General features: G+C 47.2%; 2 protein-coding genes and 1 long non-coding RNA gene across 4 annotated transcripts in view; 2 read left to right on the top strand and 1 right to left on the bottom strand.

Annotated features, from left to right (window-relative positions):
- Positions 1-369: 369 nt before the first annotated feature.
- LOC104148601 (uncharacterized) lies at positions 370-16,460 on the bottom strand. The gene is made up of 3 exons (XR_695166.2): positions 16,243-16,460; positions 15,006-15,188; positions 370-3,888 (listed from the first exon to the last, which is right to left on the bottom strand). It is a non-coding gene; the product is annotated as an uncharacterized lncRNA (long non-coding RNA).
- Positions 16,461-16,648: 188 nt separating this feature from the next.
- On the top strand, positions 16,649-60,333 carry DDRGK1 (DDRGK domain containing 1). Its single transcript, XM_068943797.1, has 9 exons — positions 16,649-16,807; positions 25,793-25,966; positions 35,810-35,916; positions 38,072-38,173; positions 48,779-48,901; positions 51,209-51,247; positions 55,913-55,969; positions 57,301-57,349; positions 58,729-60,333. The coding sequence occupies exons 1-9, from the start codon at positions 16,720-16,722 to the stop codon at positions 58,899-58,901; spliced, it is 912 nt and encodes a 303-aa protein (XP_068799898.1). The 5' UTR covers positions 16,649-16,719; the 3' UTR covers positions 58,902-60,333.
- A 45,318-nt stretch (positions 60,334-105,651) lies between these two features.
- LZTS3 (leucine zipper tumor suppressor family member 3) overlaps positions 105,652-121,896 on the top strand; it is a 62,891-nt gene continuing 46,646 nt past the window's right edge. The window contains exon 1 of one of the 2 annotated variants that reach the window (XM_068943796.1): positions 105,652-105,902. The gene's annotated coding sequence lies outside the window, so the exon portion shown is untranslated. The remainder of the gene's footprint in view (positions 105,903-121,896) is intronic. The other variant, XM_068943795.1, reaches the window with a different exon arrangement.

Here is a 121,896-nt window from a genome sequence, read left to right as displayed (position 1 = left end):
GGGGTCTCTCCTCCACTTATTCATTTGAATTGGCTAGTTAAAACCTCTCCATCTGTGCCATTTTGAGATGAAGAAATAAAAAAGAAAGAAAAAAATGCACTTCCATTTTTCTCTCAGTAGGAATTTTGGATGAGTCTTGCCACAACCAAGGTAAATCAGGGCTTCTTATCAGGGCCTTCTAGACCATCATCTACTCATATTTTTCCCCTTGTTTCACTCATTTCTAGAGCAGATAAAAAAGGTGCAGCAGGAAGGAAAAGAAAACTATAGATGTGTCTTTTTTTTTTTTCTTTAAGCAGAACATTTTGGGAACAAAACATTTAAAAAAATAAACAAAGTAAATTTTCTGCTTTTTTTTTCTTTCCTTTTATGCCCCGAAACAGCTATCTATCTGCTCCACACAGACATCATTGCTTAGTGTTTCATTTGATTCGTGGCCTCTCTCAGAAAGTAGGGAAGGCAGAGAGCCCCCCTTGAAGGGCTCCCAGTCTGCTCTCAACCACAACAGGGACATGGGTTTCTAGAAAGGTAATGGGCATGACGAAGAGAGAGAAGCACGCTCACTATCAGCCTGCCGAGCTCACTGAATGTGAGATCTCCGTCACGCGAAAGCTATGTGCTGGGCACACAGGAATAAATCCTGCAGAGAGACAAGAAGCATTCACTTGGGCCATCCCAGGCACACAGCTTTCAGCTGGCCAGCAGCCCAACAAGTTGGAGCAAGAGCAGAGAGAGCCATTCCCAAATAAACATCCTCCACCCAACATCCACATGGTTGGTCCAGAAGAGAAGCTGTTGGGCCCAGCTGCTCTGCTCAGCATCAGCTACAAACCTCAACCGAGCTAATGAGCGCCACCTTGAATTTGCCATTGTGGTTGATCATGCTTGAAGAAAAATAGATGTTTCAACACTTTTCAAGGACCACATAGTTTTCCCAACTCTGATGCATTTAAAGATAGCTCCAGAGTTTCATTCTGGCAATACTAACAAGTTCTCATCTAAGGCATCAAACACCCAAAAGGATGTTTTAAGACAATCCGATGAGAACTGAAATGGAATGGCACCAAAACTGCAGTACATACTCAAAAGGAAATGAGGGAAGGTGAAAGCTCTTTGGACATTGACATTTCCTCTACATCAACACGTTCTTGGCTCTGGCAAAACTGCCTTTCCCAGCAGGAGCAGTTTGGCTGCCTCAGATGATATTGTGTGCTCTGCATGCCATTTTCTGACATTGCTTATGGCACTGTCACTGGGCTCTGCAAAGAGTAGGAGACACTTCGGCCTTATGTTTGCTTTCATATATCATCAATGTAGTCAGGGCAACAGGGAAGCAGGCTGTAGGAAAGGTTAGTAGTTTGGTAACCAATGGCAGGGATTTAAAGGCTGATCTCAGCCCAAACATTGACAGATCTGCATTTCTGTGTTTTCTCCATCCGTTGCATCTAGCTCAGAACAGGAGCAAAATTTCCTCCTTGTCCTTTCATCCATAATGGTTATTTAGCACCTCAGATTCACCTATATAAAAGCATTCACAGAGGGAGGTTCTCCCTGCCCACAGCAAGGTCCAGAAAAAGGATGGTTTCAACATAATCGTCTTTACCAGAAGACACAGCTTGAAAGCCACCCTGTTGAGAGTGAATGGCTTTACTGTTTCACTCCGAGGGGTCAGTGAGTCTACAAATCAAGTTTCTACCTCTCCAATGTGAAGAGATCTCTTAGGACTGTAAGGTTAGGACTGAAGAATCTAATAAGGGGAAGGAATTAAGCCTGCAATCACTTGTAATGATTTGAATTAGTTTTTTGCCTTTCACTTTGATTAAAATACGCCGATCTTCCCTTCCACCTGTGTTTCTTATGCATGCAGAATTTCCGTTAACTTCAGCTGACTTTTTTCTTTTTAACTGCAGGAAGGTAAAACTTCATAGCATTCCTTCATTTGGTTGCCAGGAGTTTCCTTAGCACACTGCAACTCCTATATTAATTATAATATCACAGTGCTTTATATACCAGTCACCTCTATTATTAAATGGACCTCCTGTATGCCTTTCTTCTATTGTATTAAAGAATAATGATCTGCTTTACTCACTATAGAATTAGAATGAATATTTATTACAGAACAGTGATTATACTGGGCTTACATTGTCCCCAGAAAGATTTAGATCAGACATTAAGGAAATCCTTACTGTGATAAGGACAGCGATGCACTGGAAGAGTTTGGAGGGGATGGAACAGAGCATGAGTCCCATTCCTGGAGGCTTTGAAGCACATGGACAAATAAATATCAGTGATGCAGTGGGTAGAGCTGATCCTGATTTGGGGCAGATAGATGGGCTCCTAGCCATCCCTTGCATTCCTACTTTCTATGAATCTCGGAAATCTTCCAATAACTTCTGCCACTAGACATCCAATAAGAGGAACAGTTTAATACCATAATTTTCAAGCTACGGTCAAATCATACACTGATTAAATCAAAGAGAAGACAATGAAACCTGGGCAGTCATCACTGGTCCCTGGCAAATAAACCCTTTCATGCTATGGAAAATAATTCCCCTCCATGAAGGAGATCTGCGGAGAGGGAGAGGAGGCACAAATGTTTCCGTAGTTTGCCACAGAAAACAGCTTTTTGACAGAATAGGAATCACAGAATCACAGAATCGTTTAGGTTGGAAGGGACCTCTGGAGATCATCCAGTCCAACCTCCCTGCTCCAGCAGGGTCCTCTAGAGCATATTGCCCAGGATCGCATCCGGACGGGTTTTGAATATCTCCAGCGAAGGAGACTCCACTACCTCTCTGGGCAACCTGGTCCAATGCTCTGTCACCCTCACAGTCAAGAAGTTTGTTCTCAGATTTAGGTGGAACTTCCTGTGGTTCAGTTTCTGCCCGCTGCCTCTTGTCCTGTGGCTGGGCACCACGGAGAACAGGCTGGCCTCATCCTCTTGACACTCCCCCTTCAGAGACTTATACACGTTGATCAGATCCCCTCTCAGTCTTCTCCAAGCTGAAGAATCCCAGCTCTTGCAGCCTTTCTTCATAGGAGAGGTGCTCCAGCCCTCTAATCATCTTGGTAGCCCTCCGCTGGGCTCTCTCCAGGAATGCTATGTCTCTCTTGTACTGGGGAGCCCAGAACTGGACACAGTACTCCAGGGGAGGCCTCACCAGGGGCAACCTCCCTCCACCTGCTGGCAACACTCTGCCTAACGCACCCCAGCAGACCATTGGCCTTCTTGGCCACAAGGGCACACTGCTGGCTCATGCTTCACTTGTTGTCCACCAGCACTCCCAGGTCCTTCTCGGCAGAGCTACTTTCCAGCAGGTCAACCCCCAGCCTGGACTGGTGCACGGGATTATTTCTCCCTAGGTGCAGGACCTTGCACTTGCCTTTGTGGAACTTCACGAGGTTCCTCTCCGCCCACCTCTTCAGCCTGTCCAGGTCCCTCGGAATGGCAGCACAGTCTTCTGGTGTGTCAGCCTCTCCCCCCAGTTTAGGATCATCAGCAAACTTGCTGAGGGTGCACTCTGTCCCTTCCTCCAGGTCATCGATGAATATATTGAACAAGACTGGACCCAGGACTGACCCCTGGGGGACACCGCTAGCCACAGGCCTCCAACTTGACTCTGCGCCATTCACCACAACCCTCTGAGCTCGGCCATCCAGCCAGTTCTCAATCCACCTCACTGTCCACGCATCTAGCCCACACTTCCTGAGCTTACCTACGAGGATGTGATGGGAGACAGTGTCAAAAGCCTTGCTGAAGTCCAGGGAGACAACATCCACTGCTCTGCCCTCATCTACCCAGCCAGTCATCCCATGTTTTCATGATCCTATGAATCTTCCCATGTTCTCAAATAACATCAGTCTTTATCTCAAATTCAGGGTTGTCCACTGGAGGGGAAAAAAAAAAAAAAAAAAAAAAAGAGTTAAGCATGGTTCCACTTTCAACCAGTACAATAAATGTATGTTTGATTTTTAGAAGTCTGCTAGAATGGAAACAAATTTGCAGTGTTAATATATTATGTGGAAAAAAAACCCATTGCCATTGAATTTGAAATCTTGCCTTTAAATGAATTAGTACTGCAGGACTCTGAAAGTAAAAAGGAGTCCCAGATTCTGGTCTCTCTTCTCAGAGAGTTTATTTTATTCACTCACACACGCACACACTCCTCGTAGCAACAAATGATACCCAGAAATTGCCCTCCTAGTAGAACATCTCCAATAAGCTTCTGTACTTACATCAGCTAGAAGGCATGCTTTCCCAAAGAGCATGGAAGCGAGAGCTGGACATGAACTGGGCAGCTTGAACTTTTATTTTGGACAGGAGCATGAAACTCAGAAGCTGCTATCTCTTCTGTAGGAAACCAGAGCCCCTCTCCCACTCCAACCCCTGCATCCCCATCCAGCTCTACCCGGTGGACCTACGTGGTGAGGTATCTGGAGCCTGGCTGTCAGAGAACTTCTTTATGGGAACAATTTGAACTTGGGCAGGTGTTCTCCCTCCTTGACTTGTAATACAAGTGGGTGTCTGCACCAGGTTTTTTTATTTTTTTAAACAAAGCAGCTACACCTGCCTCTTGTCAACTGTCTGATGATGCTGATGCCAGCCATGCTGACAGTGCCTGATGCGCTCCAGTAACATGGATCAGAGCAGGAGCTCTACACCCGATCTGCTTAGTTGCTGGATACCAAACAGTGAAGGGATCCAGCTGTTCTGAGAGGCATTCCTGTGCAGACATGATGGCACTGAGGAACTAGGAAATCAAGCCTCAGAGGTATGACGAGGTTCAGTGCCTGCTGGGTGGGACGGACTGAGGCGGAGGGAAGAGAGGTCTGGACCAGAATTGGGATACAGACCTTCATATCTCAGTTATACCCTCTTTTAAGTACCGTTTTTTTCCCCAATGTTTGCTGAGAATTACCCTCCTTTTTCACTTTCACACACACCTCCCTACCCCATCAAGCCAGACCTTTCTCTAGCCATCTCCAGCACCAAGTGACCGGCCATAGCAGGACAGTCCTCCCAATGCTCAATGCAAGTTTCAAGCTAACATTAGTTTCCAGGCAGTCCTTCAAACCTCACCGCTCCTTGCAGGGCTTCTCACCTGCAAGCCTCTCTAATTCGATATGCAGCATTTTCAGCCACAGCACACTTCCTGTTCCTCCCTACTGAATGTCCACCCGGCCTGACCTTTCTGAGTGAGGTAAGAGCAGCTGCACAGAGAGCAAAGCAATCACAGCGCAAGCGCTAGCAGAGCTGTAGCTTCCAAAACATACGCATCACCTTGGTGGGGAGCAGGGTAACAGCTTCACTGAGAGAGAAACTGACAGCATTGCCACCACAAAGACATTGTAAAGAGCAAGAGGCAGACGTAATAGCAGCAAGCAGCCAAGGCAAGGAGGAAGAAGTTCTGAAAGCAGCTGGGAAAGGCCAGGGAAGCCCTCTTCAGGCATCAGTTATGGTATTCAACCCTATTTCCATCCTCATTTACCTCTTGGCATTTACTGGCACAATAGGTGACCTCGTTGTCCTCTTTGCACATATCAGTAAAGCAATCCAGGCAAAAAGTCCTTCAGCCCTTACACAGGATCACTGTCAACATGGCCCTGGTGAACCTCTTACTCTGTTGCTACAAAGAGATCCCAGCACTCTTACGGCGGCACCAGCAGTTTTGGTGAGAATGCTCCTCTACGCATATCATATGCTAAGGCTGAACAGCATCTGGTCAGGGGAGAATGTGAGTTTCCTCCACTTGATAAAGATCCTGAGACCTAACCACCACTGGTCCAAGTTCATCTACAGGTACCAAGGGTAGCACGTGAACAGCATTCTTGCTGGCTGCTAGATCTTCAGTATCGACTTCCAAATCCCTCACCTTCAGTACAACAAAACAGCAGAGAAAGTAAGCAACGAGATCATTGTGGGCTTGGCTACTACAAGTTCTGTGGGGAGTTTCATCATGAAGTTCACCAGCTACGCGTCTGTCAGCTTGGATCTCGTCTTCATCATCCTTGTGATAGTCCTGAACGGCTTTATCATTGACCTCCTCTGAAAGCAAAGAAGAAAGATAAGTGCTGCCTCAACCACATAGAGAACCTGGAATAAGCACACGGCTCAGGCAACCAAGACCTTGTTCTTGCTGCTCTGTTTACATTGTCTGCTGACTCTCCAACAACACAGTAAGGATTGCTTCTGTTTCAGGACATCTCAAGACCAACTTTGAGAACAGCGTCCTCGGTGGACGCTCTACAGAGTCCTGTCCTGCGTCTGTTATTCATTCACTCCTACGTCATTGTGTTTGGCTACAGGAAAGTCGGACAATACCTCACTGAAGCCTGCTGGTGCCCGAGATGTGAGAAACCTATGATCGTTCAGAGCACAGAATTTTAAGCTCGCAAAACCATTTGTGGGTTCTCCAACTTTCCAGACAGAACAGCATGCCTGCTATGACAGATTTTTTCAGGCATTTAAAATAAACCTCTGCCAGCTTTCTGGAAAAGTCTCTTGGATCATGCTTAAATCCAGGAGGTTCCCATCCGTCTTCTTGCACCTTGTGATAACATTCACTGTGGGGCAGTGTCAACCAGATGAGGGAACGAATCAGAAAATAGATCTACTAGACAACAAACAACAGATTCACCACAGAGATGTGTCACAGAAAATATCTTGCAGAAAGCTTATTTCAAAAGGCAAAGCAGCAGGTAAAGCTGGATGAAAGCAAATGAATGCCTTCAGCTGGATGAAAGCAAATGGAAATACTCTCGTCATCACCAGTCAGCAACAGCACATAATAAACAAGAGATCAAGTCCTTAAGGACTTGTTACTTCTTAAAACTATGACAGGGAAAGTAGTATTCTTTATTCTTTAGTATTGTCATTGACAGGCAATTGTTTCCACTTCCACAATAGCGCACCGAGAAAGAAAACAAGTAACAAAAAAAACCTTCTGAAAGCCCAGATATTATATGAATATGGGCAGGCATCAGAACATTACAGATTCTGGAAAAAATTACTGCAAGAGTGTCTTTTCCGATCTTGATTGTGTGAAGGTGAGAATATGACTAGTTAACAAAGCCACACCTCAAAACTTAATGGCTGCCAGTACCAAACATTTCTTTCTCAACAAAACAGAAAACATGAAGTTGCAATGCCAGGGATACTTTTTCTTGTGTCACATCATTCCATATGTAACAGAACAGAGTAAAAAAAGTTAAAAAAAAAAATCAAAAACCCTCATGTATCTTTCTCTTCTGGACTCTGAGGAGGGAGTCAGGAATGAAAAAGGAAAAACTCATGTGCCATTCTTTTTTTTGTTTCCATTACTATTTTGATTTGACTGATGTGATTGCAAATGATCAAATGTCAGCTAACATACTGAAAGATGGTGCCTTTCTCCCAGACCTGCCTAAAAGCTTCCTTCTGCCATCATGCTCCCCCTCAAAGGGGGCAATAGCTGCAATTCAAAAATCAACCTGTAAAACTGATTCTTTCATCGGGGCTTGGGGGTTTTGTCTTGTCCGTCTTCTATACACAACCCTGCAAAACATCTGTATATAGGCACCTTTGCATCCATTGGTAAACAACTCAATTCACTTTCAGTGATCAGACAATCTCTCTCATTTTTGGCAATAGGACTCTATCTTTCCAAAAGACAATATGCTGTCTACCATGGATGGTAGTGTCTCAAATGAAGGACCAGCCTTAGATATGCTTTCAGTTCCATTCTTCACAAAAAGTCAGTGTTGTCCTGTGTAATTCCCATTCAAGAGTGCAAGTTCCCAGCCTCTTCAATAAAGAACTTTTTTTCCTTAACCATGTTTTTTGCGGTGAACCCATACCTTAAACTAGCCCAGGACCCAGCCTCATGCATTGCTTCTTCTCTAGTTGTTTGGTTTCAGCTTGCAGATGAAATCCAGCATGTCCCTCTTGTGGGGTTTCTGGTTTTGCCTCTCTTTCCAGGGGATCCAGTTCTACTTCTTTTCCTTTAGAGTCCGCAGCCTGAAGCAAAGAACATTTCAGAGCACCTCAGTCTCTGCTGGAGACGGAGCCCTGCAAAAGGGCTTTTGCGCCTGCTCTTGAGGGATGAAGCGTGTGTGGGTTGCCCTGCCCTTGTTTCAGAGGCTCCAGGCTTTCTACCCTCTTGGGCTGGGACAGGAGTCCATGGGCTCTCTGATGTCACCATGGACTAGCTCAGAAAACCTGGGCCTCCCCTGAGCAGGCGATGATTTCTTGAAGGATTAGATGTCAATACCAAAAGGCTTACTGGAAGGAATCCAGTATGTGTATGCTGTGTTCAGCATCCAACCTGCAAGTTGCCATTCCCCTAAAACCCTGCCTAGCACTCTTCCTAACAATGCACACCGCGCATGTAAAATGCACAGAGGCAGCAAAATATTCCTGGTAGTCCCTGTCAAAAGCAAAGTAGCAGTCCTGCTCTCTTCCCACCTACCCATGGGATGCAAGCTGCCTTATCCTGGCTGTCTCCTGCAGCCCACGGTCCTGCGTAAACCCCAGCAACTTGCCCCTACAACCCTCTCTGGGTCTATATTACCATTAGTGAATCAAAATGTTCTAGAGAGATAGAAGTTTTCCTGATTTTTCCTGCAAGTTCCCTTCCAGGAATGGAAAGGAGGCAATGCTTGGAGAAAAGGGGAAAAAGAGAATTGATTTTCCCTGTAAAGCCTTCTGCTCAGCTCTTACAATTATCCCTGGAAATGTGCCGTGCTGGCTGTTGAAGAAAGCGAGGCACTAGACTGTATGAGTGAGCCTAATCCAGCCTGACAATCCTGGTGGTCTTATGTTCCCCCATTTATCCACAGACCAAGTACAACAGAGAGCGCTGCTGTGCTCATTTTTCCCACACTGCCCAATTAATACTAGCTAGGAACACCACTTGTTGGAGAGAGACGGCAATTCTGTTGAGACGTGTAAAACAAGAGACGAAGGCAGAACCAGCAAGCTCCTGAAAACTCCCGATCCTGCTGGGCCCCTGCTAAGTGCTTTGGTTTTAGAGATTAGTTTATTTAAATAAAGACACTCCCTGTCTTCTCCTGCTCTCCTACAACTCCCTCCAGCAAAATAATCTATTTGGATTAGCTGCAGGGGGGATGAAAGTAGCCTTCTTGCTCTTAGACTTATCTATGAATTCCATGCAATTCAAGTTGAAAAGCAAATATTCCATGCCAGTAACGCAGTTTGCTTAGCTCTTGGCCAGCCATCAGCAAGGAGCTGCTGAAAACGAACAGTGTTATTTCAAAGCCAGATAAGGAGACTGCACATACTCTGTTCAGGCTGATCTATTCTTGTATGTGCAATTCCTTACTTTATTTCATGGACATTTGTGGAATGACAGAAACATTTAGGTTGGAAGGGACCTCCGGAAGTGTGTAGTCCAACCCATCACTCATAGCAAGTCCAACTTCAGAGTTAGCTCTGGTTGTTCATAGCCTTATGTGGCTGAGTTTTGAATATCTCTAAGGAAGGCAATCTCTGCCTTGTCTATAATCCCTCATTAAGCCGTTGAAAACAGCAACTAGATGTCCTTCAGCCTGCTCTTCTCCAGGCTGGAAAAAAGCCAGCTCCCTCAGCCTCCTGACCATTTTCAGCAGTACATTTATATGGTGCCAAGCAAAAGGCAAGACCTCATCTGGCTATGTCATTCATATTTGAGACAGAACGACAGAAGCATGAAGAAGTGCAGAGAAGGTTGGCATTAGCAGGGTAGGAAGCAAGAAGACCTGGGCTTCTTCAGCCTCACTGAAGAAGTGTGAAATGGAGATGAACTCAAGCAGACAACAACTATACTATTGGTTGAGTTTAATTTTTGTGCAGCTCCATCTTCTGAGGCTGACAGTTGCCCTCAGGCTGACAGACCTAGTTTGGCCCCCAGTTTAGGGGGTCTATGCCTGGAAGGTGGCGATGCCAGATCACCTTACAGCTCAGTTTTTCCAATATTTTAAGGCTGCTGTTCCACAGACACTTTTTTTGGCGACAAAAGGTTATCACAAGCCAGGATCAGCTCCTGTCCCATTTCACCATGTGGTCTCAGACACAGAGGGACAGCACAGGTGAAGGGACGGTGAGAAAGGCAGGAACAAGCCTTTAGAGGAGGGGAATCTTGCCCCAGAGACAGGATTTCAGAGAACTACAGTTTAGTCTCTAGGCAAGACCAAGTAAAAATGGCTTCTCACGTGTTATGACCTGGATGGGAAATTCAGGCTACAACTCAACCTGCTAACGCTGAAACTGAGATGTTACCTGGTGAGCAACATTCACATTAAATGGAGTTCGCAGTTCAGCTAAACACACTTGATTTAAGTAACTTGGCTAGAAAAACATATTTTCATAGCTGAAGTCTTACCTCAAGCAGCAATCACATTAAATTTGCAAGTTCCCATCAGTCCCTGGAGACAACCTAACAGAGATATCACTGCATTACAGCAACTGCGCCCCATTCAGCAGGGTTACACATAGTAAAGGTCAGGGCAGGTTGTCAGTCTTTTCTTTTTACCCGCATGCAGCAAAGAAACTAAACCGCATTTTGACAGCTTTGGTTTTCTTTTCCCTTCATGTTGGTGGATATGCCGAGATATAAGAACAGTTCTTAATAATTTCTATCCCCATGCTGGAGGGCCTGACCATCAGGCTCCTGGTCATTTCTCGTGTGTTGTCAGCTGATTCACAGACTTTGTTGCCCATTTATTTCCAATAGAGATGACTACCCTGAGAACAAGATAGCTTTTGTAATTAAATGGGTTTTAATGGAAACAAGTGAAGGGACAGATCAAATTAAACCGGGGCTGCAGTGACAGACTTCTTAACTAATGCCTTGTGAAGCGGTTACAACCCACATTTTGAAAAGATACAGGAAGCTCATTAAGGCTTTAGACAAACAGCTCGGTAGGCCAAACTGAAGAAAGGAGGGCTGTCCAATTGTAGCAGCACTGTATGAAAAAGATATCCAGAACAATAGCAACTCCTGACCATTAATAAAACCGCTATTTATATAATGCATGCCCTCCCCAGTAGTTTGTGAAGAATAATATTCTTATCTCTGATTTTCAGCTACAAAATCCAAGGCACAGAAAAGTAACCTGTCCAAAGCTGGGTCTAAACTCAGATTAGCTACCCAATGCTGGTCAAGAATAACACAGTAAAATGGATTTCAGCAGAAATGCAGGTCTAGAAGAACCAGCCCATTTTCTGGAAATGCCTCCTTTTCCAAGAAACTCTGATTAGGAACCACCTTGTATAATTTATAGTCAAAAAAGATGAAGAAAACGATGCAGATGAAGTTTTAGAAAGACACTCACATACACAGATGCAGTCATAGCCACCAGGACTAGACCAGGCAGGTTGTTAGTGCATTAACTAGGGACAGCCCCCTGCATGAAATCAGACAAGGCTAAGGAACAGCACATACAAACACATATATCTTGCAGGGTTTCACTGTTCACCAAAGAGCTTTTGAAAGGTTTTGGTTTTGCCTTGGTGCGCATCAGGAAATGTTTGTGAATCACTTCTCACCCACACTAGTCTTGCATCCTAACCCAGCGCCTTGTCTGCTGGGCTCCGCTATGTGGGGCTGAGTCATCCCTAAAAGGTAAATCACCATCTCTGTGGCTATGCCGGAGGAAAGCATCTGCATTTCACTCTTAGGGATTTCACTTCTGCAATATTTTTCCTTTAATCCCCCATTATCACAGCAGTCTCCATCTCCAAATACTTCTGAACACCTGCTCAAGGGAATCTTTACCCTCACTGGATTTCTCTTAAGATTTATAGTTCTGCTGGGTTTTTTTCAGATCTTGCCCCAGCTTTTTATGCTGAAGTGGCTGCTGCTATTTGATCACTAAGTCTCACTCTCTGCATCACTCAGCCAGCAATACCTGTCCCAGAACAGAAGCTGTGGCTGAACTGGATCAGACATTCACATCTTCAAGAGCAGAAATTAACTTTTGTAAAACGTAACACAGTGGGACAAACCTCACAACTGTTTCACACCTACAGCACGTTTTGATGGATCATGGGTGAACTCTAAAGCAAGAAGACAAAAACTACTGGAAACTGCCACAGAGAGAACCAGGTTTACGGTACGCCGTTTGCAATCTACAATGTAGCTTACAACTGCGATCACCTGAATTGCTCAGGGTAAAGAAAAATAAGGATGAGATAAACATGATATCCTACCTAGAGGGGTCTTTCTCAGATAACTTCCAACATGCTCTCCGTTCAGCCTAACCACAACAAGACCACAAAGCTTTGCTTGGATTCAGCAGCAACCAGAATATCCTGGGTGCAAACAGAAGAGAAATCCAAGGCTGCAGTTCTGCTCTGGAGGCAGAGCCCTGCCAAATTGGCCCCGAGCTTAACATCTTCAGTAACTCCAGAACAAGAGAACAGCGCAGGCAGAAGCTAATGTTCCTTTGTCTTGTTTTCGCACACATCTTCTAAAACTTCACAGTTTTGCTATCAAGAACTAAGACTCTGCCCTGATGGAGTATACTTGTTACTTTTATTTAAATTTTTCTGTTTAACATAAATTTAAAAGTTAGGCAACTCTAAATCATGTTATTTCTCTTGAAGCAACGAAACAGAGTACAACAGCGAGAACAGACAAGCACAGGGTCTCAGCAGACCAAGAAAGGTCTACAGGCCCAGAGGGTGAGAGCTGTTTCAACTCAGAGGGGAGCTGAGGCTCTTTATAGGTTTTGGGGAGGTGCTGAGCAATCGCCTGGTGCACCCATGGGTGGAGTTCACCTCTGCACGTAAGAGAGCCCACTGTTCTGGAACTAGAAAATTCATCCCCAGTTCTTTACATGTATACAACAATTTTGGCACAGTGGACATCTCCCAGAGTCTGATCCTGCAACTCACTGGGTGCTTCCTGGAAGGTGCTGAATACCTTTTCCATCTACCGGCACAAAGGAGCGGGTCCAGAAACACTTCTGCTCATTATAGAGCAGTATTTGGAGGAATAACAGAGGTCCACATCCAAGCAGCAGGGAGAAGGTACACACCACTTGCCTTATTCCACCCTACAAATCTATTCTATTATATGAACGTTACATCTATACTGTAAATTCAGACATGCCCAAGCACTGGAAACTATTTATCCCAGCGGGTAATTTGTTAGAAATTTCCCTGGAATGAATTTGGGCTGTGCCAATTCGCATTTTCCTAGATAATTCCCGGCATGGTTCAGCACACAAAACAGTCCAAGAACAACTCCCAGTAGGCAGTTTGCATCGAGCCACCCTCTTCTGGAAGGCAAGACAGTTGACAAGCACGAAGGCCGTTTTCTGCCAGTTGGCCACAGGGCCCAGGATTCATTTAGTTCCTGGATGCACTTAGTTTATTAGCACAGATGAAGCTGAATTGCTTCTACTTAGAGTCTCATTACCGGACATCAATACATGGCACCACTGTACACTTACTGAATCAAACACTCTGGGACTGCGTTGCCAGCTGGATTAATGGACATTGCTATTACAGCAAAGTGGTGATCACTCACTCAAGTATATAATTCCTATACACAATGAGGCTTTTTTCTGGGAAAATGTGCTATCTGACCTTTTGTTAAAATAAAGAATAACTTGAAAGGCCACGTATTTACACACAAAAACCCCCGCATCAGGATCAGGCACTGCTCCCCAGGTGGCTGGAGGAACTGCTTGGGTTTGCAAGTTCTGAACTACTACAATCCCACTGTAGCACAATATTTGCAAGACTGAGTGGGAGGAGTTATTCTCCAACAGGTGGTCCTTTAACTCAGTAACACCCACCTCTCATCACAACTCTCAAGTAGCCCTATCACTTCATAAACATTTTCCCAGTTTCTTGATAGGAAGTCAACTTCAAAATCCTTTGAAATCGGCTTGATTAACTAAAGAAACTAGAGGGAGTTTTCTAGATCTAAACTAGGAAAATATAAAAAGCTATCTGAGAAATACAGCTCAAGGGATGTAAAATATGAGAAGACATCTCATGTTTCTAAAGACGACGCAGGTGTCATAACCAAACTGAACTGAGCATCCAATACCCTGTCATTCATCTTCTCTAGATTTTAAGCTGTTTCTACGTGGCATAATGGTGACACCTACAGGGAAAATTAATCTTCTACCTCTACAACCCAGAGAGGGTCGGATGACATTATATCACTAACGTTATCTTAATAACGTTATTAAAGGCTGCAGGGGCTGTGCAGGCAAATAAAATACATACCCCTCGCAGAAATAAGCACAGGCTACAGAGCAGTCACTAGTTGCATGATGACAAAACAGGATCTGAGAGCTATCAACTCTCCCTACATCTGCCATAGCAGTGCTACCAAGCAAAGCACAGATGACTGCAAAGTTAAGCAAACAACAAAATTGTAAAATTACAGCAATAACGATTCTTTCCAGATACACCTTTCCAGCTGTTGTTTGGTGTGTGCCAGCATGTGCCTACAAGACAAAGTCAACGTGCACCCAGACTGCCATGACACGTCCAGGACTGAGCTATACTGAAAATACCTCCAAACGCAGGCAGCCTTGGGAGAACACAACTCCCCATAGTTTCCCACTGCTTTGGCAATTTGCTCAATACAAGACGGAACACATTCCAAAATCTCACACTTAGCTTGTGTCCGCTTACTACTTTCTCCATAGTGTTTAGGTACTGACTTGAAGAGCAAACAGGTACTTGATACAGGACCACAGACAGCAAAGGTCATTCAAACATCAAATGTAAGAGTCTGTAATATTTATTAGGATGTTTAGGATGATCTCTAATCAAAGTTAGTTAAAAAAAAAATATATATATATATATATATATATATATATATATATTTGAAAGATAAAATAACCAAAAACATTGTTTTTAACCACTAGATCAGAGTCACTATTTTTCAAATTTCAAGCCGAAAATGTGAAAAAACAGACATTTTTCATTCATACAGATTTTTATTTTTAAAAACACCCCGACCACTACACATGATATGAATTAACCGTTGTCTGAAACATACCTTCATTCAACAACAGCAACATACCTTCATTCAACAACAGAAAAAATACAAACTGAAACTTTCCTTAATTGTGTATAGGTGCAATTTTCCTTGTTACTTCAACAACCTTGTTGTTTCTGGTAACTTTCCAAAAGTAACCAATGGACACGTCCTTTCTGACCACATGGCGAATAACAGACTAACCTGGTAAGACAGAAACACAACACAGACAACAAAGTTCGAGCAAAGCATGAACAAAGGGGTACTGCCACTGATTCTCAAAACGACCTTTGAAAGATTATTATTACAAAAAAAGTCCATAAGAAAGAATTTGATCTCCCTCTCTGTCACTGATTCTGCAATGCTAAAATTCACCAAATTTCTTTGTGAAAGCTGGGTGTTCTGTGGCAGTCACATCTGAATTTGTCTCAAGTTCATGATGTTCCACACACAGCCAAGCAGTCCTCAGCGATGTCTAATTAGCTAAAACAATTTTTTATGTCTAGATGTCCAATTAGTCCAAAACACCGTAGCACAACATATTTAAAGGTTTGAATACCTCTCAAGTCTTCCACAGTGATTAAACCAAGTAAATCCACAAGCCTGATAGGGAAGCCAGCTTCACAGCTGCTTGTAGAGCAAGGGGTATGTCGAATGCAATATATTCTCCAGTACCCAATTTGATTAAAACATTTCACTGCAAAAAAAGCTCCCAACAACCCTTTAAATGGCCACACTGAAGGTATCTCCAAAACAAGAAAGGGCTAGATCAGTCAGAACATTATAACCACAGAACAAGTCAAAACCAGTAAAAACTAGAATACTTTTCTCCTCTCTCACACAAGGACTGGGGCTGAGCCCAACAAACGGTTTCAGACACAAGAGTGGGCATCCATCCAAGGTCCGGGGCAAGGGGGGGGGGGCGTTCTCCTCCCCCAGCTGCAAGTTCTTACAAGCATCTTTTACACCAATACTTGCTCTGATCTAGCAAGAAAAAAAAAAAACCCAACAAATAAAAACGTTGATTCCCCTGCTCTGACTGCACAGTCACGGAGCATTTATACCAGTGAAAGGCAAGTGACAGGAGGCAGATCCTCCATTTGGCTGCACACCAGCATTAGGTCAGCTTAAAGCAATGACCGACCTGCAGCCAAGGGCTGCCTACCTTCCACTGGCTCCGAATAAACCGAGGCAGCTTGTGAACCTGACCAAAAAAAAAAAAAAAACCTCTAAGGAGGTTAATTTTTGGTATTTTTACCAAATCAAGTCAGCTTATGACGTCAGCCAACTAGCACCCAAAGCCAGTTCAAGGTCAGCACGGGGAAAGAGATCTGTTTTGAGGATGACGAACTTAACTCCGCTCACTCCGCCACCGCCTCCCCACACAGCGCCTAGCCCGGAGGCGGCGCCCGTTAACGGCCGTTACGAACCGGCGCGCGCAGCGCCCACGTGACAACCCCCCCCCTCCGGGACCTCGCGCGCGGGCTGCCCGCCGCTCCGCCTGCCGCTTCTCCCCGCCTCCCGCCGCGCCGCCTTCCCCCCAGGCTGGGCTTAGCCGGCCGACTCAGCCTTTCAGGCAGCGCGCGGGGCAGCCCGGCCGCGGGGGCTTAGCGGGGCGGGGAGCGGCGCGTACCAAGTGCCGCCCCCCCTTCCCCTCCCCCCCCCGCGGGCCTGTGTGGTGGTGGGGGCGGGGGCGGGGCCTGGCGGCGCTGAGGGAGGGCGGGCGGGAGAGAGGATGGACGCGGCGCTGCTCGCCCTAGCGGCCGCGCTCCTCGCCGTCCTCCTCTTCTTCGCCACCCGCCTCCGGGGCCAAGCGAGGGCAGGTGGGTCGCGGGCCGGCCCTCCCCTTCGCGGTCCGCTCCCCGCCCTGTTCCGGGGTTGGGGGGGGGGGGGGAATGCGCTCAACTGCGTCCGCCCCTGCTTTCATCTGGGTCCGCCACGGGGGGGGGGGGAAGGTTGCCTGAGGGGGGGTACTGCCATGGTGGGGGGGGTGTGGATCCCAGGGATCTGGAGCCGCCTGGGGCGCTTCCCGGCAGGAGGGTGAAGGACCCGGCCCCCTCCTGGCCTCTGAGGCCTGACGCAACTCGTGTCACCCCCGCCCGGCCCGCGTTTGTCGCCTCAGCGGGCCCAAGCGGGACCTGCTGGCGGCGGCGAGAGCCCCGGGAGCCGGTTCCTGCCCCGGGGAGAGCTTTCCCGTGGGGTTTCCCTTCTCCCGACCGGTTTGCTGCTTCCCCAGCCGGGCAGGGTCGTGTCTCGGCTGGGGTTGAGGCGGCTTTTGCGCGCCGTGTCGCGACAGCGCGGTGCTTTCCAGGTCTCCCGCAGCCGGTCCGCTGGTGACGGCACCCTGCGCGTTTCCCTGGGTCAGGTCAGGGCAGCTCTGAGCCGAGGGGAGTCGCTTGGCCAGGGGTCGCGGGACGGCAGTGTCCTTTGTGTGCTGGTTACGCGTCCTGAATTATCTTAAAGGCTGTTTTATTATTATTTTTTAAACCCCTAGTTTTTTTTTTTTTTTCCTGGAAGACCTTGCCAAGCGGATGAAAGTTAACGACAAAGTTAAACGTCGCTCGTGTCGCGGGTGAGACCCGAAAAATAGCCTAGCCTAGCCTCTCTGCCTGCCTCTGGCCCCGTCTCCGTTAGCTGAACTTTGCAGAAATGTCCCCGTTTTGCTGCCGCTTTTCTGTCTAGCTGAGGGCTTACAGCACATGAGGGCACCAATGTGAGGGCTTGCTAGACACGAGAGTTTTAGGTGCTGCGTTGCGCAGCCTTGTTCTGGGAAGGGTTGGATGATACAGCATTTCCAGGCTTCCTGGCTCTCTCAAATGGTGAGTGTTTTATTGCTGACCAGCAGTTGCAGTAGCATGAATCCCTGGTGAAAATGACCTTGCGCAGATGTGATTTGAATGTTGCGGGAAGAAGTCAGGTGCGGCTTTCAACTTATCTACGTTGTTATGTTTTCAGAGTGAAAGAAGGGAAGTTGTTTAATTCTGAAGACTCAAATTCAGATGTTTAGCCTGGACAACCATTGAAGCTTTTTGTCAATATAACAACACAGGTTCCAGGATTTGGGGGTGGAAGGGGAGGGAAGGGTTTCTTTCTTTTGTTTGTGATGGGGGGGGGGGGAGGAATACCTTTGGTAATTTTTCTATTAAAAAGCCCTAGTATAAGCATCGATTGTACGGTGCAAGATTATATGCTGGTAAGGACCTTGCTAAAAGCAGGTTTAGTTGATAAATTTAAGCAGTATGTGATTTTTTCCGACACTGTGAGGCCTTTTATTGTATAGGTCTGGTCTTAATCTTTCTTTTTCAACAGCTTAGAGGCTTATGAAGTTTCATTAGTTTCTTAGCTGCTTAGAGCTGAGCTATTGATAAAAGTAGGTGATGCAGGTCCTAGAGGAATGAGACTACTGGAGAAATAGTACTTCCTGAGTTTGATTTGCGTGGCTTAGATTAATCAGGAGCAGGGGGTTTGGGGGAGAGTTGTTTGCTTGCTTTTTAAACCCACAGAGTTCTAACCAAATTGCAGACCAAACATTTGTTTTAAATGATATGAGTTCTCAAAAAAGGTTTAATACTTTTTTTGAGCAGCTTGGTTAGAATGAGTTCATATTCATAAGGATAACTTATCTGTTTTGAAGTCTCTTTTTGATGCTTCCAAATTGGCCTTGTTGGTTTTTTTTTTTTTTTTTCAAATGACTATGCTAAGATAATTTTTTACCTTAATATACCGACTTCTGTCGTTATAAAGTCCTTTACAGAGTTTCAGTCTGTGGGCCTGATTTTGTTCTCCTTACATGACAGAAAATATTTTTTCAAAACCACTGGGGGTTTGGTGTATTTAATATCTGCAAAATTTGGTCTTAAATAGGAATTTGCTTTCCTGTGTCTCTTTCTTACCTAGAAAATGGAAGCTGTTACAAAGCTGGTGGTAAATTGATGCCATTAACATGGAAATGACTTTAAAACAGGCAAGTTTGACCTGTGGAACTGATGGTAGCTGTCACAGGATTGAGACAGTCTTCTCTCACCTTTTTATTTTTAAAATGAATGGGGGAGTCAAAATCTTTATGCTCTGACTGGGGGAGTTGCTATTTTAAAAAGCGAATGAGCTTAGGGCTTTAGATAACGAAGGAAGCTAAGAATCGTAAGGGGCAAATACAAAGTTACAGTATTTCCTTTAAAAGGTTTTTTTCAAGCAGCACAGTGTTTTCAGCAGGATCATGTCAGGGCATGTTCTGGCAAGAAAAAAAAAAAAGTAGCATTTCTGGTTTTAATGAATGCATGGCATATCTGTCACTTGTTTATGGTCTTTGTGAACATGCCCTAATAGGATAAAGTGTACTGGGCAAAAGTACTTCCTCAGGAGAGCCAAGCATACTTCCACCTGTTCTATTTGGTATCATTATCTCTTTGAATTTCACTACACTAGTTGGATTCATATGAGGGTGGAAGATGCTGGATGCTGCAGGAAGCATGGTTGGAAGTACCACTGATGTGTGAGAGTGCATGCAGTAGGTGGAGCTCTCTCTGCTGTATCAGCGGTAGCTAACAAACTAGCAGCCCAATCTGTAGGAAAGCCTTAAAACTTGCCAGACTGGGATTATACTGATGGAGCTGCTCATTTGAAATAACAGTGTTCTGTGATGAGCAAAGTATTGCCTATTAAGAAAGTTGTATTTGCTCTGAGGAAGTGGAATTTCCTGCAGAGGATTGATGATAATTTCTTGACTCAAGTGGTGGAGATGCCAACGAGGAGAGGTGCAATGCTAGACCTTGTCCTAACGAACAAAGAAGGTCTAGTTGGAGAGGTGAAGGTTGGGGGCAGCCTTGGCTGCAGTGACCATGAGATGGTGGAGTTGAGGATCCTACGAGGAGGGAGCAGGGCAATGAGTAGGATTGCAACCCTGGACTTCAGGAGAGCTAAGTTTGGCCTCTTGAGGGACCTACTTAGGGGAATCTCCTGGGGTAGGGCCCTAGAAGGAAGAGGGGTCCAAGAAAGCTGGTTAATATTCAAGCGTCACTTCCTCCAGGCTCAGGATCAGTGCATCCCTCTGAGGAAGAAGTCCAGCAAAGCGGGCAGGAGACCTGCATGGATGAGCAAGGAACTCCTGGCAAAGCTCCAGCAGAAGAAGGAAGTGTGCAGAATGTGGAAAAGGGGACAGGCCACTTGGGAGGAATACAGGGACGTTGTCAGAGCGTGCAGGGATGCGACGAGGAAGGCTAAGGCCCAGTTGGAATTAAATCTGGCAAGGGATGTCAAGGACAACAAGAAGGGGTTCTTCAAATACATCAATAGCAAAAGGAAGACTAGGGAAAATGTGGGCCCGCTGCTGAATGGGGCGGGTGCCCTGGTGACGAAGGATACAGAGAAGGCAGAGTTATTGAATGCTGCCTTTGCTTCCGTCTTCACTGCTAAGGCCAGTCCTGAGGAATTCCAGACCTTGGGGACAAGAGAGGAGGGCTGGAGAAAGGAAGACTCTCCCTTGGTTGAGGAGGATCAGGTTAGAGATCTTTTGTCCAAACCTGACATCCGTAAATCCATGGGCCCCGATGGGATGCACCCACGAGTGCTGAGGGAGCTGGCGGATGTTATCGCTAGGCCACTCTCCATCATCTTGGAAAGGTCCTGGAGATCAGGAGAGGTGCCTGAGGACTGGAAGAAAGCCAGTGTCACGCCAGTCTTCCAAAAGGGCAAGAAGGAGGAGCCAGGAAACTACAGGCCTGTCAGCCTCACCTCCATGCCTGGAAAGGTGATGGAACAGCTCCTCCTGGAGGTCCTCACTAAGCATCTGGAGGACAAGAAGGTGATCACGAGTAGCGAGCATGGATTCACCAAAGGGAAATCATGCTTGACCAATCTGATAGCCTTCTATGACAGAATGACTGGCTGGGTAGATGAGGGCAGAGCAGTGGATGTTGTCTCCCTGGACTTCAGCAAGGCTTTGGACACTGTCTCCCATCACATCCTCCTAGGTAAGCTCAGGAAGTGTGGGGCTAGATGAGTGGACAGTGAGGTGGATTGAGAACTGGCTGGATGGCCGAGCTCAGAGGGTTGTGGTGAATGGCGCAGAGTCAAGTTGGAGGCCTGTGGCTAGTGGTGTCCCCCAGGGATCAGTCCTGGGTCCAGTCTTGTTCAATATATTCATCAATGAACTGGATGAAGGGACAGAGTGCACCCTCAGCAAGTGTGCTGATGATACTAAAGTGAGGGGAGTAGCTGACACACCAGAAGGCTGTGCTGCCCTTCAGAGGGACCTGGACAGGCTGGAGAGGTGGGCGGAGAGGAACCTCGTGAAGTTCCACAAAGGCAAGTGCAAGGTCCTGCACCTAGGGAGAAATAATCCCGTGCACCAGTCCAGGCTGGGGGTTGACGTGCTGGAAAGTAGCTCTGCCGAGAAGGACCTGGGAGTGCTGGTGGACAACAAGTGAAGCATGAGCCAGCAGTGTGCCCTTGTGGCCAAGAAGGCCAATGGTCTGCTGGGGTGCGTTAGGCAGAGTGTTGCCAGCAGGTGGAGGGAGGTGATCCTGCCCCTCTCCTCAGCCCTGGTGAGGCCTCCCCTGGAGTACTGTGTCCAGTTCTGGGCTCCCCAGCACAAGAGAGACGTGGCATTCCTGGAGAGAGTCCAGCGGAGGGCTACCAAGATGATTAGAGGGCTGGAGCACCTCTCCTATGAAGAAAGACTGCAAGAGCTGGTATTCTTCAGCTTGGAGAAGACTGAGAGGGGATCTCATCACCGTGTACAAGTCTCTGAAGGGGGAGTGTCAAGAGGATGAGGCCAGCCTGTTCTCCGTGGTGCCCAGCCACAGGACAAGAGGCAACGGGCAGAAACTGAACCACAGGAAGTTCCACCTAAACCTGAGAAAAAACTTCTTCGCTGTGAGGGTGACAGAGCATTGGAACAGGTTGCCCAGAGAGGTAGTGGAGTCTCCTTCGCTGGAGATATTCAAAACCCGTCCGGATGCGATCCTGGGCAATATGCTCTAGAGGACCCTGCTGGAGCAGGGAGGTTGGACTGGATGATCTCCAGAGGTCCCTTCCAACCTAAACGATTCTGTGAATTCTGCAAAGCTTCATGAAGGAGCAGATTTCTACTTGGGAGGATGTAAAGTTAGATCCTAAGAATTCTAGACTCTGAGGATTTTCATAGCATTCTTTATATTGATATAACTATGGTGCTTCATGTCCTGTTTAGGAATCTGCTGAGTGTTCAGTAGGAATTGTTGTTGCTCTTTCTTGCATCAGTGTAAACTTATATCAGAATAAAGTGATAGTTCAAATACAGTCTCGCGGTTGCTGCTGTACCCTGACTGACATGTCAGATGAAATAATCTCTGTTACTGCCTCTGCACTGTGCTGATTTTTCTGAAAATGCAGAGACAAGCTGCTTTCAGCACTTCAGTAAACCTGCTGTCCCCTGAAGTGAGCTATTCCCTGACTTCTGAAAGGCTGAGTCATAACCTGGAGTACCTGAGGCTTGTAAGAAAAACTAAGCCATGCTTTCAAGCGATGTCCGTTTTTCTTTTTTTTTTTTCTCCCTTGTGTTGTCTGTTAATTGAGGGCTTTATTTAATCTAATGTCTTCTGGCCTGCCATTCTGCAAACTGTCAAGCAGGTGTTGGCTCGTCTGGTCTGACCTATATAATATTGATCATTAAGTTTCACTCAGATGGCTCTATATCAAGTCTAATTGACTAAAACGTTTCAGTCCTTGTGTGACTAATCTATGCACAAACTGGTTAGCCTGGGGTGCCACTCATGTCTGAGACCTCTGCAAGTTACAGGAAACTGAAGATTGAGATGTGTCCAGATAATCACAGCGACCAAACCACACCCTGTGCTGTAGGAGGAGGTGGAAAAAAAAAAAAGACAGGCCCTGTCCTGAAAGAAAATTATTCTTGACCTCAAATCTGAGTCAGTCCATTTCCAAGAATATGAGCAAGCAGGTTTTTGAGAGCAAGGTTTTAAAGTGTATTTGCTGTACCGTTCGAAACCCCCGATCCCACCCCTCAGATTCTGCGTGTGCAGCTCTAGTCAATCTGCAGTACTTTCAGAGGGGAGGGAGAGAAAGCACATCTTTCTTTATAGATACTGGAAGAAACAGATGTTTCCTGAGCCCTGTAGACAAACTGTAGAACCTTGAAGAACAAGCCAGGTACAAGTGTGTCACAGGAAAAATAAATAATTCTTCTTTTTTTTCCCCCCTTGTGAAGGGTGGAGAAAAACATAAGGACCAGTATTCATGTTTTTCAAACTACTGACCGGTTGAATGCCTTGCAAATGGAAGGCCATAGGGGAAAAAAAAAAGATGGATTAAAGAATGGCTTTTTCTACTAAATGACAATCCATAGTGTTTAGGTGTCCGTTATTGTGTGTAGAATGACAGAGTTTGGGAGATCTGAAAAGACAAGTATTGTCTGACAATGACCTCGTTTTTTGGCCATGATACGAGACAGGTTTGGCAGGTTTTGTACTACGTTCTGAGCTCACTTTAACACTGGTCAAGTTTGGGGACTTACGGTCTTCTGGAGAGAATTAAACTGAGAAGAATATGGCTTGGCTCGCGTACCTGCCTCCGTGAGAGTTAAGTACCTTGGTTTGAAATGAACGTATGACTTATAAATAGATTCCTCTTTCATGAAATGCAAAATGGTCTCTGTTTCGCAGGAAGATGGGAACAAAAAACAAGCCTCAGAACAAATGAGCGTTAGAACTGCCTAGCTGATGCACTATGCAGGGCCACCTTTGAAAGTTACTGAGATAGATGTCTTGAAGCTTTGGAAAAAAGGACGTTAAGGTTTGAAATGCAGGTTATTTTAAGAGTTTAAGAGAAATATTGCGCTTCTATAAAATGTCTTTTTGCAGACTATACTCCAACGTATTTCGGGCATTTAATAGCCCGAAAGCGTCCCATTTAATAGCGTCCCAAGTGAATGATCTGCTACGCTGCCTTGGAGGCATAATGTTTCCCTCATTGTTATATAGCATTGAAAATCAGGCTGGGCGAGTCTGGAAGAAGCAGCAAAATGATCTGATCCCTAGAGCCTGCATTCTGTAATTTATTATAGACCTCTTTTTGGTCCAGAGACCAAAGGGAGTAGATGAGAGCAAGAGCGTAACAGCAGTGTGATAGTGCAGTGACTCAGTTCAAAATGTCATGGTGTGTGTCTGTACTGCAGTTAGTGCTGGGAGCTTCCTTGTGTGCTGCTAACAGTGTTGTTGCAGCAGTCCTGAACTGATAATGGCTTTGGTGGCCAAATACTTCTCCAGGTTACTGTGGTTTGCAGCCTGTGCTGAGCTCAGTGCTGCTGCAGCTGTATCATTATTGGTACCAGAGTTAGCTGCTTTGAAGCTAGTTCAGATACACAGAGATGAGCTGCGAGCACACCTTTGATCGTCAGTCATGTAGACGTAGTCATAATGAATCTTGTTTTCTGATCTTAGATATGCTGACAGTAGTTTTTTTTTTAGAAAGGAATTAGTTGGATTAGAGGATGCTGGAGACTTGGGGCAGTGTGGAGAGCATTCTGTGCTCCCATTGGAGCACCATATAATCCAGCAAAAGACAAACCACATGTGTCCCGAGTTTAGCTATATGAGAGTAGTTCCACGGCTTTGTATGAGACCATTTGAATGGCTGGTTGAATTAAGGTCATGGCAGTTAAGACTTTGCAGGATCGAGCAGGTAACAACATACACAAATACCAGAGTTATGCTTATCAGAGGAATATGCAAAGCAGGTATCAAGGATGATGGTTTCTTTCTGTTATCTGATCATTGCAGCACAACTGCTGTAGTAGGTAGCAGTAGGAGCATGGAGGTCTCTAAGGGAAACTTCGTGTGTGGCTCTGTGGAGAGCTTGCTAAGTGAGCCCACCAGTCGGTCGCTTTCTCCCATGCCGTCTCCCAGCTGCTCCTCTGTTATGATATTCCTCATTTGTTAAGATCTTAAATGGTAACCTGAGCATATGTGGAGGGGACGGCAGTGAGAGTTGGTGTTTACACTTTGCAATGTGATGCAAAAGTTATACCATTGGCAGTCAGTCGTCCCCTAACATTTGCCTTCTATACGTGGATGCGGTGGGAGAAATGCAGTTTAAATCAGCATAGTAGAAGGAAGTTACACTGAAGGCATAGAAGACAGAATGTATAGGCCTTACTTGTTACAGGTATAATGATTTACATATTGTGTTCTGAAACACATGTGCTCCCAAGTTTGAGTTCAGATGAATCTGCTAAATTATACAAGCACAAAACCAAAAGAATCAGAATGCTTCAGGAGGGAAGAAAAATACTTTGGGGCCCCTGCCCTTTGCTAACTTAGAAATGACTGGATTGGCAGTCTCACCAGATAAAGGGAAATATTTTCTGGGTTAACAGTTCATCTATTTGGACAAAATAAGGGGAATTTTGGGGCAGTTGTGGGTAGTTTCTTCTTTTTGTGGGGGGGAGGGGTTTGTGCAGGGGCTCTGTCATATCAGGTCAAATATATAGTAAATAATATTAGTAGCACATAGCTATAGGCTTTTCTTTAAGGTGATCAATACTTTTTTGCAAAAGAGGGTAACATTTCCATTGCACAGAGCACTGCGCATAGGCAGGAAGGTACCAGAGCCTGATCCTGCTTAATCACTGGAAAGCAACTTGCATATAGCTACTGCCATACAGGAAGAAAACACATGAGGATGGGGTCACGTTCTCATTTGAAAAATCATCCTAGTATTATACTTATGATTGCTGAAGTTGACTGACCAAACGACCACTGCAGCAAAGCAGAGATGGCAGATCTCTAATTGAGTGTATTTTGCTTTTATAGCTGATGAGGAACACCAGCAAAATGTGGTGGCGGCGGCGGCAGCAGCAGCAGCAGCGGCCAGACCTCGGCCTCAAACTGAAGAGCGAGGGGATGGAATGCCAAGACGCCGGAGGAACATGGGAAATCGGATGATGGCCCAGAGGAGAGCACAGCAGGCGGAAGACTGGGCGGAAGGTAACACTTGATTTAGTTCATTTTCTAAACATTGAAATGGACCTTACTGGCAGACATTAGGGTTGTTAAAGAAGTGCAGTTGGCTCCTAAAGAACAGTTTTCATTTGCAGCTTGTCTGGGGTCTGTCTGACTGTCCAGATATTGCAGACTTCTCTCAGTGCTTTGTTGCTTAACTCTAGATATCACTTACCTTTAACTGAAACGTATCTCCTTCTACGGCAGATTGTAACAGTTTCCTTCAGTGGCAGATTGTGACGATTTTCTGTGCCGGTAGTGTGTCACAACATATTCTTTATTTTTTCCCTAGAAACTACCTTTTACTTTTTCTGCTTAGCTGTGCAGGTTAAATTTGAGTAAACAGAACCAGCGCCTTACTACATCTTTACATTTCAGTGTAAGGTATTGGTTTATTGCAAATTGGTGGGAAGCACTAATTCCCCAGTGTAATCCCCACAACATCTGGAGTTTTCTTTTTTGAGAAGCAGTCCAAGTGTAGTGACCAGAATCAAGTCTGATTAGCTTGGGACTGGCCCAGAGACTGCACCATTTTGTCTTCCACCAGCAGCTTGTTGATGATGAGTCTTCTGTTCCTGTTCTGGATCTACAGTTAACAACTACGTTTTTGCAGTGTCGTTATAGACATGAGAACGGTGATAAATAGCTCCTTTCTACACCTCCAAGCCCTACTCCCTGTTCTGGTGAAGCTTCACGCCTTGTTATCTATTACTCTTCAAAAATGGTATCTGTATGATTCTCCTAACTGGATTTCTCTCTCAGAGGTTGTAGGTTGAGCGTTCACGTTCAAGTATTGATGGAAGTGAACCTTGCTCCGTTTGAGTTTACAGTGGAGATCAAAGTGATGATTTTGGTCTGCAGTTGTTAAGAGACAATGAACAAACAGCTGTGTGATGGCTTGATGTGGGGATAATTGTACTTTCCCATCTTGTCTTATAGTTTGTAGAAAGCGCTTTGTGCTCACATTGGCAGGTAAATATGCTATTCAAGCTAATTATATTCAACAATTTCTCAAATGGAAAATTGACAGGCCTGAACTTTTCAACTTTGGTTATTTATTTTCATGTGAGAACATCCTGGAAAGAAACTGAAATCTAAAAATGTTTTCCTCTCAGACTCCAGACTTCAAAAGTATGAATGCCAAAGGACAAAAATGAAGCTGTCAGAGCAAACTGCTTATCTTAATTTGTGACTGTAGCAATGGAAGAATCCATGTCATTGGGCTTTATAATTAATTATTTTGCCGCTTGCTGCGCATCAGATACAGCAGTGTAGCTCTTGCATGCAGTTTTCTTTGAAATGATATTTCTGCCTTCCCCCTTCCCCTTCCCCAAATTGAGGCAACTTCTTGCTCTCTTTTGTGTTTCTTTTGTTTTGTGCTTTTATGCGTTGCTTTTTTGTTCATATTCTGGGATGGTCTTTCCAAGCGCTAGAGCACCGGTACACAGCAGTAACGCCAAAGCCTTTGGAGAGGAAGCATAGACTTTAGCAGCAGAGCTGTGGAGAGAAGCGTCTGCCCCTAGCTCCCAAGAGTAGAGGTACAGAATGACTGGTGGCTGTGTTACTTAGGATTAGTCCCCTCTGACACAGACCGGCAGTATCCATGCTACAGAGCCTTTGGTCTGGCTCTTCTCTGAGTTCCGCGTGGTCTCCCTCGTGTGGGGCCGTGCTCATTTTCGCAGTGTTGTTCCAATATGGGGCAGTTTTGTAAATTACCACCTCTGGTTATAATAGCAAGCTATCCTCAGAACCACAGCAGAGTTTTACGTTATAAAAATTGACTCACTTGAAAAGAGAGCCCAGAATATATGCACTGATGTGTAATCGTAATGATCTGGGACACCAGGCCAGGAGCTGTTACTTGGCAGCGCAGAGAGAAACATTGAAAGCAAGAGATCCTGGTTTCTTCAGTGTAGCCTTGCAAATGTTCTGCTTTGGAAGCCTTCTGAACACCTATAACTGAAATGTTTTTTTGACTTTTTTTGTTGTTAAAGTAAATGTTTTGTTCTTTGCCCAGAGTTTCCACTCTGGGACTGTGTTTAGCTTTGGACAAAGCTATCCGATCCTGTTCTCTGCCACTCTGACTTCCTCTACAGGTTAGAGCAGGCATAACACGAAACCCGTCACTGCAAGATTTCTAGCGCTGAAGTTAGGAAGGGCATGAGGATGCCTGGTCAGTATGTTACACTGATGGACCTAGAAGTGGGACCAGGTAGGAGCTTCTGTTATCACCAAAGTGTTCTGCCTACTGAGAGCCACTTCTGCTGACTTTAGGAAACGGGCTCAAAGTAACACTTGCAGTGTTTGGAGTTGTGGTTACCATGAGGGTTTTCTTTTTTCCATCCAATAATCAGATTTCAATTCCAGAATGAGAAAGAAAGCTTCAAAGGTAAAATTAGTAGCCCATAACTTCTGCTTGTGCTAAGTTGCTGTATTGTGCCCGTATTGAAATCTCTTGTAGAGCGCTAAAGAAAAAAAGTAACTCTGTGGCTCTAGGATCAGCATTCTTAGTAGAATTTAGTGCTTTAGTTGGCACTTTTATATAGCCAGCGAAATTTTTCATCTTTGCAAGTGCTCATAATCAACTAGTTGAAATTTTAAATCTTTCTTACTTGCAAGTATGGGGGAGGAGGAGACATTTCATATAAACGAGAATAGTAAATGATTGTTTTGAAGATTCAAATCTCCACTTAGCAAGCGGAACTAAGTCAAGTTGTAATTTCTTCCTATAGCTCAGCTGGGGTGGGATAGGACATCTGAACTACTTGCAGGTTGGCAAAGACAAAAAATAAAGGTCAAAACGCTAAATGCCTCGAGTTTCCTACTAGAATTGTAACCCACACTGCAAACAGGTTCTGTATTCACGAGTTCCATGTGGGCTGCGCTGTGCTGTGGGGGCAGGCTCACTAGCCAGGTGCCTACACTGGCTCGGTTTGGCTGAGTAATGTTTTTCAGCGGTTAGTTAGAGAGTACTCAAAGGAGGTCATCTCTTATGAGAGTATCGGCATCTAATAATAGACTGCTATGACCAAGGTCTGCTCGGAAGATATTTTTCTCTGGTGACAAAGTGATTCTCAAAATGAGTGATACCCCTGAGCTGTGTTCCACCAATGGGACTTCCAGGCCAGCTTATGTTGCCCATCTTAATGCTCGACGTAACGCCACTGTCTTTCATGCAGCCAAAGGCAATTGGGGCAACTGTTGTTCAAGTCGGTGTTCCTTGGGGGACGTTTGCTTTGCACATCTTAGTATGGTGCTTATGCCTTTTGCTGGGGGAATGGGTCTGGAAGGAGAGCTCTGTGCTCAAGTGGTAGGTTGCTTCCGATATCCCAGCTAGCAGACTTAGTTAGCTCTGTTGCATCATAATTTAAATCCAGCCCAGCCAGAAGTGGCTTTGTGGGGTTAGCTACAGCAAAGACAGAAATAAACTTATAAGTCATGAATATGTGTGGATTTTGGTCATTAATCATTTCGGGTAGGAGAGGCCAAGCGAAGCAGTGGAAGGAACTGGGGAAGAGGATAAATCGGAGTTAGGTTCTGGATAGTTCATCGTGTGGAGCAGTGTCAATAAATAGCATTAGCCATTTGCTAATAACCTGATCCTGCTCATTCGTTGACTGAGGAGGTGATTTTCAGCTCTTGTTTTTGCCTGACTGATGCTCCAGTGGACCCTGATCGTCTTTAGATGCATATAAGGAAGCTTGGTCAAGAACTTTTGTTTGTTGCTGATTGTGTGCAGAAAAGGCAGTTGTCCAGTTCTCAGGTTGAGCTTGTACTTCCGAAGTTGCTCACTGTGCCTTTAGCACTGATGAGAGCTCAGCAGTGAAGTAGATACCTCTCTTGATGCTATGTTTTTTTGCTTCTTGCAGCAGAAAGTTTCCCAGCCAGTCCAATATTTGCCTAAAGATTTGGGGACTGTAAATTCATATCAAGAAACTTTAAAGAACTTAAAACAGCAAGCATAGTTGGACCCTTTTGATCCTACTGTAGTAAGAATAATGAGGATGGTAAAAGAAGTATAAGGTACTTCTTTGTTTGAAGAATTGTTATACGTTAGTTCTGAAAGTGTACAAGCATGTCGTGAGAGAACTTATCTGCCTCAACATACAATGTAAGTAATTTTCAGAGAGAAAGAGGTAGGCACGCACGTGTAAAGTGCCTTATGCACAGCTGTTCAGTCAGCCGGTGAGTGGGACACAGGTTTTTCAGTCCAGGTTTTCTTTCACTTGGAGTTAAACCTTAGGCCAAAAACTTGCTGTTATCCATTGGCGGCAGGGGGGAACAGGTCTTTTGAAACTGGTGGGTGTCACTGCACCGTGGTTTAGAGTAGCTGTAAAGAAACAAACTTCTCTAAGAAATTATAGCAATCTCCAAGCCATCAAGCAAAACAGAGACCACTGGGCAACCCTGTGGGTGGAAGGCTTTGGTGGGTATTGTGGGTGAGGCTGAGCTAGACTGAGAAAGAAGCAAGCAGAAACAGCATGAGAGAAGGAAATGCCTGGAGAGCCTAAGCAGCCTGGTATATGGTCCTGGGGAGAAATGCTTCAAGGGCTTATTTTTGAAAGGGGCTCACTTCCACATCCTACAAACAGATGACCTATCTGATTTGTTCAGTTCTTTACTGTGCTGTAAAAACTGGGATTTTTTGTGGTTTTAATATGTTTTTCTTTTTTAACCAAAAAAAAAAAATGGATTGTGTTAAAGAAATAATCTGATTTTTGTCAACAACCTTTATTCCTAGCTGGAGCAAACTGTAGCTTCTCTACTTTTGGCAACAGTGTAACTCAAAAAGATTAAGTATCTCCACTGCTTCTTTGAGCTGTTAACCCTGTGCATCTCAGCACAGGTGCAGCAGCACACAGTACAATGAGAACTGGGTTAAATTTAAATGACTTTATTTCCAGAGAATCAATAATGATAAAATGAGCAGCTTTTGGCAGGCTGTGTAGCGCTACCCAGAACAGCCTCTAGCTTGTAAAATAAAATATGATAAGGATACCTTAAAAGTCCAACATAAATTAATTTCCAAGTTCCTTTCTTTTTGACCTAGCATGATTTGGAGATCAGAATCTTGTTTTCCCTTGTAGGTATGAATTGCTTGGGGGGGGGGGAACGGGAGCACAAGGCCAAAAGAAGGTCTTTAGAAGCTCAAAGAATATAATAGAATGTGCTAAAATGCGCAGTATTGGTTTGTGTAGCATCTAAACCTGGCTTTCATAACTTGCATCTAGAAAGATCTTGCATTAGCCTTTTGTATTTGTTGTGGAAAAACAATTAATATTCAAAGTAGTAATTTTAGTTTGTATCTCCATTCGATAATGAATGCTGTATGTAGCTTAATGGGAAGAATATATTTGTGCTGCAATTTGCTCAAGTAAGAGGTACCATTTTTTCCTGAGCAGCCAATCTACCGTGGTGTAATATTACAGCTTCCCATACTCTTGATGTACTGAAAGGTCTGGAAGTACTGATGTGCTGAAAGGTCTGGTAAACTTATAAACACTTATTTGGTCTCTTGGTGTTCCTGTGAAACAGGTGGTAATAGAACTATATTGATGTAGTAATTGAAATCAGTTTAATGCTTAATCAGTAGGAAAACCTTTCTAGTGCAGTTAAACTTTGTCTCCATGACTACTAATATCCTAACTAGTGAATCAAAAGTTAATTTTGACTTGCTACTATTCATATAGAAAACAACATAAGTATTATCAAGGTATCCACAATATATGTCTGCCCTTGAGACATTTCAAGCACAGATGGTGTGTGGAAGAGGTAGGTGTGTGGCTTCTCTTTTATGCCATATGGCTGTATTCAAGAAAGAACTTCAAGTGGTTTGACTTCTTCTCAAAGGGGCAAATGTCCTTTGCTTAGTGTCCTTTTTCTGTCCTAAGCGTAGGCTGATTTTTGTGGTTACAGATTAATAAGTTGATGTCTCATTTGGTTCCTAAACTGGATAGCTACCAAATGGTTTTATTAATAAAAAAAAAAGCTTGTTATGACTGTACCCCTGCAGTGCTCTGTTGCTCATGAATGCCCACACCTTTCCATATGGTGGACTGATTCCTTTCCAGTGGCTGATGTCATACATCTATTCAATGTTAATTATATGCATATGTCTTCTGCTTTCAGCATGAATTGCTTGCTTTGCAGTAAGCCTGGCATCTTCACCCCTCTCTTGCTCCTTTTGTTAGGTGCTGTAGAGATCGTAAATAAAATGGCATGCAGTGCCTGAAGAACGTGTCTGAGTAGTCACATGTGTTACTTGCGTCCTTTTTCATGGATGAGAATCCATTTGCTTCAGTTTCAAATTGCACTAGGAGATAAGACAGACCCTCTGCTGTAGGTCTCAAGGCAACCACAAAATGTGATATGTTCTTTTTGTTTCATTTGGAGTCTCTGTATATTCTGCATATGCTATCCAGTAGATTCCTGTCCTGATAGAAGACATCAGTGCTCCAGTACATTTTTTTTTTTCTATTGATACTTGGAGTATTTTTTTAAACGTACGTTGTGGATTTCAAGAGATTGAAACATCTCCTGTGTGACCATTAATTTTGTTCCCTCTTGTCCTGCCTCTCAATACGCTTAAAACGTTAAGGAAAAGCTAAGATTCCCTGAAACTACCTCTCAGCTGGCTAGCCAAGCAAAACTCACATTCAGGCAGAGCAGGAAATGTTAAAACTGGTGTGAAAGCGTCCCTCTAAGTCATACCATTTCTGCTGTCTGGCTTTTGGATCTGGAAGCTAGTGGGAATGCTTTGCAAGCTCTGGAAATGATGGCATAGCTATATTGAACACTGGAGAGATGAGCTAGAGCAGCTTGATAGGGTTGTGACTGTGATTGGAAGGGGTCCCGGCATGTCATATCCAAGCAGTCTGGGTGAAGAAGTTGCCATGTGCCTTGAGGTTCCTTATCAGCACTGTATCGTGAAGTGGGAGCAGTGTGTTTTTTATCCTGTGGCACTATGAGAGTTAGAAACTAAGTCATTACTGAAAAACTGCTTGTATCAAGTTTAGAGTACTTACCACTCTTATTTCCTTCTCTGCCACCACCCCTACGTATGTCCCAGCCACGTTTTAAGACATCAGATGAACTGTATAGAGCACCACAGAAGATTACCCTTCAAACAAAAATACACTTTCAGCCTCAGCTTAGGCTGTTGGTTTTCCCAACTGAGAATATATACACGCTGGCCAGCCTTAGTGCTTTGGGTGGTGATAAACTGCTTTCAAAACAAGTGAGCACAGTTAACTGAATGTGTCTTGCGTCAGATCTGAAGCACGTGTGCAGATGGAGTGCACGTTCTCTTGGACTGACCCGGCAGGTCTACTAGTGTTGGCAACCATGCGTATGTGAAAAGTGATTGTTAGAAGCTGCTGAAGCGATAGCCTCTTTATGTAATTTAAAAAAAAAAAATCTCGCTCTGTGCAGCATCCACTTTGCTTTTGGTGCAGCTGTTTTTCTACAATAACAACTACTTGATTCAGCGCATTCAAGTTTATTTAGCACATATTAATTGCACCCAGGTTTAGCACGTTGTTAACCTTTTAATGATCTGCTGAATCATGGGCTTAAAAATGCACCAGTGTCTGTCTTTTGTTATATGTAACTGCATGCACTAGAAAAAGGTTTGAGGAAGTGGGACTTGACGGGATCACATCAGAGGCTTCAAAGTGGAGGAAAGAAAAGTGTTACTGAGCAAAGGCATGTTTGATCCAGGCCCGGAAAAATGTTTTAAAAGCCTTAATAGACTTCTGTCTGACCTCTGGGTCAGGTGCTCTTAATATAGATGAAATCTGAAAAGCAAGCACCCAGCACTTCATGTTGAATAGTGTCATATATAGTGTTTTATATCTTAGTGGTGTTTTCCAGAAATATTTTTCTAAAGAATAATCCTCGTCTTGAACTGTGAATGAGGAGTAATAACTTCTAATGCTTGGTTGCTCCCCTATTGTGTTTGGAACTCCCCTTGACCCAGTATTTAAAGATAGGCATTTATTTTAAGGTTCAGTAAAACTGCAGAAGCCACTGTGTCAAGACTTGAATGTCCCTATTGTGGAGGAGGAAGGGGGAACCCTTTTGATCATCTCGGTAGTCAATGTCAGTGTTTTTCTGAAGCCCAGGCTAGCAAGCCTGCCTCATATTAACTTCTCTATCCTGAAAACAGTTGAATTATTTGAGAACCACCTACACAGCTCTCAATTACACTTTTTTCTGATGATGTTTCTCGGTGGCTTAACCATAGTACCATACTGTGTATTGGAATTAGTAAAACAAAAGTGTTTCAAACCTAATTCTACATATAAAAGAAGGGTGAGTATCGTTCCTCCATATACTTCCTTAACAGCAGCTTCTTTGGGTAACCAAAAAAGGGAACCACGCTGCCTGGGGAGAACTCCCTACTGAAAGCGCCCTCCTGCCAGCATTACCCGACCAACTCTTGTGACTGTGAAAGTCAGCTCCAGGTTCAACCTCTTGGAGGCCCTCATGGAATTGGCTTTAAGAACACAAGGGCCTTTTTCTTCTTGTTAGCCTTTGGCTCTTGAAAACCAAGGGCGCTCGGGTGACATGAGTGGAGTGTTTTTTGTTTGTTTGTTTGTTTTTAACCTTCCTTCTTCAGTGATGAGGTCTACAGCTCGAAATAATCGCTTGGCTTTGAGAAAAACTTCCCCTGCACGCTCTTCTTCCTCCCTCCCAAAACAAACACTGAGTATCAGGAAGGATCAGAGGAGCTGGCAGTGCTGTTCTTCAGATTACCCACCTGACTTCTGGTGTGTAGACAGATCTAAAGTCAGCATCGTGAATAACAGCAGTATGGATGCTCAAAATATAAATGACCTCACATGATACATGGGATCCACATAGTGAAGATCCTGTATTGCGATCCTGCCATCTGATTTGGAGGCACGGATCTCTATATCATTGAAAGTTTCATGGAGTGAGTTGATGATCTCTCCTAGGTTGTTAAGGTCAATCCCACAGTATTTGTGCTATTGGCTCAAGGACTAATTTTTTACATTAGTGAATAGTGTGATTCATGCTGCATGGCGGGGAGGGAAGTGGCAGTCTTTAAAAGCTCTTTTGTGTTAGCCCCTGGGTGAGCAGAGGGATGCATATATTTGCACCTTCATATTGCAGACTTGCAGAAATCTTCTTTATAAGCAACCAGGCGTGTCATACAACAGTGAATGATTTACATGTAGATTGGTTGGGCTTGATTTTTTTTTGTTGTTTTTAATACTTTAAAAAGCACAAGATTTGCATTGCAGGGATTTTTTTCTTTTTCCCCTCCCTTAAAGGTTGGCTATATAGGATAGTGCTAGGTATGTAAGGCTAGAACTAGGGGATAAATAGTACCTCTCTGAATTCCAGTCTTAAATTGGATGTGCATTGTGCTAAGCTTAAAGGTAACTGGGAAGAAAGTCTCTGCAGTTGGGTGTTAAGTAGTAAAAATGCAGTAACGATTGTCACTAGATTTATATATATATATATTTATATATATAAAAAATAGAAGTAAGTGCTTAATTGTGGAAAGCAGGAAATGTTTATGAAAAGTTTTCCTTCAAAAGATCAAATAAGTTTTTACTTCTGAGTTCACTACAGTGTGTGTGTTTGCCTTGTTACTTTTACTTTGTGGCTTTGGCAATCCCCTGGTGCTTTTTTTTTTTTTTTTTTTGCCTTTTTCCATCTATTAAGTCTTGTCCAAAACGTATGTGTGTCTCCTTTTCATCTGCTGTTTCTTTCTTTGGAAACAGTGAAGTGTCTTGAGTGGTCTTTTCACAGATGATTTAAAGGTCTCTTTGTTTACTCTTTAACATTATGCTGCAGAGGAAGATGATGGTGAGGAGGTGCCAGAATTTCAGGTGTCTGGGAAAATCGGAGCAAAGAAACAGAGGAAATTAGAAGAGAAACAAGCCAGAAAAGCACAGAGAGAGGTAAGCATTTCCTGCCACGTATATAAAACCCAGAGCAGAGCCTGAAGAGCAGTAGTCAGCAAAGAACAGGTGATGACTGACACTCTGGAGAGGCAAAAGCAATGTGGTCACTACAACTGCTTTGGTTTTTGTTTTAAAAATGTTAGTTCAGCCTTTTGTGCCTCATCCCCAGAGGGTCATGAAAAGTGTTGTTCCCTCACTTGTCATCTTTCAGTTGTCTTCCCTGGGATTCTCATAGGGAAGAACAGAGGGCTTAAACTCTTTAATGATTTTTATTGGCTGTTTCCACTAACTTGCAGCTTAATCTCTGTACTCTGTCTCCCCTTAAAAGCACACTTAAGCACATGTGGCATTAGTTTAGCTTAGTATAAGCTTTTATTTTGCCTGAGGTATGTGAAAACATGCTCTGTGGTCTCTACTGCTGCATCGCACAAGACCTGGAGCTGACAAGCTGTTTCCAGAAGGTGGTTGCAGCACACGCAGAGCAGGCTATTGTTACAACGCTGGGTCTGCAACCAAAACCATGGGCAGATCTGAGTAGTGTTTAATGTGCTCTCAAAGTAGGAAGACTTTGTATGGGTTTGTACATGTTTAGCGGTGTTTACTGTTTTCTTGGATGGGAGGAAGGTGAAAAATAGACCCTGCAATCCACTGAAATCTGTGATACAGTCATATTTTGGTTGGAGTTTGGCCCTTAAAGCAGACCAAGTATACAGAGCAAGCGTACTGCAGCTTTTCAGTTACTCAGTTTCTTAATTCTGTGTGTAAAATTACCCATTTAAAGTTTTTCAGTTTTATCCAGTAAGTAGCTGTTAATTCCAGGAAAGCAATAAGCTTTTTGAAATTTACTCTCTGAAATATGCTCGTGGATGACTGCAGTGTTATGCTTCAATTCCTTTTAGTAGTTAGATTTTTTTCCCCCAAACTCTGTATTGTTCTGTAACTTGGAACATGGGCTTGCAAGAAGTAGATGCAACTCTGAAACAGGCTTTGCATAGCAGAACCTCGAGTGCAAAGTGGACACGGCACATCTTGTAAAATAGAGTGCTTTAATAAAACTGCCAAAGATTCCAATGTGTAGAGGGCCCAAACAAAGCCAGAGAAATTCCATCTTGAATTTTAGTGTAGCCTGAGATTTAAACGCAGGGCAAAAGTGTCTGCTTTATGCTTTAGTAGCATGCCCTCTAACAGGGCAGTTGATACAAACACATATGATTATATATAGACTTCCATTACCATCCTTTTCTCACTCGCTCTATGCTTTAACCATTTTGTCATAACTTTCCATATTCAGTCTATGTAATTGGCCTTGATTTTTGTGGAAAAATCTGAGCAAAATTGAATGTAGATAGATGAGCATTGGTTGGTGGAGTGAGGAATCATTTGTTTCATTTTAAAAATGATGATTGTTGTTTTCCCTTTTAGCCAGATAAATTCCTTAGTTAGGCCTTTGGCACTCAAACATTCAAAGCCACAAATCCTCTGTAAGAATGTCTTCTACTTGTTGTCTTAATATATTCTTAATATATTCAAATTTAAGCGTATGTAAGAGACTGAAGAACAATTTTAAAAAGATCTCTAAAGAATACATTAAACAGTCTTTTTAATTTTTTTCTCCCTTTGCAACAGTCTCTCTCTGCTGGTTTTGGTTAAAAAAAAAAAAAAAAAAAAATAGTAAAATGAAGAGACCTGTACAACTATTTTTTTGTAATGAGGTTCTGCCCAGGTTAATCCATAAAATTTAAATGTATTTGCAGAGGTTTACATAGGTTGTATTTCGCCTGTGTCAGCCCTCCCCCCCCCCCCCCCCAGGCCATTCTAACTAAATTTCAAGTGAGGAGAAAAGTAGTATTGTGTCATGGCATTTTATAGTATCACTGTAGTAATAAGCTCATGTGCACATACCAAGCTTGAAGAAGCTTATTGAGAAAGAGTCTTCAGAGGAGTAATTTATAAACTTATCACAATGTTAAGTATTCTTTGCATCTAGGGAAAAAAGTTAATTGGTAACGACTTCTTTTAATTGGTTTGTTTCTTTATTCTTTCTTTCTGAACATGCGATATTGTGATACCTCCTACAGTATCACAATATGAAATTAAAAATTGTATATATTCAGGAAGATTAAATCTGGACTTGCATGATGTTTATTTTAAGGCTGAAGAAGCAGAGCGAGAAGAACGGAAAAAACTTGAGTCAAAGAGAGAGGAGGAAAGGCGGAAAGAAGAGGAGAGAATACGTCTTGAAGAAGAACGACAGGTGGGATTGGTTGTAATTTGTAGGTGGAAATTTTGAACCAAGTTTGTCTTTATAACATTGCTTTTCTTTTTAAGTTCTGTGCTGAGGAAAAATTCCCTTTGTCTGTCTTTAGCATTGTATACATCTTTTTTTTTTTTTAGTTGCTTCATTTAATTTGAGTTACAGTAATGTTGAGCGATTTCAACTAAAGATCCCAACTTTGTTCACCCAAGGGCTTTGCATAAGTGAAAGAACTCCTGCTCCAAATGTCTGAACACACATGCAGCAGCAAGGGCCCACCTGCAGTCAGAGTCTAGGACAAAATAAAACCAATCCCCTGTTAGGGGATCCAGTCGCTTGTCTGCTACTGCTGTGCTGCAATGAAAAATTGTCTGGATAGTTTGATATATTGATAAACATAGCCTTTAAAGTTGGCCCCCAGTCTGTCTGGACCAGTTTAAGTGGGGATATGCGAAGAAAGGAGTTGTACCTAATAGCAGTAGAAATTTTCAGAGCAGCCAATTTGGTATCTGACAGACAAAGTTTGGTTGTCACAGAATCACAGAACAGTTTAGGCTGGAAAGGACCTGTGGAAGTAAGTAGTCTGGTCTGTCCTCTTGCTCAAAGCAGGTCTGGTTAGAGCAGGTTGCTCTGGACCTTGCCCAGCCAAATTTTGAATGTCTCAAAGGATGGAGAATTCTCAGCCTCTCTGGGCCCCTGTTCCAATAGTTGATCACACTTACGGTAAAAGTTTTTCCATGTATTTAATTGAAATCTGAGTTCCAACTCGCGCCCTTTGCCTGTTGTCCCATCAGGTAATGCTGGTTAGCTCTGCCTGCCTAGTAGCAATAACCAGCAGGGCAGAAAGCAAAAGGCATCAGCAACCAGTTTTGCAAGTATTGTGCAAAACTGTGAAGTTTAATTCTAATTGCACAATTTTACAATGTGCTTTACAGTTAAAGACTTCTAAACTCTATATATGAGGCTGTGTTAGCAGAAGTGACACAGAAAAACAGATACTATGCAATTGAAATACTTCTGTTAAAAACTTTCCTCAGTAAGGAAGGCAAACAGTTCTTTCAAAGCTGCTTTGTGTATTACAGACTTGAGCGCTACCGGCTAAGAAGGAGGAATGCGCTTCACGCTCTCTTTGGGCCTTGAGCAAGTTGTGTGGTAGCTTTGCAACATGCTCCTGGAGGCAAGGACTGAGGTGTCCTGCACAATCCTGTGCTGGATAATTGCCACCCCAGGGAAGCACAGCTTTCAGTGTGAATTTTCCAGGCTACTCAAACATGCATGGAGATGTGTGCCTGTAGTTTGTAGCGAGCAGTTTTATTTTAATTTGTTCTAAGCAGAAATTGTATAAATGGGAATGTGTTACTGATAACATTTTAAGGGGAAATGCTTCGTCTTTTTTTCTCTTTCCTTAGTTGAGGGCATGAAGGCAGGATAAAGCCACTCAATTTTTTAACGAATGTTTTTTCATACATTACGCACTCAGGTTGTATCCATGAGATGATGTGTAACTTCTAGAATGTGTGCTTACCTCAGTGGTTATCCCCTGAAAAATCATCTGTCTTCTGAGCTCTCTTTTGTTCCCTTTTCATCAATAGAAGGCTCCTAAATTTCAGAAATTGAGTTGGATGAGAAGGTTGTCAGTACTAAAACATCAGGATATTTTGTAACGTGGCCCAAGACTTTGGGTTATAAAGCGGCTTGAAAAAGAAATTTTCAAGGGACCAATTATTCCAAACCGCCCTTCTGGGGAAGGTGCATAAATTTAGAAGTGTCTGGTAGTGACCAAAGCCAGAACCCTGAGACCAGACAACTGAACTCGGCTAGTCCCAACCGTTCCTGTGCTTACACAAGCTCTTTCATACAAATGGGACTATCAGACCTGGTTTCCTACGGATCTGTGTCTACGCCTTTTCCACTGCCCACGCACTGCGATAGCACCCACTTCTGCCTTGTGATCTCTGTGACCACTCTCCTGTTCTATGTATCTCCGGTTTCTCCCCCTCATACTTCCAGCTTAGCAAGACTCGAGACAAGCTCTGGCTGCCTCCAAAGAACGTGTCTGTTGCCCATCCTGCTTGCTGTGGGACTTGTCCATCCTACAGGCCAAACATAACAAATTACTTTGCTCAGATGGGAGGTTTCCTTTCAGCAATGCATTGTTCCAAGTGTTTTTGCCTCTACCCAGCAACCTGATTCCTTTTTTCCATTTTTTTTTTTTAAGCTTTTAGGAATTTAATATCCCGGAAAGCCCCAAAAGTTGATTGAAATGAACCAACTGGCTTAAATATTTTAGGGGAAGTAGGAGAGCACACTGGCTGGACAGTACTGTTGTGTAAGCTTAATTTTCCTTACAAAAGGCTAACAGCAGACTTTCAATTCCTTCCAGAATGGTGACCAGCAAGACAGTTGAATTGCCAGGCAAGTAGCAGTTGAGCTCAGCCCACTTGCTCAAAATGAGTTTTAGCCCACAGCAAAGATGTTATTCTGTTGATTGCCTCTGAGTATGACCTGGGGTGTAAAAGTACATCTGCCTAATCTGGATCAGTCAGGCATGGTTGAAGAACTCAGTAGAAAATAAAGGTGCAATTCTACCCAGAGATCTCTTCATACAGAAACTGCTACATTTGAAAGGAAAGAAGTAAAGCAGACTTAGCGATTTCTGCTCGATTTTAGGCTAATTTACTTTGCTTGACTCAGGAACATCTCATTTGTTTTTGTTTTAATTTTCAATGTTCCTAGTAAACACTGCACTAGGACGCTTCCACCACCATTTTGCAAGGCTTAGTAAAAATGAGTAGCATAAATTAGAGCTTTGTTTTTTTTCTTTGAACAACAATGCCTAACAATGCAAAGAAGTACTTACTTGCTGGAATTTTGAAAAGTGCTCAGATGCCTGAATCTAGCTCACTGTTCACTTCAGGCAATAACTTTCTCAGGTACTTAAGGTTAAAATTACAGAATGAATTTTTTTTTTTCTTCCCTTGGTAGTCTTAATTAGGGCAGCAAGCCAACCCGCTGGGCTGCATCATGAATGTTATTCTGCTACTCAGTGGGAAGAAGTTTGACTGGTGTATGTATGTGTATATATGTATAATTTTTTTGCTGGGTCTGAGACAGGTTGGTAATTCAATAGCCACTAAACATTTTGAGTGGATCAAAGTAAAAATGTCTGACAACATTTAATATTCAACTTGAACTGCATTTAGTAATTTTTACATCTCTGCCTTCATGAGTCTAACAGGAAACAGATCAATTCAAGACATCTGCGTGCTTAGGCTGTGTTGCTCAGAGTTCCTGCTTCAGTCAGCACAGAAAGCAGTATTTACAGGGAGCATTGTAATAACAAGATTTTAATGCTTTAGTCTTCACTGGGTAAGAGGACAGGAAACGAATTGGATGAATAGATACTTGATTACTGTACATGTAAGCACAAGCTGTCGTTACGATCACAACATGTAACTTTCAAATCTTCTTACAAGCTCATTGCATGATGTAAAGGACGTTGCCTCTCTGATCCTTTATTTCCCATGTGGGCCTAAAATTATGTTGTTTTTTTACAGAATGCATAGGATAAAAGATGTCATTTGTATGTTCCTCTAGGGAAAGGATTCTTCATTTTTGCCAGTAACGTTTTGTCTGGAGTGAGCCCTTGTGGACTGCACACATGATGCTACTATCTTCCTATATATATTAGAAGATGGAAAGGCAAAGTTGTGAAATGTTGTTCAAGTAGTGATTGATCAGTCAGGAGTATAAAAACAGAGGGCATTTTTGGAAGCAATTTGGTTATTGGCACGTCTGTAGCGCCACATAATCCCACAAAGCACAAGAAATTCAGAATTTATTACTGAAGGTTTTCTGAAAATAGTTTTTGTTGTCGGATGACTTCATTTTTCCTTCCTTTTCCAATACATCAAATTATTTCTGCAGTTCTAGTGACAGTGGCCAGTCTTTTCATAGTTTTTATTTCTTTTTTCTCGTGCAGTTCAGGAAAGGTATTAGGACCAACGATGAGTTTACCGCCTCCAGGAAAAGTAAATCTTATGTGCATGAGTTGTTCATTATTTCGCTTGCTGCACATTCAAACATGTAAACCAACTGTTTTTCACATGAATTTACTGGTGAAGTTTAGCTTAATTGCAAATAGATTTTAATTGCCAGAGAACTTGGTGATGAGGAGCTAGTTACAAAACAAGTTACCTGTGCAACCAACTTGGTTAGCTAAATTGCAATTAGAATCTTTTTTCAGTCTGTCTAAAGAAGTACTACCAAAAATGTCTCAACTTCCATGAACATTGGGATTTGCTTTGTGTAAAGGAGACTTACCTTTCAGCCTATTAGCTATACCCTTAAACTAATAGCTGAATCCTAGACAACACAAACAGATTATTCCTGTGCCATTAAATACTATCTAAAAGTTTGTCAGATGATAAAGGAAGCCTAAATAGGTTCAAGGAGACAGAAAACCATGTTGCAGCTTGCAGATCTTGTAGAAATCCCTTGGCTTTGATCTTTGATAAAGTCACTGTGAATATTAACCCCGCTTTCCCCCGTCCCCCAGCTCTAGTAGTTTGAGATGCATGGAATTGGGAAACAATGAATCCTTAAGTCAGATTTAAAAAAAAAAAAAAAAAAAAAGGTGAGTTTTCAAGAGAAAAACAGAGATATCTTTCCAATTATTTTCAGGCAACTCTACACTGCATTACATAGTGCTGAACTGTAAATGGAAGCTGTACCTTCAAGGGACTTACAAGGCCTAAAATCTTGCATATTCTTGAGAAAGATAACCCCCTGCTTCTATTTAAACATATTTATATGCACATATAAATAAAATGTGGTTGCCCCTTGGCTCCAGTGTTGCAAACCAGATAATATATTTTTAAATTCAAGTTTCCTTTCCAGTGTTCTGATGACCTGATTGGCTATATATGTGAGGAAGCTCCTTCATAATTGGCATTTGCTTCAGCTCTGCTTTACCCCGGGGATTTCCCTTTCACTCTTGGAGTTTTTTGGTGGTGAGATGGTTTACCAACCGACACCTTATCAATGAGAGCGAACTTCCTCTGATGTTGCAAAACAGTGTCTTTACACAAAACCTTGCAGATTGCTCACAAAAGAGCTTTTTTCCTGTGCCCATGGATTTTTGTAGATTTTACTCCCTCAGCCCAGCTTTGCTGTGCTAAGGAAACAGCTTCTAGTTATGCTGATACAGGGCTCGCAATGATCTCTCTTCTGTACTAAAAGGCAGCATCAGACAGGGCCTCTTACCTGCGAATTCATTGCAGTGTGAGCTATTCTTCAAACATAGCTTGATGTAGTAGGAGAAACTACTGATCTTCCAGTGAGCAGACTTTTAACTGTTGGGTAGTAAAAGGAGGCCACTGCAGGAGTGGAAATGGGCATTTGTTTGCTGATATATAAAATAAGATTTCTCTCAAGTACAGTTGTACCCAAAGTTTCCAAACTTAGGAGAATAAATTTAGGTTTTTCTGCTGTGTATTTAAGCACCTAAATACAAATGGTTTGCATCTTCAAAACTATAGAACTGGAGAATCTGCTAGTGATTCCAAGAATGATGCTGAAGCTTTTGAGAAGCAGGGCCCTTAAGTTTTGGCTCTTTGATTTGATATTTAATCATGTAAGAATAAGCACCTAATTTTAAAATGTAGACTGTTGGGTTATTTTATCATGTGTAGCGTTATGTGGACGTTGAGGTTTGTGTGCTTCTCAGCAGACCCTTTCATTAACTGGCTTTGCATTTATACCCACTATTCATGCATAAACAGTGCACTTTCAGAGGCTGATGAAGATTACTACATGGTTTCAGTTTAAGCATCAGTTTTTAAGCACGTACACTTTCCTGAAAATTAATTTCTTCTTAAGCATTACAACTTCCTTGAAAAGCTTACAGGGAACTCATTCTACACTTGTTTTGAGGAGATGAGGACTGATAGGAAACACTTTCTTTCTTTCTTTTCTTTTTTCTTTCTAAAGGCGTTTTCCTTTTTCTGTCTAAACAGTGAGAAAAACCTAGAGATCAATCTGCTGTATGCCAAATCATTTACTTCTATTTAAGGTTAAGTCCGTTTCCACTTAGTGCAGGTTTTGCAGGATCAGACCAAAAACTGGACGTTACACGGTGGAGGGGTTTCTTTAGTCGGTGAACCTCAACGTATTTGGCAGAGGAGCCAATATCCTATTCCTCGTTCTGTGCGTGAAGGAATCGGAGCCACAAACAGGAACAACTGACGACAGACAGAGACTGAAGAGAGTCCGATGCTTGCTCTACATTCCTCACCAGCAATGAGATCTCTTCCACTAAGTGGTGGAATGAGCTGCCTATAAATGATTTGTTTGTCAGCAAGTTGGTCTTTTATCTGATCTGGAGGAAAGATGGCACAGCTCACAACTAGCAGTTTCCATTCTCAGCAAAAGCTGCTTAGACAAAGCTTAAAAAAGCTGCTTATTGTGTGGGCCAATATCGCTTAGTCTCTTAGCCACCTTAACTGGGTTACTGAATTGAAAGCTGGGAGCTGGGATTCGATATCTTCTTGCTGGACAGTGTCCCCAGTTACCCTTGCCCTTTGCTGTGTGATAAACCTCCACAAGCTGTATCAACCAAACCAGAAAACTGCAGTTAGTTATGTAGCGTCCCAGGATCCCAGAGGGCTCTTTGTTCCCCGAGGAGGTCCCAAGACTTGGGGTCTGCTTCCAGCTATAAATCTGAAAGAGTTTTAAAGTCACTCTGGGTTTAAGCTGGTAGAAGATGAGGCTTTTGGGCAGTTGGCACAAGTAGCGGTTGTGATGCCATGGAAATAATTGTTGTGATCGTGATCAAAGGCAAACAAAAACTAACGATCTGAAAGGAGCCTGATGGCAAATCCAGGCTCTCAGTGGGCAATAAGAATGGAGGAAGCCTGGAGAGCAGCGAGAAGGACTGGGAAGCCAGAGCTGAGCAGATCCAGCATAGGAAGAGCAGAAACTGTTGAAAAGAGTGTCCCACAGTGCTGGAGAGCTGCAAACTGCATGGAGCTCTGGAAGCTCTTGGGTCTCTGTCTACCAAAGTGTCATGTGAGATTTATAGCAAGTGAGCAGAGACGGAGTTGATCCAAGTGATAATATGGGTATTTGACTGGAGAGAGGAGGAAAAAACTTGTCTTCTCTTTTGACAAAGTTGTTTGTTTTTTTTTTTTTTAAATGACCTTTTTCAATAAAGACTAGATCAGAGTGGGAGAGTTTCTTTCATGAGCAGTATGGGAAAGTGATCAAAAAAAGAGTCTTCGCACCATAACAAGCCCCCAGTTTGAGTAACGCTTAGGTGGGTGAGGAGAAAAGCCAACCTGCTTCAAAAAAAAAACAAACAGGAAAAAAAAAAAAGAGGTAGCTGAAGGTGAGTAGCAGCAGTTACCAAATTTCCATGGTGCTGGGATTTCCCCTCCTCTCCACCCATCCTTTAGGGGAGGTGGCTCAGCTGTTATCTCTCCGCTGAGCAAAAGCGCTATGCCACTTAACTGCACAGCAGTTAATATGAGATCAGAACAGGGAGGGGTAAAGAAACCCCATCAGTGAAGTTGGGTTTTTTGTTTTAACGCGTATTTAAGCCGAGTGCAGCCTGTATGGCATGTATAGAGCAAGTACTGGGCTCTGTTTAATTAGTAGGCTCTGCAGTCCTGAACTGGGGCTCAGCGGGTTTCCATGTGTAGTTTACGCATACGGGCAGGTGGGTTTTTTTTGTGGGAACGCATCCTGGCTAAATTTGACTGTGCACCTTCCAATGTAATTGCTGTAGGGCTTGGACATGTGAGAGAATAACGCTAGAGTGATTTGGGGGGGGGGGGGGAACTTAGTGGAAATAAGTGTGTTAACAGGCGGTCAGGCTTGGCTAGGGTTCCTCCTGCCGAGCTCCCACTGCTCTTGCTGCTTGTTTCTCCCAGTCCACTTGGGCAAAGTCATCTCTCTTCTTGCTTTGAACCAATTTACAGTTGGCTGCATCCTCCTTTTTCTCTGGAGTGAGTTGCAGTTGAATTTAGGTTGCAAAGCATGTGACACAGATGTGTGGGGAGTGGCTGGGATTTTTGGGCTGTTGGTTAAAAAGCTTCTGGAAATGTTTAGCGTTCTGGAGGAGGCTGCAGCCAAGAGGAAACATAAGGGTTTGAGGGCCGATACGCCCTAGCTACCAAAGCAGTGTGGCTCAGACCACCTAGAAGTGCTCTGCTGACCACAGCGTGGGAACTGAGGAGCTGGAAAATAGATTGGTTTGTAAGGAGATGGCAAAAGAGGGACTGGTGGCCAAGAGCTATGCGCTCTACCTTTCTCACAGGCAGAAAAGTGTCTCTGTGCGGTGTTGGAAGTGGAAGTACTGATGTTAACATGCTGACAAACTTGAACAGAATTGGAGGAGGTACCGTTCTTCGGTTAGATAAGAGAGATAGGAGCAAGGCTTGCTCGTTTGTTGTTGGACCTTTCAAAACCAGGAAAATATTGTTCAGTTATTGTTACTCCCAGTTGTAAATGGGACACCATCTTTTTTATTTTTTTTCTTTTTTGTAGAATCATATATAACTTATTTGCTAAAGCAATTTTCAGTTTTTGTCATTTTTCTCATTTCAAATTCTGTTGAATAACAACCATTTTAATAAACTAAGGGGAAGAACCTTATTCTTTTATTTTATTTCCAGGATCAAGATTAAATTTGATGTGCTCACAAGCAAGGAACAGTTGCTGTCACTTCCGAATGAAATATGGTTATGTTGTTCTTGGCTGTTGCAGCACTTAGAGTAAAAAAAAATATATAAATATATATATATATATATATACAGCTGGGCTTCAGCCCATAATCGTAACAATCGTTACGGTGATGAATGACCCAGAAAATGATCTCATTTTTTCTCAAGAGCTTCCTCAGATCTGTAGTTTTTTCATGAGACAGCCGTTAAGAACGGTTTTGACTTTGCACATACAGTAGGACCCTTTCAGTCTTGTTTTTCCTGTACTTGCACGTTGATAGCATTTCTTCTTGTGACTTTCCAGGAGTTTGATTAAGTATAATTGGGACCAAATACGTTTTCTCTGCAGTTTTTATTGAAGGGCATCACTCTCATGCCCTATGGGCATAATGTAACAGGGTTATCTTGCTGGTTTTGGCCTTACATGGAGTCTTTTTTAACGTGAACGTTTTTCAATATACTTGGTGTATGACCTCTTCCTGTCTCTTCCTGTTTTAATGGAATAAAGTGCTTGCTTTGCAGCCTTTTAAGGAAGCAGTTACCATTATTAATGTAAAAAATTCAGAACAGTAAGCTTTTAGAAGTCAATACAATTGTTATTTAAGAGATTAATTCCTGTGCCAAGTAATACTAAAGCAAAGTAAAGACAGCCACTGAAATTTGAAAAACTCATCTTTCTAAGTGTTAATCAATCATTTACAATGCGATCCTAACCAGAGGGCAGTCAAAATCAAAATAGAATCTGACTGTACCACATGGTGTGCAAACATGAATTTTTCTGAGTGAGAAATTGTTGTGTAAGGAAACTTTTTATTCTGCGTAAATCTATATGTGCAAAGTGTTTTGAAGATTAGCAAAGCAAAAAAAAAAAGTCATGGAAAGCTGCAAACTGGTAAGCTCCAAGTACAAAACTGTTCTTATTTGAAATTTTTTCTTTAAGATTTTGAATGTGCTAGAGATTATTTTATAACTACAGTTTTGCTGTGTGAGCATGCATGGCTATTCTGCATCACTTATATGCATTATCATTTCATTGGTATTAACGCATCTGGCTTAGCATGTTTTGGTCTGCAGTTATTTTTTGCAACTGTTTTTGAAGACTTAAAAATTTATTTTAGGGTAGATATCTGCAAATTCTTTAATTATAAATAACTAAAATTAGAGCCTGTAGGTTTTGATTGTCATTCAAACCTGTAAAATAACTTCTTATTTTCATCTTAGCACAGTTATACTGTTGTCACAAAGACAAGGTATGGGTATGTTTGTCTCATATGATAAAACATGCAGTTAATACAGTTCCTTCTGTTATACATAGACGTACTTTTCTTGTATATAATTAGAAAGACGTTTTACTTGAAGCTCTCCTACAAGCCAGCTTCTTCACTCACATGGATGGACACCAGTATAACTCTCCTACTCATTATGATTGCTCCAAACGTGCGCTAGTGCATGTCAGGAGCAGAATCGGGGCTAGTTACTAAGAACGTGGATGTTGCATCAAAGTGCAATTGGGGGCAGGGACTTCCTGTCATGTGATCCGCAGAAGACGCATGTTCATGCAAATTTAAGAAAGCAGTTTGCTATATAAGAGCATTTTTCTCCCCTCTATCAGATCTGTTAGGAACTAGCCTAGGGGTATTGAATTGTGTTCAAGCTTGTATTGCCGTGTTAGATGGTTACTATCTTAAAAGAATGGCAGAGCAGCTTGTGAAATTAATGAGGTAACCAAGTGAGAACTTAGAGGGCTTTTAGGAAACCTTTTTATCTGTAGTTTGTCCTAATGAAAAACCGCCCTGCAGATAAAGAAGATACTGCTTAACTTATGAAACTAAACCTGATTTGAGGAGGTGCAAACTGACCACTTGCCATCTTTTCTGTCCAGGAAGAGGAAAAAAGGAAGGCAAAGGAAGAAGAGGAGAAGAGAGAGTATGAAGAGTACCTGAAGCTGAAGGAGAGTTTCATAGTTGAAGAGGAAGGAGTTGAAGAATCGATGACAGAGGAAGAGGTATGTTAGGCTGTCACTGCAGTTCCCTTTATCTGTGTTAAACTCGTATTGTCCTTACTGCACTGTATCATGCACCAAATTTGAAGGGGGAGTCAGCCAGTGCTTTTGGTTTTAAAGACTGAATTGTGTATGCAGCACATTAACGTGGAATATTTCCTGGGGAATGTTACAATTCCTCATTCCAGACTCTACTAGGTAGTTTAGAGTGCTAAGGCAAATGCATATCACCGGAAATGAGCACTCTCCTCCCTTCATAGGAGGACTGAAATAAAATCGATCCTAGGAATCAGATACTCTTCTACTGTTGGCACCTCTGCCCCATCCCTGTGCAGTGTGTTAGCAGGTCAGATAATATGAGATGAAAGCAAGGCTAAATTCAGAGTTTGGTGCCCACGTATGTTTGGGGGGTTGTTTGGTTTTGGTTCTGTTTTTTACAGGAATAGAGATGCTGTGAAATCAAATGAAAAATCAAGCTCTAATAGAGCTGGTCTTAAAAGTTTTCTGTTAAGAGAAATCACAGGACACAACCTAGGTGCTGTGGGTTGTATGTTAGAAAACTGTATGTTCTGTGTTACAAATGATTGCTCTGGTTGATAATATTTTAAACGCTGCATAATGCTCTAGCATGCTCCTGTAGTTGCCTGCAGACACGTTGCTTGGGGTGGTGCTTGAAATATAGTACTTGACATAATAGCACAGCAAACTTGAAAAAATTCTGCTGTTGTGGGAGGCAGTGTTCCCATTCAGTCTGCTGAAGAGAAAACATGTTAGACTAATTGCTATCAGTGCTGAAATGGCTCTTGGGTTGCAGCTGCCAAATTTGAGCTGTCCACAACGCCATTTCATTCTACGTATTTTTTTTTTCACGGTAACATGTATGCATTCGCTCCTCTTCCTCCTCTGCTGACGTGACCCTTTTGAATTGAATGGATTTGTCCTTAGTGTAACTGAGAATGGCTGAGGGGTTTGCAATTAGCCAGCATACCTTGGCCTCAGTCACGAGGTCTTACCATGTTCCCCTTCCCATTAACACACTCCCTCCATCATGCCAGATTGACGCCAAGAGAAGTCATGTCTTGTGAGGGGAAATTTTCGGAGATGTAGGAGCAATTAAATGCCTACTTTCTACTGAAAGATCCTTCAGAAATGTGTCCCTATTCTGTACCTTTCCTGTCCAAAATCTACTAGCAGCAAAGTCTTGAAACAGGAGAGCGTGGTGAAAAGATACTCTTCCACCTTTTTGTAAATGAAATGTGTGCAAATGAACACTATGGATACTGTTAGAGGATCAGATTATAGCTAAAAAATTAAATTGATCCGTTTGAGATTCCCTTTAAAGCTAGAATGTTTTCACTGGCTATATTCCTTTAGCTGCCTGTCAAGGAGAAATGAATTTTTTTTTAATATGCGGGAACAGAAAAGGTCATTCCTCACTCAGAAGAGTATCAGAAGATATTTTGGTTGGAGGTGGGGTTAGATCTTTAATAGCACATGCTTGGAAAGAGTTCTTCAAAAAATCAGCCAGAGGTACCTAGTTATTTTGGGACATCAACCTTGTCAAAATGGCTACCCTTGTGCTTTGTGCTGGATAATGTACTGGAGCATTTTGGTATCCTGTTACAATTACTTACCCTGCCATGTGTTGTTGAGGCTAGCATGCTCAAATTCATGCTTGAAGTTAAGGGCCTGAATCCAAAGGTGAGCAGTTAATTAAGGCTGATTGATTTGCAGGGTTGCAGAGTAACTTGATCTCCTGTTAACCTCAGTGCACATTGTTTGCATTGCCTTTGAAAATTGAACCACTTTTATTAAAATGCCTGATTTCAGGTGCATAGCTTTGAAAATGGCTTGAGCTTCCACATGTGTTGTGCAGCTGTGTGCTACACTTGACCATCTGCATGAGCTCTCTCCTCAGTCACTCTGTACTTTGTTGCCTCTGTACAAAATGCCCTCAGCACATGTAACTTAATGCACAGTGCACAAACTCACCAAGATGTAGTTATTTCAGGCTATGTGTGATGTGAAGAGTAAGACTGAAGTATTTATTTTCAGAAGACATGTTAAATGCAAATGGTGCTTGAGCCATACCCTGTCTCAGAAAATACCCTAGCATAAACCCCAGTTACGACTGAATCTAGGGTTCTTATCATTTCAATATCTCCCTGTGCGTGCGTAAAACTTAGGATTGCAAGCTAGATGTATTTTGTATGCAAGTTAAACATGTTTTTGTAATGTTCATGCTCAGAAAAATGGTGATGCATTTAATGTTTACTAATTTAAAATAATTGTTTTCCTTGCTGTATCCAGTCTCGTAGCTTTCTAATGGAATTTCTCGAATATGTCAAGGTAAGCTACTGTTGCTCTTTCTCCTCCGTTTGTACTTGTTATATGATGGAAAATATCTTTGTCAAAGAGCAGAGTCGCGGAAAGAAGAGAAATCTTTACTTCCTTTTCAGTTTGCTTAAATGTTCAGCAAGTAACAAAAGGGATACCTTAAGTAAAGTCTACAGTAGTTACTTAACCATGCATGAACATGTCTATCATCGTTAAAACGGTTTTGGCCATGGTTTTGGCCGTCTTGACTTTCTGGGGTAGGGTTGTAGCCTTTGACCCTCTTCCCTAAGGATGGACACGTATAAACTGTGTGCCTGGTGAATCACACTTCAGATTTATGAATGGAAATGTTTGCTATTGATTGTTGGGGTTGGGATCTTCAGGCTTTTTTGTTTGTGAACATCAACTACTGATATAAAGAAAAAAAATCTCTGCGTCTCAGCTCAGCATGAATGAGAATTGCTGTACCTGCATGTAACCTGCTCTGCAGGATGTGTTTGTATTAGTTTGAAACACTGGCCTTATAAAGGTCAATCAAGCTTTTTGCACGATTTCTTTTCTTGCTTTTCTCTTTGCAGGGTACAATGTTTTCTTAATATTTAGAAAGGGTATTTACAGAAAAGATCATTTGTCTTTAACAGGGTATGTTAGTCTTTCTTTTGTGGTATTGTATGGCGGGCTATTTAAAAACTGTGGTGTGTTTGTGATGATTTGCCCTTTTCAACTGTAAGGACAAACGTTTCTTCTTTCATTATCGATGTGTCAAATTTCAAATGCGTTTTTCTTTTTTTAGCCTAACATAACTAACTTTATATAAATACATTTTTGATCCTAATTAATCCTTTTCCACCTCTGTTGGAAGCAGGTTTCTGTCGGTATTGCATGTTTGTGGAAGGTTTCATTAGTAAGCGATTCTTGCACATACCTCGTGACCTCCTAACCATTTTGCTAATCCAGAATCCTATACTCTGGGCCGTTTTTGGACGTCCATTACCCCAGCAAAAAAGGAGAATTAGAAATAGATTTGTCTCATGGGTAACTCTCCACAAGGAGTCAGCTTGAGTGGTTGCCGCTCAGGCCTGAAAACCAGCTTGATCTATCCAGAGTCACTGCAAAGCTACACTGAAAGCATCTTTTGCGGCGCTGCTCTCTGCCTCCTGTGTCACTGGGACTTCTGATGGTGTTACCTTATTGCCACTCTGCCACAGTGAGTTATGTTTGCATCTGTCAAGTACTACTTGATCCTACACAATCCCTAGAGGTAATTTGGAAACGCATAGGCTAGCAGCACTCAAGGAGCTAGTACGTATCTTCATTGCTGCAGCCTAAATGAAAATAACCGAGTTGTTCACTAACCAAGTCCTCAATGTGAGCCAGTCAGCTCAGATCAGAGTGCCACCAAACGTGGATCAGACAGCTGAGAACAGATTGGAATACCTGTGGGTAACACCCATTTAAAGAGTCGAAATAAAACCCTTGTGTGAGGATAAACCATCAGATGGTAGGTGTCATTTTGGAGCCATGCAGTGATTTTGGTGTTGTCTTCCACACAGAAGCCAGAGAGATTTCTTTCAGAGAGATTTCTTTGAGAACAGGGATTTTGAAGTGTCCATATCTGATAAGCGCATCCTCTGTTTCAGTTAGTAACTGTGTGGGATGGACTACATGGTGTGGTGTTATCCCAGTCATAGGTTCCCATCTAAGGCTTTTAAGATGCTACTGGAGGCTAAGTGTGGGGCTCTTTATTAAATTAAACAAGCTGCCCTGGGATAGCAGGAGGTCGAACAATAGGATATTTTCGTGTCCCTGGTGATCTGCTAAAGTCAGGAGGACTTCTTAGGGATAATGTTATGGGGTCTGGTTCTGCACGTTGCTCTGGTGGTTATGTTGGATGGAACAGATTAGTCACAGAAGTCTCAGTTCAGTGTTTGAACACATGTGTAGTTTTATATTAGTCACTTTTACCTGACGTCAGAGAAGTTAAGCCCAAGCCGAAGAACCTAATTCAGAAAGCGCTTCAGCACCTGGTTTGCCACATAGAGATAAGCTGCAGAAGTGGGGCATTGCTTTCTTTTACAAATTCTTATTAGTTTTTTTAATCTTGAAAGTATACTTAATACATAGACTGTGTATTGCCCTCATCCTCTCTCATATTCACAGAAACTGTTGACTTGCATCTAGAAGCAGTGCTAAGCTGCTAGTAGCTGTCTAAAAGACTTATAAATTAAAAGAGCAATTGCTACTTCAAGAAATAAAATTTAATTTAGCTGTTCTGTTAAATAACCTATTTTACTAGTATTACTGACCAGAGATACCTCACCTTCATTCTTAGGGGTGTTTGAAATGAAATGCAATCACTTTTTTCCAGCTCTGGCTTGCAGGATTGTTTTAAATGGAATGTTTTTCAAAGGCACCAAAAGGATTGAAGCTCCCAATTCTGCTGTTCTGGAGGCTGAGCATCTCCCTTCCTTTAGGGGTTTCATAGCCCTAGATTAGCTTAACTCCTCTGCTCCCTTGTCACCACTGTATACCGTAGTCTGTGGCATTGTTTCTGCTGCAGTAGCTGTCCTGCGTGTTTGCTTTTAACAGTGGCCAGTCCCAAAGTTACAGACCGACGGCTCTGTTCTCAGAGGAGCAGAATAACCGACCTTTATTGTTTCAGCGATGCTGTAGCTGCCCGTGGCACACCTTAACAAACCAGCTCTCTGGGCGCTGTCAGCACTTCAAAAGAAAACGAAGTGGGCAGCGGTTAAAGAGTGGCTGAGCTGTTTGCTTGCTCTGGAGTGCTAGCTCTGTCGGCCCAGAGAAAGACGAACTTGCGCTTTGTCCATAATACTGTTTTCACCTGGCTTAACAGTGTTCATATCACGGAGCGCTTCGGGATTATAGCCAGTGAATTAAAATAGCAAACTCCTTTCAAATACAGTGAAAAGGGGATAGGAAAGAACCCAGAGGCTTTACCCCTTCCCGTTTTTCTCTAAGAAAAATGACTCTTACGAGATAAGGAGAAAGTCCTGCTCGTCTCCTGGGCGGGCGCTCTTGCACTGTTTCGTCCCTTGCTGGGGACGGCAGCACAATCGTACCTGAGATTACATGAATCCAGTAAAGTATGGGTGCCTCTATATTGCCCTATGAAAGTTAAGCCTTTCTCGAAAATGTGAAGAGTTTGGTGAAGTGTTTCACTGACTCAGGCTCTCACAATGTGTAATTACTGCATTTCAGAGTGTGCGTGTGTGTAGAGTGGATCCTGGTTCCACCCCATCCTCTGGGTTCTTTCCACAGCACGATCTATCCTAGAAAGCTTCCGGTAATTTTGGTCATTGAGGGTGAATACTTTTAAGTGAATGCTGTAAATCCTGTTTTTTCTTGTTTAGTGTGGTTTTGCACCCCCTGTCCTTTTTAAAAGAAGATGTGACGAACCTTGGCAGTTCCCAGCTCTGAGAACTGAATTCCATGGACTGGTTCCAATTCCGTATGTTCAGTCCATGGTATTCAGTTCTCTAGCTTGGCTGTATCAAACTTCACAACAACTAAGTCTGTGTGTGGCTTTTTGCTTTCTCTTCTTGTTTTATTAATGGAAAAGAGCTCATCTATTTCAGTCTCTCTTCAGTTCTTCAGTGTCCTTCCAGTGTGCTCTCAAGATCAGAAACAAATGTATTTGTCACTTGGAAGTATTATATCCATTAACATAAACGTAACTCATGCGGCTATAAACACACCAGTCCTAGGAATATAGTCTGGAAAACTAACTAAATGCTTTTCAGCAGTTTTGTATTTTCCAAATTCCTTGCAAACAACAGTGCATCCTTTCACTGTATTTAAACGGATAAGTTTCTAAAACTTTTGCAGACAAGAAAACAGGAACCAAGTAGCTCCAGTCTGGTGCACCAGATGTTTTCTCTCTGAGGCTGTGGAGCCACAGAGAAGCATAAAACCAAATGTGAGCAGTGGTAACTGTGCCCTGACTGAGTAAGGCTGCAGTAAGATTGTCTTTCAAAGGCAAAACGAAAATTTGGAGTGCCTCCTTCTGCCTTTGTTCTCCACGATCATCTCACTGCCCATCGAGGAGGGCGCGAGCGGGTGCTTTTCCAGCACTGAAAATGTTGATAAGATATTCACTTGCCTGGGAAGATTATTATGACATTAAGTACACATGACCTTAGTAAAACATACTAAAACACTGAAAGCTGCAGAAAAGATTGACCGCATTATGTATGCACCGATGTGCCCCAGTGATTGTTTTTAAAGGTATTCTGCAACATCTCTCACACAAAGGGGTGTTGCTAAAGCATACTGGGACTTAGAGGTGACATTGAGAAATTCAGGTGGCAGGAAGAACAGCTCCATGGCTGTTTAATTTGCCTGTGCTCTTCCTGTCCTCCTAAAGTAAAAAATGGTTCAGGACAAGCATACAAGCATTGGCAACTGTATTTCAGTCCTCTCTTAAGGGGGCCAGCACATTCAGTCTTTCCACAGAGCAGACTAGTTTAAGTAATGTAAGTTATGGTTTGTTTATTTGCTTTGCTTTTGCCAAAGAAAAGCATTTTCTAGGAAAATAAGTTAGAATGACAAGCTCTTCTTTTCCCAGTTAAATGCATTTTTTCTTATTTGGTGAAACAGGAAAAAAAAAATCAACCCCCTAGTTCAGCTACATTTAACTCTTCCTTGTTTCCATAGAGAGCAAAGGTAATTCAGCTGGAGGACTTGGCTTCTCATTTGGGTTTAAGAACACAGGTAAGCAGTATGCTTTGGGGTGCATGTACAAGTGATGAGTTTGGAAGTTTTGAAAGAAAGTGGGTAAATAGGATAATTCCCAAGCAGGTTTCTCATTCCTGCAGAAAAGATGAAGTTCAGCAAAGTCAGCTCGAAAAATGTGGCCATTCATCAGAGAAGTACTGAGACAGTAAAAGCTTGCTGCCTTGCAAGGTTATTCCAGTGGAACGTCCTCAGTCTGACTCTTGTGCAGATACTTGTTGGCTAATGGGTCTGAAAGTGTTTGCAGATCTAGTAAGAGGGCAGTTCAGGATGCTTGGGAATCAAGAGTAGAGCTGGAAGCAGACTCAAATGCTGACTGGATAACTGGACAATGTTTTTATATTTGCAGTAAGAGATGAAGTGTTTTGCTGCAAATCTGTATGTTTCAGACTTTTCCTTGTTGCTCTTGATTTCTTGCTTCTTCTTAGAATATGTAAGAAATTTTTTCTTTTGGTACGTTATTTGAGAATGCAGTCCCTCTCCGCACCATATAGAGTCTCTCCTCCCATCTGTACACTTTTTTTTTTTCTGTCCTCTTGTTCTGTAGCTAGTCTGATTTTGAGGTGCATCTTCATAGCACTGTGCACTGATCGAAGTCCAGACTTCCATCCCTCTGCCTAGGCCTTATACCAGCACTTTATTTAAGTGTGCAGTGAGCCAGTTCAGGGAGTTGATGCAGTAGAAATTGAAGCTGTAGCTTACTTTTGCAGTCACATGAGTGCAAATAAGGGAGGTAGGCAGGACTGCAAGAACCTAGGCTTTGATATTGTCTTAAACTGTAGTGGAACTACGTGCTTGGCGTGAGCATACAGTTAACCCCAGCGTACATTCAACAAGTTGCACTTTGGAGTGGTAGAGGACACCTTAACTGGAGAAGGGGTTGGAGGTGGAAAACACAAAAGCTTTGGGATATACTCAGTTTAGCTAGGTTCGTGGAGGAGTCGTCAGCAGGCTTTATGGAACTAGCTGGTTGCATTGGCACAGTACAGCCTTTTCCTGGGAAGATACGTATGACCGCCTTTCCATTAAATAGTTTTGTAATAGCCATAACTTCCAGAAAACGTGACAAAAGTCTCTTTTGTGGGTAGGGAGATTGCAAAAGCATGCCTCCTTCTCCTAAACCCAAACTATTTCTGATGAAGAACTTAACAGTATGCATCTGTGTGGAAATACTGATGTGTATTCTTCACTGTACTATTTAGCACTGATTGATTAAATGTGAACTCCCATCTCTAATATGTCTGAACACATGAATTTTTTTTATCCTCCTCCTTGATCAGTTTGTTATTCCTTTTTTCCCCTCTGAACAGGATGCAATTAACAGAATCCAGGACCTGATGGCAGATGGCACTTTAACAGGTGACAGCCAAAACACTGGGGGACTTTGTTTTAACGTATGGATAGGTGGTGCAGAAAACATCTTAACTACTGTAAGGGGAGGCATCAGTGTAATTTCTCCTTTAAACAGAAGAGGATCGCAGCAGGACGTGATCAATAGATGTGTTAATTATCTCTGCTTCAGCTGTTGTGAAACCCTTCTGTTTAATGCCACTACTATGTATGTGGTTGCTCCCATGATGCATTAGCCAAAGTTTCAGGGTGAACGTCTGCAGCAATGCAAGGACCAGCGTAAGCCTTGCATATGGTTTAAGCCCTGCTTTAGATGTTGCTGAGCAATGACCCGCAAATGATGTCCTCTGAAACGCTAACTTGAAAAAATGCTCACGGTTGTTTTGAGCAGTTTGCAAGTCTGCTTTAAAGGTGTTCTGTCTAAAGCCAGTACCAGGGCATGGCAGTCTGTGGGACAAGCAGCCATCCCAGAGCAGCCCAGAACTGGGACCTGCAGTAAGTGAAGTGCCTGTTCCTAGCTGTGTACCCTACGCAATCATAGCTGGAAAGTAAGCAGAGTCAGAGCGTGTGGATAGCTTCCTGCCTGAACAAGTCTGTGTGCTTTATTGCTGGGAAGTCACTGCTTTCTGAGGATGAAGTAGGGGAAGGTGCCACTGCAAACATATTTGCAGGCCTGGAGGTTGTTTTCCAGCCATGACCACAGTGTCTTGATGGGTACGTTTGGATACCCATTTGAATGACCTAAAACTAGTCTGAATCAGAACATGAGGAGGTGTACTGTCCGGGCTTTAGCTGTGGCCTTAAAGGCATGCCAATGGGGCTCTCTGCCCTCTTGCATTTGGTCCTAAAGTGTGTTAGGAACAGAGAGAGCTATTCACACTGTTAATGGAGCAACTGCCGTTTGGAATTTGAGCTTCATTGCCTTCCAGAGGATAACTTGGAATGACTGCGCTAAGCTCCACAGGGGACCCAAATCATTTTGGGGGCCCTCCTGCCTCTCTGCCTTTACTCAACAGGTTGCCTGGGCCCAGAACTTCAGTACCAGAGCTATTTATTTGAAGTAGCTGCTGTGATACTCTCAGACTTAGCTATGAAAAAAATGAAAAAAAAAAAAGAAAAAAAATCCATTACTTTGCTGTTTTCTGAACAAAGCTAGTCTTACCAAAGCACTCAGGTATTGTCCTAGCCCTATGCAAAAACATGACAGTAAAGATGGAAGTAAAAGCCTGCCTGCTAGCATGTTGTTCTGTCTGCCCTAGATACGAAATGCAACCTCATCAGTTTAAACCTTCCTTCCAAAAGAAGTGGCTATAAAGTGACTGATGTCTGTTGGGATTTGAGAAGAGCTGAAAGTGCTGATTCTCAAGTCCTTTCTTTCCCCCTTGTAGGTGTGATTGATGACAGAGGAAAGTTCATCTACATCACTCCAGAGGAGATGGCTGCAGTGGCTCGGTATATCAAACAGAGAGGACGGGTCTCCATTGCAGAACTGGCCCAAGCAAGCAATTCCCTGATCAACCTCCAGCCTGACAGCGGAGCTGTCGCTCAAACAGTGGCGTGAGAGTGCAGTTTGAAGGCGCTGCAGGAGTTTAACGTGACAGTGAATAAGCCACGTAATTAAAAACAAATAAAAAACCCTCCAATCCCTTCACAGTTATTTCAGATGAGGCACTGTTTAAAATATTAGCTGCAAGACTTTGGTAAAGTTTTGCTTTTGATTCTGTTAGATAGTTGGTATAAAATTGGACTGTCATTTGCACAACAGATGCTAGTCAGGAACTTGGGGCTTAACCACTCTGACGCACCTGTACCCCAGAAATTTTAGTAGTTCGTACCTGGTTATTTTTCTGTCTTGCCAGTCAGTCCCATGTGAACATACCAAACTTCTCATTGTTTCCACATTCCTGTGTCAGTATCAAATACATTCAGTCGTGATTGCATTCAGGATTCGCCAGGCTTGCCCTGAACGTGCCGACCTGTATAATTTTGTGGCAATGATGACTGCAGCCTGGAACGATAGCTCTGTGGGGATGAGGCATGCAGATTTTGTCTTCTGCATCAGTATTGGAAGGGCATGGAAAAAAAAAATTTTGCTCTTACTGAAATGATAAAACTTTCTGGACTGCATGGTATGTTGTGAGAACTTCCGAAGGCAATTTCGGAAAGCTTTTGCAATATAAATACTTTCACTGTATGAATACCTGTTTGGCTTGGTTTGCATAATGCCAAAAGTTTACTCGCAGCCAAGCTGCGATAATGTCTGTAGCCAAGAGAGACAAACATCTCCAAGAAAAGGCAAATTCCCCTAATTCGCTGTGCAGGCCAATTCTGCTGACATCAACTGGGTTCTGATGGTTTGTCTTTTGAAGTAAGAGCCAGCTCAGTGTGCCTGAAGGCCTCGGACCCCTGTGTTTAATAATTAAAAGAAAAGAGAGAGAGACCAAGTTCAGGGACTATGAATCATGCAGTTAATGTTACAAGTAAATGATTATTAATATCTTTTTTAATTGTGGGGGTCAAGTGTATTTCCTGCGTCAGAAATATTTATTTTCTAATAGCCCAATAGATGCTTTGTTAATTTTCCTTTCTGTAATGAACAGAATCTACCAGGATATACAGTAACGGGGTGAGGGGTGGGCTGATTTTGTCTATGCCCAACTTAGAGGTAAATTGAGTTGACTGGAAGCTACGTTACTAGTGAGATGAGATAACAATAAAACAATGGAAGGAAGCACGTTTCCTGTTTAACCTCTGTGCTACTGCTGAATGCGTGCTACTCTGCAGGAGTGCTGAGTTAGAGTGCAGCACCACATGGTGATGTGAAAACTGGTACATCCTCACTGTGTTGCAAGACGGTAACCAGCAAAGAGGTAACTTGATATTTGAGGCTTATCTCTAAATTATTCAGAATTTGATTTTGCCCTTTATATCTGGTTTGTGTTCTGTCCTAGACTATTCTTGTAGTAAAATACATTTTTTTTGAAAGAATTGAAGATTGGAGTTTGTGAGTTTTTTAATGCATGAAAGAATTTTGTAAGATAATGGAGACATTAAGATATACCATAGATTCCACTGTATCATTCAAAGGCCAGGGGAAGTCCATTAAATCCACTGGAATCACTCTAAAGCGCACTCACAATTTCTGTGAGTGTAACAGGAATATGAACGTGTTCACTGTGTAGTGTAAGCTTCCTTCTCCCGCTCTGCTCGTGCAACTGCACCAGCACAACGGTCCTGCCTTTTTTTACATGGGGCAGGTTCTGCCTCACAGTTTTGTAGCGAAGTCCCATCTTCAAAGCTTCAATTTAAAAATATTGCTTAGCTAGCCACTAAAGCAGCCACGCGTCTGGTACAGCAGTGTCCCTCCACGTTAATCCAGAGAGCAGCCTGTGAGACATGGCTGGCAGGCTTCTGATGCCTGTGCTAAACCTAAACCAGAGCGTGAGATCAAGATCCAAGTTGGATGAAGTCGGATCCAAGAGCTTACAGATCTAATCCTTTTTTTCTTCTTCTTCCCAGCATGAAGTATCTATGCAAAGTTTTCCACAGTGACAAACTGGCTACTTAATCTCTTCTCATAGGCTTCAGATGGTATTTGAGGCTGCTGCCTCTGGAGTTAATTTTTTGCACAACTGTGGGAACAGCAGCCAAAACGTGCTTTAAGTGCAACAATACCTTTGTCTAGATAAGCGATGTGAAGTCAAGTGCGTCAAGACCTGTTGCTTCACAGCACCTGGCCTTGTTATTGTGATGCTACTGTTCGGTGCATGGTTCTTGGTGTTGCATTATTTCTTGGCACTTGCGCTATGACACATTATTGCTACCTTAAATGGTGCAAAAGAGGATTAGTTAACAAAAGTGAGAGTACGCACAGCTGCCTCCTGAGAGTGGTGCGTGCCATCTGCTGTTACACCGCTGTACCTTAATTTGGACAAGATTTATGATTTGTAATATGAAGATAATGCAGACCAATACATCAATGGAGTTTTCCAGGGCTGGGACAAAGCTGAAAGAGCTGTTTGTGGTTCCCTGACAGGTCACAGACAGACTAGTTGAAAGCTGCAACGTAAAGGAGGAGCTGTGCAGGAGAACCTAATAGCGAAGTAGTTATTATGAGCCAAATTCATGGTCTGCTGGAGAGCTGCAACAATAACAGGCGCCTAAGAAGCGCCACTTGCCTAAGCTCCTGTTTTGAAATCTGAAGGAGTGTTTCCATTGTAAGTGAAGCTCGTGAGGTCAGGCCAAGATGTTTCATGTGGGTTACGGTGCAGGGAACAGACTTTCTGCACTAGGTCTGTCTTTCATGTTGTCATTGTGGGAGACTAGATTTAGCCTCTGGGTCCCTCCTAGTGCTGAACTTGCATCTAATGCCAGGGTTTGGGGGAGTCCAGGCTTTCCTTAGCCAGCTTTCCCTTCCATCACAGTATTTGCATGCTGGACCTGACCCATCCATGTTGTTTCTAAGGTGGTGGTGTTACTGTGTGGAAACAAGCATAGGTCTTGTGATGGTGTTTGGAAGCTAATGGTGAAAAAGTGATGCCTCATTTAGCTTTGACCATGTTGTAATCCCAGATGAAACATCAGCCGTTGAGATGTGACCGTGTAGCTATGCTGGCAGCCAGGCTGTAATAATCCTTCCACCACTCCCACTTCCTTTTCTTTGCACCCAACTGCATTATATCAGCATTAAGGAAAACTCGCTGATAATGTTTTGGGTGCTATATGATTTTTTTTTTCTTCGCTGGTCTGCAGTCCTGACTGCTCTGATCTTCCTTCCAGCCTCCCCGCCTAAACAAAATTGAACCCGATTTAGGCTCCCACAAAAGACACAGACGCACAAAATTTTGATTTGGAATTGCATGTGAATGGAGAGACTGATGACTTCTGTGAGTCAGGGAGAAAAACAGAGGTGAGCTAAAGCATGTGTAGGCTTCGAACTCTTTCTGCTTGTGAAAATTTATGCAGAAGCAAACTGCATTCTGCCTTGAAGAAGCAGTTTCATTTGGTCGTGCTTTCTAGAGCGCAGCTAAGCAGAGCCCGAGCCTGCCGGAGGTGCGGGCAAATGGATTGTTATACTTTGACCCGCGGATCCTGTTCAGCTCCACACCTTGGGCTACGGCACATTAAAATGTAACCGTTTTTTTTTTTTTCTATGACAGAGTTGTGCTTTTTTCTGAGCAGCCACATACAGACTCAGAGCAGCTAGGGAAGAGTAGTTACTCAGGGCCGTTTGTTGGATCTTATAAATGAAGCCATTCAAAACTATACCACCTCTCAGAGGTGTACTCACGTATTTTTTTTGGTTGGCGGTGGGGTTTAAGGGCCATGTCCCCCAAATTATCTCCCTGCTTCAACTTGGGGTGGAGGTGCTGCGCAGGGTAGGTGACCCCCAAAAGGGCAAAGTGACGCGCTGGGCTGGGCAGCCAGGTTTTTTCCTCCCTTCCTTCCCCACTGTTCAATACTGGCCACAGCCCTATCTCTCAGGGAGCAGTTTCGCTGCAGGAAAACGTGAGATTTGGCCCCACTAGCCCGGAGTGCTGATCCTCCCCCTGCGACACCCAGTACAACAAACTACGTCTGATGCGAGCAACAGCTCAAAAAGTAGCAAATATTTTTAAGCATTAAATGGTGAAGTTTCTCACGAATACTTTTGCAAGTGTGCATTAGCTATTTGCAGCTTATGAATAAGAACCAGTCTACTGTACATGGCTAAGCACTACCAAGGATGATCTGCCGTATGCAAATCAGTCGTCAAAATTAGCTTTTGGCTAGGACACCTAGTCCAGCTAACCCTCTTCACTAGAGTGCAAGATAGTTTCTGCATTTTGCTTACTGGTGCTTTGTCCAATCCCCTTTTACTTGTTTCAAAGGTCGGAGCGTTCTCCTATTCTTGCTCTTTCTCAAAAAAAGGTCTCTATTTTCTGTTAGACGTAGCTTGTGTATTATGCAGCGTTTATTACCGGGTTTTTCTCATTCTCTGAACCAGTACAAGAGCTCTAAGGTACTCCGGTTGTACATGGAAGGAATAATAATAATTACTTGCTCATCTGAGTGAGCTTGTCCTAATTTTTCCACTCTGCCTGAAGGCAGAGGCTAAAAAATTAAATTCAAAACCCTGTCTTCATATATCACGCAACGCGAGGTCTAACCAAGGAAAACGCAAACTTCTCTTTTTTTCCCCCCGTTCACCTCAATGAACGAGTAGAACAGCTGCCCAGAATGCACTCACTCCGAAGCGGTTACAAAGCATTAAGATGTAAAAGCAATAAATATCACAACAACTTTTTCTTTTTTCGCTTGCGATTTGAGTTCTAGAGCCCGTCAGCCTCATGGTTCCCAGCTTGTCCCAGTAACCATGGATACCAGGAACAGATTCGGTTTTGAAAGAAAAATGGAGATAGTGTGTTGAGCGCTTCAGGAACAGGCTAAATATCACAAGATGGTAATGAATCACGAAGCTGCAATATTCCCCTCTGAACAGAAGCAGCCACATTCTGGGCTCGCAGATTGTTTTTTAAACACCAGAGCATTAGTGCTGATCTGTGGCTTGACTGCAGAGATCTCAGCAGTAAGTCCAAAAAGGGCTGCTCTCCAAGAAAAGTTCTGAGCCTGGAGCACTGTAGGGATGGGAATTGAATTCTTTGTTCTCTTCTCTGATAGAAAAAATGAAAGTCGAAGGAGGGCAAAGTTTCCCTTCCTGCCTTAAAGACAAAGGAAGTTTTTATGAACTAATACAGATGTAGCCAGAGATCTTAAAACTGTGCAAGAATCCATCTTTCGTCCCCGGCGGTAAGAGGCTCAACCACTCTGATGCATCCGTACCCCAGAAATTTCAGTAATTGGTACCTGCTTACCTCCTTCGCCCTTCAAAAGGCGTCTCCTCACAGGACAGGTGGGTTTGGTGGTGAGAGACGGAGGAAGTACTCCAGATTTATTTGTTGACCAGTAACCCAGCTCGTTTCCCTTTTGAGTCAAAGAGCTGCACTTCCCTTTCTTGTGCTAGATAAACCTACTGATGTCGGTTATCGCCGTCTGAAAGTGCCTGTACGATTGTTTGATGTTCTCAAAAGTGCTGATATTGCACATAACATCAGGAAAAGCAAGCTTCTGCTGACTGCATCAGAATTCATTGAACGGCTGGCCTGACCTGCCCCAGCAACAGAAGAGTCTGCAGAGAAAAACAGCCGCTCGAGAGCAGCAACTCCAGGGAATGGTCCGTTTCGGAGCCAGGCCACCACCAAGACCACGGCTATCCTAAGTGCTGCTCAGCTGACCGCCTAGCCCAGAAATCTCTTGGGGACCAGCAGTGACGCGTGCTCTTCAAGTCAATGGATTTTCCTGAGCAGCAGAGAGATGAACTAAAATTCCAAGGATAAAGAGTGAAGCTGGGTTACACAAGTTGGTCCTTGTGTAAAGTCAGACAGTGGCTTTAATGCTGCCGAAAGACCTCTTCAGGGTTCATCCTGCATCTGATTTTAGCTCTAGAAGCTTCACTGGCAGCTCATGATGGTTTGGGGAATCAGGAAGTTTTGAGGAAATAGGACACTGAGGACTCTGCAGGAGAGGTTTTGATGGCGTGGTGGAAGATACAAGAAGATGCACATGCACGTGCGACTGAGAAACTGCAGATCTCTGCTAAGCAGGCGGGCCCAAGGAAGAACCGTGAAACCAGCAGTATGTGTCTGTGGGAACATGGGGAGGGAAAGGCCAGCTGCTGGAGGAGAAGAGTTTGGGCAGAAAATGGAAGAACCGGAATGGCCAGTGCCTTGGTTGAAAGAGACAGCGGGGGACTTGCAGGAACCACAGTGCGGTATCGAAGGATTACCCAAGGAAAGGGACAAAAGATGAAGAAGCAAATAAGTCTAAGAGAAGAGTCAATGAAGTCTCTTTACAGTCTGTAGCGAGAGGCACCTCCAGAGAGCAAATCGTCCACCTGACGACCCAAGTTCCTTTGCAGAGGCGCAGACAGTGCCTATGTATAAAAGGAGGCAAGGGCAGCTGGCTCATAACTCATGGGAGTGAACACACTTGGATGGGATGAATGCAGGCTAGAGAAATCAAGAAAATTACTCACCAAACACTCTGGAGGTGGGAGGCAGCTGCAGTCTGGTGGGGGAACGGAGGGACTGCTCCCCTGCCATGCAGCCCAGGGCTCATGGCCATCGGGGAGGCCCCGGGGTGGCAGCAGCCTTCTGCTCCCTCCTTTCCCTGCGTCCAGGTACATCCAGCTCCGCTGGCCCTGTGCCACGCACAGGGTACCGAAGGCCTTCTGTTGGGGCAGACTGTTGGGCAGCAGCGTCAATGAGTTTTGGAAAGGAGGCAGGGAGCAAACAGAAGATCTCATCAGGGCCTGTTCTCCTTCATTCAGGCATCTGAGTTAGTTCTGCTTTGCATTTCCCTGTTGTGTTAAATCTGCCTTTTGTTCTCTTTCTTTCTTTTCTCCTTTTGACAGTGCAAGTCGTTCTCTTGGGGGCAAAGCATTTCAGCTTATTACGTTTGCTGCTAGCAAGCGTTTCCTTAGCATCCTCCCTGGCTTCACTGCTTTCCTCCTTGACTTCATAAAAATCAAGCAGCTGGCTTGAATATATGCCATCGTCACAACTGCCCTACATATTTTGGCAGGTAACTCTGGAAATGGGAAAGCTTTCGTCTTTCTTTTACAAGTCCCTTCTAGAGGGCACTTTCACTCTGCTGTTATTACAGCAAGGGGGTTTTGCTCCTCCTGTGCATGCTTTAATTCCCGTCCACCCGGATGAAATGTCAGTGCTGGTATTCCTCGGGGAGGGGGTGGAAATTGTAGCTGCAGCTGGTGAACCACGAGGTGAAAGTGAGTAAGATTCAGAAGCCAAATTTGCCAGATGGGTCACGCTGCACAGCAAGGTGTGAATCTCACCCTCTCCAAGGCAGCTCAAGGTTTCGCTGCAGTGGAGGCAGAACCAAAACCTGCCACTCCAGAGAGGAAAACAAATCGGATGCGATGGCATAACTCAGTGGGCTGTGGAGCCTTGTGGCCAGCTGCTACTGTCCCCAAGCAGGTCAGGCACTGAAATCGTCCCATCAGTGGCAACAGATGAGCATGAGGCCATTTCCAGCCACTGCCTCTGCTTTAGGGCAGCCTTCTGCTGGCCTGGAGTTACTCTCCCTGTGTAAGCAGGCAAGTCACAGCCGCCCATCACTGGGGCCCTGGAGCTTGCTCAGCCTCAGTGTCTCGAGCTGATAAAAGCTGCTGCACCCTCAGGTCACTCAGACCCTGAAGTACTGCTGCTCTATGGTTTTCTTTTCCCTTGGGCAACATGGAAGGTCCCAGAGTGGGAAAAAAAAAAAAAAATAGCGGGACGCTATGGGAGGGGTGTCAGGTTTCCAGCTAAGATCATCCATTAAGGAAACTGGCAGCAGGATCCTCCCTTTGCCCACTATCCATGTTTGGCAGCTGATAGATGAGCTGATGCAGAGATGTCCTGTTCCATGACTCCCTGTGGATAGGAGTTGCCATCCCAGCCTTTAAAAGGCTGGACCCATCTGGGGCCACCACTTCAGTCCTGCAGCCGATACCCTTATGCAGTCCACGGAGAGAGTCAGACAACCCAAGCATAGATTGCAGAGCCCCTTGGAGCTGGCCGGTGCATAGGGAATGGATTCAAATCCTCCTCCCTGGGCCAAGGACACGCAACTCAACTTCACTTTGTGCTTCCACCCAGCTGGTAGTCAGATAGGCAATCTCTCCTTGACATTTGTGCCAATACAAATGGGAGATGGGGTGAATGCAGGGGCTTCCTCAGGCAAAAGGTGGCCACAGAGCCTTTCCGGTGGCAGCCACGTGTGTAGCTGCATGCAACCAGCTAGTAACCTCGTGCTCCAGGGACTTCCATGCACCCCACCAGCTCTAGCCTGGGTCAGAATCAGGCAGTGCTGAAGGCTGGCTAGAGAGCAGAGAATGGATATAGCAGTGCTTTTACATGTATAACCCAGCCTTTGGGCATCTCAACTTCAAAATTTACCCAGCCGGGATCCATTTCTCCAAAATCCATTTCTCTTCCTCTGCAGAGCTGCACCGTGCAATGTGCTGTCCCCGGACAGCAGAGGGGGACAATTTCTTTGGTCTTTCCCTCAGACCATGTTAATGGCCTAATATTTAGTTAACATGGCCTGAAAGCAGGACCAAAACGATTACAGAGAAGATCATGGTATATACACAGAGATGAATTGGCTACGAACTGCAGGAGGACTGCTGTCTCCTCCTAAAAGTCCTCCTGGCCAGAGAAATTCAAGGTCACTGCAGATGAAAGAAATTTTTGTCCTGTCCCGAAGGAAAACTTCTGCCAGCATCAAATTAAGGCCAAGGGACAGAGCAGGGAGACGGCCTCATTTCTGCCTGGCAAGGGACTCTGTGCTCCGGAACGGCTGGTACTGCAGTCACGTTTGTCCCATGTGTCCACACACAGGTGTCCTGCTTGTACCTTTGAATTGTTTCTCACCCCAGAAGAGCTGGGAAACATTCGTGTGTCTGTGCACATAGGGACTTACTTTTCCTCCGTCCTCCAGCTAGCAAAATACCCTTCTGGGTTGCCTTGTTGCATGAGCTTCTCCCACTTGGCAGCAGGACTTGGCAGAGGTAAAGCTCTAAGCAAGGCAAGAGGCTGCTGTGCCAGAGGACGACCAGGCAGTTACTGCAGAAGTGGCTGCTGGAGGCAGCTGAAGCGGAGCTGACAGAACAAGTGATCCAAGCGTGTCTCATCTGCTTCTGTGAGAAGTCAGCCACGGCAGGATCAGCAGCCTGAGAGGCCATAGCAGCTCCTGAACCACCCTCACCATTCCGGTACTGATATCTGCCCTTAGCTCGGGTCACTGACCTGCCAGTCACTGCCAGCAATCACTTGATTCAAGAGAGATTTCAGTCCCGCTACAGAGTGTCTTTGGTTTTTCACAGCTATTTTTACTGGAATAACTATGGTACGTTGCAGGTGGCTCTTCTTGGTGCTCACCAAGACGATAACGAGTTTTGAGTTTCAGAAGAAATCAGTCCTGACGCTAACGGAAAGTTTCTTCATAACCATCCAGTCCTTCCTTTTATTGAGCATGGCTTCTGTATCCAGGCCCTGGTCTGCAGGGCTACATGAAAATGAAATCAGGAAGAAAGACGACTACTTTTGGAGCTAGTAAAGTGAATGCGTCTTTTTATAGCAAAGGAGATGTTACCTCCGCCCTCCCCTCAAATGCTGTGGAGGAGCTCAGGGCGCCAGGTACCCTGATGTTGCCCTACATACAGTCATTGCACCTTTTCCACCCCCTTTTCAACAAACTGCTTGAACAAGAAGACACAGACCCTACTCAAACATCCTCCTTTGTTTATTATTTCTGAATAACCTATCTATCTTGGAAGGTGATGGTGGGTGCAAGCTGGGGAGAAAGCTATTCCTAAGCATAGCCACGATAACACTGTCTTCTGGTTTTTCTTCCTAAATAATGCTAAATCTCCATTATTTGTGGGTTCATTCAGTTCTTAACTCTGTCCTGAATTAGGGACTTTAAAGTGTGAAGTAGAGAAAATAGCAGGTATTCCCCATACTGAGGTAACGAACTATATTGCACAAATATCCAATTACTTGATTTACAAATGTTGGATTCCATTAAGTCCCCCTGTTAAACTTATTGCATATGGAAAGGATTTTTGGCCATTAGCACAAGCAATTTTGTGTTTCAGATTAAGCTGTTTGTTATGGGAACAATCAGCTGTAGAAAACACGGCTGCGTTTTTCTGCAGCCACCCGCCGGGGGACCCACGCTCAGCCCATACCATTTGACAGCCTGGCCCAGAACTCACCTCCTCTTTAGTACAAAGGAGTCCTTTGCAGCCTGAGCTTCTCCTGTCTCGACTGTAGTAGCCGCTGTGCCCTGCGGGCTGGAGCCTGTGATCTCTGTGGGCTGCATGCTTATAAGAAAGATGAGAGTAAATTGCAATCTGCAGAAAAAGAGAGTAGTTCTGTCATAACACTGAGAAATAATGATCGATCGCAGCTTCCAGCACATCCCACGGTCATTGTCTATGTTGCCTCCACGCACAGAGCTAAGCCTCACACCCATCCCCTCCCATCTGCCAGATTTACACATTATCCTATGCTAGCTCATGCCTTTCCTTGCTGCCCCTTCCATCAGGGCAGTAAAGATGGTACAACTTGTTCAGGGTTTTTTTCTTGCAGGAGCAGTTACCTCCAAGCCATTGCCTATCCCCGAGTTGGCCTTACCATCCCTTCGGAGTCCTCCCAGAAAGCCTAGTCCAGCGGAAAACTTGCCCAAGGCTCCCAAGGGTGCAGCTAGCCAAGGACATCCTGCATCCCACCTTGGGCCATACTACCAAGTGGGCAGGTTGGGACGTGGTGGTCATGACCATTTCAGTCATAACAGTTTGTTCAGCAGATAGTCTGCTGCTTTGGGGTGCTTCTCTGCAAGTTATCAGCAAGTTAGACGAAGCAAGAAATGAGGGCTCGGAGGCCTGCTGGGCTCCACATGGCACAGCACCCGACGTGTCCATAAAGTCTCCCAAGCAGCAGGTACAGGTGCTCTTCCTAAAACACCCCACGCGATCCACACCTCATCCAGGAGATGGCAGCAACACATCTCACATCCCACCCGTGTTGCATTTCTATGGCAACACCAGTGAAGCATCCCCAAGAACCGGAGGGCGACCACAAGGTTAGGGAAAGAGCCATTGCTTCCCAGCGAACAGCCTGTCTGTCAGCTTTGCTTGGCTGGGGAAACGTGGAAAATGGTTCATCTTCTACTTTGCTCTTTGCCCAGCATTACAGAGAAATAATTGAGGTGGCGAACAGGGTATTTCAGTTGAATCAATCCAGGTCACTAATTTTTCCTCTTTCTTTTGCTCTCTTCTTTTTGCGGGAGGGAAAAGTGTCCGCAGAACTTGCACAGAGCCTAGATATGGAGGGGAGGGAAAATGGCAGCATTGACAGCAAAACATTTACAACAACATCAACCAAGTATAACAGCCATCAGCAGGGAGCAGCTAGAGCAGCGAAACATTCATTAGCTTAGCTCCAATCATGCTGTTCATAAACAGTTGCTCTTCAGCACTGAGAAAGCTGGCTGCTCCCTCTCTGCTCCCTGCTTTCTAGCATGTTACAAGCCAAAATAAGCTGCTTAGCACATGTGGTATAATCCATCTTCAAGCTTGTGGCAGGCGCAGCAGTGGGAGCTAATTAGCATGTGCTAATATGCATGTTAACAAAATCTAGTTCCTACAGCAAGAAAATCATTATGGTTGTTCCCATTTATTTGCACGCTGAATTTTTTGTGGTTAGACGCCACATAACATCGAGTTGCCACTGGGGACCTGTCCCTCCATCTATGGCTAATGCTACTCACATTAAGAGCAGGTTATGCGCAGGTCACGCAGCTGAGCTCTTGGGACCCAGCTCAGATCTGCTCCTAAAGACTGTGATGCCCGTGAAGTTTGATGTGAACATGCTGTCGCTCCTCAGAGCCAGGGCATAGCTCAAACAGTTGAGCAAGGAGGACGATGAAGGTGTTTGGAAAGGGATTTGCAGTAAGATTTCAAGGTTGCTTTGCTATCCTGATGTTTCATGTTTGGCCACTCTCTTTCATGCTCTCAAAACTCCTTTCCAAATGTTAGCCCCCTCAGCACTGGTGAGGATGAGCTGGCAATCCTAAGTGGTTCCCCAAGTTATTTGGAGACTCATAATCCATATGCCGGAGCTGGTACATCGTACTGTTTCCAGTGAAGAGGAGGAATGAAACCTTGTGCTCCTCTCTCCCAGGTCTGCTCGCCAGTCACTAGATCTTTCCCTTTGGGATTTTAGCTCCAGTAAAGGACGCTGACTATGCTGGTGCCGTTCCTGCTAGGATCTGATACAGCACAACTAGACATCTCTCTGGTGCTATAGTAGTCCTGACTCTGGCTCATGAGCAGCTGTGGTTTCAAGTCCTAGCTATGGACTGACTCAGCAGACACGGCTCTGTAGAAAACACAGCATTTGGGCATTGGGATCTTTAGATAGCTGTCAGATGACTCCTACTCTTGTCTAGATTTAGTTGTCCTGAAGTGATTACACCCACTTTTTCTTTGGAAGTCTCCTATTCAGAACATTGGGCAGACCCCACCTTATTTCATTTTTTTGACTTTAGCAGCTTTACCAGGCTGCAGATTTTAATCAGCTGAGCAGCATGTCACTTGAGGTGCAGCAAGAGCCTCCCCCTAGGGAGGAGGATCCAGGAGCAATAACACAGCCATCAGAGCAGGAACCTCACCAGCCAAAGCAGAGGGAGTGCAGCCAGGTTCAACTAGGAGTCCAGACCACCAGACAAATTCACAGTGATGAGGCAGGTCCAAGGCCAAGCTGGGAAATCAATCTGCAGGTCAGGATCAGGTCCTACGATGGCCAGGCAGGCTCACAGGAACAAGGCAGGTCTGAGATCAAACTCGGAAGTTAGTCTGCAGGTCAGGATCAAGGGAGTCCATGGGCCAGGCAGGGAAGACTGTGACTTAGCCAGAAACCAGCACTCCTACAACACAACCCAAGCACAGGCTGAAGGCCCTGGACCGGGCTTAAATAGAGCTCCTGGTCCTATTGACAGGGTGTGGGGAGGCCCCAGGTGAGGCTGGTCAGGGCCATTAAGGCCCTTTAGTGCCCTGAGGGCCCCAAAACCCTGCTGCAATAGCAGGGATGTCTCCTGTTTTCCAGGAAGCACAACACGGGATCGATAAGATTATATTCTTCCTAGAGTGGTACTTATTTCGGCTGCTGGAGATGTTGGACTCTTTTAAGCTATCTATCTTATTTAAGCATTACAGCTTTTTTTCTCCTTGACTGTCTAGAGAACGAGCCTGTGACCACTGACGGGAGGGGATCCAAATCCCTCCTCGATCTCTTGATATCAGGTGTCATCCTAGGTGTAACAATTAAGAGAGGGTGCCTATCAAATACAGCCCGTTGGAAACCTGTGGTCCTCACCACCCACGGGACCCATTAACCCAGTGCAAAATATTGTGGCCAGCTTCTGTCTTGGGGAATGGAGGAGCTGAGAATTAACACAGGTCATCACACTCCCACAACCTCTCTCCTACCACTAGAGCACATCTGAGCTCAGAGGAGACCTTATGAAACTGCAGACCCTTGGCCTACCCCAGGCCTGCTGGCACTTTTGACCCCACCCCAGAGGTGATGCATGGTTTTGTTCTTTTTCCTGTTCTAACTTTCCCTTATTTGCATGACTGTCAGAAAGGACTCACACTGAGTTAGCAGAATTGTATTCACATTTGCAGTCCTTCTAGAGAATTGCTGTGCACCAGCATACCAAGATATTTTGGATAAATAAAAGCTAGAATACAAAGTAAACTGCTTATGCAGACAGCATAAAGTATCAGCAATGTTTGCAAAGTATGCTGATATCTTCTGCCAGAAGGTTGCTTAGGCAAGGAAAAGTAACAGTTCACACTACTGTCCAAATCCAAGAGATGCTGCAATAAGCCCAGCCTTTCAGAGCGAAGAGAGCCTTGGACATTAGCAGTGTTTCTGGAGTGATCCCTCAGCCTATTAGATGTCTTTTTTTTTTTTTTTTTGGTGGAAGAGATTAAAAAGGAAAACTCCCAAAGGAGAAAAACACACCTAAAAGATCTCACAAAGCTCTGGAATGAGAATGTGACAGTCATCTTCACATTTCATGTACCCAGGGATCATGCGTTGCAAGGACCAAAGTTCTTCCTTGTAGACCGTAGGACAAGCTCACCCATGAACTAGAGTTCACCACCAACCTGCGCTTCTCAAACCCGCCCTCCAAACCCAGACCCACATCTCTGTGACAGCTGTCCCTGTCCAGGCACCAGCCATTGCCCTTGGACACCACAGAAACATGCAACCAAGGCAGATGAACCTTCTCCAGAGGGCTTTATTCATGCAAGAAGTCCAATAGGGAGCATAAGGAGTTTATCTTCTCCTGCAGTGCCTAACGCTGGCTGCTGGGAACAAGGTCCCTCCACTCTGTGTGTATTTTGAAGCCAATAAGTTCTTAAGATGCATGTACGCATTATACGTGGACAAAAATTACACGGAGAGGGATAGTTGCAGCTGGGCTCCTGTGACTCTTTCCTCCACCAACAGCTCTTATCTCTAAATAGAAATCTTATTCTTAAGCATACAGCAGACAGGAGCCCCTCAGGATGGGCATACTCTGCGTTACCGTGTAGGGACAAAGCCTCCCAGGCTGCGTTTAGGACCTGTCTCTCGGACACCTCTGCTCATCCTTCAAAGCCTCTGGCTTGCGGGGGGGGGGGGGGGGGGGCAAATGTCCTTAATGCAGCAGGACAAGGTGAGAGCCCCAGCAGGGCAGATCTACGAAGGCCAAACGGGAAGGAGGAAGAGCTCAGTAGAAACCAGGCACATTCGAAATGAAGGCTCAGATTGTCTCTGCTTCGTTCTTTCTCCCTCTCCGCCTCCCCAGGAGAGCGTCTGGGTTCATTAGCAGCTAGGAAGACATTTTGGCCCAGATTCAGGAAGCCTATTAGGAACCACAATCCCAACGGGAGCTGAAGGCTCCCAGAGGCCTCTGCGGATGGGGGAGCTGGAGCTGGCGCTGGGGAAAGGCCAGGTGTTCCCTCAAGGTCCCAGGGGGCAGGGGGATTTTCCCAGCGTGGAGGGCACTGTCATCGTGTCCTCCGTGCCCAGGCAGGAGGAGCGCGGCCGCCTGCACGGCTCCGTCTGCCCAGCCCTGCCGGCTGCTGTCACACAGTCTCCTTAGGTTTGCAGGAGACGTGAGCTCACTTGCTTAGATTAGCCAAACAAAACAAGCTGTGTAAGACTATTCCCAGCTCAGCTTTGACATTTGCCAGAGGAGATTTCAAGCGCTCGGGCTGCCGTCTCCCCGGCGCGCTGCGAAATGCAAATTTTGCGGCAACTCAACATTCCCGTCCTCTCGTCTCCTGCCCCAGCTCCGTGGGTCTGGGAGGCATCCACATCTGCATCCCCTCCCTCGGTGACACCTGAACTGGCCGCTGGTTGTCATAGAAACCGCTGGACTGCCTGTCTCCCCGCGTCCTGCGCGCCCGGGTAGCGATGCTCTGCTCCTTCCGGCAACCGCTATTTGCAGTTCTGGGCGTTCGGCGCCGCTGCGGTTTCCCCGTGCATCTGGGAAGGCAGCAGCCAGTGCAGCCGGGAGCGCGCTCCCAAATGGTGATGTTTCTATAATTAACGGGAAGCAAAGGCAGATTGGGGTCAGCCCACGTCACCGGTGAAACCCCTGAGTATTTCGCCGGCCACAGGAAGCCGGCATCAAAGTGGGTTTCAGCCCTGCAAATGTTCTTGTCTCGGCAGAATGAGCGTGGTCAGCGCTCCCGGATTCACACGCCTGCACGCACAGAGGAACAGCGAGGCAGGCTCGTTCACATCTGCACGTTTTGAAAGCCGGTAGGGATGTGAATGAGCAGAGCTGGCTGCAATGCCTCTCGAATACTGCAGGGAAGTCTTTTGTGAAAAAAAAAAAAAAGAATCCCGTCCAAAAAAATTCAAAATAATTAGAGCTTTTCTGATAAAGCTATGGATGTTATTAAATACAATATATTGCATTTTAAATTTAGGGGTGGGTGGATGCTTTTGGATGTAAGCCCACAGCCTCGCATTTCTTTTATGACAATAATTGTGTTTTGCAGTCTAGATCGCTTTTCTGGGAAATCTTCTTCTGAACTAATCAGAATTGTAAAGACAAGGCCAAGATGCCTGCTGGGAGGCAGCAGTCGCCCATCTCTCAGGCTCTCAGCCTTTCTCCCTGGCCAAGATGCCCCATGGAAAGGCTGCATTCAGGGCAAGGAATCAGCATCCAGCCCCAGGCCGTGGCTGGGGAGCAATGCCACGGAGAGCTCGTGACACTGCGTCACCCCAAGTCTGGGCTTCCTCAGCCTTGAATCAGAATTACCAATCTACCGACTACTTGATTTCGCCGAGGAGTTTCTTCTCTGGGGAGTTAGGCACCAGATTAACAAGATTTGGGTTTCTGGCTCAGGCCACGTAAGCTGGCATCCTCTGGGTCACCGGGGTTGAGTAAAGATGCTCCCGGTAGGAACTTAGTTTTTCGGTGGGGCCCACGAGGAGCTCACACGTTTCCTGGTGCTTTTGGACAACAGCCCCTCCCAGAGCAGCAGAAGCAGCAGTGTCTGCTCTCCTCTGGATTTGCAGCCCATCTCTCTAGTCTCCAGCACCAAACGCCAGCTCCCCTCCTGCAACGAGAGACGGCCAGTCCCCAGCTCTCTGCGCTGAGCAACTGGTGTACGATAACGGCTGTGACCTGCTCCCCTTTCATCTGAGTCTCTCTTCTCTACCTGGCTGCTAAGGGATGCCCCAGAACACTGTTATTTTGGGACCTTTTGCGCTTTCATCAAATTGGGTCACAATTGGCATAGAGGTCCAAAAAACTTACAGGAGTGGGGCTGGAAAGTGGCCAAACAGCTCAATTGCAAAACCTGGCTTCTTTGGGGAACCAGGCTAAAAATAACAAAAGTAAAAGACACTTTGTCTTCAACCAGCTAAATAATCCCTGAGCAATTTAACTCCTTGCTTTGTGGCAAGTCAGGAAACCAGGGTCCAGCAATGTCCAGTGCTCTTGGCATGAAAAAATGATCTCCCTAAAAACACTCTGGCTTCATGCAGACCCCCCAGGTTGGATGGGGATGGGAAGGAAAAGATACAAGCGAGGTTGCACATGAGAGGCGTGAGAATGAGTCAAGGAGAAGTGTCCGACGTCGCAAGAGATGTGCAGGTCCATGCCTGATGCTCCCCAGGCTCAGACATGTGATCTGGGGCAGATTTGGTCCCGCTTGCAAGGAAGGATGCAGGCTTTCCTCTGCCTCCACCGGCTGTTCCTCCGTGGGCCTCTAACCAGCCAAGTGTTTTCTCCCAAACATGAGCGCTAATCAGACAGCATGTTGTGTCTAATTACGATTCGTGAGAAAGTGAATCAGCCTCCCCCTGCCCCCCGCATGAGGACGATGATTTCGTCAGAAGCCAGGTGTTAGCAGATGGGTGCCAGCTCCACACACGCAAAGCCAAGCTGCTCTTAGCGTTAATAAAATCCCTTGTCAACAGGCTCTGGGAGGGATGAAACCAGCCATGGGAGCTGCTCTTCGTTCTGCTGCCTAGACTCTTTCCTGCCACTCCTCTCGCCATTAGAGGAGGAAGATCTGGCTGCCACTGTCCAAGTCATGCTTCTAAGATCATTCTCTGGAGGACAAGTCTATTCCTGGCTAAGCAGGAACCAGTTCTCACTTCAGATCCCTTCCTCTGACCTGGGGAAAAAAAAGGCAGGAGCCATTTGACTCATCTCTACCAGGCAGTGCGGCCAAGAACACGCATGGGATCTTCCAAGAGGTCATGAGAAACCTCCGCAAGAAAATGGGGTCCAGTAACAAAGCAGCAAAATGGGGTAAGGAGCAAGGCCAGATTTCACAAGAGATTCCAAAGCAGCTGGTGGCTTGAAAGTTGAACAGATTTGGCTGTCTTAAAGAGGCTTGGGACGCTGGAGAGGCAGCAGAGAGTCACCCTTTCCGAAGGGGCTGAAGTTAATACTTAACCAAAAGGTAAACTCTGGGATCAACAGCGGGTTTTTGACAGAATTGCCATATTTGGGGAGGAATAGTGCATGCTGGGAGTGGATGGGAAAGAGTGGTTCAGCCAGGAGTGTCACCATTATTGATGAGGACTGGATTGGAGCTATTTTTCCAGCTTTTTAAGGAAAAAGTGATGCTGAAGAAAGACTGGTGCCCATTCCCCCCACCATGCATCCAGCAAGCAGGCAGGGGTTAGTTTATCAGCCTGCTTCCAAAAAGGCACTCCCAAGCAGAAAGCAGACACAAAAGCAGCAGGAATACAACTCATATTCTCCCAGGAAAGAGAGCAGCAGGCTTAGGACATTCACGTGAGCAAAGAGGAGAAGATGATAAGCTTTTTATGGCTCAACAGGACCAGCTACAGAAGAGAGGGTGACCACCTGGAGACCATAACTAGCCCAGCAGGTCGTTTAGCGTGGTTATGGTTTCTCAGCTTGCATGGATTATCTTGTTACAGAAGGGATAAAGCCTGTCTGTAGCTATCAAGCTCTTCTTTGAAAGATATTTCTGCTATAGCCCACACTCCTGGAAGATCTTGGTCTCTGTGTCTACCCTCAGTGCTGAAGAGCTAACTTGATTGTGCTGGTTGGTTCTGCTCCCCAGACCCGAAGCACAAATTGTTCTGCTGGTTCCTGATCAAATAAGTCTCTTCCTGACCTCCTAGGCATTTCTGGATGGCGCAATGCAAGGCCCCTGGAAGCAGGTGTTGTTAGGATGGGTGGTGGGGTCATGAGAGGTGTTCCCTCCTCTGTAGAAAAACATCAGCAGAAATGGGAGGACTTGGGCAGAGTTTTAGGAGACAAACCTTTCTGTTCAGCTGGGAAACTGCAATCTCTCTTCATGACCTTACCTAAAAGAAGCTTTTAGGGGAGGTCTGTGCTGAAACTTCATGTGGAAAGCAAATGTCTCCTCCCAATGATTTATTTGTCTTCTTGTGGCACAAACCCCATTGCTTTCCATCAAAGCTGTTGTTGCCGAGTTTTCAGCACGTATTGGGTACATCTCTGCCCTACCTCGGGGCAGGGGAAACCCAGGTACAGAGCAAGGCATGTCAGCATCTGACAACGAGCAAGTACATTGACATTACCTGCTCCTTACTGGAAGTTCCTTGTTTCTTACTGTTAAGAGTCAAGCCCCTTCTATCACTCCCCTTGTCCTGAAGTCCTAGGTTTCTCAGGAGCATTAAATCGTGGATGTCTGGCAGCAGTGACTCCACCCTGGTCAGGCAGAGGGTAGAGGTTCAGGTAGGTGAAGCAGCCTCCCTCCTCCAACAGCCTGCCCGGTGCTGAGATGTCTCCAAAGGGGGAATTAAGGTAATGGCTCGCAGTGGCATTCAACTAATGTTGCAATTGATTTTCTATCCTTGTGGCCAGCCCTGCAGCCTTTCCAGTGACTGTGCATGGTCAAATCTCTGCTCTCCACCTTCTATAAAAGGTGCTGGGTGCTTCATTTCTTGATGCCAGACCTTCTGGAGACATGGGATCATGCATTTCCCTTTTAAGGAGCAAGTGTCTTGCTCTTGTGATTAGGAAGAAAAACTGGGAAGCACAAAGATCCCTGGACCACAAGGCAAAAAAATAAACCATCTTAGCTCTTATTTATCACCTCTTTTTGTAATTAACCATCATATGAATATGAGGGAGCTTTTGCATCCCAAGGGTGGGCCTGGCACAAGGAAGCCAGAGGTGTTTTTCTCTTCCAGCTGTCCTGGATTTCCACACAGATCTCCCCACCCCTCTCCAATCCGCTTCTATTTATGGGTGTCACTGCAAGGCAAGAGATCCAGATTAAGTCAGGATGCTTATTGCTGCTCTGCTCACTGGCCAAATCAAACAGCGGTGTGATGCAACAGCCGTGTCTGATGGTTGCACAAACTTTCCAGCCAGAATAATTAATCTTTTAAATAGAAGTACGGAAAAAGAGCAGTAAGCACAGAGGGCAGGCTCAGGGCGTCTTTCTTGGAGCAGGTCTCCGTGAGACAGCCTGCAGCACATGTTGCTCTGGCTCCTGCAAGCAAACCTTGTTCATGGCTTGCTCAAGTATCTGCATCGGTATTTGCTATTTGGGTGCCTGGGCTGACCCGCTGCTTCTCTGGAGGGCCCAGCTTTGCCCAGCAATGCCTCAGGGCTTTATTGCTATGGAGAACTGGGTGCTGCTGCAGGTGCTGCAACCAGTCTGCTGGATAACCTTGAGCCAGTCTTCTCCCATCAGCCAGGCTGGAGAGCCTGAGTCAGTACTGTCTTCAGCCTCCTCCCCACATCTGTGGGTAATGCACTTGCCTGGGATGAGCAGGTGAGTGATCACTGGGGCAGGCAGCAATCCTGCCTTTGAGATGGACTGGAGAGTGTGGAAGATCCTGGGGGTAGCTTGCCAAAAAAGATCTCAAATCTCCAAACAGCAGCCAGATACAGCATCATAGACGGTCGTCTGTGTCCTAAAACACAGCAGTGGACAAATTAGGTCAGGCTGATGGTCTCTTCATCTCTTCATCCCACGAACCATCTAGCTAATGGTCCATCCAGTGTGGTATCCTACCTCTGAGAGCAAACAAGAGTGGCTACAGCAGGGAAGAGCAAAAAAAAAAAAAACAAACAAACAAAAACCAACCAAACATGGAACAATTCCCTCGCAGCCTCCAACAACTTGGAGTTCAAAAAGCTAAAGGTGGCACCTTTGTGTTGAATGGACTTTATTAGATGATCAAGTGCTGAACTTTTGGGATGCTTGCAGCTCCCTTTAAACTCCTTTCCATCATCCTCCCAATGAGAGCTGTCTCATATCTTTGAACCCTTTTTCACTTTTCTCTGAATGTTTTCCACTTTCCCTGAAACTTTAATGAGGCATAAGAAGGGTGAACAAAAAAAAAACGCACACATGTGACCGCAGTGCATACCCCGGGCCATACATGGGCACAGCCCACGTCCCCTTCTTCTCTGCTTGCTTCCCTCAGGTCTGCGGTGTCTCAGCCACCTTTCTTGCAGGGCTCAAACTAGAGCCGAGATTCAGCGCGGGTTGGCAGCAGCTGGCTAACACTTCAGCGACTTTCTGATCCCTTATATAACCAGTGACACTGTTTGTTTTTCCTTCCTGACTTTTTTTTGTGCAACTCCTGTGTTCGCTGTGCCTAAAGCCTCTTATAATCGTGCTTAAACCCCCAGCTTAGCCAAACACTGCTCTGGGTCCTGAATGACTTGCTGAGCTGTTTCCTTCATTCCCCTTGCAAGAAAAGACCTTATCCCTTCTCCTGGCAGCCCAGGAGGATGCAGCTGGCCCCAGTGTGCTGTTCTCCATGTGTGTGCCCACCGACTCCTACAGGGAAGGTTTTGTTTCCCTCCTGCAAATCCCAGATTTGAAGTTTGCGCAGCTTCCCCCCTGCTCGGTGACCCTGATTTGGGACCTACGGCTCCTGGGACAGCCGGACAGCCTCTTCAGAAGGTTGGCCAAGCTCTTGCTCGTCTCCTTGGCTTGCTACGGGCCAGCATGCAAAATCTCAAAGTCCAAGCTTGCAGACGAGGGCATGCAGCAGCTCAGGCTGTGTAAGAAGAGTGGATATCTCCAGTGGCATCTGCCTGGAGGAACCCTGCAAGAGACGTTCCCATCAGATCCTCCTCATGGACTTGTGGGGACAGACTCACCGGTATGCAATCGCATGCCCTCTAGGCAGTTCGGTTTGACCCCCACATCCAGGTATACACTGCCAGGAGCTGCCCAAGTCTTTCCGTGTACAGTGTCTCCATTTGTCAAGGCATGGGGTGAACTAAGGGGGGACTCCAGGATCTCAGGCTAAGGTAAGCAGGTCCTTCAAAGGAAATGAAGAAAAACTTTTGTGATCCTTGTGACGCTTCGACTATAGTGAGGAAATACAGGACCTCTCACGTGCACTTAGCTGTCTGATCTACTCCTTACGCAGTGATCTCGACTTGCCAGCGTGGTCAGGAGCTGGGAAGCTGAGATTGGCAGCAATGTGCAGAGAGGATATTATTAATGCCATAAACCATGCTGCAGTCTCTCCAGGCTGGTTCCAGACCCTTTCTTCCCCAGACCAGTCTCATAGCAGTGGCTCCAAGGGCTCAGCTTGTAGGCAGCACATCCCTTTGTGGTGCTAAACATCCAGAAAGGGGTAATCAAATTATATCCACATGATTACATGAATGAGTGCATGAAGTGTCCTGGGGAAAGCTTGTTCCTTGTCCATTTGCAAGGGCCACAGGATCACTCAGGCTGGCAAAACACCCATCTGGGTTTGGAAGAGGGAGCTGGAACTGGTTTGGCTGTCTTTAGTGACCTTTCTCAAGTGCTCCTAGATCTGCTCCTGGAGTCCTTGTTCCCACCAGCCATAGCAGAACAGCACTGTTATTCCCAGGCTCTTCAGCTCTTGCCACTGTCATTTCTAGGGATTCTGCCCCTTTGCTTCACCCCATTCTGAGCTGCTCTGCCCTGGCCCACAGGTCCCATCTGGCCAGCAGAGCCAGCCTGCAAGCTGCTTGCTGAGGACCAGGAGAGCTGAGAGAGAGGGAAGCCATATAGGCACCACTAGGGAGATATTAGGGGCAGGGCCTAGGAGAGATGGAGGTGTAGGTTTTGGCCCCTCTCTGCCTGGCTGTCATCATCTACCCCAGGCAGTGCACCCCTTTTTGAGGTTTATTTTACCCTTGTTCAAGGCATGAGAGCTTCACAGAGCTCCTAGCACGGACTCAGGGTGTCTCCATGGGACTTGTCACCAGCACAACCAGCCAAATGCTTTTGGGGAAAACCTCAGCCTGGGCTGTTGCCTGAGCAATCAGATGCCCTAAGGAAAGGCCTGTAGCTGTCATTAATTGTTAGCAGCCATCCTCTTCCCAGCCACACTGAACTCAGTGAATGACTCATCTATTGAAAACTGCACTTTTGCAACCTTTCTAATCTTGCATTAGTTTGTTTTTCCTCATCCAACCCTTGTTGTTCTGCCCTGGGCTGGATAATATCTACACCAGGACATTTCTGACTCTTGCACTCAGTGATGGCTTGCAGCAAGTATTTCCCCAGATCATCAGGACACCGGATGGGGAGGTGTTTCCCCCTGCTGTTATCCCGATCTGTGAGTGCCTCTGCACAACCTGTGCACTGCAGGGGAGGTGAGAAGCTGCGACAGTGAAGGCTGGCTATCAAATACAGCTTTTCAGGTGGCACTGGATACCCCTATGGAAGAGGGACATCCTTCCAGGATGTCAATTCATAAGATGCCCTTGCATCATGTCATCATCCTGGGTAAAGCTGCATCGAACAGACACGCACCTCATAATCTACTTTCTCCTCTCTAGATGGGACCGAGAGCGCCACAGTCTTTTTAACCCACCATCATTTGCCCTTGCAGGGAGCATTAGCCCTTGCAATGATCACCACAGCGTGGACAACCTTTCCTCCCTCCTTGCCCCAAGACCTGCCTCACGTCCCTCTGTGCCAGCTCCTTGCTTGGACCCTGCCGCTCGCCCAAAGCAGCGGTAAGAGGAGCTGAACGTGAGTATGGCAACAAGTAGGAAACAGATGCTTCCCCGCGCAGCGCTCGCCGGCTCGCAAAGCTCTGGGCTGTGTGTGTGTGCTGTTCCTGGGGCTTACACAACTGAAATTAGCAGATGAATCAGCAGCACATCTGGGCGCCTGACGAGACTGCAGGGTAACATTTTCCCCTCTATCCCATGCCGATGAGCTCTTAAGCCCTGGGAAGGCAGCGGGCCAGCCCGGCCCGGCTGCTTGGCTGAGAACTGGGAGGGAAAGGAAGCTGGACTGGCTTGCCTTGCACGGGAAATATTAAGTGCTGCCATCAAAAACTAGGTCATATCCCTTGCCCTGTGTGTTCTCGATTCAGGGGTGAGAAATCGGGGCTGTTTTCTGCAGCTAGTGTTTTCAGGTTCTTCAAAGAGGAAACATGGAGGTTCCCCTCTTTTTTTTTTTGTGTGCTCCAGGCTTCAAAGCAGAGGGTCGGTCCTTTGTGCTGCGAAGGTGCCCCGCGGCACAGGGCAAGCTCAGTGCCCCATCAGGCTGGGTTTTATGCTGCCAAGTCAAGCCCATGGTGGCTGAGCACAGCATGCAGTAGCGGATGGCAAGCCTTTCCCAAGCAGAAGACCAACAGAAGCAGCCAGCAGGCTGGGGATGAAGAAGGGATGTCCTTGCTCAGATTTGAGTCCCGCAGCAGTGAAGATTTGAGTCCTGCAGCTGTTGGGTATATCTCCCCCCAGCCCATAGTCCAAATTTACAAGCCACACAGGTCCATGCACCAGCAGTGCTCCTGCCTCCCCACGCTACCCTGAACCAGGGGCCCCTTCTTCACTAGCAAGAGGTCATTTTTCTGGCCCTGTAGCTTACCATCTCCTCCCTTGTGCCCTGGATCCCTGGGGCTCCAACAGCCTCACCCCAAAGCTTTCCCCCATGTCAACTCCACGCCCAAGCCAGGAGGTGGACACGGGACTTGGGTGCCCATTGCCACCCTGTGCCGGCGGCGGCCTTGGTTTCCCCAAGCATGGATGCAAGAGCATCTCCCCGGGCTATCTCTGCTCAGCCTCAGTGCTGCGCTGCAGGAGGGGGAGCGGACGGCGGGGGGCCGGCATCTCCCTGCAGAGCACAGCCAAGTGTCGCACCACATAACCGTCACCCTGCGCGGCGGCGGGATCGGCCGCGAGCAGACAGGACCGGAGGCGGGAGATGCTGCGCGCAGAGAGCATCCCTGCCCCCATGGCCCCCACCCTGCTCCTTCCTCCACTGCTGTCTCTCGGCCCGAAATTCAGCCCTTTCCCAGGAAGCAGACGGAAGAGCGAGCAGGGGGAGGAAGGCATTCACCGGCCAAAGCAAAGCCCAGGGGTTCTTGGCTTAGCAATTCCCATCACGCTGTTTTGCTTCCGCTCCTGCCCCTTGGTTTCCCCACGAAGAGAATCGGGAGAGCAGCCTGTAAAATCATGAGATACCACTCGAAAAGTGAAAGTAGCGTGTCTATCCCACATTATCACGGCAAAGCAGCCAAGAGAGGGAGAAATCAGTCTGTTCTGTAGCAAAATCTGGGGGTTTTGGGGGGCAGTTTTGGGAGAGTTCTGTCTTTGCAAATGGAAAGCAGATTGCTGCGAGACGTGCAACCTAGCAGCAGATAGCTGGTCCTTTCCTCTGCTCAGTGCTGAAAGGTGTCAAAGAGCCTGAACCAGGCCCTCTGGCCTCCCTCAGCAGGATGTGGCCCCCACGAAACACTGAGATGGAGCTGCTACACGCATCCTTCACCCTCTGCCATGCCCCAGGACCCCAAGGCCACAGACAATTGAGGGAAGGGGACATCAGCAGGACCCCTCGCAGCCCCGGGCTGTGCTGCTGGGGTGAATCCTGCTCGGGGGACAGGCTGGAAGGACTGCCATCGTGGGACGGCTCGCAGGCTCCCCCGGGGCAACGCAGGCGTTTCCAAAAGACCCTATGACCTGCTTAATCCCGTTACTAACGAATATTGCACACGCACAAAGAAGGGGCAATGCAAGGCTGCACTGAGCTATGGGGCCCCGTATCCACGCAGACAAGGTCGCTTTAACTTCCCTCCGATATATCCTGTGTGGATGCTTGTCCTGCCTTTAATTACACAAATATACTCTTTTTTTCTACAGGATCCCGGCTGTATCTTGATGAACACCTAAAAATCTCCGTTCCTCCTCCTTTCTCTTCCTTTTCTCTTCTCTTCTTTTCTCCTCCTTTGCTCTTCTTCCGCTTTCCCGGCGCGTGGCTCAGGGCTGTATTTGCTTGGCATCATCCGAAGCCTGTGAGGAACATGGAGTCTCCCAATTTCCTTCTGGGGGTCTTCCCTGGTGCTTTTTGGGGAAAACGCTGGAGTTCTGCCGAGGATGAGAGGGAGCCAGGGCAGGGCTGGGGCCATCTCCTGGGCAGCTGGCCTAACGTGTACAGCCCAGATTATCCAATTACTGCTAGTTCCCGTTAATAACACAGTTACAATTGTTATACACAGACTCCCTACCAGCTACCCCTTTCTCTGGCCTTACGCTCACCCCTCCTACGTATTGTCAGGACAAGCCATCAGCCATCCAACGTTTTTTGCTGGGAGACGGGTGCTGAGGGGGCATTGTCCTGTTCAGTGCTGGGGCCACTGCTGTTACTTTTCCACCTCATCTGCCTGTTGCAGAAACTTCTCTCCTACTGGTCTGCAGATTCAGTTATTCAGTGATCGCTGTTAGACCTTTAGTGTCTATAGTGGAATGTTTTTAGGGTGAAACCACACAGTTGCACAAAGCTCAGCTAAAGCCAAAAACAAGCTAGACATTCGTCACCTGACCACTGGACAGACTTGCTGGCACAGCCAGCTCCAGTCATCTGACCATTGGGCAATATGCTGTTACTGCCAAAACCAGCCAAAAAAGGCTCAGGCCCAGACGAGTCCACAAAGGCCTTGCAAGACCTCAGCCCTTGTCTGTTAAGCTGTATAAGGCCTGTGACCTGCTAATGGAAATGGCAATTGTGCTACCAAGCTATAAAAGCAGCTTTGAAAAGATACAGCCCTGAATCTGTCCTGGAGTGATGCTAATTCCTATGCGTGGCATCAGCAGAGCTGAATACACTCAGCCTCCCTGCCGTGCCTGCAGTAATGCAACTGAGACCAGCAATAGGTTGTCTTCTGCTGCGTGGAGCAGCCCTGGCAGGGTACAGACCCAGTGCAGAGGCAGCCCATGTAATGCACAGGGAAGAGCATCCCTCTGCAGGTCTTGCACCCTCCTGCATGGTCTTTGCGGGTCTGTATTGCCTTGGGGAGCATCCTGACCACCACGTTCCCTAACCAAGAAGAAGCTGCTCTTAGAGAAGCTGCTCTCCATGTTTGTCTTGGCGCCAAAAGAATACAGGGAATGAAACGCTCGAGCTCTCAGGCTGGACACTGATATGTATCTCGCCGGCCAGTGGGCAGCAAGGTGCTGGGGGTTACATTGTCAGGCTGGAGGTGCAAGGGCCACAGCACCCTGCTTTGCCTTCCAGGCAAATTCAGGGCAGATATTTGTGAAGAACAGTCTATGGAGTTTTCTTGTTCCCTGTCTTGGGCCCTGGAAGAGGCTCTGCCTGCCAGGGAGGCAGGTCATGGCAGCAACAGGTTGCAGAGCAACCTTCTTGCTCCTTAGCACCCCTGCAAGGTGGGAGATAGGGGCAGAGGTCCAGCTGGATGAATCAAGCCGACAGGATGGGTCCATCTGGCCCTTCATCTTTTGTGCTGTGACCTTGAAGCACTGAGAAGAGGGTCAGGATGGGAGGTGAAACCCAGCAGCCAGAGAGGTCTTAGCAAGCCTGAATACAGCCCAATGTTTGATTCACAAAAAAGTATGTCCCATTTGGTACTGGCACCCCTCCACAGGTGGGTCTCTGGCTCTTAGCATGGAGGTGGCTGAAAGGAGCTGTGTACACCTCACATTGCCATAAAATCAGATAGAAAAAATGAGCAAACAGACATTTAGAGTGTTGTTACTTTTGCTAGCTGAACCGCTGCCTGAGCCAAACGTGAATAGTTAAATAGTAGCTTCTTTCTTTTTCTTTTTCAACTCCTAATATTCCTTTAATTATTATCACCAAATATTTCATACAGTGGTGTAACTGCCCACCCATCTTCTAGTTAACAGAGCTCAGACGTGAACAGTGCCCTCAGAAATCCCTGCCAAAGAAGAGCCTCAGGCTAATTTTTCAGAGGGTGGCCAAAGCAGGGATGGCTAGGGAAGACGAGCAGGAGGGTTTGCACTCAGAGCTGGGTTTGAGGAGGATAAAACACTGCATGAACTGTGAGCTGATGGCAAGGAGAAAAATTTTTTGAGCTTGTCAGTAGGAAGCATATGGCTGCTGCTGAGCTTTCAGGCTTATTTAGGATTTAGTGCCTATTTGATATATTTTAATCCAGATGTTCAGCTCATCACATAATGAGATCCCACCAGAGAAACTGTATTACGATGCCTCCCAGAGAGGCAAGGCCTCCAAAAATGCACTGAGGAGAAGGAGCAGTTTCCTTAAAGTATGTCACAGCTGTGTTTCCAGGAAGAGTAAAGATGAGGACCACTGAGCTGGGGGAGGTCATGGCTTTCTGCCATGGTGAGATCATCACACCGGGGCTGGGAGTCTAGTGAGCTTCTCTGATCCTTCTTGTATCCTACTCAAGGAATTTCTTAAATCTGAAATTTTTTGCTCAAAGCTAGAGATGCACAGAAATTTCAGAGGTTTTCACCAAAGCTTGGACAGGCTTCTCTCCAACCTCTTCTTCCCTGTACCATGGACCTTTTACCTGGATAGAAGCACCATTCTCCTTATTTCTTTGCAGGGAGTGACTAATCCAATGTTCTTCTGCCTCCTGCCCATGGAAAGGAGCATCACTCCATATTGGCATCAAAAAAGGGAAGAAATTATGAGCTGCAGAATTACAGGAGGGAGGAAAGAACCAGTAACGCAACATCAAAGCTATGGTGCAATACAGAAAATGTGCCCATTGCTGTATGCAACAAATAGAGTCAAGGCTCTCCCATCCTCAAGTTCATGCAGGGATCACTAGGTATTTGGAGTGCTGTGATGGTCAGGGCGGATGGCTGGGATCTCATGGAGATCACCTCGTAGAAGTTGCAGGCTACAGTGCCTGAATTTAGGTCTACATGCCTACCAGGTGTGTCGTCTCGCACTGTAGTCTAGGGAGATGGAGAAGAGTCTAGGGTTGCATTCAGCTGCCCACTCTAGTGATATCTGAGATGTCCTATGAAGGTCTTTCTAGGAGGCATTATGGCTATTTTGAAACCTTAACTTTCTCCATCTTCTGAGCTGGCTCATGTTTTGGACTCCTCAGAAGGTGGCAAAAATGCACCACATCCTATCGGGGCAGCTGCAAATCCCACTGTCATCACTGCAAAATTTATGTTGAGATTGACAGTTTGTCAAGAGTAAAAATTTCTTTCCCAGTTGCAGCACTAACTCTGTCCAGGTCTGAGGTTAAATCAGCCAGCCAGAAAGCAGGTGAAATTGTGCAAAGTTAGAGTGATTTTTCACTTGGAAAGCAAGCAGGAAAGAAATAAACCTCTGAACTTCCTGATCCCATCGCTCACACATACGCTCTGGCCCTGCACTGAAACTTCTAGGGCTCTCCAAAAATCTGCTCTAGCTCACAGCTCTGTCACCAAAACAGGACATCAGACATGCACCACATTCTGTGGTGCACTCCCCTTCTGTCTTGGCAGCCTGATCAGAGGATAGATGGAGATCCTGGGGAAAGCGGTAAGCCCTTGGACTGATCAGTGTTGTGGGATGGTGTTGGCATGGATGGCCAAGGAAGCACTTTCAGTTCTGTGCCTATTAGACTCGTATTTCATGAGGTCCCCTGGAAGACAGTAGCCCCAGAGATCACTTATGGGAGCTCTTCTCCCTCCATCCCGGAGCAATCACTTCCTTGCCTCTGGGTCTGGGCAGCCCCCCATCCCACAGCTCCTGGGGGCTCTGGGAGCCATAACCACTGAGCACCTCCCCTGAGCTGGCAAGAGCTGTACTGCCTGGTGGGTTTCCCAATGCACCTGGGAATGCAAGGCATGGCTTGTGTGGTGTTACAGAGATTCTCTTCCCTGGGGAAAAGCCCTTGAGAACACCCTCAACCTCAAGACGGTGGCTGAAGACCTGGCAGGAATTGCATGAATTTATGATTGGTGCTGGACCGCGGGAAGATGGATGCACTGAATGCACCCTGCCTGCAGCCCTGAGTTCTGCCTGATGCTTGCCTATGCTGCTTCCTGTCTTGTTTCACCTCCAAGTATCCTTGGGAGGACAAATTGCACAAAAACATCTGAACGCCTCCTTTGGGAGTGCCGGCACTCAGCATCCAGCCCTCCCAGAGCTGCAAGAAAGCACATCTGGCATCTTTCCAAATCAGTCATTGCACCTTTTACAAGGTTTCTTTAAACGGAAGGCGTGCAGGAAAGTAGAGGATCTCAGACGATTCAGCATGGAGAAGCAAAAAAGGCTGGCAGCGTCTACCCAAACCTGGGGAAGGAATGACCATATCCTTCCAATTTCAAGGACAGAGAGGAATAAGCACCAATCCCAAGTTCTTCCTTCCTTGTGTGGGGACACAGTCCCAAGGCTACTTTGGGGCTTTAGCAGAAGTTGTTCCTGCAGATCATCAGCACCCTTCTCTCTAGTCATGGGGATCTCAGTCTCCATGTTCACTGTTCGGAGCAGAGGAAGGAGAAAGTCTCCTAAAAGTCCTCTTTGAGGGGAACTCCCAGACGCAGCCCAGCACCAGCTTTCCTTATTCAGGCCTTTACCTCTCTGCGTGCAACGGGCTCTGAAGCAGAGAAGCTGAGATCCCCAAAAGATCCCCCTGCAGCCTTACGAAGCCCACACCTAGCAATCAGAGGGCTCACAGTGCTCTGCCAGCAATTCATCCTGGTCATGGAGAACAGTTTGCGCTGTTTGTTTCCCATCCCTTCTTGAAGCACCCAAAAGAGCCAGGCTGCTATTTTGTGTTGGCCTTTTCCTGAACGTCCTCCTTGTCTCTGAAGGGTCATGCCAGGCAGCTCTTTGCTGCTTAAAAAACAGTTTTGGTCCTTCAGAACAGCTCACGCTGACCCAGGATGGTTCTGGCTCTCTCTGGGGGCGATGCCCCAGGACTGACGTTCACTTTGGAGCTGAAGGACCTGCACCTCAAGCACAGAGGCAGCTAGTTTCAGTAGATCCTTGCAGATAAACAGTTCAAAGTATTTCCACTAGAAGCAGGCTGACCATAGGTATTTATGTTTTAACTGTGCTGCTTTACAAGCTTGTCTGGAGAGTTTAACAGTTTTGTTATGTGAAAAATCTCAGGCATAGGTTTTCTTCTGCATTCAGGAAACACCTCAGCATTCATCATATTTCATGCTTTGGTGAGGTGGGAAGCACAACACGGGTTTGGGTATTGCCGAGGCAAAGCTCATGCAATTGTCTATGATGGGCTCAAAATCCTGACCCCGCATGGTTGGGATCCCTCTGTTTCCTCTTTAATTCTCCTACCTTTAATTCTCCCCTCTCTCCACCTCCTCCTCACTACACAGTAATTGAGCTCTCCATGAATCTTTCCGAGCACAGGGCTCTTAAAAAACCTGCATATCTTGACATTTAATTAAAGGGATGCGAGCAGTTCATTGGAGATGCAGAGTGCAGAGCGCAGGGCCAGGAGAGCAGTTAGTCGGGTGCCCTTGACAGAGCCTGAATGAGTGTGCGGGCATGGGGGGAGGAAAGGAAAACCATTTCAATCAAGGTGCCGACGCATGAAAACTCTCTAGCCTTCTTGCTCTTTGTACTAATGATCCTCCTATTCTTGCTCCCTCTTTCTCAAGTAGTTTCTAGGAGGTTTACACAGGGCAGCCAGCATGTCAGGGCGCATAAAAGAGCATCCTTGCAGAGGAGAAGAGGTGGGAGAGCTGGGTGCTGCCGGCAGTAACGACCAAACAATACTGGGACAAATGGGAGTCACGGAGGCTGGCTGTGAGCTGTCGCCTGCCGAGCACACAGGGACCGGCCTTGCCTGCTTCATTGCTATTTTTCTGCCAAGGCACACATGTTCAGAACAGATACTGCAAATGGGGATTTCTTTCCTTTTTGTCCCCTCCGTCAGGTGAACTCCAGGGAGGAAAGCATCTTTACGCCCACAGGAGAAAAGACTAGCAACTAGTCCCTGATGTGAATATATTTTCAAGGCTTTATTGCTGGGTTTAAGTGTGCCTGGTCAGGGTAGTCTGAGGGTCCCTTGGCCTCCTTCCTCCAGCTCCTAGGTGGTTCCTAGAGCTGCAAGGCTGGAGAGGAGAAAGGAGCCTGCTATGGAGGGCAGCATCTTCCTGAGCCTTCGAGCCATGGCGCGCTTTACCTGAGCCATCCCTCTGACAGCAGGACTCCTGTTTCGGCACAAGCTGTATTGGGTCTAGTGGCTGCTAGACATGTGCATGGGTAAGGGACGGACAAGGGCAGGAAATGGTGACCGTCTTCTGAGCTGTGTCATAAGTGGTGTCTTCCAAGGGAGATTCGTGCGCTCAGGCGGATTCCTAATCCCACGGCCAGCAGTACTGCTCTGGGCACATCCTTTGGCCTTACTGTGTACTTGTTAGTTCTTTATGATCACTGAGCCCTCACGTCTCACCCTTTCCTGCTCCTGCTCAGCTAACAGGCATCTGGAGGGGCTGCTGACATGAACTGTAGCTATCTGGGACAATAAAGTACCCCCCATCTCCAACAAGATGGAGCAAACTTCCCTACAGAGGAAGATCTCGGGCCCTGCAATGACAGGGACAAAGGTGTCCATTCTCCATGCAAGGCACAGGCTCGTACCAAAGCTTCCCCTCTGCTCCAATGCAAACTTGGAAAGTCCCAGAGCACAGCTGGGCCTGGCACCTCAAGGGATACTTGTGCATCAGTCAAGTGTCTCCATCCATGCATCTGAGCTGCATTGCTGAGATGCATGAGCTTAGGCTCATAACACCCCACAGCAGCTTGCTGCTGGCTGCAGAGGACCCACAGGGATACCCAACACTATTTTATCTGCGTCCTTTCCCCATAGTGGGCAGCAGCCCAGCTCCTGCCGTGCTGGTCTTTGTATACACAGGCAAGGAGAGAGCCCTTGCTGAGCCCTCCTCCATGCTAACAAGCCAGGAAATGCCCTTTGCTAAGGGAGATCTATTCACCTTAATTACTGTGGACAGAGCCTTCCCCAGAGCAGGGAATGCTTAACAGAGGCGGAAATGGAGAAGGAAAGATATGGATTATCCTGTACTGATTCACGTCGTTGCCAGGTGCTGACCATGTCTGGAGGGATGAGAATCTTAAAGAGAACGGATTCGGTGGCCAGATCACCACAAATCCTAAGGGTCATTTATGTTTCAGACTGTACCCTGCCAGGAGTGGATGAATCTGCAGATCGCGACCCTCTCCAGACACTCCTTCCCTTTAGCACAGCCATTTCCCCACTTTTTCTCTTCCTGCCTTGGTAGACAGGATGCTCTGGACACAGGCAGGTCCCTGGATACATTTAAAATCTTGGGTAACTCTTTAAAGGACCTAGCTTCTCAGGAGTCAATAGTGTTTGCCGTCAGTGTAGGGCACTCCCAGGCTGCACCCTTGGGTGAAGAGAGGATGAATTGTCATGGGGCTGTCTCTGATAGGGCCAAGGTCAGCTGAGGTGACGCTACAAGTTAGGCATGGAGCTTGCTGGATCTGGCCCTCCTCCCCTTTTGGGGGGGGGGGGCGTTCAGCAGGGTTTGCTAGAGATGCTCTATGCCTTATAATAGTGGACTCCTTCCCAACCAGCCGCCCCCAAATAAGGCACGTGCAGATCATCAGCTAAAAGCCTGATGTGGGCAGGCAGCCCACGGTTGTTTCTCTAAATAAACCTTCCCCTCCCTGGCTGACTCTCCATTTCTTTCTGCAATGGGATGGATTTATATCTTGAGTTCATATCAGGGCCTGGGCGTCTCCTGAAGCTTTTTTGGCACTAGCCTTGCTCCTGGCAGGAGACCTGCAACTACTCACTCCTTTCGGACTTCACTCCCTCTAGCACAGTCGTCATCTGCCTGCTCCCTCCTGCCGTGGCAATGGGTGCCCAGGACACAGCATGCCCCTTACTACATTGCAGAGCCTTTGGGAACCGAGGTAGCTCATGGCTCAAGCAAGCGTACAGCCATGGCCACTCTGGCCCTTACGAAGTGAGATCACATGCTACAGAGCCTCTTTCACCTCAGCTCTTGCTGCACTCCGGCAGCTGCGTGCATTCATACACCGGAAGGATTAGGGGGCAGTTGCACATGCTGCTCAGATCTGCAAGTCTAGAAGGAGGTGGTGATGAGTGCAGACCACCTTATGAGATGAGTGCAGACCACCTTATGAAGCGCCCCCAGGTGCTGAGTTACAAGTGTGGGGCTGAGTAGGAGCACAGCATCCTGAGCATGATGGGCCAGGCTGGACCGGGCTGCACCAACATTGCTACTTCGGGGCCTGCCTGTTAAAAATACAGAGGCTAGGTGGTAGAAGCAGCATGGGCAAGATCAGACACCACTGGGGCCAACCACTGGGACAAAGCTATGAGGCTGTTGCTGTGCTAAGTCCTTCAGGGCAGGGCCCATAGGCTCCTCCTGCTTGTGGCTGGTCTGTCCCCCATACGAGCTGGGCCATCACTCTGCAGAAAGGGTAGATCTGGACTGCCGGGGGATGCTGGGGGATCTTGTCTGCAAGAGTCTCTCAGCACTGTGATCTCCATGCCAACAGCATTAAAGCAATTTACCGCCTGACCCCAGCTCAAAAATGAAGTCTATTATGCTTGACTTGACCTGTTGGCCAAATCATCATCATGTGGGGAATATTTTTTTTTCACTGTGTAAAAACAAGAAAGAGGAGGAGAGAGAGAAGAATAAAGAGAAGGCCGATCCAGACAGAGCGAGCAAAAGGGGAAGCAGACACCTTGCATGGGGGATCCAGCGGTGCACCAGTATGCACTTTCTGGAGGGGTCTGCCTGCCACCCCTCATGTCCTGGTGCTGGTCAGCAGCAAGCCGTGACAGGGTGGGAGGCAGAGATCATGGTGTGGGCAGCATGAGCCCCAAAAGCCAGCCCTCATCTCCCCATCACCAGCAGCAGTGCCTCCAGCCACCCACCCCACCAGCCTAACGCCAGCTCTGTCATACGTGCAATGGACTAGTCTGAATTCAACGTGATGACCCACCAGGTCTTGCTGTCTGTTTGACTGTGCAGGGTCCTTAGTTATCTGCATCCCTCACCCTCACAGCTGTGAAGCCACTGCTGTTCCCCACGGCATCTCAGGCAGCCTCGTGCCCTTCCAGTCACTCCCTCCTGGCAGTGGCTCTGTATGTGTTTCAGGTGCTCTGCAGGGCCCATGCTTTGCTTCTCCACCCCAGCACCACCGGGGACTGAGTTGACTTAAGAAAGAACAACCTGAAAATGATCCCTGTTGGCCTCCCTGGCATCTATTTTTGACAGTTCTTTTTGCCAAAATCACACAGTTTCATGAATTCAAACGTCAGATTAGCTTCAGTGAAGTCATCTTTGCCTTCTTGTGTCACCATCTGCCCCCATGCCAGTTTCAGCATTAAGAAGAGCATGAGCAAAGCCCTAAGCTGAACATGAGCAGCAGTGCCTCAGGCCAGCACAGCTGATGGTGCTCCTCCAGGAAAAGCTGAATTAAGGAGTGAGAGACAGCTCAGCTGTGCTAAGAAAATGTTTGCAAACACACTGGGTGACCCCCCGTCATCTGGCTTAAGTCAAACATGTCCCAAGCATTTTCGAAAGGAGGAGGACAGAGAAATACCAACAACAGATTTCCCAAAAGTCCTTTGTTCAGCCAGGATTTCTGGCACTGCTGGGGATGTCAGGATTTATTTATGGGTTTGTTTTTTTCTAGCCAGCTGTGATCAATAGGGGTGACCCATTGCACAATCCAATACCATATCAGCAATCATAGCAGGCAAGTAAAGATTTTTCTCTCTGTGGTTAAAATGCCATGCACTGAGCTGTCCTTCAAGGATGGGATGAAACATTCACTCCCTCCGCACTGCAGAGAAGCACTTGAACCCCCTTCTTTTCACTCCTATGGTTTTCACACAAGCCTTCTCTAGATGCTTTAATGTTTTATGAGACTTACAGACCCCATCCTGACCACTTGCTAAAAATAATTCTAGGGACAAAGCATTCCTTTCTCAAAGACGTGCAGGCAACCTGTATCTTGTGAAAGGGACAGAAGTGCACACAAGCCCTGTGGCCCCTAGACCAGTCCTGGGCCTTGCTGTGGTTTGCCCCATCATGGGACAGGACACGGCATGGTTCCCTTCGCCAGGAAAGCAGATACTCCCTTTAGATGTACTGAGACCTTGCATGGACAGAACTTAGAGCCTTGCTGGCACGTATCCAGCCATGATGTCTGAAGATTTACAGCCTGTGTCCCTCTCAGATTGCTTCCTTTAGGTAAATACCGTGAGATATCTTTGACACTGAGAGATTAAAGTGAAGGTCTTGTATTCTCTATGAGGGCAACTCATTGCTTCAGGAGCAGCAGCAATTACAGCGCACGACAACAACAACTCCACCGGCTGTTCAGCCAGGCTGCTTGGAGAAAGCTAGTGCACCTCAGCAGACGGGGCCAGTGTTTCATCCCCTCCGTTTCTTCTGAATGGTTTCTCTGTATTTCCTCCCTGACGGATTCCCATGTTCCCCTTCTTTCAGGACATCCATAGTTTGTCAGTGGAGCAGTTGTTATCAGTTGTTGCAGGTAACCTCACAAAGGCGTTGCTCCAGCATAGCGCAAGGGTGCAGCAGGAACCGCTCCAAGCCCAGAAGATTTCATCACCTGAATACATGAGGAAGAGAAAGGGATGGATGCAGGAAGCTGATGGACGGCACAGGGAAATTGCATGAAATAAGATCCTTGCCATTTCCAGAAAAGGTCTTTGACATCTTGTTGTTGGACGCGCATATAAAAACCCTACCAGCACATGCTAAAGGACATCAGAAGGCTACAGTCACCCTTACCAACAGGGACACTGAGGTACCCACATCAGGAGCAGAGTCATTATAAGCCCCTCTCCAGCCAGTAGAAAATAGGTGGCCTCTTTGTGGAGCCAGGTGCACACTTGAGTTCTGCATGAAAATGTTTTCTTACAACAAAGGGAACCCACCAGGATAAGACTCCTAAGTCAGGGGCTTACTGACGGGTGGGCTAAGTTCTTTCCAGAAAGCCTAGTACCGAATTAGAACTGAACCATGGTTGCATGCCATTTGCAACCAAAACTCCTACCGCCTCCTAAAGCAGTGCTGGAGAACACTTAGCCCTGTGTGGTTTTTCTGCAGAAAAGCTAATTACTAAATAAAGAACACACCATTGTCCACAGACCTTTTATGGGTGGAAAAAAACCTTCCTTTTCTCTGGTTGCGTGTGATCTAATCCCCACAGGAGACTATTTTGCATTCCAAAGGTGACCATCACATGTCTGCTTTTTTTTTGAGAATGGGTAGAATCTGGGGCAAAGTTAAAACCTCATTGCTACCCTGCACACACGCTATTGTCTTACGCTCCTTGGAATGACAAGGATCTCTTTTTCTTTATTAAAGTAGTGAGAATGTGCAGGATCCTGTTCCTCTCTTTCCCAGATGGCATACCCGAGAGCAATGGCTCCGGATGGACATGTCACAATAAAATCTCATTGCTATTTATACAGTACCTATGACCTTCAGCTGTTGCTACATTATGTTAGGCACAGCACAAACATATTATAAAACATCCTGGAGTTTTTTTACTGAAAGACGCATAGGTTCATTATTTTTTCAAAGGGGTCACTATGTGAATCTAGACTGAACTTCTGCAGAATGTATCTAACAATTTTTCCAGATCATAATTTCTGGGGTTAAACTTGCTACTTAAAAACGCAGATGGGCTCGGTTTAAAGACTGGGAGAGAATCCAATTGTAAGTTGTCCAGCTGGTAAAACACCCTCACTGCTGAAAAATGGGTGAACTTGGGAATTCAGACAGCTACATCTTCCCACCATTGCATTTCACTGTGCCTTTTACCAGCTACACTGAAGAGCTAGAAACTTCTTCCCAGTGCAGTCAGTGTCATTCTGTGACCTATTCACCTCTCAGCCTCCTCTTGCATGAGCCAGACTGAGCTCCTTACATCTCTGGCAATGAATCAGGTTTCCCAGGCCACTATAAATGTGGCACTTTCCTGTATTTCCTTCAATTTTTCTTTGTTCCCCCTGAGTTCTGGGCACCCAAGCAGGATACAGAATTGACCCTTGGTGGGATGTGAGGCCCTCGCTGTGCATCCCTCACACGTTCACCCTCTTGGCCACTGAGTTGCACCAGGAGCTCCTGCTTGGTGCTGTGCTCAGCATGACGCCAAAGCCCCTTTCGATGCGCCCACCTCCCCAGGAGCTATCTCCCACCACGGAAGTGCAACCTGCCTGCTTTGTTCCACGTGTGTCACTTCGCTCCTGGATGCTGAAAATGTACACATTTTTTAAAGAAGCTGGTAGCATCTGTCAAGCCACACAATTTAGCATAGCAGAATTCATTGCTTTAATGGTCATTAGGCATTCTCTCCATTAAACCAGGCTCAAACCCAGCTCCTGCCCCTGGGGGAGCGTGCAAGGATGGCTCTATGGTTGCCAGTTTTCATTAACTTGTAGCAGACCTAGCTTCGACTATTTGGTGATCCAGCATCAGAAGGGATCCTTGGAGTATCTTGTGTTGTGCAGCAGTGAGCTGAGCCGGGAGGAGGGATTATGACAGGAACTCCTCTGCCTGCCTTTTCTCAATGGTGGGAAAGTTGCCATGTCCCAGGACTTTCCTTCAAGAGAGATGCAGAATGGGCATGAGGTATGGGGAGCAAGGTCCCCCAGAAGGGTTCCTTAACCTAAGGTTTGGGGAAGTCTGAGACCGGTGGTCCAGACACCTACAGAGAGCACAGTCTGCTGGGAGAGGAACCACTGTAAAGGCAAGCTGTGGTTGCTTTTTCTGGGTGTTTTGAGGAGGGAGAGGATAGAAGGGAGAAGGACTGGGGGTTGGGGGTGCTTGTTAGGGGAATGCCTGTCAAGAAAGGAGCCTCTAGAAGAGCCAGGCGATGTACTCAAGAAAATAATCATGGGCTAAAAGAGAATGAGATAGAATATCTGGAGCTGAAATGAGTTTTTGGGCTCAGCCCAATGTAAGAAGGAGGAATGGGCTCCGTCTGCTTCCACTGAGCCCCAGGATGGTCAAAAAACAGACATTTTCAGTTAAAACCTGCTTTGTCTCGCTTTGCCATGTTTTGCTGTGAAGGGAGGGGGTTTATTTCCAGGGAGGAGCTAAGCATGCTGGTGACCAGAAGGACAGAGGCGCAAGCATGATCCGTGAGTGTGAGATAAGCCATCCCCTTGCAATGGGACAGCTAGGGCTCACCTTCTTGAGGCTGCTTGAGTCCTGGACTGTCATCTAGGGGCCCTTATGTGTTTTCAGCAAAGTAAAATCACTGAAGGGAGGGTGTTAAATCAAGCCAGAGTCCTGCTGACTTTAAAAAGAACTCTGTCATTGATTTCTGGGGGACTGTGTTTCTCCCTGGAGGACTGGAAAAAACCCAAGGCGGTTGCCTAGGACGCTTGTAAACTCTGGCTCTGAGAACAGCCTTGTTCAACAAGGACCTTTCTTAGTGCAATTTGAGTCGAAGGTCATTCCCCCAGGCTGCTCTCCGGCAAGCAGACAGTAAGGGGCTGGAGTAGCTGGCCAAGGCTACCCTCCCTAAACGGGGATCTGAAAAGACGTGTAGCTAAAAAGCAAGTTAACAATGAGTTCTCCAAAAAACCTGTCTGTGACAAAAAGCAAGAGATTTCAGCCTTGTTGAACCAACTGAATCTCAATCTGGCAAATCGAGGGTGAAGAGTAGGCAATGCAGAGCTGAAGGACTGTCATTTTCCATCGGAAGACCTGGTGGTGTGGGAAGGTGAGAGCTGCTAAAATTAGCCCAAGTTCAGGCTTCTGCAGCAGGTTCAATAAAAAAGCTGGCCAGAGGCACCTGAAACAAGCATCAATACGGGCATGAACAGTCAAGGTGTGTCCAGCACAGACTGCTGAGATGGCCAAAGCCCCTCAGTTTTGCTCCTCAAGTAGCTGGATGTAAATGTGTGAATCTGAGGCTTGCCAACACTGAGACCAACTCATATGAGCTGGCAGCTTATTTGCGGGAGAAAACAGACTGTATTTAGTCTTCTCTTTGGGAGAAAGGACCTCCACCAAGCTATGCCACAGTGATGTTAACGCTATCTCTCGTAAGTAGTCTCCTGGCTATTTCAGTAGAGTCTCACTTCTTTATCCTTGCTAAATATAAACTAAGCCCATGCCCAAGTACCCTTCTGAAATGGGGCCTTCTACAGCTCTGTCTCATCCAGAGAGGTGTAGGTTTAGTTATCCTACATAGCTGACAGAGGAGAAGGAGGAAGCCAGTGCTGTCTCTTACCTGGTGTGTCCGTATCTTAGTCTTACACTCACACCTGGTAGAACCAGAAACCCAGGAAGAGCAAATCCTCTAAGGCAGTTGGGTATAAACCAGATGGCCACCACTAAAACATAAACAGAAGAGTCTGGGGGCTAAGGAGAAAAATCTTTCTGCTAATAGTTGTTTTCAATCGGGAAAATGCACAGGGCAGTGACAGCAAACCTTGCTCCATAAGAGAAAGGTCTCCATAGACCCCATGTCTTGTGTAGGTGTCTCAAATACCTTGATATATCTAAAATGTTATTAGACGTATGCATGGGCAAGTGAGGCAGGCTCCAAATATACAGTAAATACAGCTTAGAGAGCTACTCATCTCATGCTGAGGGAGATGCCAAGATATGGTCAGCTGAATCACACTCAGACATCATTGACAAAGAGTGAATGAATTCAGACATCTAAAGTTTGGTGTCTTCATGCATCAGCTGAGTCCCATGGCGGTAAAGTCCCTGTAAGCTCTGCTTTCATTTTCGTTAATGCTGTATCAAGGTCTACAGGCTATATTTACACCAAACACTGAGGAAACCAAATATCTCAGTGCTACCTCCTTGTGGACTGACAGCGCCTACAGCCCTGGGTAGCAAGTAGTCTACATTCATCCTTGCCCCCTTCAATATTGAACACGATCATAGGCAATCTGAAAATAGCCCTTGATAGCCAGGTCTTCACTCCCTTTAACAGTTGTAAGCCTCCCACTGATTTCAGTATAAGCTGTGTTCAAGGATGGCCCTGCAGCTTCCTAGATTATGTGCCCCTTGCAACACATTCACAAAAAAGGTCCCCACTCTTTCCCAGCTAAACGTGAACCAAAAGGCGTAGAAAGCTGCCAGAGTCGAACTGTGCCTGCAGGTTGGCGTGATGGATGGCAGAGCTCAGCTGAGAGCTGTTCAATTTGGGTGAAAGACACTGTGTGGGAAGCAGCTCTACTTGAGCTCCCAAGGTGTGTAGGAGCCAGCTTCATTTCATTTCAGCTGATTCTAGCGGCATCATGTTGCATCTGAGAAAACTAAATGCCTGGAGCTGTGAAGGGGGATGGAAGTTAGAACTAATCTCTCCATTCACTTCTGCAGGGAGAAGAACAACATCAAAGCTCTCAATGGGAGTCTTGAAGTCTCTCTGCCAGTGATGCACTTGAGGACTTGCAGAAGGTATCTGGAGCGTGTTTCTTGTGGTCAGATATCTGGGTTTACACCTTTGGGTTCTCACATCCTGGCCCTGAGACTTTCTTAGTAAAGCTGCTCAGCATTGCTTTTCTCAGTGTCCCTTCAGCATCAGGGGTTCAAATTCACTTGGATTTGGGGAGAGACAGACTTGGCACAGACCCCTGTCCTTTGTACAATATCCCAAAGATCTCTGCTTCTGCTCTGCCTCCTCAAAATCCAGCCAAAAGCTGAAACCATCTATATCTCCAAGAGCTGATGGCAGCTCCTGTATCCCTCTTGCTTGGAGAGTCCTCTTTGGTCTTGAGCACGTTCAGCAAGCCATTATGCTCTAGCAGGTGATGAGACAGCCCTTGGCACTGGTATTTCTGAGCACCCCCAAGCCATCTGCTTTAGTTTCATCCCTCTTCTGGGTCCCTGTGAGGAGGAGGAGATTCCAGCTGAGACGAAGGGACAGACCGCCCACTTGTGCTGAGTAACCACTGCCAAATTAGATGCCAGTACATACACACACGCACTTTCATACACACACAAAAATATTTCCACTGGGGTTGCTATGAACGATGGTTTCTTGACTATTTGCTATCTTAAACACATATGCCTTTTGTAGTTCTCCTCACAGAACACATAGTTCAAGTACTGACCCTCCCGCTCTTGGACCGACTTGTCAACATTTCCACATAGACAAGTAGCAGACACGTGGGCATGAAAGCAACAGGGGAGCAGCATCCTAATACATGGTGGAGAGATAACATCTGTTCCTCCTCTGCTTTGTCAGACCCGCTGGTCTTCATTTCCCACTTGGTAAACTTGGAGAGAAGCATGCTTGTGCTCTCTCCTGTGCTGCCCCTAGACACAATCCCAAACCCACCTTGTTGTCACGTTCAAGCCCTTCCTTAAAATGTTGCCACGGTGTCTGCAAAACCATAGGAAGATGTTAGGGAGTCTCAAACTACCACCTCACGTTCCTCAGTCCTGTTTCCAAGGTCTTGTCTACACTGCAGGAGTAGAGACACCCCGGGCTGGCTCTGTGCAGAGCAGCCTTCGGTTCAGGTGCAGTAAAGCCACATTTCTATTATATCATACCTGAACTATGAGTTCTGCTGAGGAGGGAAGCAGTAGGGGATGTTTGAACCTAGGAGGTGTGAGGAATCTTGCAAGAATCACCCCTGCTTACACGAGGTGAGAATACGTCTATGGTCCATGTGGCAGAGAAAGCATAGAGTGACTCTCACGTGCTAGCCACTTCTTAAAGCACAGAGAGGCATTAACGAGGGGGACTGAGGTTCTTGCATGCAAAGTGTTTGATCTGAGCACTATCTGAAATATGCATGACGATCTTCACTGAGCCCTAGACTGCCTTCCCTCTGCTAGCTCCTCCATGCCTAGAGAGAGAGGCTTCCAGAGAGTCCATCAGCCCCTGGCCATCCAAGATTTTGCATCGTCTACAAATTGTTGGTGCTTGCTGAAAAGAGCAGAACTGAAACCACAGTTGGCAAATTGCATCAACAAGCATATTCTCAGCAAGGCATTGTTCCAGTTTGTATATGTCTGAAAAGAACTGTTCAGGCATATGTTAAAGTTGGCACCTTCTCCCTGGGACTTGCTACAATCTGACGGATGGAGCATGATAACTACATCAGGATGCACAAAACATTCAGCAAATAGAGGAAAACAAAGTCCACTAAAGATGTTAGAGAGGCTGTAGCAAAGACAACCAGCAAACGCAGAGCAATGTCCTCTAGACGGAGCGCTCTGGTTCTGGACCACCTCACAACACAGCTATATTTGCAAGCACGCCTTGGAAAGAGACCAACAGCAGTGCAGAAAAGCAGAGTACAAAACCTGCTGCCCCAGCGCTAGTCCAGAATAACCGTTATAAAATGATCTGGCAACTGAAAGGGAAGAGGAGGGCAGTACTATGTGCACCCAAACCAAGGGAAGCGTCCTACAGACTCTGCACTCCAACCGATGCTGAAGGAGGCAATAACTCACCATGCGGCTCACCGAAAATTTCCCCAGGATTCAATGGGAATATGTAGCATATGAATGGCTTGCAGCCCCAGCTGAAGTCTGGATTCTGCAAAAAACTGTCCCTTGAACAGCAGAAGCTCTGGGGACTGCAGAGAAACCAAGGAACGTTGCCAGTCGGCAAGGACCGGCACACCTCAGGGTCTATCCTGGCCTGTTCCCCTCCTCCTTGAACTGGGAAGCCGGCTGAGGCCATCGTGGGGTACATAGATTACGTACACCAGCACTGGAAGGAGCTCACCATGTGCTCTTAGTAGCGAGATCCAGACCATGTATGTGGCATACGTCAGTGAAGAAGAGGACTTGGGAAATGCTGCTACTCCAGCCATCAGGGGATATGTTACACCCTTGCTCCGCTCAGGAGCCTGAGTAGAGAGCTTGCCCTCAGGAAACCCCCTGAACCGAAAACCGTTCGAGAGTATTAGGGGGAAACATTGCCCTATTCTCGCTTTTCCCTAGTGTCCACTGTTGAGGATCAGACCATGGGTTGGAGGGACTGAGCCAGAGAAGGTGATATGTTCTTGGAGCATCACTGGGCCGTTCCTTTGAACTGAGACACATCTGGCTGTGCCCTAGTCTCTCCGAGCGCGTCCCATCACTGGGTGGCTCCCTGTCTGTTACTAGATGTGCAGGTACCCCATTCATTCTCTCCAGATGTTTTGTCTCCTTGGGACGTCCCGATGCATCTGAGTGCCCCGAGGAGAGTTGGAGAGGTGAGCTGGAGCTTGTCTTCTCTTGGATGCAGTTATCTCAACATTGATGTTTAATCCTGGAGGCGTGCTGCCAGCAAACAATCTGAGATAAGTTTGTCTGGAGACTGGCAGCTACATTGGAAGCGTTGCACTCACCTGTCCTCACACAACCTTCCTTCCCCTCCAGAAACGTCCTGGGCAAGTGTCTTGCCTCATCAGAAAGGCCAAAACAAAAGCATCTCTGCCCTCCTGCACAGTGAGCCGTGGGTGCAGACCAAGCCCAAGAAGAGACACGCCGTACCCTTGCGTGTGCCCTAGTTGAAATGCTGTTCCCAGAGAGTATGACCTGTGAAGCCAGATAAAGCTGAGGAGCAAACTCTGCAGAGCATGAGTTGAGACAAGATAGGCAGGGAACAGGGAGCCTGTTATTGTGGTGTGTAAGACAGTCTGCATTGGTCAGTTCTTTGATCAGGTCTCCCTAGGATCACATCCATGCCTTCACAGGGTGCCTCACTGCTCACGCCAGGCAGAGCCACACTCCTTTCATTCCACAATTCATCAAAGACTATGGGAGGAGTTGGTCTCAAGGTGCTCTGCCAGGGTGGCACCTTGCAAGGCCTAAAGAAGCCCTAGAAGGAGGTCTGAGCCACAGCAGCAGCCCCACACCAGGCCCACGGCCTGGCAGTGCCCTTATCCTTTGGACAAACCTGATTCTGCCCTTACCATGCAGAAAGAGGCAGCACCACCCTACTCGGTGGAGGCCAGGCAGCTTGTGAGCAAGGAGCTGAGCTGCATAAACAGGGAATGGTCCTGCTGGGTCCTGAGCACATCTTCCTTTTTGGGTGGTGCAGTCCCAGCAGACATGTCTAACTTCAGTTCCTTCAGAGCAGTGCCACTGCCTTGTTGACTTGATCTTCTCCTCCAGCCCTGGACTCAACGGCAGTCCTGCTCTCTCCCTTCACTCTGCCAGATTTAACAGTCGGAAGGACCACCGTTGTCCATGAAGAACGTAAACTGCTCAGATGCTGCTTCAGACCCAGCCATTGCTTGGTGGTGCTGATAGGAGGCAGCACATTTTCATCATCAGGAGAAGTATCTTTGTCCTTGGCTCCACTTCCAGTCTCCGCAGGTGATATAAGTAAGTCACAAGGCCTCGGTTGCCCTTTCCAGCGAGGATCACACACAGCACCTGGAGCTCTGCCAGCGACCACCTATGCAGAGAAATACTCACAGCTTGTAATTCTGTGGGAGCAGTCGAGTGTCTACCCAGGGTTATTAGCAGGAATAATCACCTGACCTGCCATTTCACTGAAAAGCAGAAGTAAAAGGCAACAACTGCTGCCTCTTCTCCTCCTTTCAAGGCCTGCAACAGGGGAGCTTGCTCCTGAGCAGGACTGGTGTAACCAATGTATATCCATTAAAGGGGCCAACAGGGAGAAACAGATCCTGATGGTGCATACTGTAGAACACAACCTTGCTGCAGCAATCCCAGCACTGATGTAAAGCTTGGAGCAGGGTCATTTGTTAAGGCAACCTGAATGTTCCCACTCAAATGTTCTTTTTCAAGGATTTTGGAGAGCAAAATATGCAAAATATGGTGGTAGCAGAAAGAATGCTTGCGTTGCCTCTGAAAGAGACATTCGGGGAGGTGGCAGGGACTCAGTTCTTTTAGGTATGCTCCTCTGGGGCCTGCATGGCCCACATGCCGCCATCGCAGGCAAAGCAAAGACCTCCCCGCACGTGGGAGCTCTGCTGCGTGAAAAGCTTCTCGAGTGCCCCAGGCTCACCTCCAGGGTTCAGAAATCAAACAGCTGACATGGCCTGACGAGCTAAAGAAGTGGTGGGAGGAGAGCAGGATACCACTGGAGTTGAGCTCTTCTCCAGGGCAGGTTGTGGCTCTAAGCAGGACAGAGGCTGTGGGGCCATTTCTGCACCTGCAAACTTTGAGCACTCGCTGCAGGTTGTTACGGGGAAAGGGGTGCTCGCTTCTCCATCCCAAGCTGATGGACGCCTGTGCTGCGCTCTTCCCTCCTCCTGGCCCTTCCCCAGGACCAGCAGAGACATCTCCCTCCAGCCTCATCCTCCTGCCAGGCTGAACAGGAACAGCTGTTGCTGACAAACAAGCAACTTGCAGGCAGGAAATCTTTGCCTTTTTCCTTTTCCCTTTGGCACCTCTCATTTCTCCTTAGCAAAGGCAACTCCATGCTCCTAAAGCACGCATCACGGGCAGGAGCTGCCTGGCCATCGGTTTGAGTCCTTGGACAAATCTTGCATTTTCCTTTTCTTGCTAATCTGTGTAAGAGAGAGAAGCTGGGGAATCTGCCCATCTCTGCTAGCTTGGCATCTGTGCAAGGGGGGGAGAGCAAGCCCTCATCTATCCACATCGACTGTATTCCCCCTTCCCGAACCCCCTGACGGAGCTTAGTTTGTGCCACCCCACAGAAGGGCTCTGCTGCCCTGAAGACGGAGGAAAGCAAGGGCCAAGCTGGCTTTTAATGGTCTCGAGGTGGGGGAAGGCGTGCTGGCAGGCAGACACGACTCCCGCAGCACCCAAGTAGCGCGTGGGGCTGCCGAAGCCGAGCCAGGGACCATACGCATCCCGCCGTCCCCACCGAGGGCCGTGACCGCCGGGGTCCTGGCCTGGGAGGGGGGAGAGGGGGTGGCAAGGGAAGAGTTAAAGGGAAAGCGAGCAGATCCTCCCTCCATCCTTCCCTTCCTTGCTGTTAGGCTGCTGCTTTGACAGGGGGTGGGGTTGGGGCTGGCCGCTGTTTGCCGCAAGAAGGGGGGGAACGTGGCTCCGGGGGTGTGTGTGTGTTGGTGACACATGACAAAATGCGATGAGACCCCTCCGACGGGGAGGATCGGGCGAGCGGGAGCAGCAGCAGCAGCGGCAGCCCGGGTGTGCAGCCAGCGCTGCTTGACTTCAAGCCTTGCCCATGCTCGCCCGCGCCGCGGATGTCTCCCGCTCCATCGCTCCCCGCCGCGGGGACCACCGAGCCGGAGGCTGGAAGCGGAAAGCGCGCCGAGCATCCCTGCCAAGAGTAAGGCTCGGGGTGGGGGGACACTGGCTAGACGGTGGGAAGGTTTTTCCCTCTTCTCTGCCCCCCAAGGGCAGTCCGGGGCTTGGAGGGGGGGACGACGTGGGGGCAATAGGGTGGCAGGTTGCACGAGGGTTTCCCAAAAGCGCTGGGAAACTGGAGGGTGTGAGAGATGGGGGGAGATGCACGGAGGTGAGGACCTGGTGCTGGAGCTTTGCTCTCCTGAAGACCATCACCCCAGCATTTTTGCGGGGGGGGGGAGGGAGTAGGGAGGGGAAGATTTTGGGGAGGGGGGATGGGCTCGGAGCGGCGATTTCTGGTGTGATGGAGGGGAGGTCGCTTGTTTGTGCCTAAAGTAGCAGCCGCCCCGATTTGGCCCCGCAGGACCGTTCGGGAAATGACAGCGCCCAAAAATAGAGTGCCTGGAGCGGAGGGGCGGGGGGGAGACCTGTTTGCCAGGATCAGGTTATTTCCCCCCACAACCCCTTCCCCACTCTCGTTTCTTGTTATATTTTTTGCAGTGATGTCATGGAGGGGAGCGGTGGCTGGCGGGGGGGGGGGGGGTTGGATCCAGCAAACGAGGTTGCTGGCGGGCGAGTGATTAACGTGCAGTTGCTGGGAATTATGTCATCTGCCTCGGTGCTGGGTGGCCCTCGCACAGCAGCGGCAGGGAGGGAGGGACGAGGCCCGGGGGGTGGTGGGGAGGGGAACGTCGAGGCAGGGGCTCCCCACGCGGGACGTCGCCCGGGGAAGGCACCGAGGTCCCCCACGCTGGGCGAGGACGCGGGCACGGCTCGCCACCCTGCCACCCGTGTCTGTCTGGCGGCTGCTGCTGGATGCAACCCCCGAAGGCCGTGCATGCATGCATGCAACCCTGCGCCGCTCCCCCCCCGCCCCCGGCGCTCCCGCGGGGCATCTCGGGGCACCATGGCAGAGGAGCAACTTGCCTGCTGGCCCTGGGGATGGGTTTGGAGCAGTCTGGCCGCCCTGGGGAGCAGGGACGGAGGAAGGTGTCCCTGTCGCCCTCCTCTGCCGGCTCCCCGGGAGAAAGCGGGGCTGGAGCCCGGTGCTGCTGCAGTGCAGCAGAGAGCCCCATCCGGGGATACGGGTGTGCACGGAGGGGAGGGAAGGGAGCCCCTCTGCCACCCCCCTCTGCCACCTCCCTCCGCTCCCTCCACCTGCAGGGAGGCGACGCGAGGAGGGGTAGGACGCAGAGCCACGGTGCAAACCCAGGGACCTGTGGCTGCAAGCAGGAGGGATCTGCCCCCGACCCCCCCCCCCAAAGCCGGCCCGTCCCTCTGCTCCAGCAGCAGGTGCTCGGGAGGGGCTGCTGGATGCTCCAAAGCCTCCCGAGCATCCCCTGCCTCTTCCCTGCCAGTGGGAAGCTTGCAAAAGGAGGGCAAAGCCTGCGAGCTGAGCAAGGAGAGCGTCCCCGCCGTGCACGGGCACCCCCAGCACGCAGGGCTGCTCCCGGCTCTGCGTCCCGCGCAGCACCGTGCACCGGGGCGAAGGGTCGGGCGCAGGAGGGACGCGGGGGCTGGAGGCAGGAGTTGGGGGGGGAAGAGGCTGTAGCAGAGCCCGTTTTCTGGGCTGCGCTGCAATTTTCTGCCCCGCGTCGTGGCACACTGGAGGGATGACGGCAGCAACTGGTTTCAGCTCAAGCTGGCTGTAAATGAGCGTAACTGGGGATGCCACTGCCCTGCCTCTGGGGCAGCCTTTGGTAACTCCCATAGCTCTCCTGTGCTCTGGTCTCCCCACCCTCCAGCGCATCCTTCATCTGGGAACCTGCTAGGGCTGCGCATCGCGCCAGCAGCAGAGCCCTGGAGGGAGGTGCCGGCATTAAAAGCAGTGTTAGGATCTCAAAGCACCCCTGCTCCAACCCCAGCCGGGGATGGGAGGCTCCTCCGTCATGTGCAGTCCGTTCGCCCGTGCCCTCTCTTCCGAGGGAGCTGTGCGCCCGGTGGTTTGTTTATGTGTGGCCCTGGATCGAGCGGTGATCTGCCGTCGCTATATATAGCAGGCGATGCTGTCATCCGAGTTCAGCCGGGCTGTGGGATTTATTTTCTGCAAAGGCTGGGAGGTGGCTGGCTTGAAACCAGGCGTGGAAATGCCGGACCGGTGCGATTGCCGATCTGCAACGTCCAGGCTCCTGCACGGGGACTGTCCGGGGGAATCAGACATGCTGATGCTGCCTTATGCACCAGGCTTTGCAATGTTAACGGTCCCCTAAGGAGCAGCCTCTGGACCCCCTAAATGCAGAGAGAGGGCTGGGAGCAAAGCCAGAGGAGGCAGAGAGGTATCCAAAACTCCCGCGTCTGGAGGAGGAGAGCCGGTCTCCTGCCTTGCACAGAGGCAGATGGGGAGGGCGTTTTCCAAATCCACAGTGAAAACCACATTGCCTCAGAAAATCAGAGGCACCCTCCGCATTATAACTCAGTGTGGAGGAGGAGGCTGGATAAACCGGGCTGCAAAAAGTTTCTAAACAGTCATGTCCCAATGGGGAAGTTTAAGAGTTAAGAGGTTTCTGCTGGAGATGTCGTAAGGCTTAAAATCTGCTTTCACGTGAAGGGAAAAGGGAACACGGCAAGGAAAGCCCAGCCATGCCCTGGGCTGTCAAAGAAATCCAGCAAACAAAGGGTGAAAAGAAGAGATTTCTTTTTTCCCTTCTCGGCGGATCTTTCCCCATTAGTCATTCTTGTCACAGGAGCTGGCAAACACAGTTATTATTTGAGGGATCTGAAAGTGAAATGGAGGCACGCGCCCGGGAGTCGAGACGTCCCTGCCTCCAAGGGCCACGGGGCGAAGAAGGCGGTCGGCGGTCACGGCCCTCCTGGCCCTTGCGGGGGTCTCCAGGGCTGCTCCAGTCCCTTCTCCACAGGGAAACCAAGGCCTGCGGAGGTAGACTTGGGAGCAGAGTTTTGGGTGCAGATGAAGGGATTATTCTTGGTGGCTCGCTCTGGAGTTCAGGTCCTGGGCTGCAGCCAGGAGAAATCATTGAGGTCCCCTTAGCGCTGGGTCGAGCAAGTATTCACACACACCCCTTGCCCAGCGTGGTGGGAAAGGCTTTTCCGTCTCAGGGGGCTGTCACTTCTCTGCCTGGAGACATGCTCACACTTGGGCTAGGTGGCGTGGCAAACACTCACAGGCCTCCTGATCTGGGGGAAGCCTCCGTTTCCCTCATGGTCGGTGTTTGGTTGGTGCATTCCTCCTTTGGCTGGGTTGTCCCCGGTCTAGGCGTCCTTTTCTTGTGGGACATGGGGCTACTATGAGCCATGGAGGCCCAAGAGCCTCGTCCACACAGTTATAACATACCGCAAGGGCCCAGTCCAATTGCAAAGGTATTAACCTAAAAAACGGGAAATAGAGCCTTGTAATGCCAACTTTGCACCATTGCAGGGGGAAATGACCAAGCTGATACCCTCCAGCTTAAGGTGCAAAAGCTTTTTGGAAGCTACGGGTTGGGCTTTTGCCTTTTCCCTCAGGGACCCACCTGCTGTTGGGATGCCACATCCCCAACATCTCAACGGGAGCGCGCCCCAGTGGGGCGATGGGCGAGAAGGACGTCTCTTCTGATGGCCTCACGTTGGTAGTCCCAAATGCAGCTGCAGGCAGGAGAGGACCAAGAGCAGGGAGGTTCATCTTCCTCAGGACAAACAAGGCCCATGTAGCTCCTTAAATAACAAGTAAAGAAAACACAGACATTAAAGCAACCATCAGGAAAGTGGGAGGTGACTTATGACTTTTAATCGAGGCCTTACTGAAACCAAGAGCTTTCCTGGCAGAGGGAGATGAAAGTTACCCCAAACCTGATGGAGGAGCTGCAGAAGTCACCAGGCTTCTGCTTTGTCCTAGATGCGCTGTTGCAAGACTTGAAATCAAGCCCCCGACTCTCCTGCCTGAGTCTCTCACATGAAGAGAAGCAGAGCTCTGGCCGAATTGTTTTTGAAATTAATGTGCTGATTCTGCCGATTTTGTCTCCCTGCCCGAATCCGACGCCTGGACCAGGAGGACGCAGACCAGGTTTGTTCTGATCCTTGCTGGAGTTGGTCCAAGATGAGACCGTGCCCTGCGGCCAGGTCTCTGCCTTCCCCTCTCCTCCTCTCTGAGTGCTGTTTGCACTTGGAGCAAACTTGAGCTGGAAAGAACTGTGAAACAGAGAAGGATTTCAACACAGCAGACAGGCCCCGGAAGGCAAAAACAGAATGACTGCCCACCCAGGACAGTAATTCCCTGGCTGGAACCTCACTTTTTCCCATGGTATCCCTAGCCGTTTGCCTCCTGGAAAACAGACGGACTGTCTCAGTAGTTCAAACTCACAAATGTATACCCTCAAATACTGCAACTTTTATTCAAATAAAGTCTCCTTTCAGGTGTCACTGTTTCAACCCTTCTTACGTGCATGCATCGAGTTTTGGCGCAATCACAAGGGCTGGAAACATCCCGAGTTTTCCTGGGGGTGAAAACAGCGGTTTTCATGTGATAACACGATTCTGACAGCTGGAGTTCACCAGGGCTTTGTAGACCATGGGCAGCAAAAGGACCCTTACATGGAAATCCCACCAACAGCAGCCTGGGCTAACTCAGTCATCAGAGAAGCTCTGCCTGTGTCCACAAATTTTCCTAGTTGTGCTTTGAGCCCCTGTGTGCCCTGAACATCCTCATCCTCCTGCAGAGGAGTCCCACCACCTACCTGCACCTGCACCACAGCCACCTCAAACTGGTGCCGGCCACCTGAGCTCACTGCCCCCTCGCTCCCTGCAGCGTGGACACGTCCCTGCAGACCCCTTCGATATAACCAGCCTCGCACCCGACAGCAAAGCTTCTGCAAGCCTAGATGGCTCTTGGAGGGGGAAGGAGGTTTGTAGCTGGCATCACACCGGCCTCCTTTGCCTCCTGTGCCAGTTACTACTGAGCAAACGAAGGAAAGCTTTTTGTCCTAAGATTGCGCTAGCAGATGCTGGCAGAATCTGAACTGCGGTATTTATTGATGCAAAATGAACTCTCGCGCCCCGTCCTCATGCACATATGGAGACAAGCAGCTCTCCGTTTCTTTCAGGGCCAGATCCGGATCACAAGCAGGCTAGAGGAGCACGTCACAGCAACTCCACTTCTGCCGCTTGGAGATGCTCCAGGTTTACACAGATGTAACAGAGCCCTTTCTCTTTGTAGGAAGCTCAGAAGAAAGATGATCATATTATTAACACATGCTGCTCTTCACACAAACAATCTCACAAATATTTATCAGCTGGAGAAATAAACGGGCTTGGAAGTTGCCAAGTAACATAACAAGAAATGCTTTTAAATAAATATATGTGCGTCTGCGGGTGACGAATTAACCGAATCCGCTGGTATGTGACCCAAAGACATGTTTTCCTCTGGAAGCACAGCACCAGTAACAATAATAATGATCCGAGCCAGGAAAAATGTGCGATAAGCAATTTCTGACTGTGTGTCCACCACCTAGTGAATCATAGGGGAAATTGGTTCCATGCAGCATAGGCTGCAAGCAGAGGAGTGCCTGCCAGATCCTTGTCTGCCAGGGAGAAATTCGGGAGGAGGATGTGCCTGGCTTTTGATTTTGCAGGAGAGGTGACAGCAATCCCGGTGCAGCAGGCTGGATTTCCTCCTGCATTTGTGTGGCCCTCCTATACACCTATAGGGCTCCTCTTCTCTATAGGATGGGCTCAGGATTGCCAGATACCCTGTCGCAGACCCTGTATCGCTTGGTGGTTCTCCAAGACATCTTTGCCTATGCCTGTACTACTAAATAAAATGACCCACAGCTCTCTTCTGACCTTGAGGCCAAGCAGCATGGCACGTTTCACCTCCTCTGTCTTCCTCTCCAAATAAGGTGGCTACGTCCCACCTACTTAGTGGGAACATCGCTCGCCTCAGGCTGTCCCAGGCATGGTCTGTGCTTTTCAGCTGGCCAGGGTTTTCCAAGGTTGTGTCTCTCTTTCCTCGTTGCTAGATCCTCTGGTGCCTTACTGCATACCCCCTTCGCAAGTTTTGGTGGGGGGGGGGGGTTATTAGGGAAATAATGGCACTTCCGTACAGCATTGAGCATGGCATGGTCCTGACGGGCCCCACGGGTGCTGGCAGGGGGACAAGAAAACGTGGATTTGCAGATGAATGGAAATCTTTGCTTTCCCTCCTTCGTCCATGGGGCAGCACACTGCTGGGGTTGGGATTCAGTGGAGATGTTCCCATGTAAGTTCATCAGCTCCCCTCCAGCGTCGCTAGAGAGCGGGAGGTGCTTGCATGGCATGACTGCGATCAGTGTCTAGAAGAGGACAGGTGAATTGGGTTTGGTTGCTCTCCATTGAGGGTTAAAGCCCTGATGCATGTGCCTGGGACCCCTTGAGCACCTGTGACACTGAGGTCTAGCATCCTGGGTTAGGATGTGTCTTGCCTGCATTTCTGCCCCTGTCTTCTAGCACAGCCTCCCTACGGGGCAGCTGGCAGCTTAGCAAGGAGGTTGTCATTTTGGGGGCACCTCAGAGTTTCTGCCTCAGCTAAAGCACAGAATTGAGGGGGCCTGAGACCAGGAACAGATAGACAGAGGCAGCTGGGAGGGCAAGAAGTCCCTCAGCTTGTCCCACAGGTGAGGAAAGGGAGTTGCAGAGATTACGTGACTTATTGGGGTGCGTGTGGGAGAGCCGGGCTGACGTACCTTGTCTCCAGAGCCTGCCCTCATCTCAGGTAGTTTTACCTTTGTTTTGGGGTGAGGAACTATTCCAGCAGGGCTTCACCTTGGCTATCCACCCCAGGGACCGGCAACATTCCCAAGCACTAATTGCCCATATAACGGCTGAGGGCTAATGCCACACCAGCCCCAGGGAGTCTGGGACTTTCTTCGCCCGTTTCTGCAGTCACCCACAAGCCTCACGGGTTGAGGATGCTCCTGGGGTATGGCGTACAGATGCCAGTGACCATCTCCCCAGCTGAGTGCTTTCAGGGAGGATCAACACCACCCACCTTTGCTGTGCTCCACACTGAGGTGATGGGGGCAAGAGAAGGCATGCTGCCTGAAGAGTTGATCCTGGGTGGGAGCAGGTTATCCTCAGCTGGGAGAAACCCTGTATTTTTCCAGTTCAGGAGCGGGCTGACAGTGTTTGGTCGCATTTGTCCTCCTTCCCGAGCTCACAGCATTGTGCTGCTGTCATCGCAGTGCTCCACAGATGTGCATGAGAGAAGAGGAGTACAGAGAGGTCATCGCTTTTATTAGCCCAGCTGCTGGAGCTGGAAAAAAAATAGACCAGCTTTCAGGCACAGGAGCTCTTCTCCTTGTCTCTGGTTTCTAATTATATCAGTTGATCTAGTACAAGCTCCTTCCCTTCCCCATGGACCATATACCTTAATTACGTCCCCAGCCCCGCCCTTCAGAAGCACTTGGAATAATAACCCACCTCCCCTTTCTGCTTCAGAGGCTGTGGGGGACTCACTGGGGGAATGGGGTGGATATAGCCCCCACCACACCACCTACGCCATCGGCCATGGTTCACAGCGTCAGACTCTTCCTTACCCCTGGACACATGTCCACGCATGGACGTGGCTACCAGCCGTGGCGGCAAAGCTTGAGGTGGGGCTGGCTGCATGATGCAACAATTTTCTACTTGCAGGAGTTGTGGTCCATCCATCTCCCCCCAACCACATCCCTCTTCTTCTAGCCAAAATGTAACCAGCAACTTCCCTCTTTGCCTTTATATTCCCTAGCATTTGCCTCCAGTCGCTTTATCGATTACCTTCTCTGTGTCGGGAATGCAGACAACGAAGAGCAGCCACATCCTTGTGGGGCTGGGGTCTGCAGGACAGGGAAGAGAAACAGCAACAGGTACAGGGCCAAAAGCCAGGAGAGCAGCCAGCTGGGTCTTCACGCTGCTGTGGAGAGGACTGAGTTTCGTGCAGATTGCGTAGATTGAATTTCCCAGCTGATCATCTGGAGATTCAGTTCAGGCAGCTGACTGAGGCCCTTTCTTTGAATCACTAAAGCAGAGATGTTGGGAAAAGGAGGACCTGGCATCCCACCTGAGATGTTGGGAAGGGAGGACCAGCTGCACCACCTAAAATCTTTTCCTCTCCATCTTGTTCTGGCCAGCGGGGTCTTCCGCCTCCCATGCAAGCAGTTTGCCCAAAGTCAGGCAGTCACTTTGGGCTGCCAAAACCTCTCCGTGCTCCCTCTTCCCGTCTCTCCGCTCCCCAGGGCTGTGTGGGACATCCAGCCTGCATGCTCTTGGCCGTGCTTTGCCTCCTGGCTCTGTGCTCCCCTGGGGCTGCATTTCCCCGTCCCCCGTCTCCTCCAGTCGCACTTGCCGCAGGACCTGCTCCCATGGCACGGCTGGGATTTCTGCAGGCTGACACTGTTTACTAATCGAGGATGTGCCTGTGTTTGTTTCGGCTGGACCAGCCATTTTGTCATGCTGTTGTCTACCCAGGGTCATTGCTGCAAGCAGTGGGGTGGGAAGCCAGGGAGAGCTGTACCTGCAATGGGTCACAAGTTAAGGCGGGCACAGATACGCTACCCATCTCTTCAGAGCGCTCCCCAAACCATCTCTTCGGGATAATGCGAGTGGATTTTTAAAGACAGGCTGTTCTGGTAAAGTGGTGGTAGCTGGGAGACTACTGGTAGGTGACTGTGTGGCATGGGGAGAAAGCCAATTCCTCCTGTCCTTCAGCAGCTGAACGGGGCTAGGGCTGGGTCTGAACCAGGCTGGGCCTTGGCAGGGCAGGAAGCAGCAGGACAGGCGTCAAGGGCACAGGGTTACCCAGAAAGCGATAAGCAGGGGGGGAAGTATGTGATTGAGGGGAACAGCCCCAAATTCACCTAGCCGTAGACGTAGCATCTGCTGCCCATTCGGCGAGCTGAGCTAACGCCTGGCTCCTCAGGGTGGCCCAGAGAGGACAGGGAATAAAGGGAAGCAGTTACAGCTCGGAAAAGACAAAGATGACCATATCTAGGAGCAAGCTGAATACACCCCATAAAGCATGTCTCGTGCCAGTTTCAGGGAGATCCTGATGTTCTCCAAGGCTTCCAGCTCCTCCTGTAATGCACATAATAAATCGTTGCTGCTGAGCTGGTCCCCAGCCAGCCACTGCACAGCATCAGAGTTCACTCTCCCCTTCCTTCAGTCTGTGGGTTGCCGATCTTCCTCCCTCCTGCGTGGTTTTGCCAAGCTGGGATGCAGCTGCACTTGCACTTGCAGATCCCAGGAGTTGCTCTCTATGGAGATCCAGCCAGATACAAAGGCCAGGGATGGTTTCACCAGCGTTTAGTCCTGAGTCAAAAGCATGCCCTCCGTTTTGTGCCCTGCTCCTGGCTTTTCATGTGGTCCCCGGCCAGTTCCCTAACCTCGTACACCTCCAACTCCATCTGCATTTCTGTCCCCTCAGGCACTGAGCTGCAAAGATAAGGAACTGGCTCAACACCTGAGAGCCTCCGTTTTTAGCAGACCAACGCACGGGTAGGCAGGAGGACAGAGTGTGCAGCACCCTCACGCTGTGTGTCTGGTCTCTGCTGTCTCCTAGGAGTGGGGCTGAAGGTGGAGGAGGGCTGCTGCTGCTCCTCATTTAGGGCCAAGGACATGGAAATAAGGTCATACAGGGAGTTAGGAGGTGGTAAATGGAAAGAAAACCTCTTGTACTGCGTGGGAACTAAAATGAGAACTATGACAAGATATTTTAAAATCCGACCTCACAGTTAGGGCAACGAATCTGTGAGCTGCAAACGTCTGGGGCAAGGAATCCCCCGCGGCTGTCGATGAGTCTCCTTTCCAGCAGAGCTCTAACGCACTCATCGCATTTGTGAGCCAAGGCTCCCGAGGGCTGCGCGACACATCCGTCTCAGCCGAGCGAACGCCGCACAGCTCCTGCCGACATTCCTCAGCGACGGCCGAGGGCTTTGTCTTCCCTCCACGCTCTCGGGAGCCCAAATTAGCTTTTAATAATAATAAAAAAAAAAAAAACCAGAAAACCCTGGGCAAACACTCAAACCCAGTCACCCGGCAGGACTGCAAACACTCACCGAGGGGCACGAGGCGCGGTGCATTCCAGGCAGCTGGAAAAGAAAGGAGGGATTATTTCCTCCTCCCGGGGAGCGCCAGCAACGCGCTTGTGCTCGGGGAGCAGGAAAGTACCTGTTGGAGCAGCCGGCCGGCGGCGCTTGCTGCAGCAGTCCCGGAGGACCGAGCCCTCGGCAAGTCGTTGCCTGGCAGTGTGGGAGGTGGGTTTGCGGCTACCAGAAGAGGTGATCTCAGACCCCAGAGGTGACCAGTGATAGAGTCTGTTGGTAAAAGACGTTTCCCCCTCCTGGGGTGGTCGGGTGCAGGACCTGGCATTGAGGGTAAAAGGGATCTGTTTTTTTTTTAAAAAAAAAGCACGGTCTACGACTTGCGTTATCACTTGAGTTGTCTTTGAAGGGACCATCAGCCCTGTGCCCTGCACGCCCGCTGCCCCCAGCCCGGGGCAGGCATTTCAGAGTCAGTGCGAGGCATATTAAAGCAATCCATGCTAAGAGCATATTAAAAGCATTCCTGGGAGGAGGAGATGCTTGTTTGCCCATCAAGAAAATAGTAAGCGGCACAGAGAGGGACGAGTCCACTTTTCTGGCGCAAGACCGAGGGGTCACACGCTCGCCGTCAGCAGCACAACGGGGAGTTAACCTGGGGAGCGCCTTGCTGCAGGATGCCCAAGGGGAGACCAGACAGTCCCAGCGAAGGAAAATCCCTCGAGGGCTGTTAAATGCAGAGCTACCGTTGCTGCTTGCCCAGTGGATGCTCGAGGATGGGCCATGGCATCCGCCGCTACCTGCTGAACATGAGTTCATAAGGGTTGTCCTGGCAGATCCATGGGTCGCCCCGGGGGTTATTCCTGGAGGATGCAACTTAATTGCTCCTTCTTTAATGAACTCTTCCATCAATCTGCTGGTGTCTTTCCCCCTCCCCTTTAGCCCTCAAAGAAAGGGGGAGAAATGTGTTAATGACTTCGCATGTGACGTTTCCCGCGCGTGCAGGAGGCGGGGAAGTCAAGGACAGAGGAAAGATAGCCCAAAGGTCACAGCCCCAGCCCCAACTTCAGCAAGTTGGTGGCACCTAGGTGAAATCACTTTGCAATTCCCTGCCTTTCACAAGGGGATGGAAAGCAATTCTGCACCTCTTCAGGGTTTGCAAGGCTCAGTCCCTTAGAGCCAGGCAGAGATGTGGGGCAGCAGACTGAGGGGAAATGTGCAGCAGGGCTAAGGTAACCCTGCACCAGAGCCAGCTTCGTCCAGGTCCCAGCAACACTGATCCGAGCCACTACTCGCCACCGGCTCACGTATGCCAGGGAAAAATAAGATGCACATTGTGACCTTGCTGTCTACCACTTTTCTGGGCCAAACCCAAAAGCTCCGGTCGCCACGATCAACCAAGGGCATCCGCAACTCTGCAGCACACGCAAGGCAAGCGGCAAAACTTCCTGCTTGGAAGTCAAGCGAAAGGTTAAAACAGGCTGGCCCTTTCCCCCAAAGAAGAGTATGCAAGAGACAACAGAAAATCCCCCAGCGCATCCCAGCGGGGGCTGCTGTCCCCGTTTCATTCATCCTGCCTGGGGAACAAGAATCCCTTCATTTCCTTTGGACACTTATCCTCTAAGGATCTTGATCTTGGGGGCGGCCGACGCAAACACCCTTTAAATCCGCCACGGAGGGCTTAGGGGAGGATTAGCCGATGCCTCTCTAGGCTTTGCGTCGGCCTCTGGCTCCGGGCTGGATTTCATCCCGAAGCCCTGCCGCGCGCCCCCCGTCCGGGCTGCCGGGATTCGGAGGAGGCGAGAGAGCCGACATCGCAAAGCTTGGAGACGGCGGAGGCACTTGGATGACCTTAACCCGAGGGAACGGGCTGTCCGGGCAGTGGCGAAATGGGGCCTTTGTGCAGGGGAAAGCGAGCGAATAGAGACGTCAGGCCGGCTGCCAGAAGCTCTTTGTGGCTCCCGTTGCAGCCTGCGCGCCGGGAGAGAAGGGCCTTTTTCTTCTCCCGACCCCAGGGCTGGGTGATGGGAGGCGAGGGTCATTCCCGCCACCCCGCTCGCCGTCCGCTCCATCTGCGTGACCATCTGTCCGGCTCCTTTCTCCTGCCCGAGGCTGCCCCTTTCCCACCCTCATCGTCCAGCTTCAGGTTTGCATTTCCCAAAGGAGGTGCCACGCTCACAAAAACTGAGCTTTGCTGCCGTGGTGGGAGATGCTCTGCATGCCCTTCGGGTCACAGTCGTGAGCAGGCTGGGAGCTTGCTGCCGGCCAGCACTGACAGCAGCAGTGCACACGGATCAAAATCTCAAAATCTCCGAATCTCCCCTCACTGTTCTCAGCCTCGAATTGGCCCACAACGCCTCATTCAGCTCATATTCAGCACCCGCTGGCCAGTGGAAATGCTTTGCTGGCTGCACACCATTTACATCATGTCTTCTAGCATTGCCCGGCTCCCCATCCACTCATTCCTCCCCAGTCATGTCCCTCTGTGCAATCAGCTGGGCCAGGTCTCAGTGGGTTAAGGAGTAACAAATGGCAATACTTTTTAATTGCAGAGTTGATGATGGTTTGCATGGAGGACATGGTTCATCAGGTCGTTAGCTCTCCCCCTTCGTTTCCACAACAGGGCAGGTCGGCTATAGGTGTCTCCCAGAAGAGCTCTTCAGCAGCTGAAGTTCAAGCCTGACATTGCCACAGTGAGGAGAAATCCCCATATTCCCAGATTGTGCCTCCTCTGTGGGACATTCCCTACAAAGGAACCCAGATATTTGCCCTGATGAAGTCTTCATCCTACTTGTCCTGACCTGGCAGGCTGGTGGGAAGAGTCAGTCTCTGTCAGTTTCTTCATATTTGCAAGCAATTATCAGGATGCTCGGCACCTGCTCTCCTTAATTTTTCCTAGCATGTTTTTTCTTACCTTCCCTTCTGTCCACCACATTCCCTTTAGCCCTTATGGTGTCATTTCTCCCAGGGTTAAGCCTTGAGGGCTTTCTGTCCCAGACAGACCTTGCAGACCCTCCCAGTATGGCTTTATTCCAGCAAGGCAAGCTTTCATTACAGCTGTTGACACAGTAACTTCATTTCAATTGATCTTGTTTGCTAATTAGCTGATTGCAGCAATTGGCATAAATTACCCTGGTGATTCCCCCTCCTAAGGGGTCTCCAGTGGCCAACTCGCCCTGTAAAACTGGGGAGGGTGGGAATTGCAGCAGTCCTGTGCAGCAGGAGATGATTGCAGCAGGCAGGATGCTCCAGGAACACCTCTTTATAGTATTCCTATGACTGCCCTGCAGTTACAGAGGTGCAGAGGAATTGCATAAGGGGAGCCCAGTTCAGTGACTCTTAACGCCTAGAGAGTCATAAAAGATAGACAAAGTGGCTGAGAGGCACCAGAGCTTAGGAGAATGTTCAGACTAGCTACTATAGAGCCTGAAACAGAATAAAATGCCTGTTTATAGCATTTAAGTGATGAGCTAATGTATCTGTTCTCTTTCCCTCTGAATGCAACTGGAGAGCACTCAAATGTCGAGCTAACGGTAAACTGATTGGAGTAGCTTTTCATACAGGGTGTAACTACCTTGCAAAATCTACTGCCACAGGGTGTCACGGAGGACAAAATCCCAGTGGGTTCAGAAGGGGGCTAGTGAATGTCACGGAGAGTGAGTGCCCTCTGATGGTGTTAAACCACTTGGGGGATCCAAATGCACCCTCGGGCATGAGGAATCCCCGAAAAACTTTTTGGTAGGGGAGATAGGGGGGAATGTCTCTCGGCACCAGCCATGGATCAGGATGCTGGCCCGGGTGGACCTCAGTGGAGCCCTGCGAGAAACACCCCTGTCCCAGCCCCTTGGGATCCATTCAAGATCCATCACTTCACCACTTTCAGTCATGCGCATTATTGATATGCCCATTTTATATCAGAATAACCATGTTATTCCGAGCCAAGCACCTCACATGAGCACATTTGCATCCATGAAGTTAGCAGGGTCACCTAATACAGTCTACCTGGAACACCGCTGGATGAATCCACTACTCTCAGAGCTATTTCGCATGAGCCACCTAATTATATTGGCAGCCTCTTATGCTTTATTTCTCAGGTCCAGCATCAGTTTCTGCCAGGCTAAGCTATATTACTCCAGCTCTTCCTCTTTGCCCTTTTTTTGAGCATTGCCCTGCGATTACCATCCTTCCAGTCTTCTGGGATTAGACAGATATCATGGGATTTCCTAGATAGGATTATCAGCAGGCCACACCACTCCTCATCCTGCTTCCATGGGACTCCTGGGAACAAATTATCCGAGCCTGCTGTTTAAAAATGTTTATCCCTAGGCCATTTCATTTAGTGTCTTCCTATGTTACTAATGGACTGTAAAGCACTTCGTCGCTCTTGTGCAATATGAGACCATCAGCCTCCTTCCTCCACAGCCAGAAGAGAAATTGTTGAATGTTTCTGTGTTTTCTCCATTGTTACCAGCAGCTTTACGATCTCTATCCGAGTCCTGGGAACTCTGCCCCAGTTCAGTTATTTTGCTGCTTGTAGTTTTACGAAACCAAACTGAAAGCTTCCTCCTCGCGGTTGTTCGTAATCCTCCCAGCTGTGGCACCTCTGAGAGACAGATATGGCCAACTCTTGGGAGGGGGGGTTCACTATAAACTGAATTGCCGGGTGAATTCCATAACTTTCTTGAGCCCGAATATCATAAGTTCTCTTCCTGGTAGCCAGCGTTGGTTCTGCTGTATTTGGAGTGGAGAAAAATACCCTGAATGAACATGGGGTCTTCAAGACCCTTTGGAGGGTCTCTAAAACCCTACTCCAAGTGGGTCTCCAAGACCCACTTTGCCCATACTGCCAAAAGGCCAAATTATTAGCTAGGTTGTTCTTTATTATAAAGGTGCGAAATTATTAGCTGGACAACCACTGACTAAATAAATATTGCCAACAGGCCTCAGCCACATGTAGCACTATCAGTCACTGCCAGCCACCGGGCCCCAGGGAGCTGCGACTGTGCAGGTCTGTGCAGGTCACTCGCCCCCCCTCCAAAATTACGTCAAGGTCCTAGGGCCACGGCGGCCCTGCGCTCGGCTCTGTCTGAGCCCATCCGCGTGCTCTGTGTGCAAGCCAAAGCCAGCTGAGTTGAAAATAGCTCGGAGAAAGAGCGGGGAGGTCGTGACTCGCTGATGCCTTCTCCAAGCCTCTCCTCCTTCACTACGCGGGAAGGAGGGCTGTCGGGCAGAGACCCCCGCTCCGTCTTGCCCGACGTCCAGGGACGCAGTGGACGGGAGAGCAGCTGGCTCGCGCGGCACATCTCGCTGCAGCAGATGCAATTCCTCTCTGCAACCCAGTCTGCAGGCAGGCATCACCTGAGGGTCCCAGGACCCTCTGTAACCATTTCTGGTCTCTTTCTGGGCAGTTGGCATAGGTAGGAATCAGACAGCAGTGGATACCCAGGGAGATCCTGGTTTGCACTACTTACCTCGCTCTAAACTTGCAAGAAAAAGCAGGATACAGTCACGAGATCTCAGCAACGGCAAGGGGCATGCTGTGATTTTGCGATGGCCTGCGTTTGCTCTAACAGAGGGAGGGGGACCCCCGGCAGCTCATAAACTAGACTGGGCCAGACCTGGTCAGAGAGATGGATACCCCATTTTTAGTGCCGCGGAGGAGTTTTTCTTGCGGAGCTGTCGCTGAACAGCTCTGCAAAGGGTGATATGCGCTTGTGGGGGTGTCTGGCTCGTTTGATCTAAGGAAGGAGCTGAGTGAGGACGTGGGACTCATCAAAGAAACAGGCCCAGGCAGAGACGGGTGCTGATAGGAGAAGCCGCTGCATTTCCCAGTCAAAGGTTTGCAATGTTTGACACAATGAAATTCCCTCCTCCCCCCTTTCCCAAAACAGCCACGTTCCAAGGGGCATTCAATGCAGTCTTTGAATCCGCTCGAAACACGTCAGTGTCGAATCCTTTAAATGCACAGAAGCAAACAAACGCGGGGACAAATAG

Source organism: Struthio camelus, chromosome 4 (genome assembly GCF_040807025.1).
Source record: "Struthio camelus isolate bStrCam1 chromosome 4, bStrCam1.hap1, whole genome shotgun sequence".
Lineage (NCBI taxonomy): Eukaryota > Metazoa > Chordata > Aves > Struthioniformes > Struthionidae > Struthio > Struthio camelus.
This window is presented reverse-complemented; position numbering and strand designations above follow the sequence as displayed.

What these genes read in the sequence shown, in the direction of transcription:
- DDRGK1 (XM_068943797.1), top strand. Translation starts at nt 16,720, where the DNA reads ATGGACGCGGCGCTGCTCGCCCTAGCGGCCGCGCTCCTCGCCGTCCTC. An exon ending in CCAGAAAAGCACAGAGAGAG is followed by an intron (nt 35,917 to 38,071) that starts GTAAGCATTTCC and finishes GTTTATTTTAAG; the next exon opens with GCTGAAGAAGCAGAGCGAGA. An exon ending in ATTTGGGTTTAAGAACACAG is followed by an intron (nt 55,970 to 57,300) that starts GTAAGCAGTATG and finishes CCCTCTGAACAG; the next exon opens with GATGCAATTAACAGAATCCA.